At 37.5% G+C, this 144179-nt stretch overlaps 3 protein-coding genes and 1 long non-coding RNA gene across 14 annotated transcripts; 2 read left to right on the top strand and 2 right to left on the bottom strand.

The window, feature by feature from the left end:
• The first annotated feature begins 58531 nt into the window (after nt 1-58531).
• IL6 (interleukin 6) lies at nt 58532-66194 on the top strand. 2 transcript variants are annotated; one of them, XM_039342128.1, is made up of 5 exons: nt 58535-59411; nt 59502-59698; nt 61705-61818; nt 62258-62392; nt 63863-66194. In XM_039342128.1, exons 1-5 carry the CDS (start codon nt 59393-59395, stop codon nt 64028-64030), a joined length of 633 nt encoding a protein of 210 aa, XP_039198062.1. In that variant the 5' UTR covers nt 58535-59392; the 3' UTR covers nt 64031-66194. The 2 variants fall into 2 exon arrangements, with proteins under 2 accessions (XP_039198061.1, XP_039198062.1); XM_039342127.1 differs by having other exon boundaries at nt 58532-59698.
• Nucleotides 65997-72202, bottom strand: TOMM7 (translocase of outer mitochondrial membrane 7). The gene is made up of 3 exons (XM_039342129.1): nt 72038-72202; nt 68959-69007; nt 65997-66192 (listed from the first exon to the last, which is right to left on the bottom strand). The coding sequence occupies exons 1-3, from the start codon at nt 72138-72140 to the stop codon at nt 66177-66179; spliced, it is 168 nt and encodes a 55-aa protein (XP_039198063.1). The 5' UTR covers nt 72141-72202; the 3' UTR covers nt 65997-66176.
• Nucleotides 72203-72212: 10 nt separating this feature from the next.
• LOC120307375 lies at nt 72213-89305 on the top strand. 2 transcript variants are annotated; one of them, XR_005556504.1, is made up of 5 exons: nt 72213-72410; nt 80797-80937; nt 81507-81559; nt 83484-83616; nt 89175-89305. It is a non-coding gene; the product is annotated as an uncharacterized LOC120307375 (long non-coding RNA). The 2 variants fall into 2 exon arrangements; XR_005556505.1 differs by having other exon boundaries at nt 72213-72747.
• Nucleotides 85807-143521, bottom strand: FAM126A (family with sequence similarity 126 member A). 9 transcript variants are annotated; one of them, XM_039342123.1, is made up of 12 exons: nt 143309-143521; nt 131099-131175; nt 130693-130794; nt 127693-127872; nt 113699-113779; nt 110971-111086; nt 110661-110756; nt 108257-108373; nt 106058-106145; nt 97301-97460; nt 90131-90424; nt 89196-89333 (listed from the first exon to the last, which is right to left on the bottom strand). In XM_039342123.1, exons 2-11 carry the CDS (start codon nt 131147-131149, stop codon nt 90159-90161), a joined length of 1257 nt encoding a protein of 418 aa, XP_039198057.1. In that variant the 5' UTR covers nt 131150-131175; nt 143309-143521; the 3' UTR covers nt 89196-89333; nt 90131-90158. The 9 variants fall into 9 exon arrangements, 7 of the variants coding, with proteins under 7 accessions (XP_039198053.1, XP_039198054.1, XP_039198055.1 ...); XR_005556502.1 differs by having other exon boundaries at nt 89197-89333; nt 89491-90424; XM_039342124.1 differs by having other exon boundaries at nt 89199-89333; nt 90213-90424.
• Between the last annotated feature and the right edge of the window lie 658 nt (nt 143522-144179).

The raw sequence follows: 144179 nt of genomic DNA, 5'->3' as shown, positions 1-144179 counted from the left end.
AGTAATGAGATAGTGGAAGGAATGATCCGGAAGAACCATAGAAGGAAGCGTAAGGAGAGTAATAAAGAAACATCTGGAACACTAATTAACCGGCCGGGACCGGTGACGCGGTCCATGAGCCAGGTGCAGATGCCGGCAAAACCCATTTAAGTCATCATTGTTTACTGGCTCCTTAGCCCTGATGATGTTTGGAGTTTCCAAACGAAAGCTTGGCAGCTTTTAGTAAAGTATATTTTTATATTTATACTCTCCTGGTATATATATATATATATATATATATATATATATATATATATATATATATATATATATATGCATACTTACATATATATATACATACATACATGCATACATACATATCCAAGATAAAAAATAAAGCAGGGATAGAATTTTGTTTGTTTGCCTATGTACTATTAAAAGTATCCTATTTGCCTATATGTAACCTTTAATTGAGCTAAACGGTGCATCGTAAGGTAACAATTTTTGAACCAAGGTAACTAAAATGGGCTAGTTTATAGAATGCACCTAAAATCTAGAATCCATGATTCCTGTGGAATTGAAATTTGGCAAATTTTATAAAAATATAATATCATAAAGCATTTTATCATAAAATATCTTATTACATACCATGTGGTCATCTCCTTCTGTTGACTGTACTATATAGTTTAACATGGGTTATTTTCAAGATAGATATCTCTCTGAATGTCTTAAAGAATTTTAAGAATTTTCCCCCTGAAGGTCAGCCCTTAGAAGCACTGCCATTGTTGAAGGCATTGAAGAATCGCCCAGTGAGGATCTTTAAGGAACAATAAAACTCCAAAACAGTACAAAGTGGTAACCCAAGAATTAACATAGACCAGGGGTCCCCAAACTCCAGGCTAGGCCATGGCTTATTCAGAACTGGGCCATATGACTCTGGCCAGTGGCTGGCCAGAGTGTACGCATGCACGCAGCTCAACTTGCACGAGTGGTAGGCTGGCAGACATTCACGTACGTGTGTGCCAGCCTGCCGCTCACTTAGGCCCACCATGCGTTGGCCGGCCCACTGCTCATGTGGCCTAGTTCCCATCTACCCCCCCCCCCTTAGCCAGGCTGTCAAGCCGCAAAGGTTGGGTACCGCTGACATAGACAATTTCTCTAAGGAAAGGAGGAAGAACAATTAAAGAATTGTCCAGAAAATCAATCTTCACTGACATGTTGCACTTTATGGTCTTGTGTGTTGTAAGAAATTTGTCAACCAGCTGAATGTAGTTTGGTGCTCCATGTTGCCAAGAAAATTCTGAATGACATCTTTGAATGCTTTCTAGGACATTTTCTCTGGTCTTGCTAACAGATCTTTGAACCACTTGTCACAGAAGATGTATTTCACCTGTGGACCAACAAAAATGGCTTTTTTTAAAAAACCTTGGTATCAGTTATTCTTGGAAACATTTGATTCAAATAACAAAAACCTTCACCTTCCTTATTCTTATTGCTTTCACAAAATTTTGTCATCAATACAAGTTTTATGTGAAGCAGAGGCAAAAATATTTTTGTCAGGTCAACAAGTGGTTCATGTGCCATCTTTTCCTTTCCTGGAATCAAATTCCTTTAGAATGTACATTTCTTTTTAATGTATTACAACTCTTCTGAATGCTATGACATTCAAATATGTAACAACAGTACTTGGTATATCCAAACTGCATTTGAAACAGCAGAAAACTAATTTTAGATTGGCATAGATATTCCAGTTACACTTGGTGTACTGAATAAGCTTCAACAACAGTTCCATGTTTTCCTAAGTGCAGCATAGCCAAATTACAGGTTATTTTTTTTCTCATAGAACGCCCAGAACAGAGTTCCAGCACCTTTTTTGGATGGAACCTTGTAGGGTAGGCAAGGCGGGTTGTATGACGTATGTGAGTTCCGGCACCTTTTTTTTTTTTTTTAGAAAAAAAGCACCGTTTTTGTGACAGATTCATCAGCAGCCAAAAATCTATAAAATATACCCCAAAGTGTTCAGAAAGCAAAATCTGTGTTGTCCAATTCTTCCCCCCTTTTTTTCAGACATTTTCACCCTATTTACACAATAAATAATTTTAATTATATTAGTATCCATAGTTATTATATCACAACAATTCTGCAGAATTATATCTAGTGCACTGTTAACTCTTTTCACTTTTTAAATTCTGTGTTTCAAAAATCTCTTCAATTTTGATGCTGCCTAAAATTTGGTGCATGTAAATTGATGCCTATTTAGACATAACCTAACCCTGATGACAAGCAGTCTTCATTGGTAGAAGCAACATCCCATATTCCTAGAATGGCTATTGCATTTCCTGCTTGCTGGTTAGTATTTTTTTCCCTTCTTCATAGTGGCAGCAACAGTAGCGTAATTCATGCCTTACCCAACTGTGTATAAACCTAATTGCCTAATAGGATGTAACCTTGTCCTTCTAAACTGAAAATAGATAGGGGCAGGGTGAGGGTAGAGGAAGAACATTTGCCAATGAGGAGAAATGTGAATGAATTGAGAAAGTATGTTATTCAGATATTTGAATCATTCATAATTTCAGTTCTCCTTTTTTTGCAAAAGGATTATGCTTAAACTAAATATTGTTCCTCAATCTGCTGCCCCTCAGAAGATCTCAGTTGTATTTCCTGTCATTCATTCATTTATTCACTCACTCATTCATTCATTCTATTTGAAATTAGAATTTTTCAATGCAGTACAAGTATGTAAAACAAAAAGGACATAAAAAGTATAAAAAAGGAAAAAAAAGATTAAAAATAAAGAGAAGACTTCTACTTTTCTTTCTATCAAGTAATTATCATCTCATTCTTTTTCCCATCTTCATTAGCTCTTTTTAATCTCCAAATCCAGAAATCATCAATTCAGTCTTTTCTTTTAACAAAAAATCCATATCACATTGCCAGTCAAAAAACTCTTTGCTGTTTTTTCTCTGTCTAAATAGGTCCACTTCATTTTTTATAAAAATGTTAATTTATTTTATGATTAAATCTTTCACTGTATATGTAGTACAGGTAGGGATCATCTTTTGTGATTTTCTGACAAGCAAAGTCAATCAAGAAGCCAGACTCACTTTACAGTCATGCTACTGACTTAACAGCTGCAGTGATTCGCTGGGGCAAGAAAGGTTGTAAAATGGAGCAAATTAACAATCGTCTCACTTAGCAACAGAAATTTTGGGCTCAGTTGTGATTGTAAACTGAGGACTACCTATATTTCATTACTTTTCCAACTTTTTGCATACAATAATTTTGCTGCAGCTACTTTTGCTCATTCCTGTCAGCACTGTTATCTAACAAATAACACTAGGTTGGCTTCTCTATGTGATCAGAAAGTTTGACCTTAGAAAGCTGGCTTTGGAGATAGAAGGATGTAAAATTCCAGGTAAGAAAGATAATGTATGCCATTAGTATTTAATCCCAGCTAGATAAGCAGAAATTACCCTTTGTTTGTTTGTTTATAAAATTTATTGGCCACCCATCTTATATAAGGTAACTCTGGGTGGTTTACAGTCAAAAAGATACATATATACATTAAAATGTTAAATAAATTAAAAGCAAGAATTAAAAATCAAGGACATGTGGGGAGGGCAAGGGTAGAATGGGGGAGGTGGGATCTGCTGTTAATCGGCCAACCACCTCCATTATACTGTTCCTCCAGGCCAACTGGCAGAGGCACATCTTTAGGCCCTTACAAAAGGATAGGAGGGTTGGAGCCAATCTCACATCTGGGGGCAAGATATTCCAGAGGGCAGGAGCAAAAGCAGAGAAGACCCTCCTCCTGGATCCCACCAGCTGGAATTCATCAGAATATTGGAAAGGACTCAGTCAGAAGGGAAGGAAATATATGTATTTGACTTGTGATAATAATAATCAAGAAGTAGATATGTTCTGAAGCTGTAATTAGTACATATTTTGGGCAGGTAATTCTAATTTAAAGAAATAGGAGTTTATTGTATTCTTACCCCTAACTGCAGAATTTAGAATTGCTCAAAAATGAACATTTCTGGATAAGCTACCTTTGAATAACTGGCATTCAAAAGTATGGTCCACTGTTATTATAGAAAAAGTTATTAACAAAACCGAAGTACAAACTTCTCAGAAGGATGATACTTTTTATTAGATATAGCAAGATTATATCCATGCTAATAATCATTTTCTATTGATAAGTGTTATATGTAATCTATGATTGAATGTTGAGATATATTATTCTGAGCTGTTATCTTGTATCCTTGTTTCTTTTTGCCTTACAGAATTTTTAAATTGAAAAATAAATAGAAAATGGATTATCACATGTAGATCACTATTGATATATATTAATACTATCACATGCAGATCACTATTGCTATATATAATGATGATGCTCCTTAAAAATATATCGAAAAATAAATGAATCTTTACAACACTTCCATTTTTACTTGTAAACCCTGCTTGCTTTAGAATTAAATAACTGATTGGCTGATTCACATATAAGACTGAACTGAATAAACTGAACTGAACAAACAGGACTATTATACTCACATTACATACTTTGCCACCCAAAATCTTCTTTATTAGGGATTATCATGATGACCTTGCTCACAATTATGAAAACCAGGTGGCAGAGTTCCCACAACACAACATAACGCATTTTAGCCTAGCTTGACATATTGGACAAAATCTAGCCTTTTTGTCCACTGCCAGTTTTATAGAAGGCCAAGACACCCATACATGAATCAGCATTCATTCATGTTGAACCCAGAAAATCAGATGAGATTACATGATATTCAAGTTGAGGCAGATTCTGGAGTTGTCATGATGCTATCAGATTAAATAGAAAGAGTTGCATGTTCAATTTATTTAAAATTGTACTATTGTCAATAAAAGGACATGAAACCTGATTGAAATCTGTCCCCATAAATATCTGATAAAACCCCAAAGATGGGCAAAACATCCACCATACAAAAGATATATGTAATTATTAGTTGTTATTATCTAGCTCAGAAAATGTGCAGAAGAGTTTGAAATATATGCAAAGTTTAATATTATCCCATTTGAATCAGTATTGAATTTGAAGCCAGATGGGAAAAAACCTTAAGTCTTAAAGCTAGTCTGGGCATTTCCAAATTCTTTTCCAGCGTACCAAGGTTGCTCTTAAGACACCATCACTTGTGTTTGGTTTTTCTTATAAACATTCCAGATTTTAAAAATAGGTATGTAAATAAGAATTGTGGTTCTGTTTTCTGATACATGGTTAGAATCAGTAATTTAGAAAGAGTTCTTTCCCTTGGCTTAGATAAAATGCTCTCCTCCCATCTGCAAGTCAATGAAATGAAACCAACATGGATTTTTCTTATCCTGCTACCAACAGTATTGCTCCGTTTTGGACTGCAACTGGAGGAAAATTGTCATTTCTCTTCCAGGAAAGACTGCCTTCTCTATATCTTCTCAATTTCAACAGCTCACAGGAAAACAAGATGTTGCAACCATCAGTTAGAACTTATCCTCTTATTACCTACTATCTCTTTAGGCCAGGGATCAGCTGCTGGGGTGAAAAAAAGGACAGATGCAGGGGAAGAATAGACTCTTTATCCCAGATGTCTTCAAGCCATACTTTGGCTTGGAGATCTCAATCAGCCAAAATAGCTAACAGTCTGAACAATGGCTGGCAGATCATATACAGTATGAGGAGGGGTTAAATCCAGTGGTGGAATTCAGCCAGTTCGTACCACTCTGGCAGCACCAGTAGCTAATTTTTTGTTGCCCAGGCCCAGAATGGATTTCCAGAAGTGGCATCCACACAGAGAATCGGTTGTTCACATATTTGAATCCCACCACTGGTTAAATCCCTCTTCGATGCTTCCCCACACAATCCCAGCATCATTCAGCTTCTATTGGCTGTTTTCAAACACAGTCTTTAGCACCCTTCTATTGTATGAGTCTCATTCCCTTCCAATACATTTCATAAAGGAGACAAGGGTCCACACAAAAAAAGCTTAATTTGAACATTCCTTTTACTCAGAAGCAAAAAGAGGTCCATAGGGTTGAATATTGATCTCTTAAGCTAAATATTATTTTTAGCTGCCTAACCTCAATATACCCACCTACATTTTTGGGACCTTGAAGATGATAATACATTGGGTACTATACGTATCGACTTTTCTAAAATCTTGGTGTAACTATAGATCATCAAAGTTTAATGGAGCAAATGCTTCTCAAAAAAGAAAGAAAAAAATTAAAGAAGATGTGAATTGCTTAAAAGAGTAAAAAAAATCTAGTTGAAGAATTCATTTCAGTATGAATGAAAAAAACCTGAGTTGTTTTGTATGAATTCTCAATTATATCCCAAACTTCTAGTGACTGATGATTATGGCAGATATATTGGGGTGAAAATTAATCTACAAGGCTATACGACTTTGTTATTGGGAATTTTTGCCCCAAATGAAATAAAACAGCATTTTATAAAGAACCTATGGGTAAATTACTCAATCGTCTTATGAAATTAAAGTCTGCTGGAATGGGATGATTTTCTCCTAAAAAGCTGGAATTTCTGAGAAAAATACTAAAAATACACAAGACAACCTACAAAATGTTTTCTTTGATTTAATGGACAATTTGAAACTTGTTAATGTATGAAGATATAAAAATGGTGATTCATAAAATATAGTTTTGTTTAAAAAAAGACACGGATATTTTTAAAGAATAGATACAAACTGGAGATGTCTCAAAAGTGCTTTTTCAAAAGGCAACTAGACTGTTTTTTCCCTGATGAAGAAGACATTTTGCTTCTCATCCAAAAAGCTTCCTCGGTTCTGGCAAGATGGTGGGGGCTATGGAACAATTAGTTTTGACAGGATTTGGAGAGGGGTTGGAAGGATCGTATTTCCTTGCAGTCATCTGATCGTAACTGGTTTCTTGAATGAGAAGCAAAACAATCTTCTTCTTCTTCTCCTCCTTCTCCTCCTCCTCCTCCTCCTCCTCCTTCTCCTCCTCCTTTTCCTCCTTCTCCTTCTCCTTCTAAAAAAACAGTCCAGTTGCAAAAATCCAGAATTTAAATTTAAAAGGGGAAATGGCTCTTTTAGTTTGAAATTGAATGAAATATTGATGCAAAAGGAAATGAACTGCAAAAAGAAATGAACTGCAAAAAGAAGCTAAAATAATTTTTTGAGAATAATCTGAATAAAGGCATAGAAGAATGATTTGCAATCAAGCAATGCTTTTGCAGGAGGATATGTTATACAACTATAATCCTACTTTATCAGAAGTGGTTTCATCTTGCAAATTACGCAAAGACTTACAGATACTGGTGATGTTTCTTTTCTCTCTGAGCTGCTCAGCCCTTCCATCAGGATAAGAATTTCTGTGATCTACTGCAAACAGCCAATCTTTGGTAGGTAGGTTAGCTGACACTCCCTGATCAGGTGGTGGATGTAACCTCACCCGTTGATGATGAGGGGGTTGGAACTTGATGACTTCCAAGGTCCCTTCCAACTTTTTATTATTATTATTATTATTGTTGTTATTATTATTATTATTATTATTATTCAGGGGGAGGACTGAGAGGATTTAGAAAGAGATGTAGTTTTGAGGGGAGAAAATTGGAATCAAAGTGCAGGGAAGCAAAACTATAGGTCCCAGAGGTGACAATCCTAATTCATGACAGAGCTCAGATGTGGCTATGTTCCCCTGTTCCAGCTGCAGTTTCCTGATTCATCATCTCTGACTAGAGAAAACTATTACTTCAATAAAAATCTCATAAGTTCCACAAGATGTGTTAGTGCAGGTGTCTTCAAACTTGGCCCTTTTATGACTTGTGGACTTCAACTCCCAGAATTCCTCAGCCAGCATGTATTTGGGCCAGTGGGCTGATGGTCTGAGAAAAGGGGCAGAAAGACCTGATTATTAGCAGCTGCTTTGGGGATGATTGCTTCACTACCTAACATTGAATTTAAAAAGAAAAGGGAAGAGAAAATGCAAGTGGTTTTGGATCCAATAAAGAAGAAGAGTTTTTAAATTCCCCAGAGAGGACAATTAATACCCACCAAATTAACTTTCTACAGAAGCTATAATCTATATTAACAGTGAGAGGGAAGGAAATAAAAATGAATTATGAAAAACAAAGTAATTTTGATTTTGTAAATAAACTGGTGAAATTGTTAGTATATTAAGCTGTGAAAAGAAAAAGAAATTAATATTAAAGCTACAAAAAGAAATACTGTAATAATAGATAATGCAAATATGTGAAAAGAGTTTCACCAGTATTATTTTTCTTTATTTGAAGATCAAGACATTTCCTTGGTAAAAGTGGATGAATATTTTATAAACAGAATTCAAGATCACAGAGAAACAGATACAAATTTTGAATGAACTTATAACAATAAGAGAAGTTTATGAAATTATTGAAAACACTAAAGCAAGAAGGGCATCTGATCCAGAGAGTCTGCCGTGTTTTTACTATAAATGTTTTAAGAATGTAATTTTATAAACTTTACGACAAAGAATGAATATTATTTTATAGAGTGAAAACATTCCTGATAGCTGGGAAGAGGTAGCATTTAGCACTGATTTCTGAAGAGGCCCATGGTAAACAATGATTTGGGCTGAAAGGGTGAAAATATTTTTACTGGACTTAATTCATGAAGATCAATGTGGGTTTTAATCTAAAAGACAACTACAAGATAATATTAGAAGTATGTTAGATATTCTCAGGGCTTTTTTTCTCATAGAACACCCAGAACTGAGTTCCGGCACCTTTTTTGGATAGAACCTTGTAGGGAGGCAAAGTGGGTTGTATGATGTGTGTGAGTTCCAGCACCTTTTTTTTTTTTTTTTAAGAAAAAAAGCACTGGATATTCTGGAGTATTGGGAGCAATCTAATGAAAAACAAGCTGAATGGATAAACTTAGAGGAAGAGAAAGCCTCTGATAATTTGATTTGGATTTTCTTATTTAGAGTTCTGGAACATATAAGCCTCAAAGATATTGTTTTAACAGATAAGATTGATTTATAGTGCAACTATAAATAATTGTTGATGGAAAACTAACAAAACCTGTGAGAGTCAAAACAAATGCCCACTGTTTCCAGAGGAAATGAATAGAAACATGAGATAAGATGAAAGATTCATGGGAGTCAAGATTTAAGAAAAACTGATAAAATTTTAAGGGCATTTGCACATGGATCCATTAGAGAGAAAGAATAGATATATTAATCAGAAAATTAAAGGACTATAGTAAATGAGCAAATTTTAAGATTAATTATAAGACAAAAATGTTAATAAATAATGAAAATGAAAAATGAAAGATCAAGTAGAACTGATGGAGAAAGCTGGTTTTAAGATTAAGAAAAAAATTAAAATATTGGGGCATTATGACAAATATGAATTATATGTGATTTTAAAATAATTTTTTAAACTATCAAATGAAATTAAGAATATGTTAAGATGGGAGAAATTAAAACTGCCACTATTAGGGAGAATTTCTGTGACAAAATTGAATGTTTTGCCTACATTAATGTTTTGACAACTGATGTACCATTTAAGCAATGGCAAAAAGATATGTGTAAATTTGTGCAGAAAGGAGAGGAAAACACATTAAATATACAATGTTACAAGATGCAAAGGAAAGAGTAAAATTGGATTCAACTGTTTATTTAACAGTTATGGAAGATTATTTCAATGATTACTGCAGTGAGGTTACTATGCACATAAAGATAGAAATTACTCACCTAGAGGAATAGTTGGTGAAATTAGCAAAATTTGCTGAAATGGACAAATTTACTTCTTTGATTAAAGAAAGATCAGTATTGATCTTTCAGTGACTGGACACCCCTTTTTTGATAAGAAAGAAAATATATTTATGACTTACAGTTTTGTTTAACAGAGAGAATAAGTTATAGAAAGAAGAGAATTATGAACCCTTAGAGAAAGAGATTTGATTAAAGTTATATATATAGCTGCCAAGAGGATAATTGGAGGAGGTAAATATGTTTTCTGTTCTTTTCTTTTTTTAATCTACTTTTTTCTTTTTTCCTTACTATATTTTTTTTATTGTATTTCTTATCTATGTAAAATCTTTTAATAAAAATCATTTTATTAAACATGCCCACTTTCATCTTATTTTCTTATTGTGATAATTTTTCTCTCTTGTGGCAAACAGCAGCTTTGAAAGTGGGTAAGGGAGTTAAATCATGAACATTAAGAAGGATTAACTTTACTTTTACCATGTTGTAATCAAAGTAGGTTTCCCAATTCTGCAATAATTAACCTATACCTCTTTTTCAAATTAAAAATAAATGCAGGACTTTATTGAATGGAATTTCTTACTCTGCCCATTCCTTTTATCATACTAATACAAATGTTCCACCTGAGAGAGATGGACAGTTTAGAAACAGGAAAAATAGATGATAGATAGATAGATAGATAGATAGATAGATAGATAGATAGATAGATAGATAGATAGATAGATAGATTTCAACCACTGAAAAGCATGAATAGATGTATAATATATGGCAGGGTGTCAGAGATTTCTCTGGGCAATCCCCTAATGCAGTCTTTGTGCATCCCTTAACTGTGAATTGCCAAGGATTTCATTTGGGAATTACCAAAATGTATTAGTCATAAGTTCTATAATGTCTTCACGTTTTGCATGAAGGAGTCTTTCCCAGGCTGATGCCATTCAAATCTGTCGGATTTCTCTTTGACTGTGAATAGATAGACAAGAGTATAATATGCTTGGACAGCTCTTTGTGTGTGCCTCCTTTCCAAATTAAGTTATGTTTCCCTCCACTAAAGCAAATTTTCTCAACCTTGGCACTTTTATGTGTGGATTTCAACTCCCAGAATTCTCTAGTCAGCAAACTAACTGGGGAATTCAGGGAGTTGAAGTCCATGAATCTTAATGCTGCCAAAGTTGAGAAACATAGTACTAGTCCCAATATTGTCCCAATATTTTAAGACTAAGATCTGAAGGAGGTCTTTGGAATATGGATTGTCTTTCTTCAAATCTAGATCATAAATTTGTGCCTTTACACAAAATGTTGGAGGCCATTTGGAACCAGAGAAGGATTTGGTCTCATCCCAGCAGGGCCTTGGACTTTTTACTATTCCTATGTAGAAAAATAAGATGCTAGGCTAGCTGGCAGTCAAAGCAGGCAAACGTGCCTATCACATTTGACCTCAGATAGCTCAGTCTGTTCTAGCAAGGACAAGGCCATTTTTATAGAAATGACATTTTTATAGAAATTGATCTTTTATCCAGTTTCAGAAAAATGTTCATACAGAAAGGCGAAAATACACATTTATTTCTACTACACCATGTACAATATAATCAATACACAATCAATATGGTATTGACAAGGCTTTTTTTTCCTATTAGCATCTCAAGAAGAATTCTGCCATTCCTGTCAGAAAGCTTTTCCTACCAATCTGTGTTCAGACACATTAAATGACTGTAGATGGTTCACAGCTGAGGTACTTAGCAGCAGCACACAGCTGGCCTTGAGTAAACCCCAAAGAACCGAACATGACTTGACCTAGTTAATATTTGTGTGAAAGATCACCAGGAATTTCCAGGGCCTTGATCCAGAGTAAAAAGATGAACATACTTCCTACAAAGGTGTACCGCATTACCAAAATCTCTAGGCATTCAGTTTGACTCAAGGAAGTCTTGCCTTAAAGGCCGTTCTAAAAATGATCAATTTGGGCTTCATCCATTTCTTTTAAAAATTGCTGCAATAGATTCTCCCAGAAGGTGGCTGCAGTTCACTAGCAGTGACAAAGTTCTTATACAATAGTTCATTTCAGTCACATACTTTGAATTATCTACCAGAATTTTGAACAGAGAACAAATGGGAAGAGATTTACTAAATGGGTATCATACTGTGAATTATGAATCAGGCATAAGGTTTGTCAAGAATGGTGAGAGGAATACTTTGTTACACAGATGTGAGTAATTATTGTTTTAAATATGAACTGGGTTATGAATTTCTTTTACACTAATGTAGCTTCTCTTATATTGGAATCTGTATATGCAGGATTATACGATTTAGGGATATAACTACAATTTGTTTTAGAATTAATAGTTTTGTCTTTAAAATATTTATTTCAGGGAAAAACCAAGACTGCATGGATTCATCAACTGTCCATATTCATTTTCTTTTAGAGTCAAACATTATTCATGCGTAATTACTCCCCAATTTGTAAGTATGATATTTTGGGGCATGCTACCAAAAAGCTACACTTCAAGCTTAGCCATATTTCCCACCAATCTTCTCAAAGATAGTACAAAAGGAAGAATAAATTGAAGACGTAGGAATCACAGAAACTGCAGAGATGCTTAAGACATGTTTTTAGGTTTGGTGTTATTTTTCCTTTATTTTTTTACTGTTTTCTTTCCCTTCCCCTTCAGAGGAACTTTTTTCCTAAAAAGACATTAGGTCAGGAGTAGATTTCCTTCTGCCAGTTGCTTTACTGAAACTTCCAGAACTATCTCCAGTGCATCTGCAATCTTCACAAACCTGCCCAGGTTCGAATCCCATAAAGGGTGTGGCTAACTGACGAGAGCAGAATGAGCTCGAAATGGCCATCTTAGTCTCCCAATTTAATCCTTTAATTCTTTGTCAGAAAAAGAAATTTGAATCTTCACAAAATATACAGACAGCCCAAGATAACAGGATGGATCACAGGAATATTCACTTTACTCTAACAATCATAGCCTTATGCAGTGTTTCTCCAACTCAACAACTTTAAGGTTCATAGACTTCAACTCCCAGAATTTCACTACTCTAATACACTACAAGCAGTGCTTTTTTTCTAAAGAGAGAGAGAGAGAGAGAGATGCCAGAACTCACACATGTTATACAACCCGCCTTGCCTACCCTACAAGGTTCCATCCAAAAAAGGTGCCGGAATTCAGTTCTGGGTGTTCTATGACAAAAAAAGCCCTGACTACAAATAGTCCTTGATTTATGACTATAATTGAGTTCAGAATTATGGTTATAAAGCATGGTGGTCATTAAGTAGGACACTATATGACCATGCCTGGTTTTATGACTATTTTTGCAACTATTGTTAAGAAAACCCCAGGATCATTAAACAAACTTGTGTTTGTCAAAGGGCATTTTTTGCTGCAAATGCTGTAAACTACAAAAACCATTAAAAATGCAGTAAATGTAAGCTAATTGCCAAGTACCCAAAGTGCAATCATATGATCATGGTGTGTGTGTGTATATATATATGCATAATCAGAAATTTTAAAATGGTAATAAGTAGCTCTGGGGAGGTTCAACATAACTTTGAATGGTCAGCAAGCAACCTGTCATTAAGCAGAAACTATCAATACTGAACTAGCAGAACTAAATATAAGCACCAATATTTTTATTTGATAAGCCACCAAGTCTATTACCTACCATTGGATTTTTGTGGCAAGCAATTTGGGTTCACACTATATTCATTCCCTGACTAGTTAGTATGTGAACACTGACCAATTATTATCTTTTTTTTTTTTTTGCATCTGAGAAACAGGAGTTATTGTGAAACCAATTTAGAAATAGAGCACCCCATACAGCAAAAAAAAAAAAAAAAGTCAGCTTCATTCTGGTTTTAACTAAAGCTTCATAGACTCAATAAAATATCATCTGAGCCCTTCTTTTTTATACTCATTGCTTTCCCAGGATTGATTAATTTTGCCTGACCTCCTCTTCCCTTAATAGTTTGTTTATTGGTGGGCCAAGTTTACATTTCATTATATTTAGAATTCCTGCTCTATGAGAGCCTTCTCTGTGATAGTCCTATATTTTGGAATATCCTTGTTTTAAAAGTCTTTATGATCTCTTTTTTCCAGATATTTCATAAAGATGTTAAAAACAACAGTGGTCCTTTTTGCTTGTAACAATTACCTGAATGTTTCTGGTGCTAATCTGGATTATTTTTATTATTACTAATTTTTTTAAACTTTTAATGTGCTTTGTTATGCCAGACTCTGCAGATCAGAGCATGTTACAAAAACTTCCAAATAAACATAGACGATGTTAGGTAAGCTAAAATATAATTGGCTTTGTAATGGAAATCTAATAATTGTTTTAACCTATTGTGTGAACTGGACTGTTAAGTTATAATGTTTGTTTTGACATAGAACATTTCAAGAGGAAAAGAATAAAATACAGCTATACTTGCCTTATTTGATCTTTCAAAGGAACTGGAACACATAAATTATACTTGCAACTTTATGAAAACCAAAGGTCAACAAAAGACTGCCACCAAGAAGCTTCTTCAGCTCTGACTAGATGGTGGGGAATGGAAAGATTTATACTCCTGCAGACAGCTGTTCATTTGTATTCTTTTAGTGAGTCATTAAAGCTATCTGGAGGTTTATCTGTGTCTCTTCTACTGATACTTTCTCAGCCATAGCTTTCTGAAGATACACCCAATTTTCTGCCTCTCCTTCCTGATACTAAACAGGCTCTTTTCTCTTTTGCACCTTCACTCTGTTGCTCCTATTCACCTTAACTAGGAAGAAATTAAGAAATTTGTGATAAATATATTTCTGATTTCCAGAAGAAGAGACCCAAATAGGAATACCTGGTACACTGGAAATACAATCCAAATATATGAATAACCTGTGAAGCAGTTGTAACTGGCCATTCATTTCTAGAACAGTCCCATTTGCAGTACTTTATCAAAGCCAAGCATCCTGATTTTACATTCAGGATTCAATACGTATGGATTCGTCAGACTTTGAATGAGAAGGCAGAACAGAACAGAATCTCCTTCTCCTTTTCAAAGCTTAGGGAAGAAACTATTGGACTAGAAAGGGTGATTGATGTTGATTTAACAGTGATGGGAATTCTTCCCCTCTTGGCTGTTGGTTCTTACATGGAAATGGACACTGATTCTTCCTCAATTTCCCCTATCTAAGGCTGAGGGGAAAGACTCTAGAATGGAAAGCTTATTGTCAACAAGTTAGCTGGAATGAGAGTTTTCCACTTGCTGTTTGTTCTCAAGAGGCAATGGCATCCCCATTTGATTTTCTCATTTCTAATAGAGTTCTGGTCTGGTTCCTAACCAAGGTACATTGCTGTTGAAAGTCTCTCCATCATCTATTGACATCTCTTTGGAGAAAAGGAAAATCCCTTCCCCTCCACTTCTCCTGGTTAGGGAGAAATTTCAGCTCCATCTGTAATGAAGAAGAAGGTAAAGGGACAAGGTCAAAAACAGGACCAGATAGATTTGCTATAGTCACCAATGTCAGCTACTCCTTCCACAGAGCACACACCAGTTTTCATCCTACATATCTTTTTCACTAATGCAATTTCATTTTATTCTGTCAGCTCCTCAAGGTAGGCAAAGTAAAGAAACAAGCATGGCAGGGATTCTAGGAATACTGTTTATTATTCTAAGCTGAATTTTGAAAGCCTGTCAGAATTTCCCTTGCCTTGTCTTAACCTAACAGAATAAAGGTAGGAGGATTATTTTTCTTTCTCACACTTTCCTCTTTATGATTAGTTTAACCTTTTCTGAAATTCCTCCTCCCCCAATCTACTCAACAGTGTGCTCATTGCTTCCTCATTTCCAAGACCAGGTCTATATTCTTTCACATATTCCTAAACAATACTGGAATTATGGTATTGTTGATACTTGCTATAATTGATCTACTGTATACGTCAATTAGAGTAGCAGAACCCCTTCAAGTGAGTCTTGACACCTGACAAATCCCTGCATTTTTCTAAGCAACATTTTGGGAAATGGTTTGCTATTGCTTTCTTCCTAAGATGAAGACTAGGAGCAAAGAGTTATCTATACTCAGTCATTCAGCAGTCTTCCAGAGTTCACAGCTCATATATAATATGCCTTTTTCTTCTATTTTGTCTTTGTCTCATCATCCAAAAATTTGTGGGATGGGAATATGAAGTCCTGAGACATATTGGTCTTGTCTCTGAGTGGTGACACAAACTAATCTGGATGGGGGGGGGGAAGGAAAACAGTTAAGCCCAAGTAAAAGCTTAAGATTGTTTTGTTTTAAGTCTTTTACTTGGCCTTCAAGTAAAATTGCTCCAAATTCTACATACATATACACATATACATACACATACACACACACACACACATACACATAGATCAGAATAGAGCTAAAGGGAAGACCTTAGAACTGGAGATCTTCTAGTCCAATCTCCTGCTCAAGCAGGAGATCCTATACCATTTCAGATAAAATGGCTGTCCAGTCTTTTCTTAAAAACCTCCAGTGATGAAGCACCTACAACTTCTGAAGGCAAGCTGTTCCACTGGTCAATTGTCCTCACTGTTATGAAGTTTCTCCTTAATTCCAGGTTGCTTCTCTCCTTGATTAGTTTCCATCCATTGTTTCTTGTCTTGCCTTTTGGTGCTTTGGAAAATAAATTGACCCCCTCCTTTTTGTGGTAGCATCTGCTATTATGTTCCCCCTAGTCCTTCTTTTCTCTAAACTAGCCATACCCAATTTCTGCAACCGTTCTTCATATATTTTTTTGTCTCCAGGCCTTATTCATCTTAATTCTAATCATATATAAAATGATGCCAATATGAGAAAAAATATTCACATCAGAGTTTAGGGGCAAAAAAAAAAATGAGAAAGTGTGTCCCTGCATAATAGTGCCCTTGTTGAACTTAATAGGGCTACTAAGGTGGCAGGTTTAGCTGTTTCTAATGACAGTAATGACTCAACTGAGCAGGGCATTGTGGTCCATAAGGAAAAAGTTGTTTGGGATAAAGGAAGGTGTGAATCAGGTATTGCAAATCAGCCAAGTGAGGTGAGCAAGGTGTCTTAAAAGATAAGCCATCTTCTGGTTGGTGACTTAGTTGTAAGAGGTGTCAATTTAGGAAAGGATGTGGAGATCTTGAAAGAAGTGAGATGTCTACCTGGTGCTATTGCCAGCAGAGAAAAGAGGTGCATTGTTAAGATGGTCAAGAATGCTAGTAAGGATTATGATGTTGATATTGTTGTGCATCTTAGCTCTAATAACCTGACTGAAAAAGATGTATTTTCTGTGCAGAAGGATTTCCAAAGCTCAGGGCAGAAAGATAGCAGAACAGGCTGTAGTATTAATTTTTCAGAGGTTTTACCTATATATAAGGAGCAAAAAGAAAAAGGTCAGCATAGAGCATAGTCCAATGTGTAGTTAAAGGAGTGATGTAAAGCATAAGGATTTGGTTATGTTAGCCACAATGCTTATAGTTGATCTGATAAAAAACTGTACAAAATGGATGGTTTACATCTATCATAGGAAGGAACAAAGTTACTTAGTATATTAAATTCAAGTGTTTTCTGAAGAAACATTATACTGAATAATCGGGACAGAGAGTGAATTGATACAGAACATTTTGGTCCCCAGCAATCTAAATTAAAAAGGTTAACAGAGTTTCTAATATAGATATCGGTGTGGTTAAGAATATTAAGGTTGCTATTAAGAAAAATGAGGCTTTTGATCATTTGTGCTATACCATGTGCTCTAGAGGTAAGCAAGAAGGGGAATTCAGACACAAAAGAGGTTACGTAGAAAACAAACACAGGATTAATCAAAAATGATTCAAATGCCTACATACCAGTGCAGAAAGTATGAAAAATAACAGTGTAAACTAGAAATTCAAATACATTTGGACAGATATAAAGTTGTTGCTGTTATGTCCTGGGCCTGCTGGGTGACTCAGCAGGTGCAGGAAGTTGCGGAAAGGCCCAGGCAGACCATGTGGATGCCCGGGACCAAACAGACTGTCTCCAGCCTATTGCGCAGGCGCAAGGCGGGAGAATCCATTGCATTGATTGGTTGACGCTGTCCCTGCAAAGGGGTTTAAAAGGAATCCACGCCATTTTGTATTGGTTCTGTTGGATGTTAAATAAAGAGAAGACTGTTGTTACTCCTGCCTCGTCTCAATGCCTTTACATCAAAAACAGAACATTGTTGGTGAAGGTGGGATGTGCTGCAAGAAAAACAATGAAAATAGGCTGACTCACCACGGAAGGCCTGAAGCACTGGGAAGTTCGGTGTCTGGAGAGTGCGACTCTCCCTGCCAGTACAAGAACGCTGGAGGAGAGCTCGGCAAAAGGGACCCCTTCTCAAGCCTTCCCAGCATGAGGCGTTGATGAGGCCACCAGGAAGTAACGATGTCCAAGCTAGGCCATCTGTCAGAATTCGACACAGCTCATCCAGAATGTTAGAGTTCTTACATGGCCCAGGTAGAGAACTACTTTCAGGTAAACCAAGTTCAGGCGGATGGTCTTAAAGCTGCTACGCTATTGTGTGTCTGTGGGCAAGAGACTTTCGGTATTGCTGAGAATTTGGTCACCCCAGCACCACTTGAATCCATGGCTTATGCAGAGCTGAAGAGGATGTTGCGAGAACACTTTGAACCAAAGCTTTCGGTGATTGCATGGCGATATGCATTCGAGCAGAGGGATCAGTGTCCTGGAGAGTCTGGTGCAGATTTTATTGCTGCACTGCGGCAAGCATCTAGACCATGAGAATTCAAGGACCTGGAAGAAAGGCTTTGGGATCGTTTAGTCTGTGGACTGGGAAGTCATGAGCTGCAACAGAAGATCTTTGCAAAGGAAGATGTTTCCTTTCAGGGTGCCCTGAGAGAGATTTCAGCAGAAGAAGAAGCAGGCACAGCTGTGAAGGCCTTGCGGCTCGCCAAGAACCCTCCAACTTCTAGCACAGTCCATCAAGAGGTCGCTCGAGAGGTATCCAAACAGGATGCAGAGATGGAGGTTGACCAATTGCAGCAGCCAGAAGAAAGAAAACCCCAAGGGCGCAACAACAAGGCAACTTCATTCCCTTGGTGTTTCAGATGTGGAGAGTGCCACAAGCGCTCTGATTGCTGTTTCTGCTCCGCCATTTGCCGGGCATGTGGCAGGCAAGGCCACATAGCCACCATCTGTTTGGATCGCCAGAAAGGCCGGTCTTCGGAAGAATTGCCTCGGAAAGGTACCAGGGTCCCCAGCCAGAATAGGATGGGTTTTTGTGCATCCCGAAGAAGCATTTTTAAAATGGGCTGATAGACTGCTAAGGAAGAAGCTTCACATTGACGTCAAGTTGCAGGGGGTTCCCCTTTTGATGGAGTTGGACACAGGGTCTGCTTTATCAATCATATCTCAGGACACTTTCAAGAAAATTTGTTGTAGAAGTGGCCAGCGAGTTAAACTCAGGCCGTCGAATTTAATTCTTACTGACTTCCAGAATTCCAGAGTCAGCGTGAAGAGAGAGGCCATGCTCAAAGTGCAACGTAGGAACTTTGAAGACTTGTTAGATGTAGTTGTGGTTGGGGGGTGGCCGCACGAGTCTCATTGGACTCAATTGGTTCGAGGCCCTTGGGATTCAAATGACTGGACTTCACAGCTTGCAAACGACAGGCCTTGCGGCAGTTTACAAGGAGTTTGCTGATGTGTTCAGTCCAGAAATTGGATCGTACAAGGGGCCTCCCATTGCTTTACGGTTAGACCCATCCATTGCCCCCATTAGGATTAAGCCCCATCGGGTGCCTTTCGCATTGAAAAACAAGATTAACGCAGAGCTGGACAAGCTGCTTCAGCAGGGAAGTTTAGAACCTGTGGACAGTAGTCCATGCTAAACTCCCATAGTTATGCCGCTTTATGGTTAGACCCATCCATCGCTCCCATTAGGATTAAGCCCCATCGAGTGCCCTTCGCATTGAAGAACAAGATTAATGCAGAGCTGGACAAGCTGCTTCAGCAGGGAAGTTTAGAACCTGTGGAGAGTAGTCCATGGGAAACTCCCATAGTTATGCCACTGAAGGCCAATGGAGAAGTCCGCATTTGTGCGGACTATAAGTGCACACTTAACAAAGAATTGCAGCAACATTCGTATCCGGTATATGTGGTGAGCCACATTCTGGCATCCCTCAAGGGGGCCCAAGTCTTTGCCAAGCTTGACTTGGCTCAGGCCTATCAACAACTACCAGTTGATGAGGCAACAGCAGAGGCCCAAACAATTGTAACACATCGGGGAGCGTTTAAGGTTAAAAGGCTGCAGTTCAGGGTTAATGCAGTACCCTGGCATTTTCCAAAGCGTGATGGAGCAAACGCTCCGCAATATTCTAGGAGTTTGCCCTTACTTTGATGATGTCCTTATCGCTGGGGAATCATCTGAAAATCTGGCTGACAGGCTTAGGGACGTCTTGCTGCATTTCCACCAAGGGGCTGAAGCTAAAGCAAGACAAATGTAAAATTGGAGTCACTTCCACAGAGTTTCTGGGGTTCTGTATTGATGCTGAAGGCATCCATCCTGCTGAATCCAAGCTCAAAGTAATTCAGCAGGCCCCAAGTTCCAAGTCCAAAAGCGAACTTCAGGCTTTTCTGAGACTGTTAAACTTTTACCATTCTTCCTTCCTCACAAGGCTGCAGTGGCTGAGCCATTACACCAGCTCTTGGGCAAACAGGCTCCATGGCAGTGGACAAAAGTCCATGAACAGAGTTTTGCAGAGGTCAAGGCTTTGCTGTCTTCTAATGAGGTGCTAGCGCATTTCAATGAGAAGCTGCCTGCGTGCATAGCCTGTGATGCATCCCTTATGGGATTGGGGCTGTGTTAAGTCACCTGCAGGCTGATGGGACACAAGTCCCTGTAGCCTACTATTCTAGGACCCTATCATCTGCTGAACGTAATTACGCACAGATAGATAGGGAAACCTTGGCCATAGTGGCTGACATAAAAAAGTTCCATGACTTTTTATATGGCCGCCAATTTATGGTCTTTACAGACCATAAACCACTGCTGGGGTTGTTTACAACCAACAAGCAAACCCCTCACATCTTCTCTCCTAAAATGCTGAGATGGTCAATTTTCCTTTCTGCATATGACTACACACTGGTTCACAAACCGGGCAAAGAAATGGGCCATGCAGATGACCTCAGCAGATTACCTCTACAGCTAGTAGCTCCAGCTCACCATATATTTTCCATTCAGGAGTTGCCTGAGTCTCCCCTCAATGCTAGGGATGTGGCTGCAGAAACCGCCACTGATCACACATTAACACGCGTGTTGACATGGGTGCTGTCAGGGTGGCCTGACACATGTCCCGGCACAGAGTTCCAGAATTTCTGGAAGAGGAAGCACGAGCTATCCCAACCTCATTGAGAACTAGAGTCTTGCTATCTCTGCATGAGGGACATCCAGGTATAGTCCGGATGAAGGCGTTTGCACGCAGCCATCTTTGGTGGTCTGGGCTCGATAAAGAGATCGAGGCCCAGGTCCACAAGTGTACTGTTTGCCAACAGTCCAGCCTGAGATGCCTCAGGCTCCTATACATAGGGGGAGGTGCCCCTTGGTTGAGGGTTCATATCGACTACGCTGGCCTCTTTCAGGGGCAATTCTTCCTTCTCCTCATGGACAGCCATTCCAAGTGGCTAGAGGTCGTTCCAGTCTCCTCCACTACTACTGCCAAGACCATCCAGGTGTTGAGAGGGATCTTCGCCTCTCATGGGCTTCCAGATGTCCTTGTCTCTGACAACGGACCCCAATTCACTTCTTCTGAATTTCAGGCTTTTCTACAGGCCAATTTGATCTGTCATGCTACATCAGCATCATTTCATCCTGCGTCCAACAGTCAAGCTGAGCATATGGTATGCATAACCAAGAATGCTTTAAAGAGGATCACTCATGGCAGTTGGCACCACAGGTTAGCTGACCTTCTTCTTTGCCACTGCACCACACCTTGCACAGCCACTGGAAAGAGCCCAGCTGAACTCCGCTGGGGTCACAGACTCATTACCAAACTGGACAGGTTGCACACAGACTGGGTGGCTTCATAGGTGTCACAGCCATGGGCACCTAGGAGACTACAGGTGGGCGATCCGGTCTGGGCAAGGAATTATGGATCGGGACATCTCTGGGTGACAGCAGTGGTCTGTAAAGTCACTGGGCTGCTGTCATACAAAGTGGCCTTGGATGATGGTTGTGTGTTACGTCGCTACATTGACCAACTGCACTGGAGGCTTCCCAGCCACTCTTCTGCTCCTGACTCTGTTCTCGGGGGGGAGAAGGACCACAATTACGATCGTGGACCACATTCTCTCCATGAAAGCAGAACTTCACATGCACCAGTAGGGGGTTTTGCCAATGAGGCAGCTCCTGACTCTGGCACCGGGTCCATGGGACATTGCTCGCAACCGGTTTTTCAGGCCATTCCATCTGTTGGCCTTGGGCTCATGGGACAGTGCTCCCAAGAGGGGTCCATTGTGGACTTGGGGAATTCCACCCCACCAGTCAGCATGATGGAGGGTCGCCTGAATCTAGGGGGCATCAAAGTCCTGGTCTGCCGAGTCTGGCAGGTGAGCTTGCAGGCCAGGCAGTTAAACCGCTCCAAGAAGATCAGAGCGGGCCAGAGGTCCACCCAAGCATTTACAGGACTATGTAAGATCCCTGTCAGTAGGTAGGCAGGCGAAAGGGTACTTAGAAATCAGAACAGGCTCAAAAGAACAAAGTCTGATTTTTAGTAATGCAAAATAGTAAGTATTACTGTGTTGTGGATAAAGGATTGACAAGATATTAGATTTGTAGTATTATAAAATATTAAGTACTATGTTTTGAAATAAGAGGGTAGGGATATTATGTCCTGGGCCTGCTGAGTGACTCAGCAGGTGCAGGAAGCTGCAGAAAGGCCCAGGCAGACCACGTGGATGCCCGGGACTAGACAGGCTGTCTCCAGCCTATTGCGCTTGCACAAGGTGGGAGAATCCGTTGCATTGATTGGTTGACACTATCCCTGCAAAGGATATAAAAGGAATCCGCGCCATTTTGTATTGGTTCTGTTGGATTTTAAATAAAGAGAAGACTGTTGCTACTCCTGCCTCGTCTCAATGTCTTTACATCGAAAACAGAACAGTTGCCATTATAGAACCATGGTGGGATGAAACCCATGAATGGAATATACAGCTAGAGAGATTTAAATTATTTAAAAGAAATAAACCTAACAAAGGTGGATAAAGAGTTGTGCTATATATAAAAATAATTATATTTTTACAGAAAAACAGCAGAACAATATGAAAACCATCTTCAATGCATTTGGATCAATATAAAAGGAAAAGACTGGCATTGCTATAGTGTATATTACTGGCCACCCAACCATATAGAGGAAATAGGTGAACTTTCTGCTAGTCAGTTAACTAAGGTATGTGGGAAGCATACCACAATAGTAATGGGGATTTTAATTATCCTAACAACAACTGGGTTCAACTCTGCATCTACTGGAAGAACAAACAGATTCCTGACAAACGTTAGAATAAAATAAAGCTGGAAGGGACCTTGGAGGTCTAGTCCAGCCCCCTACTGAAGCAACAGAAACTATACCATCTCAGACAAGTGACTGTCCAGCCTCCTCTTAAAAATTTTCAGTGATGGAGAACCCATGATTTCTGGAGGCAAGCTGTTCTATTGCTTAATTGTCCTCACTGTCAGGAAGTTTCTCCTTAATTCCAGGTTGCTTCTCTCTTTGTTCAATTTTCAATCATTATTTCTTGTCCTGCCCTCTGGTGCTTTGATGAATAACGTGATCCCCCTCTTCTTTGTGGCAGCCCCTCAAATACTGGAATATGCTATCATGTCTCCCCTATTTCTTCTTTTCTTTAGACTAGCCAAACCCAAGTCCTGTAGCCGTTCTTCGTATGTTTTAGTCTCCAGGCCTTTGATCATCTTAGCTGCTCTTCTCTGAATTCTTTCCAAACTCTCAACATCTTTTTTGTAATAAGATGACCAAAACTGGTTGCAGTATTCAAGATGTGGTCTTAATAGGATTTTATAATGCAATACTAATACTTTGCCTGCTCTTGATTCTATGCTTCTGTTTATACAACCCAGGATTGTATTAGCTTTTTTGGCTGCTGCTGCACACTGCTGGCTCATGGTCAAGTGATCATCCACTAGGTCCCTCTCATAGTTACTGTTTTTAAGCCAGGTCTCGCCCAGTCTGAACTTGTACCTTTGATTTTTTTCTGCCTAAATGTAAAACTTTGCTTTTCTCCACATTAAATTTAATTTTGTTGGATAGGGCCCATTGTTCAAGTTTGTCAAGAACTTTTTGAATCCTGAGCTTGGCTACTCCTGCTAGTTTGGTGTCAACTGGTATCAACCAGTTTGGTGTCAATCTAGAAGACAACTTTGTCTTCCAAAAGATAGAGAAGGAAACTAGAGGGTCAGCCACACTGGATTTAATTCTCAGTAAGAAAGATGATAGAAGGTGTTGAAATTATAGGAACCTTCTGAGGAGGGCAGGGGGAGGCAGGAGAGTGACCATACAATATTGGAATTCAACCTTATGCAAGCACAAGCAATAAAACAAAGTCAAACTTGGACTTCAAGAGAGCTGATTACAATAAAATTAGCAAGAGACTGAGAAGGATTCCATGGATGAGACTCCTCAAAGAGAAAAAAACCCAAGAAACTTGAAAAACTTTGAAAAGTGAGAGCCATATCATTCCACAAGTGGCCATCATCCTGGGATTACATCAGTCACCCAACAAAGAGATATGTTCTAAAGATTTCCAAAGCTCTGGAAATCTTCAAATGATAAGTACACAATATGGGATGGGGAAGAAGCCCAAGCCCTGCATGGACCCAATGGGAAAAAAAAGACCTGTGGAGACCCAGTGGAGTGGGGGGGGAAGGCTTTCAGGGACCCAGTAGAGTAGACATATCAAACTCGCGACATCATGTGACGTCGCGCAACATATCGGCATGGTTTTGCCATTGCCAGCAATGGGGTGAGTGCAGCTTCCAGATGATGCATCCAGCCCATAGGCCTGCATTTTGACACCCCTGCAGTAGAGGAACTGATGGAAAAGCAGGCTCAAGGGCTGTGAGGACTCCAAGAAATGGGAAGCAGAGCATGGGGGGTGTTGGGTGGGGAGGGCTTTGGGAGGCCCATGGAAAATAGGCCTAGGCTTGTGTGAGATCTCTCAGGATCTCTCCCATCCATGAGGCACCCCATGTTCCACTTAATATTGCACATTCGTTTAACAATACATGAGGGAGAGTAGGAGGTGATGGTCATTAAGTGAGGGCATCTTGTTTAACAGCCATCACCACTTGGCAAACTCCATTATAGTCGTAAGTAGAAGATCACTTGTAGGTTGTTTTTCCTTTAAAAGAGGTATAATTAACTGTATAAAAATTAAATAATTTCCTTTCTGTCATCATGTCTTCATTTCTTAGGGTCACTGTTCTCTTTCTTTAGGGTATTTCATCACTAATATGTTATCCATTCAACTTTTCTCTGTTTTCTGAGTCTCCTTCAGAAAAGCTTGCTCTTAATTTATAGTAATTTCAATGAGATTATTTTGTCCTCCTTTCCTAGCCAGGAATGTGTTAGTCTTACTGATTACTGTAATATTTGGCTGAGTTCCGTTGGCCTTACTAATATGTTTATATATCTTTTGGGATTAGAAACTTACCTTTTTTAAACTGAAAATGATGAGTCATGCTAAATTTAAGAGAACATGCTGAACTTTTTTAACGCTATGCCAAGAAATGGCTCTCTTCTAGATAGCAAAAGAGATAGCTTGTACTTTATAAACTGTAGAATATGACTCATGTTGGAATAGCAAAAATCTGTCTCTAGCACAGATGGAGGAGTAAAAGAAAAAAGACAAACATGGAGCAGGGAGTCGTTCATATTTCTGATCTATAATCACATCATTCTACAGACAATTTCATCCATGAGTTGAATATATTTTTAAGTTGTTGTTGTTGTTGTTAATTGCGAAGTCGTGTCCAACCCATCGCAACCCCATGGACAATGTTCCTCCAGGTCTTCCTGTCCTTTACCATCTTCTGGAGTCCATTTAAGTTCATACCTACTGCTTCAGTGACTCCATCCAGCCATCTCATTCTCTGTCGTCCCCTTCTTCTATTGCCCTCAATCTTTCCCAGCATTAGGCCCTTCTCCAGTGAGTCCTTCCTTCTCATTAGTGGCCAAAGTATTTGAGTTTCAACTTCAGGATCTGGCCTTCTAAAGAGCAGTCGGGGTTGATCTCTTCTAGGACTGACCGGTTTGAACGCCTTGCAGTCCAAGGGACTCGCAGGAGTCTTCTCCAGCACCATAGTTCAAAGGCCTCAATTCTTTGGCGCTCAGCCTTTCTTATGGTCCAACTTTCACAGCCATACATTGCAACTGGGAAAACCATGGCCTGGACTATACGCACTTTTGTTGGCAGGGTGATGTCTCTGCTTTTTAGTATGCTGTCTAGATTTGCTATAGCTTTCCTCCCCAGGAGCAAGAGTCTTTTAATTTCTTGGCTGCAGTCCCCATCTGAGGTGATCTTGGAGCCCAGAAAAATAAAATCTGTCACTAACATTTTTAAGTTAAAAATGGACAAAAATGTATGGGTACATTTACATGCATTTTGAGGCTACATTTTTGCAATTTCAATGATTAATTTAATTATGTTTTGTGGAATTAATTTGGATTCATATAACTTTCTCAACTGCCAGCAGCAGTTCTGTAATAGTTTCCTGAGCAGAATTCAGTGAAATTAATATCACTCTCCTAGGTTAATAATTCCAATCCTAGGATCAAAATTTAGAGATCATGTTACACATCATATTTAAACAAAAACTATAAGTTTACAAATCACAGCATTTAGAACTCTGTATTAAGCCCCAAACAAGGAAACACAATTTAGCTTGACCAGCACCAGCATTTTATATCTAGTTGTTCAGTGACTCTAAGCTATTTATAACTTCATCAAGAAGGAATAGATCTCCCAGCCTGCTGAATATTAAGAATTGTCCTTATAAATACTCAGATAAGTGAAAATGAAAATATTGTTTGGACATGAATCTTGTCGGATCAGAATATAGTGAATACGTGAGTTCTTTATATTGGCCAGAGAAGCAGCAGTTACAAGAAGCTGGCCTGGTTTCTCCCTGACAGAAAAAATATTTAACTCTGACTAGAGCTGGAGCAGAGAACTGAAGCATAGCACAGTCTGGTCTTATTCATTGACTCAGACACTAAAGAGCACTTGATAGTTATTCAAATAAAAATAGTAACCATGGGAACATAATCTGGGCCCAGACTGTTTACAAATCCTAATTAATACTTTACAATCTCTTGAAGACTTACCATTTCCTTCCTCATCCTGTGTCTTGTCTTTTTAGACTGCAAATCTAAAGCATAACTTCCTCTCTTTAAAATTGATATAAATTGCACTAATATGTTTATAGGACTATAATTTTTAATAATTATTGCATGGATTTTCAAAAGAGACTGAATATTGACAAAGGAAACAAGGATATAAGAAGATATTATTTATTTTGATAATAAACAAATGCAGGAATTCTGGAAACTCAATTTTATCCATATTTAAATACGGTGTTGCCAGAGCATTTATCTCAAGCAATCCCTCCTAGTTACACTTCAAGACTCCATTCCATCAGTTTGAATCAGATGAATGCCTTGGGTAGCATAAAGTAGAACATGAGACTTCTTAAATTCTTCTAAGTTTTCCATCTTTTTATGATTTTTCTGTCTTTCATTTATGTGTCTTTCCCCCCTATTTTTAAACTGTTGAATATTTAATATTGCAAGGGAAGAAAAGAGAAAAAAGAATTGTGATTACAAAGAGAAAGTAAAAAAAAAGAGGAACCAAAATTTAAATTACCTCAATATTTGTAAATAGGATGTGGAAAGCAGAAGGTTTCTCTTGAGTAAAGTAGTAGAGTACATTGAGGCTTTCTCAAGAGTCATAGTCATTTATTACATAGCTATTATTACTACTGATACTCAAGGAATGGATAAGGAAGTTAGAATGACAAAAATTAAAGATCAAAACCATTGTTGACTGATACTATTCATTTTCAGGATATTTTAGAATTTTGCAATCCTTGTTGTATCCTTGTTTTTATTTCATTCATAAATTTCTTTCTTCTGTGTAAGCAATACAAAATGATCCTCAATTTGTCTGTCATCAAAGAAGCATCCTCACTACAAAAGAGAATATATCTACTTTGTAGATCCCATTTTTCTGATGTTATTTTTTAATAGTCATACAGCTAGTGTCAGTTTACAATAGCAATTATGATCTAAATTGCTGTCACTAAGTGACATGATTGTAAAGCCATATCTCATGTGACCTCATTGTATAATGATGGCAATCCTACCTACGGAACTATCATACCAAATATCTTTAAGAAATAGTTACATAATACTGTTTTTATACAATAATTTTAATATCACATTGTCTAATAATATAAACTCCACATTTGTTATTAATTTAGTTAATATTCTGTATTGTCTTTTCAAGCACCCAAAGTAGTTATCATAAAATAAGAAAACAAATATACCTTACTGAATCAAAAATTAATCAATAAATGTAGGCGTGGACAAATATTTATGGAGATTCTCAGTCATCCAGGTCATAACTGCTTCAAATGTGCTTTTTCAAAAGGAAATTGGATTATGTTTTTTTCTTGAGGAAGAAGACATTTTCTTTACTGATCTCGGAAGGATGGAAGGCTGAGTCAACCTTGACCCAATGAGACTCGAACTGCCAAATTGTTGGCAGCCAGGAGTCAACAGAAGCAACCTGCAGTACTGCATTCTAACCCGGTTCATGGACCAGCATTAGCATGCCAGAAACCAGGCCACGCAAACAAGCAAAGCCCCATCCATCCATGGGATACAAGAAGCAAGCAAAACCGCACCCCTTCGGGTCCATGGAAAAACCTCTCTCCACAGAACTAATCCCTGGTGCCCAAAAGGCTGGGGGCCACTGGGTTAAACAGCAAAGTTAATTCAAAGCACTCTATTATTTGTCAGAATATCCGCTGTCGTCCGTAGCGCAAAGGCAAAGAAGACCGGCACACACTGACACCCAACAAGCACTTTATTATGCAAGTGAGACAAAGTCAGCACTGGGGTTAGTTTCCTCCCACCGCCATATATCGGCGTGCTCCACCCTGTGGGTCCACCCCCGGTTCCAAACCACCATCCGTTCCAAATGAATAAATGCTCCACCCTTTCCCTGTGCTTTCCCTTTCCCCGACGGAACTCCGCCCCCACCCCCCGTTGTCCGTGCGCCCGATCTGCGCGTTGGTTGCCCGCCACCTAACTTGCCCTGCCTACCGTCCTGGTCGCTAGGAGACAGCCCCCCACTCCCCTTTGCTGGGTCTGGCCGCCGGAGTGCAGTCCTCCCGCCCCCAGATGGCCCGGCCGCTGCTCTCCTTTCCGCGGACCGCAATTGGCATTCGTGGCCCTCCGGCGCTGTCAGCAACGGGCGTCCCTGGGGTTTTGCTGGCGTCTGTTGTGTGGCGTGTGGAGACGTCCGCACGGTTGAAGTTCGGTTGGCGCAGCCGTGGGGCATGGCGGGGTACTGCTCAGCTGCTTCTCGGGCTGGTAGGTCGTTATCCGTGCTCCCCCGTCCCTGTGCGTATGGCAAGCCTTTGGGGGCTTGACATGCGGCCCCCTCTACCACGTGTCCCCCTGGAAAGGAAAGAGAAGGGGTTGAATACAACACGTTGCATCTGTCCCGCCCTGGCTTCCCCGGGCACTTATGGTGAAACGTTCGGATTAGGTTAGGTGCGTTTATATCCTCCTCTCCCACCCAGGTTGCGTCCGACAACGGGTATCCTTTCCACCGAAGGAGGTCTTGGGTCTTACCATAACGCCTACGTGAGTCTAAGACTTCCTGCACCTCATAATGAGACCCCGAGATCGGCCCGGGTGCCCCGTCAGCGTAGGGACTTTTATGTGCAGGTTTGAGCAGGCTACTATGGAACACGGGATGAACCTTGCCTAGAGAGGCGGGTAGCCGTAATTGAACCGTCACCGGGTTGACCACTTTGAGGATCTGGAAGGGCCCCACATATTTCGGGCCCAGTTTTTTGCATGGCACTTGCAAGCGTAAATACTTGGTGGCTAAATATACCCAGTCTCCCACCTGGAACGGTTTTTGCGCTGCTCGTCTTTTGTCAGCTTGGAGTTTGGCAGCAGCCTCGGCCTTCCTCCGTGCTGCCTTCACCCGGTCCCACAACCCTGTGATCTGGGAGTACCATGTTTGAGGGGTCTGGCCGCTAGCTACCTCTGGTGACAGGTCGGGAATGGGGTTAAACTCCATCCCATACACTATCTTAAACGGGGTATAGCCCGTACTGTTGTGGACGGTGTTATTATATGCCACTTCAGCAAACGGCAAGAGGTCCACCCAGTCCGTCTGCTGAAATGACACATAACTCCGGAGGTATCTTTCCACTATGGCATTTGCCCTTTCTGCTGCCCCGTTGGTGCTCGGGTGATACGCTGAACTCAACGCCTGCGAGGACCCTAATGTGCGAACGAACTCCCTCCAGAACTTCGCGGTGAATTGCACCCCTCTATCCGATACAATTCTCCTGGGTATGCCATGGAGTCGGTAAATGTGTTGAATAAACAACCGTGACAACCGCCGTGCTGATGGCAGGCCCTTGCATGGGATAAAATGCGCCTGTTTGGAGAAGAGATCTATCACGGTCCATATCACGCTGTAGCCCCGGTTGTCCGGCAGTTCTACAATGAAATCCATGGCGATCTCTTCCCACGGCCGGGATGGATCAGCCACTGGTTGTAATAACCCTATGGGCTTCCCTACCTGGGGTTTGGCACTGGCGCATATGTGGCACCCTCTGACATACCGTTCCACATCTACCCTCAGTTTGGGCCACCAGAATTGTCGTCGTAACAGATGTAGGGTCTTTAAAAACCCAAAATGGCCCGCTTGTTTCGCGTCATGGCATTGTCGGAGCACGGCTAGGCGTAGGCTCTCGGGCACATACATCTTATCGCCTTTCCATGCCACAACGTCCCGAGTAGTCAACCACCCTGAATGCTCATTCGCCCATGTATCCGTCAGCAGGGCAGCCCTAATGGCCTCTAGGTCACTTACCTGAGACCTGTGACTTACAGTCTTAGCGGTCTCATGCCGCGGAGGCGGCATTAGTGCCTGTATGACCTCCTCCCGTTTGCTATGGTACTGCGGCATCCACGACAATGCGTCGGCCAAAAAGTTTTTCCCTCCCGGCACATACCTCAGTGTGAACCGAAACCAGTTGAAATATTGGGCCCACCGGACATGTTTGGGGGCTAAGCGCCTCGGAGTCTGTAGCGCCTCCAAATTCTTATGGTCCGTCCACACTTCAAACGGCTGCTTGGCCCCTTCTAACAAATGCCTCCATGTTGCCAGAGCCCAGCAGATCACGAAGGCCTCCTTCTCCCAGACGTTCCAGCTACACTCGGCCGTCGTGAATTTCCGCGAGGTATAGGCACATGGCTGCAACGCTCCTCCACTGTTTTTCTGCAACAGCACCGCCCCCACTGCCACATCACTTGCGTCCACCTGTACCACGAATGGGGCGCTCTGGTCCGGGTGGCGCAAAACGGGCTCTTTGGCAAATAACGTTTTCAGTGTCTCAAATGCCTTTTGGCAACTCATAGTCCACTCTATTCGTTGGCTCGGGCGAGGTCTCGCCGCCAGGTGTCTTGTCCGCAGCAGTTCCGTGAGGGGATGCACCACGGTGGCAAATGACGGAATGAACTGGCGGTAAAAATTCGCGAATCCGAGAAAACTTTGCAGCTGGCGTCTCGTCTGGGGCGCTTGCCATTCCTGTACTGCTTGCACCTTGCTCGGATCCATTTCCATCCCGCTCCCCGATATACGGTAGCCCAGGTAATCTAGTCGCTCCTGGTGGAACTCGCACTTAGACAACTTCACGTAAAGTTGTGCTTCCAGTAACGTCCGCAGCACCTGCCTCACCAGACTGACATGCTCCTCCCTTGTTGCGGTATATATTAAAATATCATCTAGGTACACGAGTACCCCGCGGTATAGGTGTTCATGCAGCACCTGATTGATCAACTGCATGAACACCGCCGGGGCCCCCCGTAACCCGAACGGCATGACGCGAAACTGGAAGCTACCCAACAGACAGTTAAATGCCGTTTTCCACTCGTCGCCAGCCTTGATTCGTACTCTATAGTAAGCCTCCCGTAGGTCCAATTTGGTAAATATGCGTCCCGTTCCCAAATGCGCTAACAAGTCCTTCATTAGGGGGAGGGGGTATACATGCTCGACACATACTGCGTTTAACCCTCGGAAGTCGACACATAAGCGCAACGACCCATCCTTCTTTTCCTTGAAAAGTACGGGAGCCGCTATTCGGGACCTAGCAGGCTGGATGAATCCCCGCGCCAAATTCTGGTCAATGTATCTACGGAGTTCCTGCACCTCTGGTGATGTCATAGCGTACATCCGGGGTTTCGGGAGTTTAACCCCCGGCAATAGCTCTATGGCGCAATCCGTTGACCGGTGAGGGGGCAGGTGATTACACTCCTCCTCGCTGAAAACCATTGCTAAATCCCTGTATTCCTCAGGGTACGTCACTTCCCCCCCTCCTCCTGGAGTCGCGCCGTTACCTCCGGGGCCTCAGGCAACTGGCCTCCATTACCGCCAGTCTCTGGTGTTGGGCCCCTCCCCAGACGCATCTTACGGTACCCTCCTTCCCACCAAATGGTTGGGGTCCATTTGTCCAGTCAGGACAACCCTAATATGACAGTCTCAGCCAAAACGGGCACCACAATGAACCGCAACACCTCCCAATGATCTCCTAGGTCCATGCGTACCCGTTCCGTCACGTGAGTTGCGGGGACTCCTCCCAACAGGGACCCATCCACTTGTTCGAACCGTATCGGTTGCGGCAATGGATGTATCCGGAACCCATTGTCTACCGCTACCTTCCTACTCATCAGACACCGCGTGCACCCCGTATCGATCAAGGCCTGACACCCCTTCTGTACCCCTGTTACCGGACTCGTGAGGACTATAGGGAGGATGAATGGATTAATAGAGTCACTCACCATTGGATCGGCCAATACGTCGTCAGGGCCGTCCTTCTCATCTCCCAGTTGGTATCGTGCCAAGGCCGTAGACTCCGCCCTGAGCGGAGACCCCTTGTTCGCCCCTGGGGTTGGCTGTTGAATAGTCGCCCTCGAACTCTCCGTAGCTTTCTTTACGGGTGTGGCTCTACCAATTGTTGCGCCCTTACGGGGGCTGGGTGCTGGGCAGTCGGCTGCTCGATGGCCTGGTTGGTCGCAGCGAAAACATCGGAAGCTGGCTTCTTTTGACGCCCCGGGTGGTTTTGGCGTTATCTGCTGTTGGTCCTGGCTTCCCTCGCGAGGCCTCTCTCCGGGACGCCGCGGTCGCGGGACGTCCCCGATCCCTCGATATACAGCCTTAAGGCCTGCCTCGAATTCGACCACCACCCTAAACCAGTCTCTCAATCTGTTGGGCACACCCCGGTACACGCAGGCTTGCCGTAGGTCATAGTCTAGGCCTGCTCTGAATTGATGTACCAACATCCGCTCCGGCCATGAGGACTGCAACCGGCCGGCTAACTTCCGGAACTCCCGCACGTATTCGACGGCTGGGCGGTTCCCCTGGTGGAGCGCCAGCAGGTCTGCCTCGGCCCTCTGCGCCCGGGTGGGATCCTCAAATCTCCCATGCAGAGCGTCCAGGAACACCCCCGCATTCCCCAACTCTCGGGCATGGTCACTGTACAGGTCGGCTGCCCATGCAGCCGCCTCTCCGCGTAAGGCGGCGGTAATGGCGCCGACCATAGCCCATTGGGAGACATAGAGCTGTGCAAACTGGTCCAGGTGGCTTATGGCCTGGTCCAAGAACATTGCCAAGTGGTCGGGGTTCCCATCAAAGGTGACCGGAATAGGAGGAACCCCCCATGGATAGCCTGACCCCCACGGCCCCTGGGGTTGGCCTGGCACGAGGTTCGGATACCCGGCCGAGAAGCCCTGCTGCTCCACACCCCCTGGCCTCGCTGGACCTCTTGCCACATCCTTGGGGCCGTCCGGCCGAGCTGAGTGCGCCTGACCCGGCGGCCTGCTCGAAGGGAGACCCAGGGTTCCCAACCCACCAGTGGGATTAGGCAACCGCAGCCGCGGACTACTCAGGCGGAACCTAGATGAGGGGGTGCGGCCCGCAGCATCCCCTTCCGATTGCCACATATCGGCGGCGCCCCTGTAACTTGCCTCGCCAAACCGATGGCGCAATATATCCATGGTCTCTTGACCCGGGGCCGTAGAGTAGCTCCAGTCTTCATCATCCTCCATGGTGGCGCGTCTCTCCCTCCACCCCGAATGACTGGGCTTCGGCTTCGGTGTTAGTAGTTGTTCGGTTTGCAACCCCGTTACCGCCGGGCTTTGCCACCACTCCTCCTGTGGCTTAGCGGCCCCTGCCTCCCCCACGTCGAGTCCCATGATTGCAGGCAGTAGCAGTTTCGGCCGCACCACCGGCTGGGCCGCCGCCGCCTCCGACGCCGAGACGGCATCCACAGCCCCGTCAGTCACCACCTCGCCCTCGGTCAGGGCGGGGCCCTGCGTTCCCTCCGCCATACCTTAGCCTTCCACCGCACATGGGAGCTGGAGGCTGGAGAAACGTTGGAGGTGAGTGCTGACTTTATGTCAGAATATCCGCTGTCGTCCGTAGCGCAAAGGCAAAGAAGACCGGCACACACTGACACCCAACAAGCACTTTATTATGCAAGTGAGACAAAGTCAGCACTGGGGTTAGTTTCCTCCCACCGCCATATATCGGCGTGCTCCACCCTGTGGGTCCGCCCCCGGTTCCAAACCACCATCCGTTCCAAATGAATAAATGCTCCACCCTTTCCCTGTGCTTTCCCTTTCCCCGACGGAACTCCGCCCCCACCCCCCGTTGTCCGTGCGCCCGATCTGCGCGTTGGTTGCCCGCCGCCTAACTTGCCCTGCCTACCGTCCTGGTCGCTAGGAGACAGCCCCCCACTCCCCTTTGCTGGGTCTGGCCGCCGGAGTGCAGTCCTCCCGCCCCCAGATGGCCCGGCCGCTGCTCTCCTTTCCGCGGACCGCAATTGGCATTCGTGGCCCTCCGGCGCTGTCGGCAACGGGCGTCCCTGGGGTTTTGCTGACGTCTGTTGTGTGGCGTGTGGAGACGTCCGCACGGTTGAAGTTCGGTTGGCGCAGCCGTGGGGCGTGGCGGGGTACTGCTCAGCTGCTTCTCGGGCTGGTAGGTCGTTATCCGTGCTCCCCCGTCCCTGTGCGTATGGCAAGCCTTTGGGGGCTTGACATTATTATAATTTACTCATAGAAAGTTTACATATTTTTATTTACTACAAATCACCCTGATCATTATCTCTGATCAGTCCATGATCAAATACTCTTGTTTGATTCTTAATAATGAAACTTTCCTTAGGTTTTTAATAGGGAACTTTGCCAACAATTGGATCTGATTTCCAAAGTTCATAAGTCTCTGTTGTAAATATCCCTGCAACATCCATTTTTGAATAATTTTCCTTGATGGCACAATATACCTCTTTAACTTTGCTGTTGTTCAGTTTGTCAACTGTTTTTTCTTCCGTATATATAATGTATGACAAGTCAATTGGATTATAAATAAATGCAGAAAGCTTATAAATTTTGGATCTGTTTTGGAAGGGGGGAATCTATTATTGTTTCAATACATTTTTCAGTGTTCGTCTATGGGGGATAATATGGGGGTTGTTTTTAATTTTAGTTTGTTTTGGATTTTGCATTTTAATTTTTTGAATAAAATAAAAAATTGTAAAAAAAGAAAGAAAATTGTTATTTCATCTTTATTGCCAAGCAACAACCTATGTCATTGCTTAATAATAGTATTTACCCAGGTCATGTATACAAATTCTGAAATACTAATTCCCAATGTATTTCTGGGTATATTTGTAAGCCTTTAAAAGTAGAAATAAATTTATTATGTATTAAATTTATTTGTGCCTATCTCGTATTGAAAAAACTTAACAAACTTAAAAAATGATTATATAAAAGTAATAAAATTATTATTATTAATAAAAGAAAGATAAGATTGAAATCCCAAAACAATGTTAACAAACTGTTATTGTAATCAACTTGTAGAAAAATTATCATGGCTTCAATCCCAAATCATCCCCAAAATTAACCCTAATTGGTCCCAGATCAAATACCCAAGTTTGTTATTAATATCAACTCTTATCAATTGCTGACTGATGCAATACAGTAAGTCCAGTTTCCAAAACCAATCTATCTTCCAAAAAAAGTAATCCAGATGAAATTTTTCCCCAATTAAATATAATAAGTTCATTCCCCATTCTCCTTCAAGCCCCTTTTTAAAACAAAAATAAAAAAACCTCACACATTAACCACTTATCTATCCAGAGAGTTCTCTGCTATTATATAAAAGCACAGGCTTGAGCTTCAGGAAAGTGTATGAAGTTATCTGTTATTTCTGAGCCCATATTTCTTCCGGACAATTTGCTGCTGGGAAATTACATTCCACAGAAACAGTCTACATTGTTTCAGAATCCACATTTCTTTCTGATGAGTATACTGCTTTGAAAACAAGCTCCTTGTGAGGGTTTAAAGTGTTTAGGGTCAGCTTCTTCAAAACAATTTCCACAGCCATTATTTTTTAACAAAATATTCAGGTAAAATTTGCATGTTGCTAAACAGTTTCTTCCCTCCCCACCTGAGTGTCATCTCCTCTTTCTCTCTGCAATCCAATATGTTGTTGCTCAGTAGAGTGGATAAGTAGACCTGGAATAAACAAAAAGAACAAAGAGGATATTTTCTGACTATTTTGATCCTTTTTTGTTTTTTTGCAGGTTAATAAAATACAAATTCCCTGCAATGAATATTTAATATTCAATAATATATAATTAAAATATAAATACTTTCACCATCTAGATGCACACTATGTTTCCATAGAGAAAAACATGTTGATAAAAACAGCCAAATAAATCAAAGAGAGAAAGCAGAAAAAACAGCAGGGGATTGAAAAAAAAAATAGCATTCAGCCAGCCAAGTAACATTTAAAGATAAAGAACAAAAATAAAAATTTCAAAAAGTGAAGTTAAAAATCCCAGGTTTGTATATGAAAAAGTTCTGATGAAGGAAAAGATATAAAAAATATTGTTGACTTTCCCACTGTTCCTGTAGGGTGCTCCAGTCTTCGAGCTTCTTCTTCTGGGTGCATCCTCAGCCATCCCAAAGTGATCTTGGGGGATCTAAATCAAATCCAGGGGGCAGGACTGTGAAGAACCAGTTCTGGCAGAAAACATAGCAGATAGTAGACAAAGAAAGACCCTTACCCTTCAGCAGCCATTTAAGGAAAGAATCTCAAGGCTTTTGATTCAATGAAAGACTGCTACTCAAAGTGTACTTTATCATTTTAAGATCATGGGTATTTTGAGCAGTTCTGATACCTTTTTCCCCAACATATGTCAGGAAGTTACTTTAGAAATAGTATTTTGACCTAATTTAAATATAATTTAGGAGAAGGGGAAAGAGAATGTGTATTTGTGTTTATCTTAAACACTGATCATGATACATGAAGTAGCAGCCATTCTATCCATCGAGTGTACAGCTGCTGAGTGCTCAGTTTGAAAAAGATACTAACCTATGTAAGAAAGCAAGGATAATGTCTTCTTGCATGGATATGTCAGGTTTAAATTCATCTCAAGTAAAGACTATTTGGCAAACCTTTAACTGAATCTATACTTCATTGTATAAATTGAGATTAAGAAGATATTGGACAGCCACTTGTCTGAAATGGTATAGGGTCTCCTGCTTGAGTAAGGGGTTGGAATAGAAGACTACCAAGGTCCCTTCCAGTTCTATTCTGATCAATTGTCTTAAAAGGATTTCATGGCATTCCTATATACCATAATGTTTCTCTTTTTTAGACACATGAAATTAATGCCACTTTTGAACAAACATAATACCACAATTTGACAGGTCGATAATACCTGATAACTATGTCTTTTAGATTTAGGTGTTAACCTATCATTCTGAAGATCAAACACAGAAAACTGCACCCAATATCATATGAAATATTCTGGAATGAATCCTGGGTTGACTGGTCAGCTCTGTTTATACAATGTGTGCTCTTTCCGCTATGTATTCAAAATGGACAATGATTAATATATGTGTGTTATGTATGTATATGAGTAGATATATACTTTATTTTGAGAGCAGGCCAGTGTCCTCACAATAAAAAAATAACAATAAAGGTTATCTTGTCTTGTCTTGTCTTGTCCTATCTTAACTTAGCTTAGTTTAGCTTAGCTTAGCTTAGCTTAGTTTAGCTAATCCTATTTTATCCTATCTTGTCTTGTCTTGTCTTGTCTTGTCTTGTCTTGTCTTAGCTTGGCTTAGCTTAGCTTAGCTTGTCTTGTTTTAATCATGAGATCACCTTTTCTGGCCTTCTGACATTCAAAGTCAATGGGGAAGCCAGATTCACTTAACAACCACATTACTAATTTAACAACTGAAATGATGCATTTAACAACTGTGGCAAGAAAGGTTGTAAGATGAGGCAAAACAACTGTCTTGCTTAGCAATGGAAATTTGGGGGTTGATTGTGGTAATAAGTTGAGGACTAACTGTATACTGGGTTTTGTTATACATCTTGCGCTTTAACATATTCATAGATGTATTGAATAAGAGATTAGAAAAATAATTGTCAAATTTGCCAACAACACAAAAATAGGAGAAATACCAAACACATTAGAAGACAGTGTCATGATTTAGGTGGCAAGTTGGAACAATGGGCAGAAACTAAAAGATAATTTTTAATTGGAACAGCCTTCATTTAAATTGGAAAAATCAAATTCATGAGCATAAGGTAGAATAAACTATTCTCAGAAAACAGAGATACCTTGGAAAAGAATCTGTGTATCTTGATGTATCATTAGCATGATGCAAATGCACAAGAAAAAAGCAAATGTGACCCCAGATTACTAAACTATTTTATACCAAAATAAAGTATAGCACAAGATCAAGAAAAATCATAGTTGCTCTCTTTTTTGCCTTGGTCAGATCAAACATAGAATATTATATCTGGTTGTGAGAACTGCATTTTACAAAGAGCATAGATAGATTGGAAGACATCTAGAAAATTGTAGCCAAGATGATAAGAAGCCAAGGGCTGGGTAAATAATAAATAAATAACAGAATAACAGAGATGAATGGGACTTTGGAGGTCTTTTAGTTCAAATTTTTGCTCAAGCAGGAAACCCTATACCATTTCAGACAAAACCTCCAGAGTTGGAGCACCCACAACAAAAGCTAGTTGCTCCACTGATTAATTGGTCTGTCAGGAAATATCGCCTTAGTTTTAGGTTGCTTCTCCCCTCGATTAGTTTCCATCCATTGCTGTCTTCAGGTGTTTTGGAGAATAGTTGACCGCCTTCTTCTTTATGGCACCCACTTAGATATTGGAATATGCTATTATGTCACCTCTAATCCCTGTTTTCATTAAACTAGACATACTTAATTTTTACAACCATTCTTAATATGTTTTAGTCTCCAGTCCCCTAATTGTTTTTGTTGCTCTTCTCTGCTCTCTTTCTAGAGGCTCAACATCTTTTTTTATATCATTGTGACCAAGACACCTGAGGACACTGGATAAATTTAGCTTGGAGACATAATAGCTTTTCGTCAAGTATCTGAACACTTGCCAGATAGAACATGGGGTGGACCGTTCACTTTTATTGCACTGGTCCAGAAACAATAGATTTAAAATACCAGGAAGCAGGTTTTAGTTAAACACTAGGAATAAATTCCTGGTGGTAAGAACTATTCAGCAATGGAACAGGCTGTTTTGGGAAGTGATGGACTTTGCTTCACTAAAGAGATGATAAATGGCTGTCTATTGTAGATCCATACCTTGGGTAGGAGGAGTTGGGCTACATGGTCTACAAAAGTCCTTTACACCATTTTAACAAGTTTTTCCTAACTCCCAATTATTTAGAATATTCCTATAATAAGATATTGTATCATTTAATACTTATTGATTTACAGAATTATTAAATGATACAATGGTTTTAATCATATAAAATGAAAAATCCCTGCACGCAGTAAGCCACAAGACTGAATAATATTCATATATCATGAATGTTTTTGATTATATTTTCTGCTTTGTCATTGTTCTGTAGACAAATTTCATTAAACAGAAACATGTCTGCACATGCACACTTTAAAATGGCACCATACTTTTAGTGGCTTTATATATTATTTAGAATTCTGTCAAAATAGAAGGGTGCATTCCTGGGCTATAGTTAGGACCCCAACATTCTGGGTTTAAACTGTTCTGGTGAATGTTGATGTTATGTCCAGGGCCGGCAGGCACAGGCTGCAGCGATTGGCCAAGGCAGACCATGTGGTTGCCCGGGACAAGAAAGGCTGCTTCCAGCCTTGCAATGATTGGCCAGCAAGGTATTGTGCTGCCTGGGACAAGAAAGGCTGCTTCCAGCCTTTGCAATGATTGGCCAGCAAGGTATTGTGCAGAGGGGTATAAAAGGGGGCCGCACCATTTTAAAATCTGTTCTGTTGGTGTTGCAATAAAGGAGACTGTTGGAACTCTTTGCTTCATCTCAATGCCTCTTTTTCTGAAACAGAACATTGGCGACAAGGATAGGATGCCTGCAAGGCAAACAGATTAAGAAGCCAAGCTGACTCACCACAGGGGGGCTTGCAGCTTGGAGAAGACTGGAGACTGACTTAGCCTGCCAGCACTGAGACACTGGAGGTAAGCTCAAAAAAGAGGGCCCCTTCTCAATCCTTGCAGCAAAAGGCGTGGACAAAGTTCCTGGGCTGAAATGATGGCAAAGATAGGCCGGCTTTCAGAATTTGACACAGCTCACCCAGAACGCTGGAGCTCATATGTGACGCGGGTAGAGAACTACCTCCGGGTGAATCAAATTCGTGAAGATGACCTCAAAGCTGCGACACTGCTGTGGGGGGGGGGCAAGAGACCTTCGAGATTGCGGAGAATCTGGTTGCCCCAGCACCACTGGAATCAATCACCTACACAGAATTGGATGCTTCGAGAGCATTTTGAACCCAAGCTCTCAGTGATTGCCTGGCGACATGTGTTCAAGCAGAGGGACCAGAGGCCTGGTGAGCCTGCAGCAGAGTTTGTTGCAGCCTTGCGACAAGCAGCTAGGCCCTGCGAATTCAAAGACTTGGAGGAGAGACTGAGGGATTGGCTGGTCTGTGGCCTGCGAAGCCGGGAGTTGCAGCAGAAGCTCTTCACAAAGGAAGGCCTCACGTTCCAAGATGCCCTGAGGGAAGTTTCAGCCGAAGAAGCAGCAGGCAGAGCTGTAAAGGCCTTGCGGCTCTCCAAGCTCCCTCAAGTTCCAGCCACCGTCCATCAAGAAGCTGCTCACGAAGAATCCGATGCATCAGATGTGGAGGCCTCCATCGCCGCACAGACTGCCATTTCCACTTTGCCATCTGCAGGGCCTGTGGGAGGCAAGGCCACATTGCCTCCGTCTGTTTAGGTCACCAGAAGGAACATTACCCAGAAGAATTGCCTCAGAAGGGTACCAGGGTCTCCAGCCAGAACAGGGTGGGCTTCTGCGTGTCACGTAGGAGTGTTTTTAGAATGGGGGTCCACAGGCCACTTAGGAAGAAGCTTCACATCAACGTGAAGTTGCAAGGTGTCCCCTTATCGATGGAGCTGGACACTGGGTCTGCTCTATCGATCATCTCCCTAGACACCTTCAATAAGGTCTGCAGCAGAAGCGGCCTACGGGTGAAACTCAGGCCGTCAAACCTCATCCTCACAGATTTCCAAAATTCCAGAGTCAACGTGAGGGGGGAGGCCACACTCAAGGTGCAATGTAGGAATTTTGAGGGGCTACTGGATGTAGTTGTGGTTGGACTCGACTGGTTTGAGGCCCTGGGAATTCCGGTGACTGGAATACACAGCGTACAAACAACAGGCCTGGCTATTGTTGTTTGCAGATGTGTTTAGTCCAGAACTTGGCTCCTACAAAGGCCCTCCTATTTCTCTGAGGCTAGACCCAGCCATAGCCCCCATTAGAATCAAGCCACGCAGGGTGCCCTTTGCCTTAAAGGGAAAAATAGATGCAGAGCTGGATAAACTGATTCAGCAGGGTATCTTAGAGCCTGTGGACAGTAGTCCATGGGAAATGCCCATAGTTACACCACTGAAGGCTAATGGGGAAGTCCGAATCTGTGCAGACAACAAGTGCATGCTTAACAAAGCGCTGCAGCAGCATTCGTACCCAGTACCAGAGGTCAGTCACATTCTAGCCTCCCTCAAGGGGGGCCAGATCTTTGCTAAGCTTGACCTGGCTCAGGCCTATCAACAACGGCCAAGGCCCAAACTATAGTGACTCACAGGGGGGCATTCAAGGTAAAAAGATTGCAATTTGGAGTAAATGTGGCCCCTGGCATCTTCCAGAGTGTAATGGAGAGAACGCTCCGAAATATCCCTGGCGTTTGCCCATACTTTGACGATGTCCTCATCGCTGGGGACTCAGCTGACAATTTAGCCAAAAGGCTGAGAGCCATTTTGCTACATTTCCGCCAAGCGGGGCTGAAGCTTAAGCAAGACAAGTGCAAGATCAGGGTTACCTCCACGGAGTTTCTAGGATTCCACATTGATGCTCAGGACATCCACCCTGCTGAATCCAAGCTGCAAGCAATTCAGTAGGCCCCAAGTCCCAAATCCAAGGGCAAACTTCAGGCTTTTCTGGGACTGCTAAATTTTTACCACTCATTCCTTCCTCACAAGGCTACAGTGGCTGAGCCATTACACTGGCTCTTGGACAAACAGTCCCTGTGGTAGTGGACACAAGCACATGAAAAGAGCTTCAAAGAGGTCAAGGCCTTGCTCTCTTCAAATGCAATCCTTGCGCACTTCAATGAGAACTTGCCAGTGTGCATCGCCTGTGTTGCGTCCCCTTATGGGATTGGGGCTGTGTTAAGTCACTTGAAGGCTGATGGAACGCAAGTCCGAATAGCATACTACTCTAGAACCCTATCATCAGCTGAACGCAATTATGCACAGATAGATAGGGAAGCCTTAGCCATAGTGGCTGGCATACAGAAGTTCCATGACTTCGTATATGGCCGCCACTTCACAGTCTTTGCAGACCATAAGCCACTGCTGGAGTTGTTCACAACAAACAAACAAACCCCACACATAATATCCTCCCGAATGCTGAGATGGTCTATCTTCTTGTCTGCATATGACCATACACTGGTTCACAAGCCAGGTAAAGAAATGGGTCATGCAGATGGTCTCAGCAGGTTGCCATTAAAGCAGATAGAGGCATATCCAGCACTTGCCAATCGCATCCTGTCTATTCAGGACTTGCCTGAATCTCCCCTCAGTGCTAGGGATGTGACTGCACAAACAGCCACCAATCACACGCTAACACGCGTGCTGACTTGGGCGTTGTCTGGATGGCCTGACACATGTCCAGGCTCAGAATTCCAGAGCTTCTGGCAGAGGAAGCACGAGATTTCCACCTTCAAGGGGTGTGTCCTATGGGGTAGCTGGGTAGTAATATCAACCTCATTGAGGACTAGAGTCCTGCAGTCTCTGCATGAGGGACATCCGGGAATAGTCCGGATGAAGGCGTTAGCACGCAGCCATCTTTGGTGGCCTGGGCTTGACAAAGATGTCGAGGCCCAGGTCCACGGGTGCATTGTCTGTCAACAGTCAAGGCCGGAGATGCCCCAGGCCCCAGTTCATAGGTGGGAAGAGACTCATACCCTATGGACCCTTTCAGGGGCAATTCTTCTTAATTCTCATGGACAGCCATTCCGAGTGGCTAGAGGTCGTGCCTGTCTCCTCCACTACCACTGCTAGGACCATCCAGGTGCTGAGAGGGATCTTCGCCGCATATGGACTTCCCAATGTCCTTGTCTCCGACAACAGGCCCCAATTAACATCGTTTGAGTTCAAGGCATTCCTCCAGGCCAACATGATCCGACATGCCACATCAGCACCATTCCATCCAGCTTCCAATGGCCAGGCGGAATGAATAGTGCGCACAACCAAGGATGCCTTAAAGAGGATCACTCACGGGACCTGGCATCACAGGCTAGCGAACTTTCTTCTGTGCCACTGCACCACACCTTGCACAGCTACTGGAAAGAGCCCAGCTGAATTCCGCTGGGGTCGCCGCCTCATCACGAAACTGAACAGATTGCACCCAGACTGGGTGGCTTCACAGGTGTCACAGCCGTGGGCACCTAGGAGACTACAAGTGGGAGATCCGGTCTGGGCAAGGAACTATGGACCAGGACATCTCTGGGTCACAGCAGTGGTATGCAAGGTCTCTGGGCCGCTGTCATACGAAGTGGCCTTGGACAATGGTTGTGTGATCTGATGTCACATTGACCAACTATGCTGGAGGCTTCCCAGCAACTCTTCCACTCCTAGCTCTGCTCTCAGGGGGGAGGAGGACCACAATTACGATTGTGGACCATGGTCTCTCCAACATCCGCAGGCTTCAGCTATTGCTCCAAACGGAGTCCGCAGAAAGGGGGTTTGCCATGGAGGCAGCTCCGGCCTCTGCCACTCAGGCCACTCCAGCTGCTGGTCTAGGGCTCAAGGGACAGTGCTCCCAAGAGGAATCCAGTGGGGACTTGGGGAATTCCACCTCCCCAAGGAACCCTGGCTTGGATTTAGCAGATCCAGCTTGTCAGCAGCTGGGTGGGTCTTTGGGGCAACAAAGTCCTGGTCTGCCTAGCCTGGCAGGCAAGCTGGCAGGCCAGGCACACACACCGGCCATGAGAAGATCAGGGCGGGCCAGAGGTCCTCCCAAATACTTACAAGACTATGTACAGTCCTTGTCAGTTCATGGGCAAGTCTGGTAGTCTGGGTTAAGTAATGCAGCTCAAGTGGAGTGGGGAGCATGGCGATAGCAAGACCGTAGTGTTGTGTATATATAGATGCAACATACGCAATGTAATGGAATGTTGGAGTATTTAAAATAATAAGTGTGCCTTATTATTTTAGCCAAAGGGGGAGGGGTGTTATGTCCTGAGCCGGCAGGCACAGGCTGCAGTGATTGGCCCAGGCAGACCTTGTGGATGCCCAGGACAAGAAAGGCTGCTTCCAGCCTTGCAATGATTGGCCAGAAAGGTATTGTGCTGCCTGGGACAAGAAAGGCTGCTTCCAGCTTTTGCAATGATTGGCCAGCAAAGTATTGTGCAGGGGGGCTATAAAAGGGGGCCGCACCATTTTAAAATCTGTTCTGTTGGTGTTGCAATAAAGGAGACTGTTGGAACTCTTTGCTTCATCTCAATGCCTCTTTTCCTGAAACAGAACAGTTGAAGTATAAAACATTTCAAGAACTCAACTCATGTAACTCACCCATAAATATTCCAGAGGTTGTCTCATACATACATTCTTCTGATTTATAATGTATTTGTTTGTGTTTAAACCAAAGATGGTAACCTTTTGACCTCAGTGAGTCAAAAATTAGAAAAATGCCTAATATGACTCTCTCTCTCTCTCTCTCTCTCTCTCTCTCTCTCTCTCTCTCTCTGTGTGTGTGTGTGTGTGTGTGTGTGTGTGTGTGTGAGAGAGAGAGAGAGAGAGAGAGAGAGAGAGAGAGAGAGAGAGAGAGAGAGAGAGGGAAGCCACCCAATTCTTTACATATTCATTTATTTTTTAAAAATACAGTCCAGCTATATGAGTGATTTCAGGATCTGCAGCATGCTGCTTATCTTCTTGTGCTGTTCTCTTTCTGTTGACAGGCCTCCTGGCCTAACTGAGGCAGCTCTGGGTTGCAGCAGGTCTTTGTTCTTTGTTTGGAGAATGCTCTTTCATGGCCTCAGCAAGCTCCAAAAATGACACAAAAGTACACCCATTGTCATGCAATTTTTTATAAGGTGACCAACAATCCTCCTTTAAGGAGGACAGTGCTCCTTTTGTAAGTTCTGTCCTCCCTCAAAAAGTGTCCTCCTACATGTCCTCCTTTTTGATATTTGAAGACTAATCTGCAGGGCTTTTTCTCTCTCATAGAACACTCAGAACGGTGTTCCGCCACCTTTTTTTGATGGTTTTTTTTTTCAACTTTTGCATCAGCTGTGCTACTCCCCCCTATTGGCTTTCGAAAGCCAATAGGAATTGCTGCTGAGCATGAATGAAAAAACCCGGCCAGCAAACTTTGCACATGTAAGTTGTCTGCAGTGAAGGCGAATTGGCAGAAACTTTGCACCCCTCCCTGCTACCCAACTACACCATCTCCTAGTTAGTCCTGAAGATACCTGGAAGAGACTGGAGTGGTGATGCCACAGTAACTTTCTCTTGATCTTCAGCCTGCTAGGGCAATAATGACTGCAGGTGCAAGAGGCAGGGGCGGCGGGGCTGCTGCGGGCGGGGATGTGAGGGGCAGTGGTGGCTGGCTGCGCCTGTGCTGTGGGAGCCGCAGGGCCTGCTCTACACGGGCCTGCGCAGGGTGGGCGGTGGTGCTAGCGAGGTGGCTGCAGCAAGGCTGATGGCAGGCTGCCCCCTGGGGCCGGGGCCGGCACATCTGGTGCTTTGGGAGCTGCGGGGCCCGCTCTACACGGCAGGGCAGCAGTGCTGGCAGGGTGGCTGCGGGCAAGGGTGCGGCATTTAAGCATAATTACAATATAAAATGTTATTGTTACAAATGTTTTTATTATGCATTTATCATATGATAGTGTATTCTGTATTATTGTTGCAATGAATAAAATGTTTCTTTTATTTACAATATTTTTTCTTCAATTTATTTGTGTCCTCCTTTTCATTGTAAAAAAGTTGGTCACCTTATTTTTTAGGCTGTACATGATCCTCTTATGTGACATTTGGAGGGTCTGGAGGCCATGTGAGAGCACACCCCATGTTCAGGCAGCACCTACAGCCTCTGTTAATTGAACAACAAGGCATGCTTTTGAGAATAGTTGTCGGGTGTTAGTGAACACTGGCATTTCACCAAAATAATGTGGCCTGTCACCTTTCACACAAATGTCATTGCTTTGCCATCACTGATTTAGACCATCCTGCATGAACCAAGCCATTGTGGTTTATAAACTATGGGCCTAGAGTGTTGTACAAATAGAACATAGAAGATAATAGAAGATGAGATGCATGGAACTACAGAAATTTGACATCTAAGTTTTATATATGAAGACTGAGAGTCAGTTTCAAATAAGATTGTCAGATACAATCCAAACTAGGCTTCCTTAAGAGTTATTATGAAAACAAAAAATCCAGAAAATAGTAATGAGGAAAGAAATTTTACAAAATGGCCTCAAGTGAAAAAGTAATTGGTGAAAATTATTTGATGGATTTATCCTGTATATTTGGCAGTGTTCAATTCATTAGAAGCTGCTTTTTGTAAGGAAAATGAAAGTATGCTTCCTTGGAAAAAATTTTAAAAAGACATAAAAAGTTTTATAAAAAACAACAGTTCCATGGAATAGGAAAAACTCTCCCATGCACAATTATACAGAAAACATGAGGTGTGTCTGATAAAGATTACAATAGATTGTTAAATCAAACTTTCAATCATTATGACTAATCATTCCAATGAATACATGTAAGAAACCTAGGGAAAGGATAGCCATATTTATTTATGTACGCAAGCTATTTAATGAAAGGATATTTTTTAACTATAGCTCTTTGCCCAACTCTACTTATTCTGCAGCCCCAAGCTAATTACCAACCAACTTATATTTGAGTCTGTCTAAGTGATGTTCTCATCTATCCATGAATGCATTATGCCAGGAATGCATTGTGGCAACAGTAAAATTGCTTTTGTCTTTGCAGAACATCAGAGTAAATGCAATGTAATATATAAAGCAAAACTTACTGACTAGGTCTCCACATCTTGCTAAACCAAACAATATTTTGTTTTACTTCTTACCTTACCATATTGTATAGACCCAATTAGAGTGTTTTGTAAATTATGGTGTACGCTTTAACATTTTTTTATAAATTCAGTCATCTGTGCTGTATTTAACAGACAACACTTAAGCAAACTGTGTTTAATATGATGTGTGAACCCAGTCCTCAAATATCCCTTGAAATGTTCTGAATTTGATATCAGAAATAATGGATATGAATATGTATTAACTCTTCCCCTGTGGTACCTATAGATATTCATCTGTACTTTCATAATTTATGCTCTTGTATTTATTTATTAAGGGACCCAGATTTCTTGAAGGGAAGGAGTAAGGATGAGCAAGGGTTACTATATTGTGTTGTCAACTCAGAAGCACTTCTAATTTGAAAGGATTGAACGGTGACATCACCATTGCCCAGGGGATGCCCAGTTGGGGGCTCTCCTCATGTCCAAGTTGCCCACTGACATGATATCCATTTATCTACTCATAGTCGCCACTTTCAAACTGCTGGGTTGGGAGAAGCTGGAGCATGTGATGGGAGCTCACTTCATCCTGTCGCAGCAACCAGTTCTCAAATACAATCCTGCCAATCATCAGTCCAACAGCCTAACCTTGTGAACCACCATGCTCCCAGAGAGCAAGGGATAAAAATACACATTGCAATTCCACAAAGCAGTCTGTCTTGTGGTTATTTATGTGCCATGTTAGGTATATGTTTGAAAGAGTGGGTTTGCGTTGTTTGATCATGACATATATTTTGTCATTACTGAGATTAAGAACAGATGTTTGTGTTCTACGGATATGGTAAGTCTTCTAGGTGATATACAGAGAATCAATTAATCATACTATAATTTTATCACTATTTTCCTCTTTTCAGAACTCAAATTTTAAGAAAAAAAATAGCATTTTTTGACTGGTAATAGCAAAAATGTATGTTGAACAGCCCCACCTCTTATCTTGGTTTTTGAAAGAAACTATGACTAAGAATTCTACATTATGCAATATATTCAGTAGTGGGTTGAAAAGGAGTAATTTTTAAAGATTTCATAACATTAAAATATGTAATGAAAGTTAACAGCTAAGGGATTGGATTTTGATGTTCACTTTTACCTCAAAATTTTTGAAGCAATGAAACATCATTACAAGATTTCTCATGTCATTGTGATGGTTTCATATTGATGGTGGAATGCTCTTTCATTCTCTCTCTTCTCTTATCTACCACCTTGACTTATAAAAAAATAGAGAGAGAGAACTCAAAAGCATGCATAACGTTTTCTCAGTGTGAGTTGATTTAACTACCATAATATGGATTTTGAAATATATTTTTTCCATATCGATACAGAAAAATTATAGTTAGTCCTCGACGTACGATCACAATTAAGAGCCCAAAATTTCTGGAGCTAAACAAGACAGTTTTAAAGTGAATTTTGCCCCATTTTATGATGTTTCTCACTACAAAGGTTAAGTGAATCACTGCAAATGTTAAGTTAGTTACATGATTGTTAAGTGAATCTGGTTTCCCCATTGACTTTACTTGTCAGAAGGTTGTAAAAGATGATCAGTCGATGATGGGACACTGCTACCATCATAAATATGAGTTAGTCACTATACATCTGAATTTTGATCATGTGACTATGGGATGTTGCAACGGCCGTGTGAAAAATGGCCATAAGTCACTTACACTGTAACTTCACTAAATTGTAAACAAGGACTATTATGCTATGTGGCACGTACATATATTTTTTCATTTATTTTGTTATGCATAGATCTGAATAGAAGTGATACACAAAGAATACCATATCAACTGAGTAAGAATTCTAAAAACCAAAAAAATGAACACTGTGATGGAAACTAATATAATGTAATATTATATAATATAGATTTTGCTCTGATGTGGAGTTATAAGTTTTTTTAATAGCTCAATACACCTATTTAGGATAGGGTCTTCGTGCATATTATTCAGTTACTTCTTCAGTCAAGCATATTTCCTGTAGATTTGCATTCATGGAATCAAAATATCTAATTAGGAACAACTGGAAGATAGCCAGTGCAAAACAGATGTCTTCCATTCAGCCCTTCCTAAACAGCTCCAGAACAAAATATAGGTAGTGCTCGAGTTACAACCACAATTGAGCCCAAAATTTATGTTGCTAAGTGAAACATTTGTTACGACTTTACGACTTTTCTTGCCACAGTTATTAAATGAAACATTGAATTTGTAAAGTTAGTAACACAGTTGTCAACTGAATCTGGCTTCCCCATTGATTTTGCTTGTCAGAAAGTCACAAAAGCTGATCACACATGACCTTGGGACATTGCAACGGTCATAAATGTGAACCAGTTGCCAAGCATCTGACTTTTGATCATGTGATCGTGAGATTGCTGCAACGGTTGCAACTATGGAAAACAGTCATAAGTCACTTTTTTCAGTGCCATTGTAACTTTAGATAGTCACTAAATGAACTGTTGTAAGTCAAGGATTACCTATAGAATATTCAACCAATGTAATAGCAGTCAATAACTACAAGGCCAAATGACCCATAAGACAGAATGTTTGAACTACTGAGACTCATTGAACAGAATAGGATTTACTTCTTAGCTTAAAAATGTAAGAATGTGTCATTGGAAATATCAGGTTTGAAAAGGAAAAAAATATTTGATTCATGTTAATAGTGAACAATGGCCAATGATTTTATCATCAATTTCCTTAGAAAGAAGTGTATAATAGAACAAATATGCAATGGATGTTGCTCAGAAGCTATCACAGAGATATACTTAAAACCTTGAAGAACATTTTTGGGTTAGTGGTAGAATCACATGGTGTGGAGAAGCTCTGCTTCCTATAAAGTAGATGTGTGTTTTCAAAAGTGCACCTATAAGAGTTATCTTTTTAGTAGAAATTAGTAGAATTTGTGAGGGAAAACCTGGAAAAGGTTACTTCTTCCTTTTCCATTAGCTGGGACTGATATAGCTTGTACCTATGTTTTAGTCTTTTCCAATCCAGCCTCTGCCATGACTGAGAATTCTGAAATTTGATCTAGAGTATTCAATCTGCAGGGTACCCCTATTGGAGAACTACGCACATTCATAAAATAATATAGAATAACAGCAAAAGGGAGCAGAACAAACTGGTGAAAAACTGTGCCTTGAGGTGGCTTCTTCTCAATAGAAAATTATAGAACTGTTAATTTGCTACTGATGAAAACTGTATCTCTTTACTCACAAAAGGTAAAGAGGCTTTGTAAATTATAGAGAAGAGAAACAGATTTGGATGCATTGTATGATTTGTAAATCAACAATATTTTTAACTCATAAGTTTTTATTAATAACAGCAACAAAATTAGTGTGTTTGAAAAACACATTCATGTTGAAAGCTACTATATTTTAGTAATGCAAACCCAGCTCAACTGGCCATTTTATGTTCGTTGTGTCCTGTAAACTGGGAATATTAAGTAAACTACAGTTCAGTTTAGTCATGTAAGTATGTTGTACTTCATAGCCTCCCATTCCTGCACAGTTGGTAGTCAGAAGAAATTCTGGGATTTTAAATTATAGAATGTTAAGTATATATCTTTTAAGAATCAATTTGGTGTAAAAGATAAAAGTATCAGGCTAGAAATAGGAGAGTGTGAGTTCTAGTTTTGCCATAGGGGTAAAGGCAGCTGGGTGACCTTGGGCCAGTTACTTGTCTCAGTCCTAGGAAGGAAGCAATGGCAAATAATTTCTGAAAAACTTGCCAAGAATATTGCTGGGGCTTGTCCAGGCAGTGTCTCAGAATTGGATATGTTTGGACTGAAGGGGAAAAAAAGTTTTACACACCTGTTCCAATTAGTACATATTAGTGTTCAAATTTAAAAAAATATAAAATAGGTCCTACAAGTCTGATATCTGCCCCATCAATCCAGATCTACAGCACTAAGATAATTGGCTACTCTTTTTTAAAAAAAATGATTTCCACAAGGAAAATACCAACACTATTCCAGTTTATTGTTTCCATCAAATGGTCTGTATAAGATACTTTTTCCAATATTCAGCCAACAACTATCTTCTTTAACTAAAAGCCATCTATACTCATACACATATGGTATTCATACAAGTCAAAGCAGAATCAATGAAGACTTTGTGATATTTTGTGTTATAGCTGTTCAAATATGCAAAGACTGCCATCTTTTTGTCTATAGACTAAGCCTTCTAGTATTTTCAATATTTCCCCATAAGATCTGTTTTTATTCTCATGTCCTCTTTGTTGATTTTATCTGACCCTATCTATGCTCTCCTTAGGAGATAGTGTCCCAGGTGCAATAGATAAAGCCTTCACAGCTGGGAAACAATGTGATTTATGAAAGTATTAGCATTTTCTTGTAGTCATGTCAGATTTCTGGGCAGTTTATCACATGGTGTGAACAGCAGAATCTCCTGACATACTTTCGCATGTGATTTTCTTCCCCCAATGTTGCTACTTTCAACTTAGCTTTCTCTTCTGTTTTATAAATGTACTTTTTAATATAATTCAGTCTAGTGAACTGTTAAATATCTCTTTCTGTTTGTGTCATTGATAGGGATTCTTTGTGCGCTTTCACATGAAGCCAGTCCTGGTGAATGTTATCTCTAAAAAATTTTACATACTTATGTTATGAATGTTCCTAATTGAAGAAAACTTTTCCTTTCTATGTTGAAGGAGATAAATTGGGCCTCCCAAAATATTTCTTCTGAACCCATTTTTAAAGATCTGAAGCAAATTATTGTAGTTTTTTTCCCCTCAAAGACTGAACTGATTTTATTTCAAGATAGAAGCAAGGAAAAGAATTTCAAGTAAATCAATCAAATTTGTTTTAACTACAGCTATATAGTCCACACATCTTTTTCACTTTCCTGTTTTTATTTATTTATTTACCCCAAATGTTTTCAATTGAGATCATATAGATTGACAGTATTTGAAATATACTAAAATTATACTTGTTTTTTTGTTTTGTTCCTTTTAATTTATACAAACTCTGCAAAAATGAGACATGTTAATAATAGTTTCTTTGATCATTCATCATCATATTTTAATGTCCTCTTTTTGAAAAAAAATAGGTCACTGGTTCTGCTGGGGAAAATCTTTTTTGGAATGTTATCTCAAAGAAAAAAAAACCTGTGGAAACTTCCTCCTAAAAATTGCTGACAATCTATTTTTAGGCTAACAATTGATGCAACCAACAAATTCCAGGCGTATTTCTTAAAGAAAACATGGCAATATCAAAAATAAATACAATAGCAGAAAAAGGAAGTCTATGGTGAGGGTAGTGCCTGATTCCTTAGATGTCTACAGAAAGTAAAAAATAATTTTAATTTACTAAAATTAAAATAACTTTTTAAATATGATTTTAATGATTAAAATAATGGCTACTTTATTATCCCATTGCACATATGGACCTCGCCTATCCTGGCAGTTCAACATTACAATATAATCCAATATAAAATAAAACCACTGAAGTATTTAATTAGAAACCCAAATAAAGACTGCAAAAAAGTAGTTTAAAAAAAAAATAGAATGGCATGCATAATGAAAGGACTGGTATCACCAAAGAATTTTTGTTCTTTTTCTTTAAATTGCAATTAGAGGAATTGGAGCAATTCTGGATAAAACAAAATTCACACAACTAATCTACAGGCAACCCTGGCTCAGTAGATATCTTTTCTTTGTGAAACTTCAAGGTAGGCATGGAGCAGGTAGTTTAAATGTGTTAACACATTGTTTAGGACAGAGGCAAAAAAAGATCCTGACACTGCTAATAATCCAACTATCTTTCATGAGCTTTGGTGTCATTATTCAAGGGTTTTGTCATCTCGGGGAATAAAAATACAGATTGACTCTAATTCAGTTAATTCAATATGCAGCAAATATTTGCAGTTCCTCCAGAGAGTTCCCCATTAGGTCACTGTGTGTGTAAGTTATTTGCATATTGGTAGTATACTACTGTAAAGCGTCTACTACATATCTAATCAAATGAAAGTAAAAGGGGGAGAAAAAGGGCATTTTATAAATTTCCATTCTTCTTCTACTAAGTGATGAGATAGGGGAACCAAGTATGTTTCATGCAATAATAGCAAAACTCCTATTTTGTTACATCAGAAAGACCAAAATAAAGATAGGGAGCTCGGTTGTGATGTGATTCCAAGCCAGAAGATGCACCATTGATTAGGCTTGCAACCATTTCTTTCATCAGCAAAGCTGATGTGCATGATCACTTTGGATTGTGGACATACAATTAACAAAATATTAATAGTATGCCTGGCAGGAGAGCCAATTTATTTTTGGCTTGGGTGCAGTGCAGAAAAATCTGTTCAAAGCCTGACTTTGTTTGGAAACCTTGGAACCCTGAAGAATTCCTTCCACCATTAGAAGAAAGGTTTACATCCTCCCAGTTCTTGTGCTTTGGGCATTGTAGCAATTCCCATAAAAGAAATACAGGGTTGACAATTTCACATACCTCCCTAAGGAACTCAGGTCAAGAGGGTTTTTGCATGGAGAAAGGATGAGATTTTTACTGTAGGATGTGCAAAAGCCAATAGCTTCTACTCCTTTTTTCAATATTTTTAGCATGGTGCTGAAGGTCATTTTAAAACTGCTTTTGAGAGACTAGGAATGAAACACAACAGTGGAAGTATAACAGTGGAAGATCGTATTTTATCTGATCTTATTTCACCTGCAAAGAACACTGTCTTCTATTAAAATGGTTTTGGAACAGCTTTCTCTAATTTTGTGCTTCACACGTATGTTAGAATTCAAATCCCAGAATACTCAACCAACAAAGCCACCTATCTGAAGGATATCAAGCTAAGGCAGAGTGCTTTAAACAACATATTAAAATATATGAATGTACAATAAGTATTAAATATACCCAACAATTATATTTTCAGGCATTATTGTAGGTAAAAGCAAAATGGGCAACACCGACTATTTGAATAGCTCTCTCCAGGTGTGACCACTCTAAAGATCCAAGTCAGACTCGGGACTTTTTATACTATGGCCAGGAAGAATAGGTTGTCCAAATTCCATAAAATCCCACAAAATGTCTCTGATGATGGTTTTTCACTGGCAGAGATTCTCCAAGATCAGATCTGCCTAAAGTGTCTCTTTGCAATGTTGGATCTGTTGAATATGCATAACACACTAAATTATAAATCATGGTTAACCAACCACAACAGCTTAGTCAAAATAAAACATGCTATATTATTTATATGTTCATTCAATTTATATAATCATTTGCCAACCAGATGATGCAGGCTGGTTAATAAAAGTTAAAAATATCAAATACAAAGGAAAAATAAATAATAAAACAAAATAAAATATACTATGCCTGGGTCCCATTATGGTCTTGTAAATTGTATGAAATCAAACCATTATTTTATATACTGAATTTATTAAAGATATCATAGCATCCCCTAACAACTCTCTTGGTAGTTAACAATAAATAAATTTAAAATCACTCTATTAAAATAAGCAATAAATAACATTTAAAAACAACAGTTAAAACCTGATTAAAAGGATGTATTTCAGGAGCTTTTTATAAGCCAATTAAGAGGTCAGTTGTATTAAATTAGAAAGCAATATCTCCTAAAATCTGGGTATGGTTTAATATTATGTATCTTAGACACTGCAGCTTCTCTTGATATCAGTTTGTTTATTCTAAGATACTAAATACATACAGAGAGAACCAACTGTGAGTGAAATTTGATTACCAAATTCCTATATCATGTTAAGTCATGGGGTCAATGATTTTTTTTCAGGACCAAACTATGATTGCACTGTAATTTAGAATGTATGAACTAAGCTTTATGGTTTGTTCAGTTAACGATGGTTAAAATAAATAATGCCCTAGGGCAACTTCCCCAAATGTGGAGCCTCTGAGATGTGTAGACTTAACTCCCAGCCAATATGATCCTAGTTGAACCTTCTGGAACTGGAACACACACAACTGGAATGTGATCATGTTGAGGAAAACTGTCTTAGTCTGTTATGTGAACCCAGTTTTATATAGGCTGCAGCAATGTATCTTCTATATATGATAATTCTCAAGTAAATTAACTCTATACACTTTCTATAATGCTAAGATGACAGTATGTAAATACTCATTAATCCTTTCCAGAACTGATGGCTTTGCATGTTTTATGAACAAAGCCATTATCAGGCAAAAGCAATCAATACCATGAACCATGGTGCTCAGTGGCTTGAAGACACTGGTGATAATCTTTGCTCCAGTGGTTCAAGTCCTAGCACTGCATATAACAGAGTGAATTCCCATCACTTACCTCAGCTTCTACCATCCTAGCAGTTTGAAAGCATATTACATGCAGGTAGATAAATAGGTACCATTTCAGTGGGAAAAAACGGTGCTTTGAGTACCAGTATAAATTCAACCAATGTTGAACCTGCCCAAAGGCGACATGACATTGGTGGTGGAAAAAACCTGGATGAACCACAGGATGCCCTCAGGTTCTATGTGTGTAAAGCTAGTCTGCCCCCCTGTGGTATACTCTGGCTAGCATGCAAGCATGAACATGACGGACTGGCAGTTGTTGGCAGCCAAACAACTAGTTTGTAATAGCATTGTAGTCTCCTGGCTAATGTATCATCACCATAAACCAAATAATAATCAGAATCACTTGTGAATAGGTCCAAGTATATATTTTATTGTAGATCACCTATATTACAAGAATCATGTCAGACTGTCTGCCTTCCCTTGGGAAATGGCAAATATAGACCTACAGGTTTGATCTCAGGTGTTTCCTCCTTTTAACCAACTCTAAGCTGAAATGTCTCTTAACTCCCCAATGAATAGGTTTTTTAGCAAGTCTTTTTTAGAGAGAGGGTGGCTTTTTATATTTGAACAAAGTAGGGCAACCTGAAGAGCCAATTTGGTTAAGGCACCAGGCTAGAAAGAATTCTAGTCCACACCAACTTGTGACCTTCTGCCAGTCACTGTCTCTCAGTCTTAGGAAGGAAGCAATGGCAAAACTATTTCTGAAATCCTACCCAAAAATCTGCAGGGAGTCAACAGTGATTCAAAGACACAAAAACAGTCAGGCATAAGTAACCAGATCCACCCATGAAAGATTGAAGTTGACTATTTTATTGTTTTCTACCTATAATATAAGAAACTCCCCAGACTGCTTGCCCTTCTTTGAGAACAGCAAAAGTTTTATGGAACTTAAGTGGGAGTCAGTCCTAGATGTCTTGCATCTGGACAGTGAATCAAAGCTAACTCCCGACTTGATCCCTCCTCCTTCCGTGGCTCATGGTTTCCAATCCAACAGGACAATCTGACCTCTTACACAGATAGAAATCCAAGATAGGTACAATATTTATGACTGGAAGCTTTTGGCATCCACTTGCATCTGACCTTAACAGGAAGCTCTTTGTGAAGGTTTCTGTTCGATTATCTTAACACTTGGAGAGTATTGCACTAAGCATATAAGAATATGATCTAAGACAGTGGTTCTCAACCTGTGGGTTGGGACCCCATTTGGGGTCGAACGACCATTTCACGGGAGTCACCAAACAACGCAGTCCACCATTTTTTCCCCCTTTTCCTTAGTTGTGCTACTCTCTTTTATTCTATTGGCTTTTGAAAGCCAATAGAATAGATTCTCTTGAATAGAGTCTAATTCTATTGGCTTTCAAAAGCCAATAGGAATTGCCCAGGCTGTCTCTGCCCTGCTGAGCCCACCAAAAGTCCCATTCTGCAAACGGTGCTGCACCAGTTGAGTAGTCCTCGACTTACGACCGGTTGAGTAGTCCTCGACTTATGACCAGTTGGGGGTCGCGGCATTTAAAAGATTGAGAACCACTGATCTAAGAGATTTCATAAGCAATTAAGATTTAAAGACTATTATTCTGAGAGGGCACCTAACTAATGTAAGGTTTCAAAGTTAAGCAGAATCAGATCTGGTTAGTTTTTGGATGGGGACTGCCAAAAAGAGAAATCCAGTTGGATTAGAAAGATCCCAGAAGAATATAGTGACAAACCACTGAAATATTATTGCCAAGAAAACGATATAGGTTTCTCGGTAGTGACCAAGATTGAAGCTGAACTCAAGGGACTTTTATTCTGGTTTATCATTATATTCTTCAGGGATCTTCTTAGTCTAACTGGATTTTTTTTTTTTTTTTTTTGCAGTACCCCCTCCAAAAACTAACCAGATCTGATTCTGTCTGCTGGCAGTTTTGAATCACTGGGTAATTTACATGAGGATTCTTTCCAAAAGTGGAAGCAAAGCATAGCTCATGCTTGAGAACATGCGAAAGTATGTTAATATGTTCCACTATGGTCATCAAAGATTTGTATTTTGGAATGGAACAGAGATAGGCAAAATGATCCTAATCAAGTCAGCATTTGCTAAGTCAACTTAAGACCATTCCAGCTGGAGTCACATTTTAAATACAAAAACCAATCAAAGATTGGAATGATAATAATAAGTGTCATGATTTTAAAGTAATAGATGAGGAATTTTATTTTTTTTCATTTTATCGTAGTATAACCCAGCCTAATCCCAAAAGATTCTGGGTGGCATACAACATAAAAGAAAAAAACCCACAATAATAAATAAGTGAAATGAATATCAAGAACAAAATAGCAATATTATCCATGAACTCTATTAATTGTTACAAGTGTAGATTGGTCTGATTGATAATTGACTATAGTTCACTAAGCAAGTCTCATTAACACATAATGCAAATTCACATACTATAATTCACAATCCACAAATGGTCTGAGTTCATATAAGATGCTAACCTAAACCAAATAAATTACTTTATAGTATCGTTTAGTGTGATGTGCAGACTCAGACAGGATAGGGTGCCCAGCATTTAGAGAATTTTGTTCATTTAACATTTTTAGTTGCCAAACACTTTTTAATCTAGAGTAATTAATGCCAGCCATTCATTGAACAGAGAAATTAAAAGCACTCTTGTGATTTCATTGAATCACAGGGCTAAATCTTTTCCTTGCCCCATTAACACCAATCTTAAAGCCAACACTCCTCCTTTACTTTGGCTTAGCAAGAAAGATCCTGTTCACTCATGAAGTTGATTTTTTTATTCACTTATAAATCACAATTGTCTGGGTTTATGAAACTAAACAAATTGTATTCATTGTAGAAATACCTTCTTTGGTTTTTAACTTTATTTTATTTGGAAGGAACCTCTTTATCATTATTCTCTGTCCCATATAAAATCATCAACTACTTTAAACAACGAAGTGTTCTAAGTCTCTTTAAAGGTAACTCCCTACACTTCCCATGAGGCCCACTCCTGTATAAATGTGCATGGCTGTAGATCAAAGCTTCTTCAAATAAACTTGATTTTTAAATAAGTATTTTGCCAGAATCTCCCAACAGCTTGTTCTTTCTCCCAAAATAAAAAAAAGTAGATGTCCATAAGTTTCAAAAAAATATTTCATAAATTAAGCCCACTAAGAATTCTGATCTGGGTACGAACTTTTGCTGTTCTATTTCCTTCCTCTGCGATGTAGTATTAAAAAAAAAAAAAAAACCTGTTCTGTGAACCAACCATGGATTTTCCCGGAGCCATTCAATAAATACAGTAGATTCGAAATGTGGCACCACTCATTCAGCCCTTCAGCCACCCAGACTACAAAGCTTCTTGCCTATTTCAAAAAGAAAAAGAAATAAAAGATTTAAAGTCTCAAGAAGATTATGCTTGCACTATCGGGATGTAAGTTTAAAACAAATTGGGCAAGGGAGCCTCTACTTGGCCGAGGAGGACCTGTTCACTCCATTTCCTCTTTTCTATCTCTTTCATCAGGCTGTTCCTGGGCTGCTGCTGCCCTCCTGCTGCTGCTCTTTGGAGCCCACGCTTTCCCTATCGGAGATTCCTCCGGAGAAGAGGAATTTGGCGAGGATCCCTCCTCCAGAACTCCGGCAGCCGGGCGGGTCCAGCTGAACGCTCGGACAGAGTTGGCTCTTTGGTTACAAGGCACTGCGGCGAGGTGGAATCAAGAGGTGAGTTCGGGTGCACAATAAGGAAGTCTGAAAGTTGCTGTTTGTCGGGAGCCGAAAGAGGAGCGTGGCCCTTCTTCTGATCTGAGCTCTCCTGACTTTTAACAAGGAGGATGCTCCGTTTTCGGGAGCGGGTGTCTGATTGCACCGTTTCTTGGAAGGGCCGGGAGTCGTTTTGATTCCCGTGCTTAGATGACTTTGAGTCTTGCGGCATGAAGCTTACCTGATCCGCGGGATGGGGTTTGTACTTATCTGGCTCGCCAATTAGAGTCCGATCTTTGCCAGAGAAGCTGGTGAATTACCTAGGACAGTATTTATTGCAAGCAAGAAAAAGAAAGGCAAAGTCTTGAGGGGGATCCAACAACTTGCTCGAGCATTCTTTACAGGAACTCCCAACCCCATCTGTTATATGAACTCGAAAGTTTGCATATTGTTTCATGGTCCCATCAAAGCATTGCTTTAATATGCTTTTTGGAGAATATACAAATATTATCATCTAATAGCAACGATTGGTTAAAACATCTGCTAATCGTGTGGCTATTTAAACAGAAATTGGTTTATTATGAAATAAGATTCCATGGATCACTTCCTCAGATGTAGGGATCTGAGCCAGTGGATTTTGATACAAACAAGTTTGGTTAGTTTTTCTAGTGACTTAAAATTCTTTGCTATTTTTGCTGCACAAAGCAAACACAGTCCTTTTTGGAAGCAAAAGCTATACTCTTTTAATTGCTGGATTAAGTATACAGCAGTGCATTATAAAAGATTGTCCAGTTTGTCCGTATAAGGATTGTATCCTTTTTTCCCCAATTAAAAATAAAAACAAATAAGTTTAGTTTTAACATTCAACTAAGCAAAGATAATTCTGGGAATTTTATAGTAGAGGAACTCAAGAGGAAGTTACCTTCTGTATTCACTTCTCAGGCATGTATGTTTTCACTTTCATTTTTAAATTGCTCAATGTATCAGATGCCCATTCTTTATTTGTGTAGTATTTGCTTGTGGGTTAGGCAAATTCTTTATAGTGCACTGTAGTCTTTTTCAGTCAGGTTTTCAGTGGCTCAGAGAAAATATACTTTGGACAGTTGACTGTATACTACAATAGTTCCAATAAGTTGAAATTATTTCCACATATTTGTGAATCCCATATACACTGCTATAGATATGACATTCTTACTGAATGGCAAATTAAGCACAAAACAGCTGTTCCAGATCTACAAGAAGCAGCTTGATGTTCTTCTGACCATACCATTAGTTTTTTAAGCTCTTAACATTCATAATATGGGCAAAATTGCAGTAGAAGAATTTTCAATAAGGATATAGAGCAGGGGTCTTCAAACTTGGCCCTTTTATGATTTGTAGACTTCAACTCTCAGAATTCCTCAGCCAGCATGCCTGATTGAGGAATTCTGGGAGTGGAACTCCACAAGTCATAAAAGGGGCCAATTTGAAGACCCCTGATATAGAGCAACCTATTTTAAACTCAAAACAGGTGATGGGGTGATTGGGTTGTTCATCTCCTTCTACAATCAGTGCTGGCTATTTATTTGCAACAGCAGTCTATAAAGTTATTTTTCATTGCAGAACATACTTGCATAGCACAGAAGAAAACTAAGCATATTAGTTAAAATGCTTAAATAGGTTTTGTGAGGTTTAAGTTAGTATAAAACCTAGCACAAACAACCATTAGCAATACAAATGGCAAACTATTTCAAAGTTCAAACCTTACTGTTTGAACTTAAGGTAGGTAGAACATTCCAGATTTCTGCCTGCTGTTAAAATTGTCAAATGTTACATTTACATGTTATTTTACTAGATGCACCATCAGACTTCCAGATATGCAAGATTTACCATTCTTACATTTGCTAATTACCATGGCTTGGGATTCTAGTAATTATAGTTCCAAAACAGTTTGATTTGAAGAAATTAATATAGACTGATTGAGTCAGAAAGCCATATAAAACTATAGTGGATCACCTGCAATCAATTATATCTTTATGTTTTACCAGCTGTGCAAGGAGCAAAATGCCTGTAAAGGTACATTGGAAATCATGGCACAAAATAATCTCAACCTTCCAAAGATAATTAAAGAAGATGGATGCTACCAGCCTGGATTCCAAAAGGCAAGTTGAATATTAATATACATTGGAAAGGTTAATGCTTTTTTGTAATATCTTGAAACATTTTATACATAAGCAGAGCAAACCTCTCATAACTGTTTCATCTTGCAACCAGAAGAATAACAGGAACATGAAAGTAATCAAAACAATTTATACATGAAAGTTGATATACCAAATGTTTCACATCCATGTTGGAGGAAGACAGTGGACTTTAAATCCTGGCGATCCAAAGCAACCTTATCTACTCATAGCTTGGAGGACACCTATGGATCTGTTTCTTCAAGACCTCATTTCTCTTTCTCCTCAGCTTGGAGATGGATTTTTAAGATATCATTATTTTGTTCATTCAATATGTAGTTAATTACATTTAGATATAATATGTACTATAAAATATTTAATGATCTATTGGAAATAACAATACTTTTTGTTTTCATTCATTTAGGAAAATTGTCTAAGAAAACTTTCAGGTGGCCTCTATGCATTCAGAACATTCTTGGAATATATAGAAGAAACTACACAAAGAAGTGTATCTATATCAACAGGTGCTCAGCACCTGGCAGAAACCTTGAAGTTGATGGTAAGCAGTATTTACATTTGACCTTGCACATTTGTTCTGCTATATCGGGGTCCCCAACCCCAGGTCTGTGGACTGGCACCGGTCGGCAGTATGTCAGAAATCAGGCCACACAAACAAGTGGAGCTTCCTCCACAGGATGCAGGTAGCATGCGAAACCACAGCCCCTTTGGTCTGCCAAAAAAAGCTCTCTCCATGGAACCAGTCTCTGGTGCCCAAAAGGTTGGATGCCACTGTGCTATATAATAGTAATAGCTGTATTTTTATTGATTTATTTATTAAAGTGATTTATTGAAGTTAAGTCCTCAACATTCTGATGCCAACTTCAATAAATTACTTTAATAAATAAATAAAAATATAGCTATCACTATTATATAGCAAAATAACAATGGCAGTACTACAGGTGTTCCTCAGCATTACCTTGTGAAATTGTCCAGCAAGAACTGGAGCAATCATAAATGGTACATCTATGTCTCACCCCAACTGGTGATCTGGTAGGATACTGATACTGAAAAATATAAATGCCTGGCAGATATGAGCAGGATCACATTTCTTCAATTCATTCTCAATGTCTGAAATTGAAATGTTATTGTCTAATATACAAATCTTAAGTTCTGGAAAAAATATCACTTTGATCAACATGCATGTTATCAGACTACAAACTATGGGTTATTTTTAATGAATTATTTCTTAAATCCATTGTTAATCTCTCTTTTGTATGGCTGCTATAATAATTAACTAAATTTCTAATGGGTAAATTTGGACTGTAGATTTTTATCACTCTCAAAATGGCTGCCACAGGAGCACTGGCCTAATCACAATGACAATGGGCATAATTGCTGCATTGGTTACAATAGAGATTAATTTATTGTTTACTTGTATCCCACCCTTATTATTTTTACAAATAACTCAAGGCAGTGAACATAACCAGTACTCCTTGCTCCTATTTTCCCCACAATAACCCTGTGACTTGGGTTGGCTGAGAGTGACTGGCTCCAAGTCATCCAGCTGGCTTTCATGGCTAAGGCAGGACTTGAACTCAGTCTCCCCCTTTCTAGCTTGGTGTCCTAACCCAGAGGTCCCCAATCTTTTGGACACCAGGGACCGGTTATGTGGAGAGAGGTTTTTCTGCGGACCGGAGAGAGAGCATGGTTTTGTGTGCTACCTGCATCCTGTGGATGGTGCTTTCCTTGTTTGTGTGGACCGATTGCTAGCATGCCATGGCCTGGTACCGGTCCACGGACCGTGGGTTAGGGGCCCGTCCTAACCACATTGAGCTATTAATTGGATTACTTTTTGACTAAAGAATATAGTGAGTATACCTCAGTTAAAATAAATGTAAATAAAATACAATTACCAAATACCAAAATAAATTTTATTTTCTGTAACAAGTGTAATTTATAGATTAGATATGCAAAATATTTTTGCACATAAAAAAGCAACCTTTTGTTTCTTCTTCCCTTCCTTTAACAGATGAACAATCCTGAGTCTGTGAGCATACCATCTCCTGACACTCAGAAAACTCTTGCTGCACAGTTAAGAGAACAGAGAGCTTGGAATATGATAGTGATCAAGCACTTTATTCTTCAAGATTTTACTTTATTTATGGAGACCACGTCAAGAGTTATTCGCCTTCTATAACAAGTTAACTGTAATGCCTGAATGCTTTAAATCAGGCATATCAAATATTCACATCTGAAACAGATGTCATGGTTGTTCTCCTGCGAGAATTTATTTTTTAGATATATACTTATTTATGACATTGATATAACTTATTTATGGTATTTAATATATTTATTACATATTTTAATAATTTTACTTCAAAACTTAATTTAATTTTAATAAATAATGTATAATTATATTTTTATAAAACAATTTAATATATTAAAATATTTTTAAAAGAAAAAAATCCTGCGAGTTTATAATGGAAGCAAATGTCGTCTCCACACACTGCAACTGTATTGCAGACCTATGCCATTTCTACCTTGAAATTATTCTAAATATTTATTCAACATTGTCATTCCAAAAGTAACATTCAAAGGGAAACTTTGTAGTCACCAACAATCTAAGATAAATCATTTTTTGCCTTATCTGTTTTCATTCAATTATCCTGGAACTATTTAAATAATTATTTCATAGAATGAGAGTTGTACTCAATTCAAGATTGCAAACTACATCCCAGGCAAATGGCTATGTAGACTTTGCTTGATAGCAATAAATTATCTATCTTGATAATTATTTCCACTTTAAAACTTTACTTTTTTGTCTTATAACATTCTATAAGAATCTACCTTCCTACAATTTAAATCCATTATCCCACATACCGTATTTTAGAAGAATGGAAAAAGCTAGTCCTGATCTTTTTCTATGTGACATCCTTTCAAATATTTAAAGACTACTATTATATCCCATCATCCTACCATCTTTTCTCAAGATTAAATATATCTAGATCCTTCAATCTTTTTTCTAATCCCCTACTCGTTTTCATTAGCACAGAACATGTTCCAGGACTGAATCTACTCTACAGGATGTAGAGTTCAATACCTGATATAATATACTATTCTGTCCAATACAAAATAAAGTGGAATAATTACTTTTTGCAACCAGCAATTATATTTCTATTGATGCAGCATAAAATTACTCTTTCTTGCAGCCACATTATGCTTCTGGCTCATACAGGTTTACAACCAACTACTATCCACTTATCTGGCTTAAGTTTTGTTATTTATAGCCTATTTCTACAAGCTCTTCACATTCACTACAATTTTTTCTATTCCTTGGATAATAGCTAATTCTATCCAATTTTATATAATTTGTAAGTAATAGTTTCTGGCTGAAAGTCCTTCAGGCCTTTTGTCTGCTATCAACTCCGGTGTTGCCGCAGCCTCACTAGGCACTAAATGTAGAGATCAATGTGCCAAATGTAATCTGCTACAGATGTGCCATTATTTTTAATTTATCAGGATGGGCCTCTGTCCATTAAGTTATTCAGGCCTGGCCTGCACTAATGCTAGGCAGGTGAAAAGACCAGAAAAAAATAGCTTTTCTTGTAATTTAATTATTTAGATTTATTCCACATCTTCCAATATTCCAGAAAATCAAAAATTTCACTTGACCTTTTGGATAGTTAATAATTTTGCCAAGGATTCTGTTAGGATTCTTGAATGAGTTCAATGGACTTGTTAACATTACTGAAATCAATTATAAAGCAGCGCTTCCCAATTTTTTCCCTTTATTACCCAGAAATGCTTATCAGAAAGTTCTTTTTGCTCAATATAGATAAAATACTTTAAGTCAATTTAAATGTCCTTTTGTGATTGGATAATCAGTTTGTGTATCATTATCCAAAGAAAAAACACCTTTATCCAATTTTGGGTAGCACAGGTATAAAGAATATTATATTGCATTATTTTCCCTCATTAAAAATAAGATTTGCTGAACTAATGGTGAAAAAAATGAACACTTCAGATTCTAATTATTATAAAGGCAAGACTCAATCAAATCCAAAGTGACTGTGATAGTTGACTAAATAAATAAACTCATCCACCTTGAAGCATAAATAAAAGACATGCTAATATTCTGGAAAAAACACTAGTTTGCCTCAATATCATTTTTAAAATCTAAATATTTATTCCAATAGAAATAACAAATACATTACACTGACAAAAATGTCATTTACATGTTATCAGATAAACAGCTGGCCAGTAGTATTGCATAACTGTCCTTCTAGTCTTCGGAATGTATTCATCTTCAAAGGCATACTCTCAAAATACATTGGTTAATTCCTTCAACCCCAAAGTAGACTAGGAGAAGCAAAAAAAGAACAAAATTGGTTAGTAAAATTGAAATATCTACAATATGTAAATACCATGTCCGGTATCTTAATCACTGTAGCATAATGTGATGACTACTAACTGTGTTTTCCTGAAAGTAAGGTCTATCCCAAAAATAAGCGCTAGCTTTATTTTGGGGGATGGGCCTAATATAAGCTCTACCCCCAAAATAAGCCCTAGTTTGGGGGTGAGGCACACACCTAAAAATCAAGGTAGGGCAGGGTAGGGGTGTAGAGCTGCTCCATGCACCCTGCACCATTTACCTTGTACCAGGCCTTTCCTCACTGGCCCACTTCTTTGCAACTTCTTCTGCAGCCAGCCTGCATTTCTCAGTCACAGGCCTTTCCAGAAGGCCATTGCAGCTGAGAACTAAGGTATGGATTCAATCCATAGCTCAGTACTCAGCTGCAGTGGCCTTCAAGAAAGGCCTGACTGCGAAATGTAGACCGGAATGCAGCTGCAGAATGAAGCTGCTTCTTCGGCCAGAAGTGGACCGGCTGGGTGGGGCTGTCGGTGTCAGAGGTAAGTATAAAAGACACCCCCTGAAAATAAGACTTGGTGCCTCTTTTGGAGGCATAAAAATAAGACCCTGTCTTATTTTCGGGGAAACACGGTAGAAGTAACCTCCACTGCATTGTTTCAAAATGGTGGGAATACACATTATCAAACCTTTATTATGTTTATGTAAATTTTCACAAGATTGTCTGCTAAGCGACAGGTAATCTCTTTTCTTCTACCAACAAACACTTGATTATGCCACCAAAGCTGTCTAGTTGGCTGCTTATCCCTCAGATTTGACTGGGAGCAATTAGGAACGACCCAATGCAACCCTAGGATGATCTCCATGAAGAGAGATATTCCAGGTAGGAGCGATCAGAGGGTTGAGTTTTTCATCTTTTCTTCTCAGCTGTTTATTTAAGCATGCCTTATTTTTAAGTGCACCTTTTAAACTTTTTTTTTTTTTACTTTTGATCTATATTAGTTTAATTGACTGGACGAATGGTGACCAATTGTATAAGTTTCTGAAAAAAAAATCACTTTCTCCCAATCCTACGAACCACTTCTGAAGAACCTCAACAAGAAAACTGCCTCCAAGAATTGGACCAATTAAAAAGAAGAAAAAACAAATTTATGTTAACCATTATTTTTTAAACAGAATGCAAATATAATTTAAATATGCTTCTGTAAACAATTTAAATACAGACTTAATTTACAAAAATTATTCCAAGATACAAAAAGAAAACAACTATGTGCATGGTAGTATTAATTTAAACAAAGCTTTTTCTGAATTAAAGACTCAATTTGATTATTGATAATTTAGAGGAAAACTAGATGTCTGTTAAATCATTTTAAATGATTTAAATGAGGTAAGATTAATCTTCCATGGAAGTAGATATTTCAAATTTAATAGATTATATGCAGCATATTTAAAATATCATAGGCATGACAAAATATTTAATTGAAAGAACTAGCATGAGAAGATTTATTTTAAACAGATAAATGAAATAAAAAATAATAATTACAGTAGCTTTAAATATTAATTAGACCAGTGGTAGCGAACTTATGGCATGCGTGCCAGAGGCAGCACTCAGAGCCCTCTCTGTGGGCACGTGCGCTGTTGCCCCAGCCCCGCCTCCCCCCGCAGCCCCCTCTTCACCAGTAGCCCCCCCGGAGAGTCACCCCCAGGCGCAGCCTGCGCGGAGCAGCACAGCCAAGGGCATGGCAGCTGGGCAGTGGGGAAAAGACTCCACCCTCGTGCCCTGTTGCGCACAGATGATGCTGCAGGACACAGTTTGAGGGTGTAGTAGCCATGGTGCTGCTGGGCCACCTGAGTGATCTGCGATGGGCTGTGGAGGTGGGTGGCCCTGCGGGCAGGCGGAGCAGAATGGTTTTTGGGCACTTGGTCTCTAAAGATTTGCCATCACTGAATTAGACCATAGGTCATACTAAACTGCAAATTGTTTTTATAATAATAAAAATTGATGTAAAGTTTTAGTGGCTTTGAATAACTTTTATAATTCCAAAGGTGAATATTCTCTTATGTGCTGGTGAAAATACAGCTCACATCAGTAGTTTTACAATGTACAGTGCTTTCTATCGTAAGTACAGAAGTAGTGTTATCAAATATTTTTCAGAAATTCTATAATCTAGTCTTTAAAACAAATCATAACATGGGATTAGTAATCATGAGAGCATGTTTTATATTATTTTTTTTAATCAGTAATTTTTAAACAGTAAAGTTTTTATCAGTAAAGATAGCTAATAGTTACAGATTATTTGTCTTATGTCTACTCAGGAGTATAGAGTTTTAAGTTTATTTATTTTTATTTTATTTATCCAATTTTAATATCACTGATTCCAGATTGACTCTGAGTGGCTTCAGTATATGAACAGCTGCTAAAAAGACAAAATAAAACTATACTATAAACAAGATGGTTAATCTGGCCAACAATAGAGAAAGGCTTATTACATAACCAGCAAAGGGTTTCAATTGCCCTAACCTGACAGGTCTTTAATGTCCTCCAGAATGCCATCAGGATGGGAGTCCCACAGATTTCAGGGGCATGTTCATTCGTAAGGGAGGGTGCCAAGAATTTCACATAATGTAAAGTTAACAAAATTTTATAGAATTTTACATTAACAGAACATAACAAAACTTCATAAAATAGTAATCCAGGAGTAATATATATTGCAGCCTACAGTACTTTGCAGGTAGTATTAAAAATGATCACATACCTCAAAAAAGTTGGCTCAGGCATTCCAGGATCTGCGCCTCTCTTAAAACCTATTTACAATAAAAAAAAAATCCTGTGAATTTTATGAAAATATTATTGGACTTCTTTACATAATATAAATACTACATGTAATATATTGAATGCATTAACATCTTGTACTTTTCCCACCTTCTGTAGATTAGATTCAGTTATTGTATTTAGCAAGTGATGGTTCAATACTATGAATTACAAATGCTACATGGAATCAGTCAACTGAAAAAAATAAAATAAAATCCAAATCACAAAACATAACTTGTAATCTTTAACAGATTGGTTCATGTGACTCTCAGAGAAAATTAAATGCAAATATTATGGCTTACTGTGTTGTATGAATCCTCCTATTATATGCTTAACAATACATATCTATCTGGGAAGGAAGAAATTAAAAGACCTGATTCTAGTTGGTCTATTTCTTGGCATTGTATCTATAACCACCAACAGATTCTATATTTGCTAATATGATTTTATTTGCTGCTTAGCAGAAGCAGAAAAGAGCTGTCTTAAATACTAGCAAGTTATTCACTTAGTGAGACTACAAAGAACAGATGTACTGCCAACAAAATAAAAATATTTTATTTATTAAATTTATTTGCTTTAATCTCCTATTTGAAAAGTTTGAATATTCTAGTAATGTGCTAATACAGATTATCTTTTTCTCAAGCCAGAATTAAAATAGTTTTTCATGAACAATTAACAAAAAAAGGTTATATGAAAATTTAGGAAAATGGAAGGAATATTTTAGATAAAAATTCATCTAAATATAATTCTGTATCCAGATTCAATAATATAGTACCTTTAAAGTATATTGTAAAACTGCTACTCAGAATATACCTATTGTTTAAATATGAATTATAAATTTATTATACTGTATAAATGTACAAATAAGTTAACTATGCAATAATTCATTCATTGTATTTTTTTGTTTTAATCTTCTCTCCCTCCTGATTCCCACTTTTCTCACAGAAGCAGATATAAGCTTAATTTACGTATAAAGTACTAAATATAGATGATTTCAGTTTTCCTATTAAAAATGGAATGTTTATTTATTACAGCAAAAAGACTATAGGATATGTCATATTAGAAAATCTTACCACAATCCTCATTAAATCAATACTTGCAGTGCTTCCACAGTCATTTACAGGCATGTTCAGACTGGTAAAAAAAAATCTGATTCACCCAGTGGGAATGTTTCCAGCTAAGGTCAAACTAGGAAATGCTCTACCTTCTTGTCTCAGCATTCATAGTAATAGTCTCAGTCCTATATTTGTCCCAATTTTCACTCCATTATTTATTTCACAGAACATAACTACCACACATAACAAGAATGGACTATAGCTAGAACTGGAAGCAATATTAAGTTAGAATAGCAGTGCTCTGTAACCATTTACTGACCATCTTGCACAAATAAGCTTTGATTTTTCAATATCTGTTACATTAGGTGAATCAGCGAATGGGGACACAAACTGACAGTACAATTCCATTATAGTATATTCTACATCAAGGGTAGGCAACCTTGGCTCTTTTATGACTCGTGGACTTCAACTCCCAGAATTCCTGAGCCAGCCATGCTGAGGAGAAAGGGAGAGGTTTCAATGCTGAGCCATGCCAGATCAGAAATTCTGGGAGTTGAAGTCCACAAGTCATAAAAGAGCCAAGGTTGCCTACCCCTGTTCTATATGCATAGTTATGCTTCATTTAAGGCAATAGCACAAAAAAATCAACTCTTTTGATTGTCTTATCATCATTCATATATCTTTCATCTTTCACTCCTCTCTCACTCATATTTTGCAAGTATTTCATTCAGATATTTTGTTTGGCTGGATTTGTTCATACTGCAGTTTATTGGATGTTCTATTGATTTCACAAAACTACATTACAGTATAGCTTAGCATATTATGTGAACCCAGTCACAGCTTTTGAAAAAATATTCCAACAAACCATAGAAATTAGGACCTAAAGTGAGATCCAAAAGAGGCCATTCTATCTTTCAATTATTTTTCCAGAAAGCAAGTTCAAACTCTGAATTTACTCTGTGTTTTACAAATATGCAAAAGTTTATTTGTATCATTTTTTTTTCTTGCAGAATATCTGCAAGACATACTTTAGTTTACCCATTAGTTGTCTATCATAATTGTATTCCATTCCACCAATGAGCAATTTCTTGAAAGATTGTGGGCAGAGCTGCATATGAAAAGAAGTATCTCCATGTGCCATCTTTCTCAACAGCCTTTGATCTTAAAACAAGATGAAAGACTTTATGTGGCATATATATGGACACATGGACATAAATCTTATGAATGACCGGTTTCATATTTCATTGCAATTTTGATCAATAGGCATTTCATACAGAGTAAAATAAATATGGGGACATTAATTCAAGTCAATCTAGAAGTATCCAGAGTTGGGAGAGATGTACAAAAAAGAAATCACCCTTTCTGCATCAACTTCAAATAAGTGTCTACTCCAAAAGTACCTATTCTGCAGTAATAAGGCCTTGGGATGGCACATCTGATTTAAGGGAGGATATTACCTCAAACTATTAATTCCTGGCAACAAAAAGTCAATACTTCAGAGATGTGCTGCAAATCCTTTCATTCTTTGATTTATTTTCTTTTTACAGGGAGACATCCTATAAAGTGTAAGCATCAGAACTGGTTTTTTTTTTTATTTCTTTGCTGGGCACTAATTCTGTTGATCATTTGGTTGGTTGTTTCCATTCTATTTCAAAAAGAGAATAAACAGAACCTGTTACCATTTAGTTCCTATTCTTTGATACCCCAAAGTTGATCTTCTCTTTTTAAAAAGCCTCTTTTAACGGATGCTGCCTAGAAGGAAACCGACTGGGTTACCGATCTTGCAAATTTAATTCGAAACGAGCAACAACAACCATTGGGGGAGGAAGGTTCCTTTTAATCTCAACTCCCCATTCCTTGTTGTGCAAGGAACGACCACAGAAGTCTCCGCGAAGGCAGGTAATGGAGGTCCTCGTCATTTTTGGCAGGCCGTCGCTTTAAGACCCGACTCTCCCCCTCCGCACTGACCTAAATAAAGTACCACAGGGATGAAGCCCCAACGGATGGCGAACTGGCCACCTTTGAAGAGGTGCTGCAATCGCTGCTTAGCTTCCTTGCTCAGCTTCGGCATGGCGGCGGCGGCGGCGGCAGCAACTCAAAAGCAGCCGAAGCGCGATGGCAGGGGTCAGAAAGGCTCACCTTAAGCGGCTGGCCCTAGGGCGCATGCGGGGCAGCCTTCGGGGCGGGGCTTTGCTTCCAGGCTGCTGCGGACTGAAGGCTGTCGGGAGGAAAAAGCATCATCGAGGCAGAGAAAACTGAAGAGTTTGGCCGACAAAAGTGAGGAAGAAAGGTCACGGTAGTATCGGTTGAAGTCATGAATCAGGAACGAACGTTACAATAGGTAAAAAGAGTCCTTTCCTGGTATATGCTCATTCTACGGGATTAGTGACGCTGCCTCTTAACAGTAACTGACAGTAAACAGTCGCGCGCTGCCATGGAGATCTGCCCCGCCCCCGAAACCTACACCGCATTATCAATCGTCAATCCACGTGATGGTCTAGCTGGGATTTCGCGTTTCCTCTCCACAGGAAGTGTCGTCAAACCTGATGTCACGCTCGATGAGTATGGATCCCGTTCCTGCTTTGTGCGTGATTTAACACGTGCAACTGACGTTTATGATAGCCTAAAAAACACATTTTTGAAAGTTGATCGGAACATTTCTAGGACATCCAATTTGGGTATTATTACTACTATCAGATTTTATTATTCCACCTTTTTATTATTATTATTAACAAAAATTCTAACCCACCTTTATTACTTTAAAAGTAATTCAAGGCAGCGAGCGTACTAGTACTCCTTTGTCCTGGTTTACCTACAACAACAATCTTGTGAGGTGGGTTGGACTGAGAGAGATTGACCCAGTCACCAAGCTGGCTTGCCTGACTTAGGGTTGTATTAGAAAAACAATGCCTGACTTAGCACTTGTATTGAAAAACAAAATCCCACAGACTTTAAAAAAAATCTATTTCTTTTTATTGAAAATTTTTAAATTTTACAAAACAAATCCCTTCCCCAGACCCCCCCCCATCCTCCCATACCCTCCCCCACCTCCCCAAACCTCCCATACCCTCCCCCAACCTTCCCAGAGTTGAGTACAGGCTTAATTAAATTTTTTCAAAAAAACTTAAAACACATATAAATCCCAAGCAAATCTAAATACATTAAATTAAATAGATTATCTTCTCTAAAAAATAATAATTACAATCAATAAACACGTTATAATATACTCTAAAAATTTTCTAATATCATACTTATATTATTATCCATCATTCTTTATAAACTCCCTCCAAAACACAAATTTAAACATTACTTTCTTTAAATATCTATACCTACAATATAAAATCTAATCTCTCCCTCTTTCTTTATCCTAAAACACAAAAATAAACATATAAACATTCAATATACCATTAATACTAAATACTCTTTTGAATACTTAAACTAAGTACTTAAACTTAAACTTCTTATCTAAAATTTTCATTCAATCTCCATAATCTTCTCTCCTATTTAAAAAAAAAAACTTAATATATAATTCCTAAACAAATCTAAATACATTTAATTAAACAAGTTAACTTCTCTTAAAAATAATAATAATAATAAAAAAACTCAGTCATAAAACACATTATAATATACTCTGAACCTTTTCATATCATACTTATATTATTATCCATCATTCTTTATAAACTCCCTCCAAAACACAAATTTAAACATTACTTAAAACATTGAAATTCCCTTATACATTTTCTCCCGCAAACTCAGTACTCTTTTGAGTACTTAAACTAAGTGCTTAAACTTAAACTTCTTATCTAGAATTTTCATTCGATCTCCATAATCTTCTCTTCAATAACCAATTCCATCCACAGTAAACACATTCCTTATCAGTCTCTCTTATCCATAAACCTCAAAAGAAGTGCTTTAAAATCTGCCCTTAAAGGTAGTTCCAAAACGTTTGTAAATCCTGCTTCTCCCACAGCAGGAACCAATACTTGTGGGGCTTCCTTAATCTCCTTCTTCTGTTGCTCTTTTTCTTTACGTTTATATGTTGCACGAGTTGTCCTCTGCTCCTTCATCTCAACTTGTTGAGGCCCCTCAAACTGAGATCCATTTTCTATTAATATAGGCTCTTCAGACTGCAATTCTACCCTTAAAGGTTGCTCCAAAAAGTTTATAACTCCTGCTTCTCCCACAGATTCAGAAACCAATACTTGTGAGGCTTCCTTGACCTTCTTCTGTTGCTCCTTTTCTTTACAGTTATATGTTGCACAAGTTATCCTCTGCTCCTCCATCTCAATTTATTGAGGCCTCTCAAACTGAGATTTCCCAATTTTCATAAGTATAAACTCTTCCGACTGCAATTCTACCTTCTTTTCTTCCAAAGCTTTAAACATAATAGATGGCGATGAACATACTCCCAGGACCGAAGTATAAAAGTCTTTTGCTTTAGAAACAGTATTAAGTCTATAACGTATCCCCAGGTAACTCACCACCATTCCAGTCGGAACATCCCATCTGAACAAGATTCGTCTCTTTTTAAGTTCATCTGCTAAAAAAGCAAACTCCTTTCTTCTTCTTAAAATTTTAGATGGGATCTCCTTTAAAATTATAACATCTTGTGAAACAATTTGAAACCTCCTCTTATAAAAAGCTTGTATAATTTCATTGCGCAGGGATCTTTTCCCAAAGTAAATTACCACATCTCTTGGCAAATTCTTCTGCTCTGCCACCACAGAGTTAACTCTAAATGTTTTTTCAATTTCACTAAGTATTTCCTCTTTTTCTCTATTCAAAATCACAGCAAAGTCCTTTGCAGCCATCTCTCTCAAATCTCCTTGCACAGACTCTCTCAAGCCTCTGATTCTTAAAGCATATTCCATTTGTCTATATTGAAGCATAAGAATCTCATCTTGAAAATTTTCCATCTCTTTTTCCATGCTTTCAAATTTTCCCTCCATCAATTCAACTTTTTCTACTACCTCTTCTACGCGAGAATTCAGCTTTTCAAGAACAGAGGCAACTCCTTTTAAAACCAAAACTATCTCTTGCCTCAAAGTCTTATTATTTTCCTCTAAAATCTCTTTCATTTCTCCCCTAATTTGAGATATAACATTTCCCATCATATCTTGCAAATCCTTCACCATTGTTGACTGTGCCAAGGAAGAGGGTAAAGCTATTGATTTAGGTTGTTGCGCTGATGATAACACCGAAGAAGAAACCACCTTAGGAGCTGTAGGAATTACTGGACGCTTTGGAGCCATCTTAAAAAAATCTTTACTCCTTAAAAATTACAAAAATTAAGCAAAAGAAAAAGAGAGATTAACTCCAAAAAAATCCTTCAAAAGGAGATCATTATAATAAAAAGAAAGGGGTTAAAAAAAAAGAAAAAGGAAAGAAGAAAAAATGATTAAATAGAAAAAACATTCCATTTTTTTAAAAGTACAAAAAACAAAACAAAGAAGTTAAGCAAAAATAATAATGCTTCTAAAATCCAAACCCAACATCAAAAAATCATTATAAATAATCAGATCCACATTCCGTTCCAATCATTAAAAAAAAGGGGGGGAAAGGGGAAAAAAAACACTAAAAAGCCTGCCGATCGCCATTCTACCTTCCCAAAGGAAAAAAAAAATACCAAAAAGCCTGCCGATTGCCATTTTACTTTCCCTTTCAACAAAAAATAAAAAATAAAAAGAGGGAATATAAAAGTAAAAGTAAGTCTTTAAACTTAAAATATAAATAAAATCAAAGAAAGCAAAAACTAAATCCTCTAGTCAACTCTGTCCGCTTCTAAAAAAACCTCACCAGATCACTTTAATCGCGGAGGTGGTTGCAGCGGCTTGTTTTGTCCCTAGGGACAAAAGCAGCTGGGAAGCGGAGACAGTCTGAACTCCGTGGGAGCACTCTTTTCACCCCCAAAAATAAAAACTTGGGGGTGCATAAGAGGCTCTACCACTATTCAGACAACCCTCTTCCCCCCCCCTTTGCCCGGGAGGGGGTTTTTGAACCACTGAACAGCTGATGTCCGCTGTTCATAGCGATTCAAACACCCAGGAGGACGGCTACAAAGTAGCCGCCATCACACGCGCAGATCCACCGGAAGTAAAAAAAAAATCTATTTCTTAAGTCTTCCTTAAGAAAAAAGAATTAGACAAAAGGAATTATTATAATTTTGTTAGATGTTCCTAAACTATTAATATTATATACACACATTGTGAAATCTCAGTTGTCACTTCTTTAACTGATATTGGTCTTCATACAAATCTCATACAGAGTTCTTCCCAAGAACCTTGGATATCCTAATGCAGGGGTATCAAATTCAATTTCATTGAGGGTTGCATCAGCATTTTGGTGCCCTCAGAGGGGCCAGGGAGCATGACCCATTGGGTGGGCATGGCTGCAGTGGTCACAGCTGACTGGGTGGGCTGGGAATGACCACTTCTATGTTGCTTGGGGGGATGCCTATGGGGGCCGGGCAGGGTTGTGGGAGATCCAGGGGATCTGTGGCAGATGGGGCAGTGGGCAGGAGGCTGCCCTGTGGGTGAGGAGAGGCAGGGGGTAGGATGGGGTGCCATTCCTGTGGGGCAAGGCATAGTGAGGCAGGGGCCAGGGCAGCTGCTGCCTGACACCATCAACCCCCGCACATAGAGGCCAGCGAGTACATGGGGCCAATGGTGTCCATCAGCAGCCACAGCCTTCTGGCCCCTTGACTGGCACACTCTGGGGCTCTGCAGCCCGCTGCAAATACCGGCCAGCCCTCCAGCAGCAGGGGGAGGGGAGTGGGAAGGCATGTGATGCAGATTGCCAGACGTGCCTATCCATCCCATCTGTTTTTGCTTGCAGTTGGAGAGCAGATCATTGCTGGTCATCTGCTTGGCCCCTTTGCAGATTTTGCCCTTGGCCTGAGTGTGGAGTCTGTTCCTCTTGTGCACCTGATGCACCTTGGTCCCGCCTCAGGCCGCATCTACCAGCAGCTCACGCAGGTCCATTAGGCTGCCACCACCACCCAGAGTGGCAGGCCTGCCCAGCACAAAGGCGTAGCAGCCGGTTAGGAAGCTCAAGTAGAGGTGGTAGAGCACGCCAAGCAAGAAAAAGGCCATCCCAAGTGGGAAAGCTGGATCCCCATCAGTGCCATGGCCGCCCAGTCCCAGCCAGGATTGCGTGCCTCCCCCCATCTCTGCTGGGTCTGGGCAGCCATGGTGCCGATGTGGATCCTACTTTCCCCGCTCGGGATAGCCTTTTGCCTACTGGCCCTGGGCATGCTCTACCACCTCTATTCGGGGCTTCCTGGCTGACTGCTTCCCTGCCTTTGTGCTGGGCAGACCTGCAGCTCTGGGCAGCGGCCTAATGGACCTGCATAAGCGTCTGGCGGCCATGGCTGCAGTGAGTACTAAGGTACACGAGGAGAATGTGCTCTACCCATGGGCCAAGGACAAGACCTGCGAGGGGGCTGAGGAGATGTTATCCAACTGTACAGCCAGATACTTGTAGGCATCATCCTGATAGTTTCTGATGGTTTGGCCATTTGGCATTTCAATTCCATTACTGTATATTCCTGCAGCAACATATTTCTCTAAAGCCAATCCATTGCTATATCTATGCTAAAAATTATTACCGTGTTTTTCCATGATTGGATTTCAATTTCAATTTTCCATTATTATGGTTCATTGCACAATCAGCCGTATGTTTAGGGTTAGGGTTACGATTTGGCATTTTTATCCACCTATGAAATCCTTCTCAAGAAGCTGGGATAAGGCATGTTGTTGTTTAATGGTGCGTATTATTTTCACACAATCAACCAGATGTTCAGAATGGGTTTGGCATTTTTGAGTTCTTACTTCCCAAGGACCTGGGAGAGGCAGATGTGGATGTTTGATATTGTTAGAAATAACATAGCAGTTTATAAACTGTTGTGAGTAAAGCTGCCTTTGGCAATTAACTGATAGTGAATTTATCAACGTCAGTGGTAGTCAACAAGATTGCACCCAAAGCACTTATGACTATTGGTATTACCTGTTTTCTTTTGCCATAGTCATCCTATTTCTATTTGCTGATCTTTGTATTCTATTACTTTCTCCAATTCCTTTTCTTCTATTCTGCTGTCTCCAGGTACTGCCACATCCACTATCCAAACTTTTTTGTCTTTCTTATCAAAATTGTTAAGTCTGGAGTGTTATATGGCAGTGCCTGTCTGTTTAAATTTTAAAGTCCCAGAGTCCTTTAACATTATATTATCATTCTGCCTTTTTATGTCCAATTCAAAGTGGCAAAGAGGCCTAATATTTCTGCTTCCTTTTTCCCCACGACAAGAACTCTCTGAGGTGGGTTGGGCTGAGAGAGATTGACTGACCCAAAGTGATCCAGCTGGCTTTCATTCCTAAGGGATGCCTGAACTTACGGTGTTGTGGTTTCTAGGCCAACACCCAGTGGTGGGATTCACCCAGTGCTTCGCACCACTTTGGCAGAACTGGTAGCTAATTTTTTGTTGCCCAGGCCCTGAATGGACTTCCGGAAGCGGCATCCAAACAGAGAACCAGTTATTCATATATTTGAATCCCGCCACTGCCAACACTTTAACCACTACACCAAAGTTTTTGAAAATCTAAATAGGCACAAATAAAAATAGTTTTAGTTGTAAAGTAACAGTAAGCTAAAATTTAACTTAGCAGCAGGGGAAAGCCCATAGTTCCAACCATATTAGATCATGTGAGAAAATAATTAGTTATGTCTACATATTTGGCACTTAATTATAGTGGCAGGAAGTTATCATTTAGGATTTATATTGCATCTTTTTTGTCTTTTTACTATTTATTCCTTGTGATTTGAATTCTTGAAGTGATTCACAGCTGGTGCAGAAAGAATGGCCTTTATAATAATAATAATAATAATAATAGTAAAGTTGGAAGGGACCTTGGAGGTCATCTAGTCCAACCCCCTGCTCGGGCAGGAAACCCTACACCATTTCGGACAAATGGCTGTCCAGTCTCTTCTTAAAAACTTCCAGTGTTGGAGCATTCACTGCTTCTGGAGGCAGGCTGTTCCACTGGTTAATTGTTCTCACTGTCAGGAAGTTTCTCCTTAGTTCTAGGTGGCTTCTCTCCTTGATTAGTTTCCACCCGTTGCTTCTTGTCCTGCCTTCAGGTGCTTTGGAAAATAGCTTAATTACCTCTTCTTTATGGCAGCCCCTGAGATATTGGAATACTGCTATCATGTCCCCCCTTGTCCTTCTCTTCGTTAAACTAGACATACCCAATTCTAGCAACCGTTCCTTATATGTTTAGCCTCCAGTCCCCTAATCATCTTTGTTGCTCTTCTCTGTACTCTTTCTAGAGTCTCAACATCTTTTTTACATCGTGGTGACCAAAACTGGATGCAGTATTCCAAGTGTGGCCTTACCAAGGCATTGTAGAGTGGTATTAATACTTCACGTGATCTTGATTCTATCCCTCTGTTAATGCAGCCTAGCACTGTGTTGGCCTTTTGGCAGCTGCAGCACACTGCTGGCTCATATTTAGGTGATTGTCTACTAAGACTCCGAGGTCCCTCTCACAGTTACTACTATTGAGCATGGTGCCACCTATGCTGTACTTGTGCATTTGGTTTTCTTGCCTAAATGTAGAACCTTGCTTTTTTCACCATTGAATTTCATTTTGTTAGTTAGTGCCCAGTGTTCAAGTCTGTCCAGATCCTTCTGTACCTGAAGCCTTTTTTTTGGTTACTTCCTAGTACTTTTCTAACAGAAATTAATAAATATATGGATGCATTAGCAAGCTATATGGTTGCCTTCTGGATGTAAAAACTGGATTCTCAAAGAGTAATATAGAAAAAGTATTGATGCTTTTAAATTTTTGAGTTGGAGAAAACGTTTGAGATATAGATAGGCAGAAAAATAAACAAATGGATCGTAAAACAAATTAAATTTCTCACTCAAGGCCTAACTGTTCAGACTCAAATTATAATACATAATGTGAGACGTGATGTGCTCATTATGCAAAGTCTCCAGTCCACAAGGGAAGACTTTGGAAGGAAAGAAAAGACGATGACAAGCAGCAGCAAGCTAGATGAACTCAAATACAGAGGCAACTGTTGACATGCCAGAAGGGTGCAATTGGAAGCAAATAATCCTTGAAAACACTGACTTGACAGTATTTAATCAAATCAAATTGCACTTCAATCATAATCTGAGTATCAAATACAGAAACACACAAACTTAAAAAATATACAGAGACTGTAACACTATTCTATTTTTTCTTGTGTAGGTTTTGCTCAGTTAAAAGAGGAGATAGTAGGAGAAGCATAGAATGATGATGTACAGCTGTCTAGTAGTTTCTCGTCTATTTCTTTCCCAACAAGGATGGCTTGATAAACTTTTCACTTTCTTCCAAGGAATAGGAAATCACAGATAAATTTGGGTGCATAATTATAAATTAATTAATAATTATCTTCTATGTTGAAAGTGTACTTAAAGATGTAGCCTAGGAAATAGGGTAACAATCAAGAACTGCAGTATGAGGCTTGCGTAACTTGCTATTTATTTTGAGACAATGACTTGGTGCCCATTCCACTGAATACCAATTAAACACAAGATTGGAAGAGTGATTCACATTTGAACAACTGTGTTTAAATTAACGAATATCTTAAAAGATTGAAGGATCCATAAAACATATAAATGCTCTACATGCACAGACGGAATATTTTGCCTTGCTATTAATGCATGCTGTATAATTCACTTCTAGAGTTTGATTAATTTGGAAGCTTTTCAGACAGCCTCCCACATGACAGCTGTAGCACAAGAAAAAGGTCTAACCTACAAAGAACAAGCAAACTACCGAAAAGATTGCCTTGCTGGAAGGATAGCATTTAACTACAGCAGAAAGGTATTATTTACAGCACAATAGTCCTGGTGTGCACAGTTTCAACACATTCTAACGTGAATGGTTAGCAGCATAAATTGCATGCTAATTTGAAAACAGAAGAGAGGAAGGGAAAAAAGAAAGGAGGAAAGACTAGTATTAATCTGGCTTGTTCCATGATAATGTATATGTACAAATGTCAAGTTGTTTACTGTCTGATAGTCATAGCTTAATTTTTGGCATTTGCTAAAAGCAGGGTATGCTTCACGATGATTAGTTTACTATTTTGGGCTACTTGCATAACTTCCATTTGAAAGAAATCGTGTAAAATCTCCCCTGGAGATTAGAGGGCAAGTAAGTTTGGGTAAAAGTGCATAAAGAAATACAATTCATAGTGACTCTGATACAGTTTTATTATAATAATAAAATAGTAATTGTTTCTTGAAATCAATTCTTGCACAAAAATCTGAAATTTTGTTAAGAAAAGATCAGTTTAAGAAATTGAATTCCTAAGAATCATAAACTTGCTATCATGCATTAAGATTTCTTGTAAAATGTTGACCTTCAATTTTGTTTGTTTTATTTTCTTGTAGATTCTGTAATGAAAATAAAAGATTTATGACATAATGTATCACTTCAAACAAAGGTATATTACATAAATATTTATATTTGAAATATATTCAGTATTTTTATTCTATATTACTATAAATGGAATATCTGGCCAAAGATGAAACTAGTAAACTGAAAGAACTATTTTTGTAGAATAGTGTGCACCATATATGATGGCTTAAAGGATTTTCTGAGGCCAGAATTTTAGCTGAAGTACATATATATTTATTGTAAATGTACTTATTCGTTAGCAATTTGCTTTCTAGAAACTTCAGTTGCATAGCTTTGGTAAAAATTAAAAAACATGCTAATATGTTATATACAGTTTATTTAGTACGTTTGAAAAATATTATGTTTTAAGAATAGTTATTCTGTTAAAAGTGTTATTAACAATTATTGAAAATCAATACACATAGTGTTCACTTAATGATTTTAGTTGGGACTACTATGTCTACTACTCAGCAAAGTGGTCATTAGGCAAAATATCATATGATGGTATCACTTAGCAACAGCAGTTCTAGTGATCCTGGTTGCATTGTTACGTGAGGATTATACCATCATTAGGCTGCAGCCATTGGATTGTAGGTTAAAGATGGGAAAGTTTACTTCTTCAAATTTATAGTCTTGACATATAATTCTACCTTTAAAAAAGCTATATAGATTGTCAAGAAAAAAAATGGCCTTGTTCAGTGAGCATTGCTAACAATATCATTTTTTGCTGGCTTGCTGAAGAGTAAGTTGTTGTCCCTGATTCAGAATAAATTGCCTGGCCCAGAATTTATAGGATATCTACAAGCAAACCTTTACTATTGACTATACAATCTAAAAATGCATGCCATTAAAAATCAAGTTTTTTATTTTTTTAATGCCATATTTTTCAAAGAAGGAAATAATGTGGACTTGTATGATATGGCTCTTAAATTAAAGAAAATTTAATTTGTTTCAGAATTTTGAATATGGTTTCATAGGCAGTAAGATAAATAGATTAATACTTTATGGATACAGAAACAATTGTTTCCTTTAATTTAAAGCAATAATTAGTTTTATGCAGTATACAGTATTAATTTATCCTGAATGTCAAAGCTTATTTAGAATGTTTCATTTGTGCAAAATTCATTCATTGCTTGTAATAAAATAAAATAAAGTCCAAAAAACTTGACAGCCTGAATATTGTTCCTAAATAGAAGTATGTCACAGTAGAATGATCTAATAATTGTTTCTAAAATATTGTCAGAATGTCTAAATAAAACATTTTATTTTTTGTAAAGCAATTTGCATTAATGCCCGGAGAGCATAACTGACGCTCTCATGTAACTGAACAAGCTTCAGCAAATAGAATAGATTCAGCCAGAGATTCATAGATTAAGACTAAGGAATCTGGATTACCAAAATCCCGACAGCAGTAATAGTTACCAAAACCTGAATGTAGTTATCCAGATTTTTGTTATCTTATTGGTTTAATGTGAGCTGCTAAAGTCATCTCTGATTTTTCATGTGTAGACAGATACATAATTTATTTTTTTAAAAATCCCATGATATTTAGAAGAATACAGGTAATCCTTGACTATCAATTGGTCATTTGATCATTCAGTTACATTCAGATCTGGGAAAGGGTGTTTTACAGCACATAAATCACTTCCAGCTGTCATAAAATGTAAATTCTTGAAGGATTTGTCCTCTGTGCCCAGAGGGGAGGGGGAAACTTTTTATAGGGCTGCAGGATTTCTGTTCCCACAGCTTGCTAAATAATTTCCTCTCCCCTCCATGCATCCACCTTGAAGAAAAGTGGGAGTCAGTGCAACTCACACAACAGAAGTATAACATGGGCAAACCAGTGAAGATCCAATACTGCTTTATTCTGGATAACTTGTAACTTTCGAGTGGTCTTTAAGCCCCTTGTAAAGTGCATTGGAGTAATCAAAATTGACTAAATGACTAAAGTGTGACTGCTCATTGAACAGGAACTGAGAATCCAGAAGAACTGCCAGTTTGGTCCTCAAGAGAACAACCCTGCCAGAGTCAAAGATGACAAAATCACCAGAACCTGGAGGTCAAAACCTCAGAGCCACTCCATCTTGCCAGAGTTGATCCAAAGTTAGTTCATTTCTATCCAGACCCTTTATCGCTTCCAGGCACTTGGATAGACTGCAGTAGTGTATCATCAGGGTACTGATCGTATCATCAGGGTACTGATCATATCACACCCTGTACTGTTGGATAACCTCACACAGCAATTGTATATATTAGAGGAGAGATTAAAATCCTGAGGAACCCAACGTTCCAGGAACATAGGGTTCAATCCCTCCTTGCCCATCAATACCAACTGGAAGCAGTCACAGAGAAAGGAGAACCACAACAAAAATGATGCCTCCCACTTCCAACCTCTGGAGTCAGTTCAGAAGGATACTAAGATTGATAGTATCGAAAGCTGCTAAAAAATCAAGGATAGAAGATAGCCAGCCCAACTGCATTACCCTATTTTGAGACCTCCTACTGAGTAAATGTCAGAAAAATCCTATCAGAACAGCTGAACTTTATATGGCTTGGTTAGTTACTAATTGAAGGGAGTGTGTATTAACTATTACTAAACATCAGTTTGAATGTGATTAGTTAAATTCTGAACAGTCACATCTCTGTTTATAAGGGGATGTGTACACGTATGGAACCATGTTATTGTAAGCTTATTTTTATTTTTTTCCTCTGGAAGATTTCAGTTGGTTTTTCAGTTGAATTGTATAACTTATGTATTGTATGAAAGAAGGAAAAAGTGATTTATCTTGGTTTGGTTTTTACATCTCAAACCCTTGGCATTTTAATAGGTGTGTAGACTTTTTATATTCACTGCAGTTGAGAATTTTGAATGTTCATCAGTTACTATTAACTAGTTATTTGGAAATCTTGCTACATAGGAATGCAAACAGTTTTAACATCTCCTAACTGTAATACTGTATACACCAAACATGTTTAGAATGTAATGTTGGTCAGCTTATCGCCTTAATAGAATTATAATTCTGTATATCACTAAGCAAATTTTTGGAGGACCACTGGAGGGCAGACTTGAATTAAACTCTGATTATAAAGAGTTCCATAAATTCATAATTGCAAAAAAAAATTCAAGGTGTGTTTATGTGTCTGTGTTCCAATAGTATACTATAAACCCATGATAAAGTCAATAAAAATTACAAAAATGCAAGTTATTATATGTATAAACTTGAATGGGGAGGATAATTTTATTATTTCTCAAGATTTTATCAAAGGAGTATGCAACATATATTAATATAAGCAATATATTAATATTTTAAACTTCTGGGAAAAAACAGTTCAGATAAAAGCAGGTTCTTTCATTTTCTTCATTTCCTTTTGTATTAAATGCATCCAGTAAATTAACATAATAGCTCAATTTTTTTTTTTGACCTTTCTGGTGCGTAATGAATAATTACTGGATTCTGTGTTTATTATATATTGATGGATAAAAAACATTTAGACCCAACTATTTAAAAGATCACCTTCCCCAATACAGGTAGTCTTCAACTTATAACCATTAGTGGCTGTTAAATTACAAGAGCACTGAAAAAAATAACTTATGACTGCTGAAGAATTCCCATTGCCATGTGATCAAAATTTGGATCTTGGCAGTTATAACAATTGCAGTATCCCAGGGTCATGTGATCACCTTTTGTGACCTTCTGATAAACAAAGTTAACGGGGAAGCCAGATTCCCTTATCACCCATGTTACTAACTTAACAACTGTAGTAATTCACTTCGCAACTGTCACAAGAAAGATCATAAAATGGGGCAAAACCTACTTAACTGTCTTGCTTAGCAACAGAAATTTGGGGCTCAATTGTGGTCAGAAGTTAAGGACTACTTATACACGTGATTCAGCCAAGCAAAAGTAGCCTTATTTATGTCTTACTGGTATAGTTAGCTCAATGCGTTAGCTAAGAATAGGACTTTATCAGTGGCAGAGTCCCAGTTACGAATTGTTTTTCTTAAGAGATATTCAATCTACCTCATGCAATCACTTACAGAGGGGAGCTGATGACGTGCCTATTTAACCAGGAATTTATGGAGTAATTATTTCAATTTGCCTATTTCTTTTTTCTTTTTCTTTAATTAGCTTTTGTTTTGATTTTTTGTATTTAATATTTAAAAATAGGGTTGGTTTATTATTGGTTATAGTCCAGTTTTTACTTTGTAGTTATTACTTTGTTCTGGCACCTTAAGAGGGATAGGAATAAAATAATAAATTGTAAGCTATGGATAAAATAAACAAACAAAAATAGAAGACTGGTTTTTATTGGGATTGTGACTAAGTGGGTTAGTCTATCACCACTTGCAATTCCAATACTGCTCAAATCCAATGTGACAGATACTTACATCATCATCATCATCATCAATGTAAACTATTTCATAACTGAAAACAATATTTGCAAACTAAGTAAATCAATGTTAAATGTTATCATGGAAATACAAACTTAAACTGAACAGTTCATTTATTAAAATACAGAAAACGCTTTGTAATTAAAACAGGATATAGTCACGAGTATATAGTGTAAAAGTGGGTAGCACATATTATTATTTTCTACTATTAATAGTTTATTAAATGGTATTCGTCCTTGTAAATGGCAAATTATTGAAAAATTCACAGAACTAATTTATATATTTAATAAATAGAAATGGATCTTTACAAAAGTCTACAGTTACTGTACCACAGAAAAGTTTACTTCATTATCAGTTTGAAATATGAAAACCAAGAATGTCAATCACAAAAAATTATTCATATTGCACTCAATCAAATATGAATACTTCAGTAATATTCTGCTAAAATATTGTGCTTTTTCAAAGTTATGGGAAACATTTTTATTAGTATCAATATACTGTGCATTTTGTATATATTAAGATTATTTCATATTTTCTGGGTTTCTACTCTTTCATAATTTGAGTATGCATAAATATAATTAACTATGCATATGCGCCATACATTTATTTATATTACCATGTAGAATAGATAGCTGTCACATATCCTTGTTCAAAGACACTCAAGCAACTTAACTTTATAGATTTTTTATTCCATCATCTGTTGTAGCATTTGAGGAAATTCTAAATTATTTGAATGTATTAAAAAAACTGTTTTATACTAAAACAAAAATGTTTTCTAGAGTCCTAAAACTTTAGTACTATAAATACTTTAATTCCATCTTGTGGAATTTTAAATAATGAATTGTAAGATAAATTCAAATAGCTTTCATCAGTAATGGCTGTATATTCCTGCACAGAAACTAATTCTTCAAAATCAATGTTTAATACAATACTAGTAAACCATAAAATACGTACAAAATTGTAAGAATAAAGCCTATTAATACTGTTAGAATAAGCATCCCAGAAATTTCATAAAATTAAATTAAAGTTAGTTAGGTTTTGTCCATTTTAAATTTCAGATATTTCAGAAAACAGAAAGAGTTCCCAAAAATGTCAATTACAAAGAATTGCAAAAAAAAAACGCTCCTATTTATTAAAAAATTGGGTCTCTGGAAATTGAAGTCTCTATTTGAATACAAATAGAATTTCTAACTACATGATACAGTTAATATAAAAACAATCTATCAAGCTGCTTCTTGCTTAAAAACAAATATAAAATCTTTATTAGAAAGTGTTTTGGTTGAAAAGCAACACTGCAAAAAGCAGTGGGGGGGAGGAATAAAAATAAGCAGTGTTATTCTTGCATGAGGATTCAAAGATTCATGAATATGTAGAAAGCACTAGAATGTGATGCCAATGGTCATATACATTCTTTAATCCCTGTAAAGTTGTTATAAATTAATTAATTAGCTGAAATCAGAGGGGAAGGAGGGTGCAAATTTGGGAAAATTATCAATATGTCTGTGCAAAAATAAAAATGCCAGATTGTATTTTTAGAAGACAATAAAAATGCCAGATTGTATTTTTACAAGACAAAACTAAATCTTTTCCTTCCAAAATATTGTATCATCTGTTATCATAACAACTATTTCCTATACAGTGTAAAGCTTACGATTTAATGTGATGCAATTTTAAAACCAGTTTAATGAAAGTAAGGAGTAAACTCAAAAATATTTCTAATCCACAGTACTCTTCCACTTAAAAATGCTAAAGTATTTTAGATGAATATCTCTGTTCAGCTTGAGAAGAAAATAGATTCAGTATTGATTCCTGGGTTTGAGTTACAAACCCTAATGCCAGAAAATAAGTGTCACCCTAATTATCTTGAATTCACTGGCATTATAAAAGTAGCCCATTCCAAATGAAAAGAAGGTGAATAACTTTCTCCTCTTCCAACTGATATCTTTGTGCACTCGATTTTAGACCTATGCCAAGACCTACTGTATATTCTAAGCCCCAAACACTGTTTTACAATACCACTACTGCCTGTAAACATAAAATTATACAAACACTGAATTACACCCATTTTAGTGATGGTTTAAATGCAACAGCAAATGTATCTTGGCAGCTGGATCAATCAAATCAAGATAGGCCAGCACAAAGTATTAACAGTCTAGGACTGGGATGGTGGAAAGGTAAAAAAATATTATTTTCTTCATGGTATTAGAAAATAATAATGTATGTACATGCTGTATACTGTAAAATATTCATTGCTGTTATTGAAGGCAGAAAAAATTTGTGTATACTGGAATACCGTAGCTATTTTAAAAGTTGAAAATTTGAAAATAGTGGCTTGAACACACATTGTTCAGTATTGGCACAATAATGACACATTAATTTTTTATCGATAACAGATTGTGTACATAGATCTGAATATTGTTTTTCAAATATCAGTGGCTACTTAAACTATAACCTTTTTCAGTGTGCCTAAGAAAGAAGGTTCTTGCTTTTAAGAATGGAATTGGCAAGCCAATTCTAGGCCACATTTAATGACTGAAATAAAAGTTCAGCATCCAGAAACAGCACAATGATATTAAAGATTTCATATGATAGAGGAATATCACAGAATCATTTTCCAATACAACTTATCTACTGAGCAAATGAATTCCTAAATTTTCCCACATATTAAAATATCAATACTGTAAAGTATTTACTCAATGATCCATTCTATTCCATTTTAACATTTAATGATTGAAATAATTTAGGTTTTACTATTGTAAAACAAAAGTAACTTGAAGCCATTTAGTTGACTAAAAAAGAGCTTGAAAGATCCTAAAATATGGTATCATTGAATGACCTGTTTCTACTCAGCAACATTAGTTAGGTGATTATTGGTCTGTTGAGACAGTAATGCTGATAGTAGGTAGTCGCTGCTGATTAGACTGTTTGCTTGAAACCATAAGATCTATTCTTTCAGTTTCAAATATCAGATTCCCTTCTTGCAAACTGCACACTGAAAGCCTATTTGTTTCTGTGCCATTATGATTACTTGGGATCACACCACCACAGACTTGCTCAAAGGATTTACTAAAAAGAGTAGTGCTTGTTCTAGCCAAGCTATGACTCCCTGATTTTGGCAAGGACTGGCTGCTAGTTAGGGTCAGCCTTTTTAAAGAGAGAAGTTCTAGATTTTCACTGAGTGCCCGCTGACTTTGTTTGTGAGATAAATGTTCTTTGTAGGATTCAGCACTCATATCTTTTTCTTTTCCTCCAACTTTGTTTCCTCCAGGCCTTCGTTGACTCTTGCCCATTACTGTTTTATTACTGGTGATGCTGCTATTTTTTGATGAAATAGAATGACTTGTAGTAGAAGTAGCTCTAGAATAAAAGCCTTCATCAACTTCAGATACTTCTATTAATTCTTCTTCTGGAATTCCTAATTCATTACCTGCATGGAGACAGAATGATCTATATATTTCATTGGTTCTTGATAGATCTTTCTATTCAAGCACAAAACAAAAGATTTAAGAGCAGACAAGAAACTCATCTATTATATGAATGTAATTTATTATAATAAAATATAAAGAAACAAAAAGCATGCTTACAATCTCATTGTGTGGTGATTTTTTAAAGCACCTGTTATTCATGCAAGATTCAGGAGAGGTTAGATCTAGAACAGCTAGAAAGAGGAATAAACCCAGGTATAATCAAGGTATCTATGTACTACAGATAGCAAAATAATCATGGAAATAGATAATCAGAACAGCAGACCAGCCAATAGGGCATCACCTGCAGGTATTCACATTTTTAGCAAATCTAGTAGTGTTTTATATTGTAAGGGCTGAATGGTCACATTCTGTACAAAAAAATTAAAATTTTGGTGATGAAACTGGAAACCTAACACACTGGAGCATATAATGTAACAAATGAGAAAATATTAAAATAAATTGATATTGTTTATATACACTTGAAAGACAGGGTTATTTCAAATGTGTAAAATAAAAATGCTGGAATGACTCAGAACTGAAAAGTCCAAGTTACGTATTAATGCAATTTGAAATCTCTCAGTGTGGTTTCCCAAGCTAAAATAAATCTATTTGTTGTCAGCATGCTGTAATATGTGGAGCACAGAGATCAGCTCTATGTGCAGAGCATGCAGTTGTGTTTGTCTAAAAGTACATGCAAATGTCTATTACTGAATACTAAAATCCTCAAACATGCAACCATGACCCTTTCAATTGATACCTTTTGAATGTAGCTATAAAGTGCTCTGCTAAAATTGCATTCTGCCAGGTGAGCTTAATCCATCCTCCATAATTTTTCTTACAGATTTTTGCCTCCTGATCTCTGGCAAGCCTTTGCTGTCAACTCTAGGTTCTGTAGGAATTTCCTGTACACCCTGAATATGTTGATCACTGTCTCCTGGCATTCTGTTTTTTTCCCCATTCCTGGTTCTCTCTCCAGCCACATTTGTGACACTAATCTCGGGTATAACAAAGCTGCCCGACTCAGTAGTATCATTAGTATTATCTGGTTGCTCTAGAATTAAAGATGAATAAGACAAAAACAAAAAAAAGAAAGAAAAAAGATGGCTGAAACAAAAACCATGGAGCAAATAAAAAGACACGTATTGGACAGAAAACCTAATAGCCTGAAGGTTTCAAAGTCAGAGGTTTAATTTCCTGGCCTGTCATTAGTAAAACAAGCCGAGGTGGTGCAGCAGTTAGAGTGCAGTACTGCAGGCCACTTTAACTGACTGTGTTCAGCAGGTCAGCGGTTCAAATCTCACCGGCTCAAGATTGACTCAGCCTTCCATCCTTCCGAGGTAGGTAAAATGAGGACCCAGATTGTTGGGGGCAATGTAAATATTTATATACATTGCTTACTGGTGTACACCGCTTAGAGAGTGCTTGCACTTAAAGCGGTATATAAGTCTCATAAATAAATAAATAAATAAATAAATAAATAAATAAATAAATAAATAAAAGGAATTCTTACATTATGTCTAGAGATACTATAAGCCATACAATGTTTCTGAAATTGGGATGGAATATAGATAGGTTGCAGTAAATAGATGTAACCGATTTATAAAATTGAAAATGAACTCTTTGGAGCCAATCTCAACTGAAAAAAGTACCTGTTACATACTAAAGGAACTCAATATATAAATACACTACTTTTACCATACAGTTATTTTTTACATATATCCATTAACAGTATAAGGAATATTTTACTTGGTTAAATATACATTAGTATCTCAGAACTAAATCAGTGATTTTGTTATATTCAACATTGTTTCTGAATTATTTTTACACTATTACACTGGAACAATTTTCTAAAATATGCAGGTTCAAATTATAAAAGAAAAATACTCTTTTTGAAAATTCAAGGATTTCTATCTTTCTGAATTCCAACAAATGATAAAGCTCCCTTTCTTGCCGTCTATGTTCTACATAATGTGATGCTTCCTCACAAGGACCAATATCCATATCATTTATCTTGTTATCACTAGTAGCATACAGCAGAGAGGAGACAATGCACTCAATCTTCCCATTTTCCAGACTTTCTTTGTGGATTGCCTGTATATACTCTGGGAAGTAAGGAAGACAAATAAGGCTTTATTAAAACTAAAGTGTGAATGCTGCATACTTTATATCACACATTGCTTCTACCTTTCTATTTCTATATCAAATAAATGTATAAAATAAAATGTAGATTGAACAAATGAATGCTTTAAATCAAATCAATATGTTACAGTAGTTTACAAAATACTTTGTTTTTATTCAATGAATTCTAAAAAGTTATTTCTAACAGTCATATCCTTGTATTATAAAATCTGCACAATAGCTTAACTAATGACAGCACAATTTCCAATGCAAACAACAGCAATAAAATGTATAAAATATTGTAAATAATAGGTCTTTTGGACACATATTACATATTAAAATATTTTTCTTTACGGATCTCTAAGTTCTTGAGTTTGATTTATAGAAATATTGTACTATTGAAAAAGAAATATAAATAGCAAGATATCTTTATCACAATTGCCCTAATTCATGAAGACTATGTATTTTGCATCTACAACTCACAATCACTTGTTTTGGAGTGTTTGATGACTGATACTTTAAGCACACGTTTGGCTAGTTACAATGACCTCACAGTTGTATACTTATGTACTGAATTGAAATATTCAGAATAAGTGATAAGCATTGACTGATATTTGGATTTGACCTGATTCAGCAATTCAGGAAATAGACCAGTTCATCAAATCCCCATACTTTCTGTAACTACCCTGGAAAACTACAAATAGCTGTAGCTTTTCACAGAAAAATATACAGCCATAGACACTACTGAGGGTATGAAATCTAGCCAATCTTATAGGTGACCGAATTTTGGAGAATAGCACTCTTTCACTCCTTTAAAGAGGTTTAGAATGGAGCCTTTAGTTTGTTTTGTTTTGGGACAAAATGGATTACTACAAAAAGAATGTGATTCAAGTTCATACCTCCCTCCTTCCTTTTCCTTCCTTTGAATTTAGTAGCCACCCAATTCCAATAGACTCTTGGTGGTATACAAACTGAAACATCTAGGGAGCTATAAAGGAGATTATATTATAAGAAAATCTCTATTACTCTTTCCTTCCTGCTTCTTCTCTCTCAAAGGTTTTCACATGAAACAAAAATTAAATGTAGTGGGCACAGAGTCATTGTTTTTTTCTTTTTGCAAATGCCCTCTGTACATTGCTTCATAGCACAAAGCATCACACTTCCAACTCAATTCAGATTACTTTAGAAGGATTTTGTTTTTTCTCTTTATGAAGGTACAAAATCAAATGTGCATCCTTAATAAATGTGTGAACATTTAAAATTACTTGTGATTTATTGATTTCTACATCATTATATAAAATAAAAGGACATGGGAAGAAGAAAAAAAGTAAAAACAAACCAAAGATAGTTGAGTATATAGGATGGTTTCACTGAACCAGCTGAGGAATAAATGGGGCAGTGAGTTTGGCTAAAGCTTGGAACAAAGCAAGCTCTAATAAACTGAAAGCTGTAGCAAGAACATAAATCTTTTTAAAAATGGAATGCTCTGCCAAACTAAAAAAAGTATGCTTAGACGCCATATAAACATAGTCAAAAACACTTTTAAAAGGAAAAGGGAAGTGAAAAGTATTGAGTCATCATAAGCATTTTTACAAAGTAAGTACCCTGTCAAATGGAAAAATAATGATTTAAGATATTATTACAGAATTCAGTTGAAAGAATAAACAACTTTTCAGAAGATCTTTACAAATCTGCATTTAGCTGATTAAATAAGAACAGATATCTCCAAAACATCCCCTTTTGATAACTGATTGCCTTTCAATGAGAATAGGCCTACTGGAAAATAAAAAGTGGTTTTAACATACTGTATTGCACCAAGTTTCTAAGCTAGTTTTATTAGAAGTCCCATACCCACAAACTTTAACAATGGTGCTATTTTTAATAAAAGTTATATAGTGCATAGCACATCAAGCTGTTTGTCTGCCTATTATCATTTATTTATTTATATAAATATAGCAAGTAACACCATCGTAGCCCAAAACCTGAACAAAAAGTCAGATCTTCAAGGTTTTTTTAAAAAAACAACAACAAAGCTGTTACTCTCTGGACCTCTTATCCCACAAGAAAGCACTATTTAATGATAGAACCTGAAGCACACCAACTTTGTTTTATGTTATAGGCCAAACATGGATAAACAGCATTCCAAATGCCTGATGTTTTAGGGAACAAAATAAAAACATCTTTCTAATTCTCCTGGATGCCTTTCTCCTTTTGATTCCCTCTTTCCTCCCTGCACTCTCAAACCACTATTAAAGCCTGGTTTATCTCTGAACAAAAGTCTACCTGTAACGGGTTGTGGTTTTCTGTTGCAAATTCTCAATTCCGTTCTTTTTCGCAGAATGTTATGAAATTGACAGGAAAGATGTTTTTCTTCTTCTATGACTGAACTATGTCACACAAAGTGAAAATTGCTTTAAAACAATGGTGAGGTTACATACAGTACATGTACTAATTCAGGCATTCTGCATAAGCCATAATTTACAAAATAGCTGAAGCTGCACATTGGAAATAAAATTTAAAAGTCCTATGAATGCCAAATAGCAGAAGGAAAATATTATCTCCCTGTTTTTTTAATTATAGCATTTAACTTACAGATGGTGTTTATATTTAATTTGTTTTTCTCCCTATGATGCATGTATCACACATTCATTCATTCTCTGCTCCACTGGAATTAAATAATGAATAAGAAAGCAATTCCAAATTTTCTTTTAATTTTTTTTTCATTTCTTTGCTTTAACATTAATACTGACTAAATTATCTACCATTTTTAAGAGGGATTAATGATTCCAATCAGTATTACCGTAAATACCGACGTACAAGGCGACCCGGCGTATAAGACGACCCCCGTCTTTATAGCCGGGCCGCATTCCTAGAACGTCGTCTTATACGCCGGAAACTACCAGTATTTCCGGCGTATAAGATGACTCGGTGTATAAGACGACCCCCGTCTTTGGCGCCGATTTCAGCGCTTGCAGAAGTCGTCTTATACGCCGGCATTTACGGTACCACTGTTTATCACAAAAAAAAATATTAGTCTACACTTTTGTGATCTAGGTACAGGTTATCTGATTTCAACATCTTGCAATCTTTACTTTGTATCACAGTACGACAGTTTAATGGCAAAGCATCAATTTTAGTTAATTGAAGAATTCTGTTTAATTTTTCCTTACCAACATGTGCATTAATTTATCTTATAATATAATGTGAATGTTCAGCCACACTTACAATAGATACAAAAAAATTAAGCCTCCTAGAGATTATATTATTCTATTATAATCCAGAAGGAAAAATAAACACTATATCAAGTATTCTAATTCTGAAATAGACCTATATGTAACCAGTTGACTAAAAAATAATCAGTAGAAACCAATGCTTCTGAATAAGACAGAGCATAAAACATGTTTCTGAAAAGAGCAGCAAACTATACCATTTTCTTAAAACATAATTTCTCCACAAGGTCATGATTTTCTTAAAGATGCTTTTTGGCATTTTGTCTGGATCTCAATGAATAATTCCGTCTCACAATTGCATAGCAGATTAAGCAGCAACAGTGGTGATCAGGTCTATTAAGTCAGATCTTAAGGGATATATAATCCAAAATTCTAATCAACTTCAAAAACTGAGATAACAATATTGAAAAACCAAGAATATGCCACCCTTTTCAAATTAATAAATAAATGATTATACTAAATATGGAAAATAAATCTAAACATGAAAGTACATCTCTTTTAAAATATAGTTTATCTTGAAGCAAAATGTTACTTTCTTCTGAATTATAAACCAACATTTAAAAAAGATGTCTTTACATTTTTTTTCATATTGTGGTTCACATATCACAGATACTTAACAGTGTTCAAAATTTAGTCATACAATAATAAAACAAATACCCTGGTACACATTTTTCTATTGTTCCCGCTATTGTTCTGCCAGCAGAACACTGAACAAGTCAATATTTATTTAACCCAGTTAAAACTCTAGACTTGTTCTCCTAACAAGCCAGGTTCTAATAATAACCTGTTGAATGCAAGCTCCTTTCCAGCAGAAGTAATTAGAAGTATGTAGAAGCTCTTACATGTATTTGTAACAAATCAAAGTAATTTCATAGAAAATTGATCTATAAAATAGCCCCCAGATTCTCCCATCAGGAGCCAAAATGGTACTTCATTTCATCTTCATTTTGTCACATTATGAAATTCTTTTCCTGAAGGAAAAAGCATCCAATATATTGGATAATTAAGGATCTGCAGCAATGCTTGCATACCTTGCAAATTATCCTTCTTCTTAATAGAATAACTGTTCATCTTTATTGTAGTCAGTGGCTTTACTAATATTATCAAGGCTCATGCCTTATTGTTTGTTATCTGCTGCAGCAAACACTTGTCCTAACCATTGCCTCTTGAACTTCAGCACCTGTATCATCAAGCATGACTCCTGCGGAAAGGTAACATTGAAAAGTAGTGTCTGAAAAGTGCAAGATATGTATCCTTTCTGGACTACCAATATATTTATATTTATATAAAATATTGGAAACTACATTAGCTGAACCAAAAAAAAGAACAGGTTAGTTATGGAGTTTAAGCAATAAATCAGTATTCCCATTATAAGTTCTAACAGGGAATCAAAGAGAAACAGCAACTAGCCCTACCACTAATCAAAAATATAGGAAAAGGAAAAGGACTCTGCTATAGTTTATTTATAAAATTATATCTTCTTTGCGTTCAAATAAACTAATACTTTTATTTACTATTACGAACTATTCTGCATCCAACCTTAAAAGCCACAAAATCATTATTGGGTCTATGAATCCATTCTCTAGTGCTGAATGTACAGTATATCAAAAGACAGAAATACCTTAACAGTTCCAGCTATGTTTGCTATATCTGTAATGTACAAGACATAGTACATGAAGAACAAAAGCTCTGTACAATAATCAGTATAAAACTTTCATTAATGTCAGCATATATATATAAACACTGCTGTAATAAAAAAATTGAGGGAATTTATGTTGGATTAAGAAAAATAACATGATTAATCAACCATGTCAATAATTACTTTTAAACAATGATATATTTGAAATTATGATATAATACAGAATTAGAGAAAGTCTTATGGTCCAATAGGAGTAGAGGAGATGCTAAAAATCTATTTTAGCAATCAAAATATTGATAACAATTTTAATTATGCTGTTTAAGTAATGAAAGCAAGATACTTTACACTCTGGCGAGGGTGATAAACGTATGCAGTATATCTTATCCAAACTACTTACACAGTGCTAGAAGTGCTAGACTGTTATTATAATAAAAGTAAGAATGATTATTTTGGCAATGTAATTATAATAATTATAACTGAATAGTGTTTTGGGTAAACAAGGCATTTAAGTTACCCTTTTTCTCTAGAAAAAAATGCAATATTTTACTTTTTATGAAGATACAGCATTTCAAGCTAAAATACCTACTAATGATCAAATTCTAGATATGAAGCATTGAGGGCTCAAAAGTGCAATGAATATATTAAACCAGAATTTTAATATAATGTATAGCATTAATCAACAATAAATAATATAAAGTGAACTGTAAAATAAGCATTGCCTGGTTCCTTATGCTAATGAAAACCGAGGAAGACATAAAACTTCTTTTTATTAGAGAAATAAAATAACATAAAAGTTAATTAACCTTTTTATACTAATATGTATGTGATCTCTTATTAGTATAAATAAGAATATCAATTTTTAGATAATCATGGATATCAATTTTGGAATATCAATTTTTTGTTATGGCATAACTAATATTTTCAGAACCAAAGTTCTTACCATGTCTTTTCCATCTATGGCCCCGAATAGACATGCTGGTCACAGCATTTCTTGATATCCTCGATGCTGTAGGAGTAATTTCAACCTGAATACATTTAGTACCTTCTTTGTTAGATTTTATGGCACCTTGAGGCAATGAAGCTTTTATTGCATTAGCTACCTAAAGAAAATAATAATAATTAAATAAAATGTGGGTGAGATTGTCATGTTAACATTGGATTTTGCATTGTAACAATATTTATCATACATCAAGAATTGCATCAGATATGACAAAAATCAAGAGAGGTAGTAATTTGACTTCCATCTGTTCACAATTACTGCTTTAGTTCAGATGATTAAAGACTTCAATCAGAAAACATTTGCTCTAAAAGCTATTGCCAAATCCCAATAATGATTACATTTTCTCATCTTGTTTTTTTACGCCACCCACTAAACAGTGTACATTTTTTCCCATGACAATTTATTTCCTTTGTACAATCATTCTTTCAGTAGCTGAAATCTTTGAAACTAAGAATAATAATGTGTGTCTGCATAAAATCCAGAAAAGCATTTTCTGCCAGTTATTTGATGAACCATCTAGTATAATAGACTGTTGGTTTCTCACTAGTGAGACTTCCTCTTAGCTCCCAATGATCCTGCTAAAAATTGCTGTTCTCTGTAGCATAGAATATTTATGACTTCCGATTAATCCAATGTTGCAGATATATACAATAGGGCTGTGCAAAGCCTCTATTCTGAAGACAAAAATGTGCTCTTGACTATGCAAAACAATGATATGAACACAATACCATCGACACCTGTCTTTAGGGCATTGGAAAAAATAGTTTTAAGTTGCAGACACCTGCTGTGTTCATGCTCATTGCACTCTGAAGCATGAATCCAGTCCTGCTTTAGGCATAGGTGAAGCTTTAAACCAGTTATGTTCTCTCAGCCTTAGAAAGAAAGCAATGGCAAACTGTTTCTGAAAAGGTTGTCAAGAAAACTGCATAAATTTGTCCAGACAATTGCAAAGAGTTAAAACGGACTTGAAAGTTAAAAAAAGAAAAAAAGTAAAACATGGTTCAATTATCTGATACAAATATAAAACAATAACACAGGCCTGAACAGCCTGGGAAGTTTTATAAAATTGGAATTATGCACTTAAACTATGTCTATAAAAATTGCAATATAAAAACATTTTCATGAGTCACAAGGGCAAAGACACTGTTGAATATGACTATATCTGCCTGCAGAACTGTAACATATCAAAATGCGCTCTCATAAGTACTCTCCGTTGTTTTGTTGTTGTTGTTGTTAATTACGAAGTCGTGTCCGACCCATCGCGACCCCATGGACAATGTTCCTCCAGGTCTTCCTGTCCTCTACCATCTTCTGAAGTCCATTTAAATTCACACCTACTGCTTCAGTGACTCTATCCAGCCATCTCATTCTCTGTCGTCCCCTTCTTCTATTGCCCTCAATCTTTCCCAGCATTAGGCCCTTCTCCAGTGAGTCCTTCCTTCTCATTAGGTGGCCAAAGTATTTGAGTTTCAACTTCAGGATCTGGCCTTCTAAAGAGCAGTCGGGGTTGATCTCTTCTAGGACTGACCGGTTTGAACGCCTTGCAGTCCAAGGGACTCGCAGGAGTCTTCTCCAGCACCATAGTTCAAAGGCCTCAATTCTTTGGCGCTCAGCCTTTCTTATGGTCCAACTTTCACAGCCATACATTGCAACTGGGAAAACCATGGCCTGGACTATACGCACTTTTGTTGGCAGGGTGGTGTCTCTGCTTTTTAGTATGCTGTCTAGATTTGCCATAGCTTTCCTCCCCAGGAGCAAGCTTCTTTTAATTTCTTGGCTGCAGTCCCCATCTGAGGTGATCTTGGAGCCCAGAAAAATAAAATCTGTCACTACCTCCATTTCTTCCCCATCTATTTGCCAGGAATTGAGAGGGCCGGATGCCATGATTTTGGTTTTCTTAATGTTGAGTTTCAAGCCAACTTTTGCACTCTCCTTCTTCACCCGCATCAAGAGGCTCTTTAGTTCCTCTTCACTTTCTGCCATTAGAGTGGTATCATCTGCATATCTTAGGTTGTTGATATTTCTCCCGGCAATCTTAATTCCAACTTTTGATTCATCTAGCCCTGCCTTTCTCATGATGTGCTCTGCATATAAGTTAAATAGGCAGGGCGACAGTATACAGCCTTGCCGGACTCCTTTTCCAATTTTGAACCAATCAGTGGTTCCGTGTTCGGTTCTCACTGTTGCTTCTTGACCCGCATATAGGTTTCTCAAGAGACAAATGAGATGGTCTGGTACTCCCATCTCTTTAAGAACTTGCCACAATTTGTTGTGATCCACACAATCAAAGGCTTTTGCATAGTCAATGAAGCAGAAGTAGATTTTTTCTGGAACTCCCTAGCTTTCTCCATGATCCAGCGTATGTTGGCAATTTGATCACTAGTTCCTCTGCCTCTTCGAAATCCTGCCTGTACTTCTGGTAGTTCTCGATCCCCATACTGCTGGAGTCTAGCTTGTAGGATTTTAAGCATAACTTTACTAGCATGTGAAATGAGTGCAATGGTGCGATAGTTTGAACATTCTTTGGCATTGCCTTTCTTTGGAATTGGAATTAAACTGACCTTTTCCAATCCTGTGGCCACTGTTGAGTTTTCCAAATTTGCTGGCAAATTGAGTGTAGCACTTTTACTGCATCGTCTTTTAAGATTTTGAATAGCTCAGCTGGAATACTGTCACCTCCACTAGCTTTGTTGTTGCTCAAATTTTCTAAGGCCCATTTCACTTCACATTCTAGGATGTCTGGTTCGAGGTCAGTGACCATCTCATTGTGGTTATCTGGGATGTTAAGCTCATTCTTGTATATTTCTTCTGTGTAGTTTTGCCATCTCTTCTTAATCTCTTCTGCCTCTGTTAGGTCTCTGCCATTTTGGTTCTTTATCATGCCCATCTTTGCATGAAACATTTCCTTCATATCTCCAATTTTCTTGAAGAGATCTCTGGCCCTCCCTATTCTGTTGTTTTCTTCTATTTCTTTGCACTGTTCATTTAAGAAGGCATTCTTATCTCTTCTAGCTACTCTCTGTAATTCTGCATTCAATTGGGTGTATCTTTCTCTTTCTCCTTTGCCTTTCGCTTCCCTTCTTTCCTCAGCTATTTGCAAAGCTTCCTCAGACAGCCATTTTGCTTTCTTGCATTTCTTTTTCTTTGGGATGGTTTTAGTTGCTACCTCTTGTACAATGTTGCGAACTTCCATCCATAGTTCTTCAGGCACTCTGTCTATCAGATCTAATTCCTTAAATCTATTTGTCACCTCTACTGTATATTCATCAGGAATATGATTTAGTTCATACCTGAGTGGCCTAGTGCTTTTCCCTACTTTTTTCAATTTAAGCCTAAATTTTGCAACGAGAAGCTCATGATCTGAGCCACAGTCAGCTCCTGGTCTTGTTTTTACTGACTGTATACAGCTTCTCCATCTTTGGCTGCAGAGCACATAGTCAATCTGATTTCTATGTTGACCGTCTGGTGATGTCCATGTGTAGAGCCGTCTCTTGGGTTGTTGGAAAAGAGTGTTTGTTATGACCATCGTATTCTCTTGACAAAATTCTATTAGCCTGTGCCCTGCTTCATTTTGTACTCCAAGGCCAAACTTGCCTGTTATTCCGGTTATCTTTTGGCTTCCTACCTTAGCATTCCAATCCCCCATGATGATAAGGACATCATTTTTTGGTGTTAATTCTATAAGGTGCTGTAGGGCTTCATAGAACCGGTCAATTTCATCCTCTTCAGCACCAGTGGTTGGGGCATAGATTTGGACTACTGTGATATTGAATGGTTTGCCTTGGATTCGAATTGAGATCATTCTGTCATTTTGGGGATTGTATCCCAGTATTGCTTTTCCTATTCTTTTATTTACTATGAAGGCTACTCCATTTCTTCTGAGGGATTCTTGCCCACAGTAGTATACCTGATAGTCATCTGAGTTAAATTCACCCATTCCTGTCCATTTTAGTTCGCTGATTCCTAAGATGTCAATGTTCATTCTTGTCATCTCTTTTTTGACTACGTCTAGCTTGCCTTGATTCATGGATCTTACATTCCAGGTTCCTATGGAGAAAAAATCTTTACAGCATCAGACTTTCCTTTCACCACCAGATATATCCACAGCTGAGCGTCCTTTCGGCTTTGGCCCAGTCGCTTCATTCTTTCTGGCGCTACTAGTACTAGCCCTCTGCTCTTCCACAGTAGCATATTGGACACCTTCCGACCTGAGGGGCTCATCTTCCAGCGTCATATCTTTTTTCCTTTTAGTACTGTCCATGGGGTTTTCATGGCAAAGATACTGGAGTGGTTTGCCATTTCCTTCTCCAGTGGATCACATTTTGTCAGAACTCTCTGCTATAACCTGCCCGTCTTGGGTGGCCCTGCACAGCATAGCTTATAGCTTCATTGAGTTATGCAAGCCCCTTCGCAGTAATCCATGAAGGGGATTACTTTGTTTATGTAATGTCAAACAGAAGATACAAAACAGGTTTCCTCTATGCCAGGGGTAGGCAACCTCATCTCTTTTATGACTCATGGACTTCAACTCCCAGAATTCCTGAGTCAGCATATACTCATAAAAGAGACGAGGTTGCCTACCCTTGCTCTATGCAAATGACTCAGTTTCACAATCCATCACATAAGAAGGCAACATGTTACTGAAAACTATTATCCTCACATTATTGCTTTACAGATACTGATGCTTACTCGTAGCACCAGGAAAGGCCACTTTCCACTTTAGATGGAAAATTAGATTAACCCAGGCAAAATTATTTTTGGCCAATACTTGCTAAATGTAAGCCAGGCTTTGTTTTCAACTTTCAACATTCAAGACAGTAATCATGAAGTTTTCTTTGATGCACATATTTTAGAAATCCAAAATTGCTGTGAGAAATCTAAATTGCAGCACTCTGTAATTACAATAAGGGCCCAATTCTGTATCATACAAAAGCTGATTTTGCCTTTATGGCACTCTTTTGATAATTTACCTCTAAGCATTATTCACTAAAATGATGGGCTTATGCCCTCAAATCCTTCCTAAAATAAAAAACATTATTGAGAGCAACACTACAGTTGCATACAATAATACTGGAATGTTTAAATCAACTACTTTAAGTGGTGGTGCTCCACTGTCTCTAGAGTTTGAACTAAGATTGAAAAGTAAAATGCTAAAATATAATCTTGTTTTACAATCTTTTTGCATTGGTATTGTAATCTGTCCCATTCAGATTACATTTAACTCTTACACAGGTGCTAATGTGTTGATGACAAACAGTATACCTGTTTGTCCCCAAATTTGTCTGTCTCCTGAACTTACAACTATTTGTTTAGTAACCATTCAAAGTTACAACAGCACTGAAAAAAGTAACTTATGACTAGTTCTCACACTTACAACTTGGCAGCTGGCATGTATTTATGACAGTTGCACTGTCCCGGGGTCATGTGATCACCATTTTTGACCTTTCCAATCAACTTCTAGAAAGCAATGTCAATGGGGGATGCCAGGTTCATTCTAAGACTGCATGATTCACTTAATAACTACAATTAGTTGCTTAACAATTGTGACAAAAAGGTCATAAAATGGAGAAAAAAATAAGACTAAAATATTGTCAAAAAACATGACTAACTCGGATAAGGAGATTTTAGTTAGACTGACAGGTTTCGAGGTTGTTGATAAGGTAAAATATCTGAGGGTTATCTTATCTGCTTCCAATGCAAAACTGTATAAAAATAATTATGAAAGGCTGTGGTCTAAAATACAAAAGGATTTAGAGAATTGGAAAAAGTTGCAATTGTCTCTACTGGGGAGAATAGCAGCGATTAAAATGAATATCTTGCCAAAGTTTCTTTTTCTATTTCAAATGATACCTATTTTAAAGAAAGAAGCAAATCTAGATGAATGGCAGAAAGGTATCAATAAATTTGTTTGGGCAGGGAAAAAACCAAGAGTGAAACTTAAAATTATACAAGATATACGAGAGAGAGGTGGACTCAAGGTACCGAATTTGAAATTGTATTATGATGCTGTGGTTTTAACATTAATTAGTGATTGGGTTAATTTAACAAATGTAGATATACTCCTTTTGGAGGGGTGGGATTTATTATTTGGATGGCATGCCTATTTAATTTATAATAAAAAAGTTGATAGGGTTTTTAAGTATCATATTTTAAGAACTTCTTTACTTCGTGTTTGGAAGAAATATTATAGAATTGATTCAAGAATTCCATTATGGGCTATTCCATGGCATGCAATAGAAGGAATAAGGAAAGGAGTTAAGATGGATAAGATTTCTTATATACAATTACTTAAGTGGGATGGTAAAAATTGGCAATTAAAATCCATAGATGAATTAGCACAAGAAAATATTAATTAGTCATGGTTTCAGTACAGACAATTATTGGAAAGGTGGAAGATAGATTATAAAGTGGGTTTGCTTAGAGAGGATGAGAACTTGTTAAAACAAATTAGAGATCAAAGCCGAACCCACATAAAAAGAATTTATGGTGTATTAGTGGAATTGGATTCAGAAGCAGAATTAGTTAAAGATTGTATGGTTAAATGGGCTCAAAATTTTGATGAACCGATTCTATTAGATACATGGGAGACTATTTGGGTGAGGAATGTTAAATTTACACAAGCGCAAAATTTACGGGAAAATTTCTATAAAATGTTTTATAGATGGCACGTTGATCCACAAAAAATGTCTCGTATGTATTCAAATTTGCAGCCTAAATGTTGGAGATGTGGTTGCTTGGACGCAACGTATTATCATATCTGGTGGTCATGTAAAAGTGTAAAAGCCTTTTGGATTAAGATATGGTGGAATATTCAAAGAATTTTTAAAAGAAGGATAAAATTTACCCCACAACTGTTTTTGTTGGGTATTGTTTTTGATTGTGATGACAAGGAGATTATTTTAATGTTAAATTTAATTACAGCGGCAAGGTTGTTAATAGGGCAATATTGGAAGAAGGAATCTTTGTCTACTATCAAGAATGGTTTTTTAAAGTTTCTTACTTAGCTGAAATGGCAAAAATTTCGGCTTTCTTGAAAGATCAATCGCAAGAGAAGTATCTCTTGGTGTGGAAAAGATGGATAAATTTTATACAATATATGATATAAGAAAATATCATTTAGCTTTTGAATAATTTATATTTAAAGTTTAAGATTTTTTGTGTTTTTTATTATTATTAATATTTTTTAATTTTTTAATTTTCTTTTTTTTTCTCTTTCTGTCTTTTATACATAATGGAATTAAAGTATTTAATAATTAGTTTACTGAATGTAATTATATTTGTTTAAGGTTTTTTTGGGTTTAAAAGGTTTTTTTCTTTTAAGTTCTAGTTAACCCTGTATTCAGCTCTGGGAAGAATGGGGGAGGGTTTTGGGGTGGGTTGGGAGGGATTGGGGAAGGGGTTTTTATTGTAAAATTTTAAAAATTTATAATAAAAAAGGGGGGAATTATAATACCTAAACCCCACTGGGTATCATAACATCTTATCAATATCTATGAAGACAGAAGCCAAAAGTGTAACTTATCACTTCATATTGACCTTAAATAACTCTGATATTTAAGACAGTTACTTCCTGGCATCTTTCCAGGCCTATTCTATTGAGAATTCTATTGCTCTAACTGAAAGCCAGTTTTGTCTGATTGTTAAGGCACACCAGGCTAGAACCAGGAGACTGTGAATTTTAGTCTCAATGTAAAAGTGAAAAGGTGGGTAACTGGGCCAGTGACTCTCTTTCAACTCAATCCATCTCACTAAGGTGTTATGGAGAAAATAGTAGAAGGAAAGAGTATTAGGTATGTTTGCCTTCTTGAGTTTTTTATAAAAATAATAAAGACAGAATTTTAAAAATCTAAATAAGACAAATATTAACTTTTATATCTTAGAAACTAAGCGAAGAGTACATCTTCAAAAAATGCTGAGCATGATCTATGTGGATGTTCCACTTCTCTACTAAGACATGGCTGATTATCGGAGAAGGATGTTTATGAGTAAGATAGTTGATCTTTCCTCCTTAAAGAACTAAAAAAGTTTATTAGTTTTGCAATCCAACAAATTTTTATTTCATTAATATTTGGAGAAATTATGTGAAAAATAATTCCTACCAACAGTGCCCTGGCATTTAGAAACTTGCTTTACTATTTAACTTATCAACAAAATGTTCTAATCAATTTTCAATGCAATGAAGTCAATTTTCAAACCATATAATCAATTTTACCTGTCCAGTGAAATCTTTAGGAAAAGTACTTTACACATTGTGATTAATTAAATTATCTGGTGGTGATAAAACAAATCAAGAAACAGATAATCTGGTAGTGACATCTATTACAAAACTCCACAATCTTAGAATATCAATTTAGTTCTTGTATTTTTTCCACTACATAAATACTTTATTTATTACAAAAATAATTCAACGTATCAATAATCTGTTTTTGTTTCTTGTTATAGAATGTTAGGACAACTGCGCAGTCCATGAGAACATGATTTTCAGAAAGTTTACTTTGTTTTAAATTATTTTAAGCATTATAACTGGTACTGTGACCAAATAAAAATTTGATGATGTGATGGGATGATGATGATGATCACTTAAACATTTTATGTTTCTGTTAAGTTACTTCAATTATGTAAGTTAAAAATACAAACATTTTCAAAATAAATTTAAAAACCTGATTGTAAAGAATAAATTTGACATAAAACACCTACCAATAGAGGTTCTGGATATAACTCCAATTGTGCTCTGTATAAAACATCATCCATTGCTTTGCGAGCCAGATCCCATTCTCCATTATAACTAGAATGTTAAGCCAAAAAAATGAAAACTGACCGCATGCTATTATATAGTATGATTATTCTTTCATTATCATACCATGCATATTAGTCATGAACAGATATTTAGTAAATGGTTTATAATATTAAAAATTCAAAAATTATATATTCAAGAAAAATTAATAATATTAAGAAATATTTCAATGATTATGGAATATACTTTACTTCTATTCATTTGACTATGTCTAGGTCATCTTATTTTGTTCCCTTCTGTAATGTTAGGTAAGAAATATATATTGCAACTGTTATAATATTTTGGAAAATCAGATCGGCAATTGATTCTTTATATCTTTTGTTATAACATTCATATCCACCATGAATTCAAAATGGTTCAGTATGATAGAACAAGGATATGATGTTTCATAGTACTTTTTATAAACAAGTCAGATCTCAGTGATTTGTTGCTCCATACCCTACTTTTTTAATGTCCAAGAGCCTCCCTAACCATACTACTGAAATTCAGTAGCTTTATTTCCTGAGATTATTAGCAAAGAGCAGTAGTGCAAGTCATAAGTATAATAATACAGGAAAAAAAGAAAAAAATGCTGCAACTCTACTGAAACCAGAAGAAAGCCTGAAAATGTATTGCACCATGCATAATGAAGTTCCACCCATTCAACATTCACTCTTGGTCTGTATTTCAAGGTGGTCATGAATTCAATGAATGGACTTATAAGTTACTCTTTTTCAAGCCACATGCCAAACAGAGTAAGTCCTAAAACCTTCCAGAAAGATTAATCTTTCTTGTACCTACAGTATACAGTACCAAGTGTCAAATGAGATGGGACAAAGCATTGATGTAACTGAAATCTCTAACGTTTTCAATCAGTTAGTATGAAACTACTAAATGACTTGTTATATATGGATATTATACTAACTCTTTCTCTACATCTACACACACACACACACACATACACACACACACATACACAGATAGGCAGACAGATATATATATTCTCTATAGAAGCATTAGTGATCAGACTACATTGATAAAATTTGTGCACGGGAAAAAATTAATATCTCCTCTACATCACTACTAGAAAGCAGTTATAAGGGTCTGCTAATGTTAAGATACAAATATTTGCTGTATCTAAATCAGAATGTTTTTGTCATGACTATTTTTGTACCAGAATGAAAATTTGCCTTTCAATATAGTTTCCCAATAGTCCTGGAAAATAGTAACATGTTAACCATCAGGATTTCACTAAAATTACTAATTAAAAGCTTAGATTAGATTATTTTCAAACAGAATGCTACCTACAAGAGAAATTTGGACACTTAGGAACATCACAAATTCCATAGGATTACATTAAATTCAAGATTTGGCATATTTAGCATATATGTTTTTAACATTTAATATTTAACTTTTCCTTTCACACAATATTAATTTAGATACAATTAATCCTGGCTAAGAACTGGGAGGTAGGTAGGTGTTGAGCACCACTATGGTCATAAATATAAGCAAGCTGCCAATCATTCAACTAATGGGGGCCATTACTTCAGGGATTCTTTTAGCACCACCATAACTGTAAATGGTCAATGGTTGTTAAATAAGAACTATCTGTAATAATTTCATAATCACCAGCTTGTGGGCATAGGATATTTAATCACTTCATGTATCTATTGTGGTTTGCTGATAAATGTTTAACAACTAGCTCTGCCATCTCCATTGCTACCACTGCCCCATGTGAAACCAGCATTTTGGGAAAGGAAGGATAATTTTTCAGATACTAAAGAATATTTTTTAAGCATCTGATTGTACTAATCAAGATTAGTATAGATTTTGCAGTTTTCCTCATGAAACTACTTGTCTGCTTTGGTTTTACTTAACAGAAATGATAAGCAGATTTTTTTTTTCATTTTGTGGGGCCAAAATCAACTGTCATTCAAGAAGTCACTGGACAGTTTATAAAAACAATAGCAAGAATGCTGAAAAATTCTTACCTTTAGAATGTCAGTTGTGAAAGCTCTGAATTCTGCCTCTGCTATCATGTAAATAACCATTCCATTTTGTATTATATACAATCTGCTCTAAAAATCACTATACATGTATATACAAGATATATTTGAACTTACAAAGCATAATAAATCCCTGTTAACATTTGCACCATGAATTCAGAGGAGACTGGAATTCTGCTGTTTATGCCTCTATATTTTCTTATTTGCTGGCGAGGGTATCCACAAACACAGATTCTAAAAGAAATACAAATATTAAAATCAACATTACTATTTTAAAATTGCTGTATTATACTGTCCAATACAACCTTAAAATATTATGGATTTAAAAGTGAAAAAGAACTATTCCCAAAACAATCAAGAAACAAGTAATTCTTCTGTAGGCCAAATAGGTGGGTCAGCAAAGTGCACATACTGTTTAGGAGCGTAACATAGGATCTTTTAAATATTAGTGGTAAAGTTTAAAAAATAAAAAGCTTTACATATAGTATATATTCCCCTACCCCCAAAATAAAATTAGTAGATTGCCCAATACTGCACTTCCAAAACATTAGAATCTCTCAGTTAGGTAACCCCTGATGATCTCACTGTCTTTCAAGATGATCCAAACCATTAAGTAAACTATTTTTTGGTCACAACAGGTTGTCCTTACTTTCTGAATATTTGTTCAGTGACCAAAGTTACAAAAGTGCTGCAAAAATAACTTTATTGCCAATTTATCACCTTCTCTTAGAGCAGAGACATTAGAGAGAAAGGGATTGCAGGAGAGTAAGTTGTTTGCTCTTCCACACACTGAATGCAATATAATGGTGAAGAAGCCTGGGACTTGGAGCTGCAGGTATACTACACAGTTTACAGTACTCTTTTGAAATCTCTTCCTCTTTCCTTTTCCTGAATCTTGGACTCTGATTGAGCAGGCAGGCTGAGTACCTGGGGCATGATCTGGTAACGTGATCTGGTAATGTGTTTTACCTGCTGACTTGAGGAAGTAGACAAGACTCTTTGTGTATTAATTTAGTTATCTGTTTACTCCTTCTGGGTTCCTCCAGACCGTGAAAGGGAGGTGATCCACAACTAGGTCCTTATTGTAGTGTCAACCTCTTTGATAAAGAGATTGTGCCCCCAGCCTTCAAAAAAGGCTGCAGTGCACCCAATAGTTTTCAATAACTTTTGACCAATCTCCAACCTTCCCTTTCTGCGACTGCTGGAGGAACAGATTAAATAGACAGGCAGACAGGCAGGCAGACAGTTCTTAAGATGTCTTAAAATATGGTCCCATCACAATTATATAGTGACTTGAATTAATCATGCACCTCAAATAGTTTCATTCTTTCAAACATGAAGAAATCAATTATAAAAGATTATTGTTTTTTTCTTCTTGTTTAGGGGAGGTTCTTACAGAGAAGTCCTAGGTATGAACTACTAAGAATAATATACAATGCAGCTTCTAAACATTGACATTGGAAATTTAATTTATGAATTGAACAATCAACTGTTGCTGTGTTAATTAATAATATTACTAATGTATGTAGGAAGTTCAGTAAATACATTTCATCTTTTTTGCTTTCAGGGCTGAGTGTGATTAACATGAGCTTTCAAAATATATAGAAATTCTACCATTTCTTATACAATATTTTGCATAATTGTTATATAGCCCGGTGAAGTGTACTCATTCTGTGTTGTACTTTCCTTATTCAATGAGCTATTTTGTTTCTCCTTGCATATGGATCTTTTGATTCAAACCAGCATGAGAGGGAGGGAGGGAGGGAGGGAGAGAAACAATGCCCTATTCCAGTGACAGCAAACCTTTTAGAGACCGAGTGCCCAAACTGCAACCCAAACCCCACGTCTGTATAGTTGGGTGCCAGGTGGGCACGACCCATTGGGTAGGTGTGGCTGCAGTGCTAACAGAAGATTAGGTGGGACTAAAAAGTTCAATCAATTCCAACTTTGCAAGATCTTTTTTTTTCCAGTGAAAAGTTGAAATTGATTGATTGAACCTTTTTTTTTTTTGCACATGACAGCGGAGGCCTAACGCGAAAAGGTTTTATAAAACCCAGCTGAAGGCCTAGGACTGGGGCGACAGCGCACGTGCCCACAGAGAGGGCTCTGTGTGCAATCTGTGGCACACATGCCATAGGTTTACTATCACGATCCTATTCCATTGTCAAAAACAACAGTACTGAAGCCAAAGCAAAAGTCTTCCAGTGAGTTACAAAAATTACAACCTGGATCAATGAATATTAATTCTTTTCATAAAGCAATATATTAATACATTTTATTAATACAATAGCACATAATGGTTAATAAATGAAACTGAATCACAATATGGCTATAAAGAGCTTATGCCTCTGGGAAGGTCTGAATTCTCACATGTTCTATTTAACAGGGATTTGATAAGCTGCAGTTATGTCAAAATTACCTTTTTGTTCTCTCCTATACAGGTTTTTGTTTTTAGTGAAATGTATTCTTATATAATTACAACCTTAAGTTTATTATTATCAATCTCTTCAAAAAAAATTACCTTGAACAGATTTGACATAAAGACTGAAGAGAAACCGCAGGCATATAGCTTAAGGCAGCATTGTATCGCAGCAAAAGAAATGTCAATACTTCAAATCTATAAAAAAAAGGATTATGATTAAGTCAAAAGAGTGTCATTAATCATGCAAAAAACCATTTCCTGTTCACTGATCGTATCAACAATATATATATAAGCCATGTTTTTTAAAAACTGCATTTGTTAAATATTAATTTATGAGAAAATAATAATTTGGAAATGCCCAGATTATTTCTTTAATCTTTATAGTTGAAAACAATATCATGCATTTTACCTGTTTTGAGCTGTCAACATTTCTCTCTGCATATGAGGTCCACTATATACAACCTTGGATAAACCGTGTTGAGATAAAGCACCCTCAGTAAGAGCCATTGAACCAATACTGGAAGGCTAAACAAAATAGTTTTTTTCAATATATCACTTAAGAAGGCATTAGTAATTTTTAAAAAAAGAAAAAGAAAACAGTAAGCAGTTTATAACATCAATAAATTTTGGCCAGTCATTGTCTCATCCCATATCTTTATTTTAACTGATGATATTTCAAAGTGTGAAAATATCAGTGGAGAAAACTAAATACTACAACAAACAGCTTTCAAATATCTTCAAAGATTTATTCAAATCTATACTACTTTTTAACTATATTAAATAAATATTCCTCAATTGAGTATATTTGTCCACACAATACAAATATCTTTCTGGGAAGTAATATGGATATAGATTTTTAAAATCTTTGTAAGTAATAAATTATCAATGTATATTTAATTTCAATGAATACAGTGGATATAAAAAGTCTACACATCTCTATTAAAATGCCTGGGTTTTGAAATGTAAAAAAATCAGATCAAGATAAATCATTCAATTTTTTTTCCATCTTTAATATACAATACATTCAGAAAGTATTCAGACCCCATTCATTTTTGTCAATTTTGTTATACTGCAGCCTGATCCTATAGTTGTTGAAATTCATTTTTTTTCTCATTAATCTACACTCAGTACCCTATAATGGCAAAGTGGAGACAGAATTTTATAAATTCTGTAAATTTATTAAAAAGAAAAAAACTGAAATATTACATTGGCATAAGTATTCAGACTCTTTGAAACAGCACTTGAAATTTAGCTCAGGTGCCTATTTCTCTTGATCATTGTTGACATGTTTCTACATATTGATTGGAATTGACCTGTAGTAAATTAAATTGATTGGATAGGATTTGTGAAGATACACCTCTCTATAGAAGGTGACAATGCATACTGTAGCAAAGCAAAAGCCATGAGGTCTAAGGAAATGCCTGCAGAACTCACGAGACAGGATTATTGCAAGGCATAGATCTGGGGAAGGCTACAATAAAATTTCTGTTGCACTGAAGGTTCCTAAGAATACAGTGGCTTCCATAATTCTCAAATGGAAGAAGTTTGGTACAACCAGGACTCTTCCAAGAGCTGATTGCCCAGTCAAACTGAGCAATCAGGGGAGAAGGCTGTAATAAAAGAGGTGACCAAGAACCCGATGGTCACTCTGTCTGAGCTCCAGAGATCCTGTGTGGAGATGGGACAGAGTTCCAGAAGGACAACCACCGATTTGGGCTTTATGTCAGAGTGGCTAGATGGAAGCCTCTCCTCAATGCAAAACACATGAAAGTCTCTTTGGAGTTTGCAAAAAAAGTACTTGAAGGATTCTCAGACTGTGAGGAAGAAGATTCTCTGGTCTAATGAAACCAAGATTGAACTGTTTGGCTTCAGTTCTAAATATTATGTCTGGAGGAAACCAGGCACTGCTCATCACCTGCCCAATATCATACCAACAGTGAAGTATGGTGGTGACAGCATCATGCTAGGGTTGTTTTGAATAGCAGGGACTGGGAGTCTGGTGAGGATTGAGGGAAAGCTGAATGGAGCAGAGTACAGGGATATCCTCAATGAAAACAATGCTCAGCACCTGTTCAATTTTCAACATGACAACAATATGAAGCACACAGCCAAGTCAACACAGGAGTGGCTTAGGAACAACTCTGTGAATATCCTAGAGTAGCCCAGCCAGAGCCCTCACTTGAACTCTACTGAATATCTCTGGAGGGACCTGAAAATAGTTGTCCACTGATTGTCGCCATCCAACCTGACTGAGCTTGAGAGGATTTGCAAGGAAGAATGGCAGAAAATCCCCCAATCCAGTGTGCAAAGCTTGTCATGTCATACCCAAAAAGACTTGAGGCTGTAATTGCTGCCAAAGTTGTTTCAACAAAGTACTGTTTGAATACTTATGCCAATGCAATATTTCAGTTTTTTCTTTTTAATAAATTTATAAACATTTTTAAACTTCTGTTTTCAGTTTGTCATTATGAGGTACTGAATGTAGATTAATGAGAAAAAATGAATTTCAACAACTGTAGGATTAAGCTGCAGCATAACAAAATTGACAAAAGTGAAGGGGGTCTGAATATTTATTGAATGCACTATAACATACAAACAGTACAATTCAACTGAAAAGCAATCTGAAAACTTTTAGAGGGAAAAATAACAACAAAAAAACTACAACTTGCAGTCACAAGATCATCATTCAGGTTTTTGTAAACTGGCATGCATTTACAATCGTTGTAGCATCCTGAGATCACATGATTGCCATTTCTGATTTTCTCAGGAGGCTTCAAACAAGTGGGGGGAAGCTGAATTCACTTAACCACAGCAAAAGAAATCATAAAATCAGCGCAGTCAAGTGATGACTCACTGAACAACTGAATTGTTTAGCAGCAGAAGTTCCAGAACCTAGCCCCAGAAAGAATTTGTCTCCCCACCCAACTAGAAATGGAAATTATAGTGTAAGTCCCCATATTTTAAAAGACCTATGTGATATGGCCAATTTACTTTGTGGTTCTTTTCTGAAAATATAAATGCAGCCAAAGAATGCCCACTACTAATTTTGATGACAAAAGGCCAGATTATATTCTTTTAAGGGAGACTAGAACAAAGCTATAAACATTGTATAAAACAAGAATACTTTTAAAACTTACTTCATGATATACTGAAGGTTTAGATAAAGATGGAATTGTAAAGCTTAGGATCCTACTATTCCCCTGTTTGTCAACTATTTCCTATGAGGAAAATAATCAACTTATTCATATGCATTTCATAAACTGTACACCAACAAACACAAAGCAGAACATAAGCTCCCAAATCATGCCATAATGTTTATTATAAACAAAGATGGAAATTTATGTTATGTCTATAATTACATACATAATTTATATGTAGCAAAATCTAAACATGTATTATTTGTTTAATCAAATTTACATAATACCCATCTCGCTCACAGAGTGATTGTGAAAACTTAATTCTTTACCTTCAGGCATTTAACTACTGTGCACCCTTTGAGTCATGTATTGTATTTTATTACTTTGGAAGACATCATTAAAAATCATAAGACAGTAATCTTGTGTGAAATAATATGAAAGAAAGAATAGCTGCAATATATGTTTTCATTTCTTTATTTATGAAATAAATACTATTAAAATGCTACAAAATATATCTCTTAAAATTAGGAATTATTACTTTAAAATGTTTTTGAAAGCAATATATCTAGTTCTATAAGAATCATTGCAGAGACCGTTCATGCATTTAAAAGAGTAATTAAATGCATTAGATTATTAGTATATTGTAATAAAATGCTCTTTAGGTTTTTGGGTGGCATTATTGATAATGCTCTGCCTATTCAGAGCTTATTAATTAAACTCACTGCTTCAGAAACTGGTATTTATTGTTTTCTACCTAGCATTTAATGCAATTGCCTCTTGAATCTCTAGACTTTCTGAAAACTTGTTTTCTCTTCTAGATATATATTTACTACACAAAGAATAACTTCATGCATTTGATAAAATAACTTCTGGCCTAAGAAAGCATATAGCCCAATAAAAGTTTCAAGAGAGCTTTTACATTAATAGTAAAGATACTGTTCTAAGTGCAACTAAAAGTTTTGAATCAGCAGTTAAATTTCCTTATTTTTACAGAATCAAAACATTATACATTTAAACTTTATATATGCCAGCAACAGTGGTATACTCAAATACCGGTAAAAAGAATTGAATACATTTAACGCTACTTCATGGGGGTTTTCAGGACATTATCATAGACAGCATTATATACAATAAACCAAAAGTAATTATATTACTAAGGTACTAATGATAATATATTATCACTAGTAGTATAATTACTTTTTGTTTATCAGTACAAACTTTGTAAAAAAGTACAGAGATAACATTAATTACCAGCAAAGAGATTCTGTCTCCTACCATTTTGAAAATGAAATTATTGAATTTATACCATATACTACAGCGAATGAAAATGTCAGAGCATACAATGTATGAATCCATTCTTCTTCATTCATATCTATTAGTAGAAATCATTTATCATTTATATATACCCATATATACTCAGCTATAAATTCACAGGTTTTCTGGAGGAAAATTTAAACTAAACAGCGGGAATAGTGAGTTAATTGATACAGAACAACCCTGTCCCCGGCAATCTAAAAATTATAGGGCTATCAGTGCATGGAACATAGATGTGTGTGGACAAGAATACCAACCTTGCTGTCAAGCAAAATCAAGCCTCTAATAGCGAGTGCCACATGAAGTGCACTAACCAAATAGGTGGTAAGACAATAGGGAAACTCAGCCACCACACAGGCTATGTAGAAAATAAACACAGGACCAGTCATAAGGACCAGGTTACTTACAGGACCGCATACTGCCGCACAGTTCCCAGAGACCAGTGAGGTCCCACTGATTGGGCCTCCTTCAGGTCCCGTCGGCCAGACAATGTCGGCTGGCGGGCCCTCGGGGAAGGGCCTTTTCTGTGGTGGCTCCGACCTGGTGGAATCAACTTCCCCCCAAGATTCGAACTACTCCTCCCCCTGCCAGCCTTTAAGAAAGCCATTAAAACTCTCCTGTTCCGGCAGGCCTGGGGCTGATGTCCCGGGGGGGGGGCGGGATATGATCAGACACGCTGTATGAATGTATTTATTTTATTGTTTTATTGTCATATTATTGTTTTAAATTTTGTACGCCGCCCTGAGTCCCTTGGGATTGGGCGGCATATGAATTTTAGAAATAAATAAATAAATAAATAAATAACTCAAATGTCTATACACCAATGCACAGAGTATGAACAGCAAACAGGGTGAACTAGAAATTCAGGTTAATGAGGGCAGATGTGAAATTGTTGCCATTACGGAAATATGGTGGGATGAAACCCACACATGGAATACACAGCTAGAGGGATTTAAATTATTTAAAAGAAACAGACCAAATAAAAGAGGAGGAGGAGTTGCTCTCTATATAAGAAATAACTACATCTCTACAGAAATAGAGCACAACAATGATGAAAACTGTCTTGAATGCATTTGGGTCAATATAAAAGGGGGGGGGGAGAAATGACATTGCCATAGGTGTATACTACAGACCACCCAACCAAACAGAGGAAATATACGAACTTTTTGCTAGTCAGCTAACTAAGGTATGTAGGAAGCACATCACAATAGTAATGGGGGACTTTAACTACACTGACATCAACTGGGAGACAAACTCTGCACCAAGTGAAAGATCAAACAGGTTCCTGGCAAACCTAGCAGACAACTTTGTCTCCCAAAAAGTAGAGAAGGGAACTGGGAGATTAGCCATTTTGGATCTAATTCTCACTGAGATGAAATGATAGAAGGTACTGAAGCCATAGGAACCCTGGGAGGAAGTGATCATGCAATATTGGAATTCAACATTATGGAAGCACAAGCAATAGAACACAGTCAAACTAGAGTCCTGGACTTCAAGAGAGCTAATTTCAATAAACTTAGAGAGGGCTTGGGAAGGATTCCATGGATGAGAATCCTCAAGGGGAAAACAAGAAGCTTGGAAAATTTTGAAAAATGAGATAATAAAATCCCAGTCTAGCACAATACCAACAAAGAGGAAAAATAATAGCCCTCAAAAGAAACCAGCATGGCTGCATAAAGAACTCTCTGACAAATTGAAACATAAAAAGGACAAGTATAGAAAGTGGAAAGAGGGGCATATAACTAAGTCAGAATATTAGCAAATAGCCTGAGCCTCCTAAGATGAAGTGAGGAAAGCCAAGGCTCAAAATGAACTAAGGCTTGCAACCAAAGTCGAAAATAACAAAAAAAGCTTCTTTCAACATGTAAAAAACAAGAAAAAAGTGAAGGAAATGATTGGTCCATTAATGAGTGAAAGTGGCAAGAAGGTGACAAGCAACAGGGAGAAAACAGAACTATTTAACTCGTTTTTTGAATCTGTCTTTACACAAAGGGAAAAAACAGACCAACCTATCAAAAATAGTGTCATAAAAAACAGAATAGAAACACAAGTTAAGATAGGCAAGAAAATGGTAAGTGAGCACCTGTCCAGCCTAGATGAGTTCAAATCACCAGGACCAGATGGATTACACCCCAAGGTTCTCAAGGAACTGGCAGATGTGATCTCAGAACCATTGAACTATATTTTTCAAAGATCCTGGAGCACAGGGGAACTACCAGAGGGCTGGAAAAGAGCTGATGTAGTTCCCATCTACAAAAAAGGGAAAAAAATGGACCCAGGAAATTACAGACTTATCAGCCTGACCTCAATACCTGGGAAGATCCTGGAAAAGATAATCAAACAACGAATCAGAAAACACCTAGAGGCAAACAAAGTCATTACTAAAAGCCAACATGGGTTTGTCAAAAATAGATCATGCCAGACAAATGTTATTGCATTCTTTGACCAAGTGACAAAATTAGTGGATCAGAGGAATGCTGTGGATATAATTTACTTGGACTTCAGTAAGGCATTTGATAAAGTAGATCACAACCTACTACTTGACAAGATAGAAAAATGTGGGGTAGATAGCACCATCACCAGATGGATTCGTAGCTGGCTGACCGACCATACTCAGTGTGTGGTCTTTAATGGAACCGCATCTACATGGAGGGAAGTTTGTAGCAGGGTGCCCCAGGGCTCTGTTCTGGGCCCAATGCTCTTCAACATCTTTATCAATGATTTGGAGGGGATAGATGAGGAACTCATCAAATTTGCAGATGACACCAAGCTGGCAGGAATAGCCAACACTCCAGAAGACAGGCTTAAGATACAGAAGGATCTGGACAGACTTGAATACTGGGCACTATGTAACAAAATGAAATTCAATGGTGAAAAAAGCAAGATTCTACATTTAGGAAAGAAAAACTAAATGTACAGATATAGCATAGGGGGTACCTTGCTCAATAGTAGTAATTGTGAGAGGGACCTCTAAGTCCTAGTAGACAATCATTTAAACATAAGCCAGCAGTGTGCTGCAGCTGCCAAAAAAGCCAACACAGTGCTAGGCTGCATTAACAGAGGCATAGAATCAAGATCACGTGAAGTGTTAATACCACTTTACAATGCCTTGGTAAGGCCACACTTGGAATACTGCATCCAATTTTGGTCACCACGATGTAAAAAAGATGCTGAGACTCTATAAAGAGTTCAGAGAAGAGCAACAAAGATGATTAGGGGACTGGAGGCTAAAGCATATAAAGAACGGTTGCTGGAATTGGGTACGTTAGTTTAATGAAGAGAAGGACAAGGGGGGACATGATAGCAGTGTTCCAATATCTTAGGGGCTGCCACAGAGAAGAGGGAGTCAAGCTATTTTCAAAGGTAGCTGAAGGCAGGACAAGAAGGAATGGGTGGAAACTAATCAAGGAGAGAAGCAACCTAGAACTAAGGAGAAACTTCCTGACAGTTAAAACAATTAAACAGTGGAACAACCTGCCTCCAGAAGCGATGAATGCTCCAATATTGGAAGTTTTTAAGAAGAGACTGGACAGCCATTTGTTCAAAATGGTATAGGGTTTCCTGCCTGAGCAGGGGGTTGGACTAGATGACCTCCAAGGTCCCTTCCAACATTATTATTATTATTATTATTATTATTATTATTATTATTATTATTATTATTATTATTATTATTATTATTATTATGGATCATCGCACAGTCAGCCAGATGTTCAGACTGGATTTGGCATTTTGTCTACCTATCGAGTCCTTACCCAGGACCTGGGAGAGGCAGATGTGGATGTTTGATGGTATTACAGGTATCGTCGCAGGATGGAAGCAGTTCCTAATAAGGCCGCCTTTTGCAATTGACTAATAGCGAATTTGTCAATGCCAATGGTGTTCAAGTGGTGCTCCAGTTGTTTTTTAGGATTGCACCCAAGGAGCCTATTACTATTGGTACTACCCTTTGCTTGCTTTTGCCACAGTCTTTCTATTTCTATTATTATTATTATTATTATTATTATTATTATTGATCATCGCACAGTCAGCCAGATGTTCAGATTGGATTTGGCATTTTGTCTACCTATCGAGTCCTTACCCAGGACCTGGGATAGGCAGATGTGGATGTTTGATGGTATTACAGATATCGTCGCAGGATGGAAGCATTTCCTAGTAAGGCCGCCTTTTGCAATTGACTAATAGCGAATTTGTCAATGCCAATAGTGTTCAAGTGGTGCTCCAGTTGTTTTGGGATTGCACCCAAGGAGCCTATCACTATTGGTACTACCCTTGCTTGCTTTTGCCACAGTCTTTCTATTTCTATTTGTAGGTCTTTGTATTTTGTTATCTTCTCCAGTTCTTTCTCTTCTATTCTGCTGTCTCCAGGCACTGCCACATCCACTATCCAGACTTTTTTGTCTTTCTTATCGACAATTGTTAAGTCTGGAGTGTTATGTTGCAGGTGCTTGTCTGTTTGAATTCTGAAGTCCCAGAGCAGTTTAATTTTATCATTTTCTATGACTTTCTCTATTTGATGATGATGATTATTATTATTATTATTATCTGCATTCATATCCAGTTTCCCCACATTCAAGCAAAAAGACATATTCTATATACTTTGGAATCCTCCTCTATTTCCAAAGCAAGCAAAAAAATAAATATATATACATCCTATTGTAGCACTGTGCCCATAAATATCCAATTTTCCTCTGAATTCCGTTTTTCACACGACAGAAACATTGATGATTGTGAAAAAAAATCTGCAAAATAAAAAAAGGCTGAAACCTACATCGGACTCATTCATTCCAGAATGAAATTGTAGCAAATTTTCTTATATAAACATTCTCATGGACTCTGGACATATCATAAGCATACTCAACAGTTTCACATATGAATTACGCCACCATTGTCAGAAAATCTGAATGGGTAACCATGTAACACAAAGAATAGTTAATAATCAAATTTTTGATACCATCCATTTCAAGCTAGTTCTTTCATCCAACTATACTAAAATTGAAAAAAGCAATTAGCATCATTCAACATCATCATGTTCATATTCCAGATTTTTAATATTTATCATTCATAAAAAAAATATAGTCACTTATACCAATGTCAACATGACCGAAAGTTGCTGTGGTTAAAAGAACCTACAGTGAGGGGAAAAAAATTATTTGATCCCCTGCTGATTTTGTACGTTTGCCCACTGACAAAGAAATAATCAGTCTATAATTTTAATGATAGGTTTATTTTAACAGTGAGAGACGGAGCTTCCGGTGGGAGGCGACGGCGATGGCGGCTAGCTTTTAGCCGTCCAGCTGGGGAAGTGTCAGAGCCGCGGAGCGCAGCGCGCATCAGCTGGCCCGCGGCTCGGAAATCCCTTCCCGGGCAAAGGGAAGGGATAGAGAACGCAAGAGTAGAGGTAGAACCCCTGAACCCCCTCTGGATTTATTTCTAGAGGGGGTGAAAGGAGTGTTCCCTCGGAGCTCTTGCTGATCTCCGCCTCCCAGCTGTTTTTGCTTCCTAGGAAGCAAAAGAAACCGCCGCTTCTATCTCCGTGTTTACAGCATTTTGGTGAGTAATTTTTAAACGGACGGAGCAGTTTAAAGGATTTTTTGTTATATTTTAGGTGTTTATTTTTTTTATCTTTTGATTTTTACTATTTTTCCTCCTTTTCTTTGTTATACTACTGAAAGGACTTAAGATGGCGTTTTGAAAGTGTCGGAGTTTTTTTTTCCTTTCTCTTTTGTTTTACTTTCCCTTTTTAAGGACTGTTTTTTGCTTTTGCTTTTGCTTTTGGCTTAGAATTTTTTCTTTTGAATTGTTTGCTCTTTTACTACTTATTCTTGGGATTTATTTTGGACTTTTAATGATTATAGTTTGTCTCTTTTTAAAAATTCTTTTTTTTCTTTTTTTCCTCCTCCCTTTTTGGCTGGAGGGGAAAGGGAAGTGACAATTGTGCTTTTTAAAATGGCTTCAAAGAGGCAGCAGCCTTCCTCAATACCCAAGGTTATTTCTTCTCCTATAACTTCCACTGCACAGCTACAACAACAATCTAAACATGCACCACCGGCTCAGCCACCACCCTCCCCTCCTCTACCTGGACTTTCAGTACAAGAGGTTAGAGGCATAATGGGAGAGATTGTAGTTCAAATGAGAGAGGAAATGACTCAATTTGTTTCACAGATTAAATCAGAAATTAAATCTGATCTCAAAGAAGAGATAACGGGGATAAAGTCTAAATTGCAAGAAAATAATAATGAATTACGACAAGATATACTGGCAGCTGTTTCAGGTTTGGCTACTGTGGTGGTTAAGCTCGATGCAAGGCTTGAGGAAGTGGAAGACAAAGTTGACTCTTTAGATGACAAAATTCAAGACGTGGAAAGGAAGGTGGACTCCTCACAAGAAGATATTTTGATGTTTCAGTACAGACAGATGGAGTATGCTCTGAGGATTAGAGGCCTCAAGGAAGATATGAATCAAGATTTGATGGAGGTGGTTCTTAGTGATCTGGCGATGGCTTTGGATATGGATAAAGGAGAATTACAGAGAAAAGTGGAAAAAATTTATAGACTCAACTCCTGGATTGCTAAGCAGAAGAATTTGCCCAGAGATGTGGTGATTTACTTTACAAAGAAGTCCCTGCGGAATGAGATTATACAAGCTTTTTACAATAAAAGATTTCAGATTGCCGCCCAAGATGTCATCATTTTAAAGGAAATCCCATCTAAAATTTTAAGAAGTAGGAAAGACTTTGCTTTTTTAACCAATGAGCTTAAAGCTAGATCGATGCCATTCAGATGGGAAATTCCGATGGGTATCGTTTTGAGCCATGCTGGGACACGTTACAGATTGAACACAGTTGACAAAGCTAGAGATTTCTATACTTCGGTCCTGAGTGCAGGCTCAACTTCATCTGGTCGGAAATCTTTGAGTGGTAAGGAACCTGAGCAGCAATCTGAGGCACTAGATTTGGTTTCCGCAGGGATGATAGAAGTGGCAAAGCAACGCCAAACAGAGGCTAAAGAGCAGAGGATGACTCGTGCAGCCTATAAGCGTAAAGAGAAAGAGCAACGTAAAAAAGAGCCCAAAGAGAATTCTCCTGGAAGTGCATCACCGCCGGTGGGAGGAGCAAGACCCAAGAGTTATGCAACACACGCAGCTCTGTCAGAGTTTGATGGTGTCTTCTCCAGGCTGCGTGCCAAGGGAGATGGCAAAGTTTTTGACCTGGAATGTTAATGGATTGAATTCTCCTCAGAAACGGAAAAAAATCTTTTATTATTTGAAGCAACATACCAATGATGTTATTTGTTTACAGGAAACTCATATTCTACTTAAAGATCAGAAATATTTAGTTAATGCTCGTTTGGGATCTCATTTTATATCTCCTGCACCTGGGAAGAAAGGGGGAGTTGTTATATATGTCAAACAAAACCTGCCAGCTTGTCTGGTAGAATCAGATCCCCAGGGGAGATATGTGATGATTGAACTTGGTATTTATGGTAAGAAAGTACTTATAGTTGGACTTTATGCTCCAAATCAACAACAGGAACAATTTTATAAACAGTTACACCAAAAAATAACTTTGCTTGATTATAGATCAGTGGTATTAATGGGTGATTGGAATGGTGTCTTAGACACACAAAGGGATAAGAAAGGTTCCTCTCCTTTTCTTAAACAAGCAAGGCTACCTAAAGCCTTTTTTGATATGAAAGAAGACTGGGAATTAAGGGACTATTGGCGGGAACGTAATCAAGAGGAGAGAGACTTTACTTTTTTTTCTGACAGACACCAATCTTTTTCAAGAATTGACTTTTTCTTGATTACCACGGATTTGTATAATAAAGTAAAGAATGTAAAGATTTTTCCTAGATCACTGACGGATCATAGTCCAGTTTGGATGGAGCTGATTCAAGAGAAAGAGGAAAGAAGATCCTGGAGAGTTAATGAAAATTTGTTTAGACAAGAGAAGAATGTTCAAAAACTAAAGGAGTGTTTAAAGGACTATTTTGCTTTGAATATGTACAAGGGGACTTCAATGTCAATGGTATGGGATGCAGGTAAAGCATTTATGCGCGGTGTTTTGATAAAAATGAATAATTTTTATAAGCGAAATCAGATTCAGAAACGTAGAGAACTTGAAGATGAAATTAAACTAAAAGAAAGGGCTTTGATTCTAAATCCTTCTGATGAAAGTACTAAAGAATCTGTAAAGTTATTAAGGTCACAATTTAATATGTTGATAGCAGATCAAGCTGCAACCAATTTATTATTTATGAAACAAAATACATTTTGTAATGCTAATAAGCCGGGGAGATGGTTGGCTTATCAATTAAGAAAGAAACAGAGACAGAGAATAATAGAGAAAATAAATTATAAGGGTAAACTAGTTTCTCAGAAGGAATTAATTAAAAAATCTTTTTTGGATTATTATCAAAACCTATACAAATCTACTAATGTACAACTGTTAGATATAAATAAATATTTAGCTGAGGCAAGTTTTCCTAAACTGACTGAGGATCAGAAATATGAAATTAATGGTTTAATTACTAAGGAGGAAATTGCCTCAGCAATTCAACAATTGAAATTAGGGAAAGCACCGGGTACGGATGGGTTAACAGCTGTTTATTATAAAGCCTTAATGGAGGAGATGATCCAACCATTAAATGATCTTTTTAATGGTATCTTACAGGGTTTAGAGATTCCTCCTTCATGGCGTAGTGCTTTTATATCATTGATTCCAAAGGAGGATCAAGATCTTACTTTACCAAAAAATTATAGGCCTATATCTCTTTTAAACGTGGATTATAAGATATTTGTAAAAATTTTGGTAAATAGGCTTATGAGGGTGGTGCATCATCTTGTGCATAAAGATCAATCAGGGTTTATAACAGGAAGGTATATGAAAAACAATGTTAGACAAATTATTAACTTATTAGAATACTTAGATAAGAACAACCAAGTTCCTGCAGGGCTCATATTTTTAGATGCTGAAAAAGCATTTGACCAACTGAATTGGCATTTTATGCTAAGAGTAATGGAAGAAATGAATTTTGGTGAAAACATATTACAAGCTCTTAAGGTAATATATCAAAAACAAACAGCACAACTTATTGTTAATGGAGGTTTGTCGGAGGTTTTTCACAATAGAGAAAGGTACTAGACAGGGGTGTCCTTTATCGCCATTGTTGTTTGTTTTAACATTGGAAATATTATTGATTAAAATTCGAGAGTCTCAGGAAATTAAAGGAATATATGTTAATAAAAAAGAATATAAGTTGAGAGCTTTTGCGGATGACTTGGTTGTTACTTTGTCGCAACCTGATTATTCTGTAGTAAACTTATTACAGTTGATTCACCATTATGGTTTGGTCTCGGGTTTTAAGATTAATGTAAATAAGACTAAAATTTTACCTAAAAATATGTCGAGTCAGGAGAAGCAGATTTTGGTTAACTCGACGGGTTTTGAGATTGTTAATAAGGTAAAATATTTGGGGGTGATGCTGTCTGTTTCTAATGCAAAATTATTTAAAAATAATTATGCAAGGTTGTGGGTCAGGGTACAGAAAGACTTGAAAAACTGGGAAAAGCTGCAATTATCCCTCATGGGAAGAATTGCAGTGATAAAAATGAATATTCTACCCAAGTTTCTTTTTTTGTTTCAAATGTTACCAATTTTGAAAAACGAGATTAATTTAAATGAGTGGCAGAAGGGTCTCAATAAATTTATTTGGACAGGGAAAAAACCAAGGGTTAAGTTCAAAATTATGCAAGACTTCCGTGAGAGGGGTGGACTCAAGGTACCAAATTTGAAATTATATTATGATGCGGTGGTTTTAACATTAATTAGTGACTGGGTAAATTTGACAAACTCTGAGATACTTTATCTAGAGGGATGGGATTTACTTTATGGGTGGCATGCCTATTTAATATTTAATAAAAAAATAGATTGGGCTTTTAAATCTCATATTTTAAGAATTTCTTTACTTAGGATCTGGAGAAAATATTATAAAAGTGATTTTAAAGTACCATTATGGGCTATACCTTGGCATGCGATAGAAGGAATAAAAAGAGGGGTTAAAATGGATATGGTGTCTTATAGACAGTTACTTAAATGGGATGGACAAAACTGGCAATTAAAATCACGGGAAGAATTAGCACAAGAAAATTTTACTTATTCTTGGTTCCAATATAGGCAACTACTAGATAGATGGAAGATGGATTGTAAGGTGGGTTTTCTTAGAGAAGATGAAAATCTTATTAAGCAACTGAAGGATCAAAGACAAACCCACATTAAGAGAATTTATGGGGTTTTAGTTGAATTGGACTCAGAAACGGAACTAATTAAAGATTGTATGATTAGATGGGCGCAGAACTTTGGTGAGCCAGTTTCATTGGACACCTGGGAAATTATTTGGGTGAGAAATGTCAAATTTACTCAAGCACAGAATTTAAGGGAGAATTTTTATAAAATGTTTTATAGATGGCACCTTGATCCACAAAAAATGTCTTACATGTACCCTGACGTGCAACCTAAATGCTGGAGATGTGGTTATAAGGAGGCTTCCTATTATCATATTTGGTGGTCATGCAGAGAGATAAAAGCATTTTGGATCAAAATATGGTGGAATATCCAGAGAATTTTTAGAAGGAGGGTAAAATTTACTCCGCAATTATTTTTGTTAGGTATTGTTACAGATTGTGATACAAAGGAGGTTGTATTGATGTTAAATTTGATCACAGCCGCGAGGCTGTTAGTTGGACAATATTGGAAGAAGGAATCTTTGCCTACATTGCAGGAATGGTTTTTTAAAGTAGCTTATCTGGCGGAAATGGCAAAGATTTCGGCTTTCTTAAAGCAACAAACGCAAGAGAAGTTTTTTGCTATCTGGGACAAATGGATAAAATTTATACAATTTAGATTGGGTATACAAAAATATCATATAGCTTTTTCATAAGTTTTATTTTTATATATATTATAGATATCTTTTTTATATATATAAATATAAAGTTTTTAATTTAATTTTTATTTTTTTTTTTATTATTTCTTAAGCCTATATTCTGCTCTGGGAAGCTCAGGGGGGGGGAAGGGAGGGTTTTTGGGAGGGGTGTGGGGTGGGGTTTTTTTTTTTTTATATGTATTGTTTAATTTTTTTTTCTTTTGTATATGTTGTTTTTTGTTCTGTATTGTTCTTGTTTTTCTTGTAAAATTTATAAAACTTTTAATAAAAAAAAAAAAAAAAACAGTGAGAGACAGAATAACAACAAAAAAATCCAGAAAAATGCATTTCAAAAAAGGTATACATTGATTTGTATTTTAATGAGTGAAATAAGTATTTGACACCTTCGCAAAACATGACTTAGTACTTGGTGGCAAAGCCCTTGTTGGCAATCACAGAGGTCAGATGTTTCTTGTAGTTGGCCACCAGGTTTGCACACATCTCAGATTTTGTCCCACTTCTCTCCAAGTCATTAAGGTTTCAAGGCTGACTTTTGGCAGCTCGAACCTTCAACTCCCTCCAAGGATTTTCTATGGGATTAAGGTCTGGAGACTGACTAGGCTATTCCAGGACCTTAACGTGCTTCTTCTTGAGCCATTCCTTTGTTGCCCTGGCCGTGTGCTTTGAGTCATTGTCATGCTGGAATACTCATCCACGACTCATTTTCAATACCCTGGCTGAAGGAAGATGGTTCTCACCCAAGATTTGACAGTACATGGTCCTATTCATTGTCCCTTTGATGCGGTGAAGTTGTCCTGTCTCCTTAGCAGAAAAATAATGTTTCTACTTCCATGTTTGATGGTGGGGATGTGTTCTTGGGGTCACAGGCAGTATTCCTCCTCCTCCTAACATGGCAAGTTGAGTTGATACCAAAGAGCTCGATTTTGGTCTCACCTGACCATAACACTTTCACCCAACTTTCCTCTGAATCAATATTCATTGGCAAACTTCAGACAGGCCTATACATGTGCTTTCTTCAGCAGGGGAATCTTATGGGTGCTGCAGGATTTCAGTCCTTCATGACAGTGTGTTACCAATTGTTTTCTTGGTGACTATGGTCTCAGATGCCTTGAGATCATTGACAAGATCCTTCCTTGACACTTATTTTGTGTTTCTTCCATTTGCGAATAATTGCACCAACTGTTGTTACCTTCTCACCAAGCTGCTTGACGATAGTCTTGTAGCCCATTCCAGCCTTCTGTAGGTCTACAATCTTGTCCTGACATCCTTGGACAGCTCTTTGGTCTTGGCCACGGTGGAGAATTTGGAATCTGATTGCTTCTGTGGACAGGTGTCTTTTATACAGGTAACAAGATGAGATTAGGAGCACTCCCTTTAAGAGAGTACTCCTAATCTCAGCTCATCACCTACATAAAAGATAGCTAGGAGCCAGAAATCTTGCTGAATGATAGGGGATCAAATACTTATTTTACTCATTAAAATGCAAATCAATTTATAACCTTTTTTCTGGATTTTTTTGTTGTTATTCTGCCTCTCACTGTTAAAATAAACCTACCATTAAAATTATAGAGTGATCATTTCTTTGTTAGTGGGCAAATGTACCAAATCAGCAGGGGATCAAAAATTTTTCCCTCACTGTAATGATATCAAACAATGAAATGTAATGACATCTAGGGCCTTTGGGGGGATTTAGTAACATATAAATTGTTGAATGAATGAATTCTAAGTCTAGATACAAACCAAATTGTAAACTCCTAGTAGAAGTGCTTCTATGCAGCCACTGCTTTGTAGGTCTTTACTAGCAGAAACAGCAAGATAGCACCATATTAATTCTGGAAGGAACTGAAGTGTGAACTGCAAAAGAAGTTCCTCACCACTGCGATAAAATTCAAATAACTGGTGACAGACTGGTTCCAGCAACTGAAAGAAAAAGAAGCATTAAACATTTGGCAATGTTTAACTATTCACTATAAGATGCATTTTCTCACTACTTCAAAAGATTCCATTTGTTAAGTATTATATTGGTTCCCAGTATTTAGTATGCCTCATTTGTTTATCTTATTCAACAGATGTAAACTTTGCATAGATGATGGAAGAAAAAACCCTTTTAATGTGTGCCTTTAATGTATAGTTCACTAGGAATATAGCAAGAGAAGGAATTGAATCCTCATTGCTTAAAATTGTAATAAGTATCATCCTTCCTGAAGACTTTACTTTTTTTGAAAAGATGCACGTTATAATTATATTCAACTTCAAAACTGCTCAAGATAAAAGCACATCATTTAGAAATTAAATTTCTAATTTTCATGGCTGTGTAGAGCAATATCAACAAACATTATTTAAGACCTAAAAGAGTATTTTGAGTATATATTCTATTTTTTATATTCTATTTTTATAGTTATAAAAAGTTATATTCTATAGTTATATTCTATTTTTTTACTTTATTATTATTATTATTATTATTTATTTTTCTATATTATCCTTTTTATTAGTGTATAATATAAAAAATACAAAAATACAAAAGCAAGTAATAGAAAAAATAGGGGAGGGAAAGGGGAAGAGAAAAGTATAGAAAAGAAGGGAAAAAGAAAGAAAAGGCATTGACTTCTGACTCACCTTTTTATTTTACATAATAGTATAAACTAGCCATTTTTATAACAACAGATCTATCTAATCAGTAAAACCCAAAATCAAAGTTTCATTTTTTCCACTTCAAGCACAAAGTCCAGAAGTGGTTTCCAAATAAAAACAAAAGTAATTGTGTTCTTTTCTTTTAACAAAGCGATCAATTTAGCCATCTCTGCTAATTCAATCAGCTTTTGCAACCATTCATCCATTGTGGGGATTAAAGCATCCTTCCATTTTTGTGCATAAAGTAATTTTGCTGTTGTCAACATATATAATATCAAACTTCCAAAAAAAATTTCCAAGTCTTTTTCCCTTAAACCCAAAAGAAAGGTTTGATTTTATATTTGTATTCACTTTAAGAATCGTCTGTATTAGAATATGAATCCTACTCCAATATTTCTTTGCTTTATCACATGCCCACCATAAATAATAGAGTCCCTTCTTTACATTTGCATTTCCAGTATTCATTTGAAGTACCTTTATATACTCTTGATAACTTATTTGGTGTTAAATACCAATCATACATCATCTTATAAAAAAATTTTAAATTGTGATTTAATGTAAATTTTAATTTTGTCCTCATATTCTCCCATTGTTTACATTATATTATATTATATTATATATATTATATCCAAAGTTCCTTGCCCACTGAATCATTAAATGCTTTACATATTCACTTTCCAAATTCAAGTTCAATGTTTTATAGTCCTTAACAATGGTATGTTCATCACTACCACACTGTAGGATTTCCAATTCATTTTTAACAAAGTCAAACCCATTGCTCTTTTTGACTCATCTTTCTTTCATTTATAGATATGTAAACCAGTGGCAGACATGTCCTTCTGATTCTAGTTCTTCCTTAAACTTGAGGATAGGATTACCAAAATTAAAACATATTATTTTACCATAAGTCCACCAGTCCGGCTTTGCCACTATTTCTTTTCTTTAAAAAAAACTTTCAAAGAGGCATCTTCATAAAAAACTTGTTTTATATTTATTCTAAACTCTTAGAATGGCACATCAAACAAAGTGATTGTTGAAATCAACATTTACTTTAACTTTGTCATCCCATAAATAACTGTGCCATCCAAATCTGAATTCATTCATGACCTTCTAAATAAATCAAATAGCCTCTTATTCTGAAGGTTCACCCACTCATTTAGCCAGACTAAACAACAAGCACTGAAATACAGTTTCAAATCTGGTAAACTCAAACCGCCTATTTCTTTAATATCTTGCAATAGTTTATATTTAATTCTTGGTTTTTCCCTTGCCATTTAAACTTAGAAATATTCATTTGCCATTGTTTAAATGGAGTATCAGTTGCAAGTACTGGTAATGTCTGAAACAAAAAAAGTATCTTTGGTAAGACATTCATCTTAATTACAGAAATTCTACCCAATAATGATAAAGGCAGTTTATCCCATCTTAATAAGTCCTTTTTAATATCATTCCAGAGAGGCACATAATTATTTTGAAACAGTTTTGTGTTTGTATTTGACAATATAACCCCCAAATATTTCACCATTTTCTCAATCCTAAACCAGACTTTTTAGTCAATATATCTCAATCCTGTGAGGTCATATTCTTAATAAGCATTGTTGGTGTCTATTTGTTTATTTTAAAATCTGTTAAAACCTCAAACTCATTTCACTGCCTCATCAAATATTCTATATTATTTTTAGGTCTTGCAAGAATACAACCAAATCATCAGCGAATGCCCTCAATTTATAAACTTCCTTTTTGATATTTATACCTGTTATTTTCTCATCTTGACTGATACCTCTGTTCAAAACTTCCAACACCAAAATAAACAAAGGGACATCTTTGTCTTGCACCCTTTTGAATTTTACATGAATTGGTTAAATCACCATTAATAACAATTTTTGCTTGCTGTGATATATAAACAGCTTTGATTTCTTGAATAAAATTCTTTCCAAAGTCTATTTCTTCCAGCACTTTAAACATAAAAGTCCAATTTAGATTGTCAAAGGCCTTCTCTGCATTTAAGAATATTAAAGCTATTTTTTTTACTTCTTGTCATCATGTTACTATGCAATTTATTCAATGTTTGCCCCAACTCCAATAATTAATTAATTAATATCTACATACCTCATTTTGTAGATCTTGAATAACTTTATATAAAGATGAAACCAAGGAAATCTTGTCTTTCAAATTTTTAGCATAACTTGCTATAGATGTTTCTGGTACTGTCTAACAAAAACCATTTAAGATATACAGTTTAATAGATCATTTAACAGATACCATTCTATTTTTTTAAAAAGTCTGTTAAATTAAATATACCACTATATCAAACACTGATCAAGCAGGTACATTCAAAAATCTTACCAGCATTGGCAAGAGGGTAATGGCCTCTTCTATTACCACTTTTGGAAAGTAGTTTAGTATTAATTCTAACATTCTATATTGTAATCTTTAAGAAAAAAATAAGAATATGTATTTTATAATTCACTTGTTCAGTTTCAAATTTTCTTATAAATCAAAACTCATGGATTACCTTGAATTCTGATAACCACTCTTCTACGATCCCTGTATCCACATCCAACATATTGGAATGTGTTCTTAATCTTCAGCCTTAAATTGTGGAGCATAAAAAATACGTGTCAATTTTCTAATATGTTTTTCCTACAAACTGGGACTATCCCAGCAAGATTTCACAATTTTTATTTTTTATTTTTTATTATACAGAACTGCACTTGCCCTTTGAATTGATATAGAAAAGAAAGCAGAACCAGAGCAGAAACTGAACTGATAATTTTTCCTTTCAATTCAATAGCAAATAAGAGAGCGGCTCTAAGGGCCAATTCCAAGATTTAGACATTGTAGCCAACGGAACTGAACTGTAACTATATAGTATTACAATAAACGCACTCATTCTGTTCCTATACTATATAAGTTGTGAATGCAACTTCTTTCTCATATTAGATGCTACAATATTATATAGCCAAGTAGGACATACCTAAGTTCACTAATGACCAGTGATTCCTAAGTCTGAACCAATTTTCTAACAGTTACATGCACAGAAAGGTAACAATGTTTATTCACACAGTATCTAATGTAATTACTAATGTTAATTAGTAATTACAAATGTAAATTTTATTAATACTAGATTAATAATCCAAATCTTAAACAATGTATTATATAATTACATTTCAAGTATTCATTCATTACTAAGAAAATTAGAACTTCTGCTAACAATGCTGTATCTATTCTTTTCTGTGCATAAGTCAGTATGTTGAAATGATCACAGGCTGCATTCAAATGCATCTACAACAACATTATGTTGTCCACATTCATAAAGTATTAAATTAAATAAAATGAGGAATGCTGGTTTAATCTACAATAGTCAAGAATCATGAGAAGTCTGGTAGCCCCTTGTCAGACTAAAATTTTTATTAAAAGTATTATGTTCAGTTTATGAAGCCTCAGACTTTTTAATAAAACTTTTAGTCTGAAAAGTTGCTTCCATACTAGATAAATATGAGGAAGAACAAATTAACAATAGCAGAGTAGGCCCACTCATATTCAGAAGAGACACATTAGGAAAGCAAGAATGAGACTCAAGAATGAGACATCCATACATGTAGCCCTCAACTTATGAAAATTGTTATTATAAGTCATGGTGGTCATTAAGCAAAGCAACTACATGATCACTTTGTTTAATGACCACAGTCCTGCTTTCCGAGCTGCAGGAAGGCCTGCACTGTAGCATTTCTCCAGGTAACAATGGACTATGTCAGGCCTCTCAGGGCCTCCCTGACTTCTGAGGCATAATTTCCTACCTTGCTGGGTCTTACACTTTTTGGGCTTCTTTCTTCTCCAACAAGTCTTGCTCCGCTTACCTTTTCCAAAAGTTGTCTTTCCTAAGGAGAAGCAGCCAATTTGCCACACAACCTTCCCATACAGAGGCCACTTAGTGCCATTCCAGAGCAAGCACATTTTCAGGAGTGGCCACAATTCTCAAATTGAATTTGAAGCTGCTTCTAAAATGGCATCTGCACTTCGGATGGCACCATGTGGTTTCTGTATAGGAAGGTTGGGTGGTGCATCAGCTACTTCTTCTTGGAAAAGACAATCTTTGGAAGAAGTAAGTGGAGCAAGATATGATGGGGCAGGAGAGACACAAGGATGTGGTGTGAAGTAGCCCAAGGGATTCAGAAAGACAAGATGCGGAGAAGACAGGCAGGTGAGGATAGCTGTAGCATCTTTGTGGTCAGTTGTAAGGGCAGGCAGATTGCTAAGCATCAAATATTATTCAGGTCCCTATGGGGGCACTGCAGTGGCTGTAACCTTGGGTACAGATTATGATCCTTTTGTTCAGGACCATTACAATTTCAGACAATGGTGGAAATGAATGGGATAAATCAAGGACCACCTGTTATAATTTTCCACAATTATCTGCTGTTAGACCAGTGGTTCTCAACCTGTGGGTCGGGACCCCATTTGGGGGTCGAACGACCATTTCACGGGGGTCGCCAAACAACGCAGTCCGCCATTTTTTCCCCCTTTTCCTTAGTTGCGCTACTCCCTTTTATTCTATTGGCTTTTGAAAGCCAATAGAATAGACTCTCTTGAATAGAGTCTAATTCTATTGGCTTTCAAAAGCCAATAGGAATTGTCCAAGCTGTCTCTGCCCTGCTGAGCCCGCCAAAAGTCCCATTCTGCAAACGGTGCTGCACCAGTTGAGTAGTCCTCGACTTACGACCGGTTGAGTAGTCCTCGACTTACGACCGGTTGGGGGTCGCGGCATTAAAAAGGTTGAGAACCACTGTGTTAGACAATTCATACCACTGATAGACTTATTTTCAGAAAGCAGGGGAGAGAAGCATTCTTCAAATATATATACAATTTCTTGGTTAGTGAGAACAGATGTTGCTTGACCAAAACATATTAACTTGTCTGTACACTCAAACACTGAATTTGGAATAATCAGATCATCATATATAATCACTGTAATCCATGTTTGCAGAGAATACTTTAAAGAGAAAATATGGGGTCTTGTGCAATAGTCCATACATAAAATAAGTTACTGAAAAATCCACTTCAAAATAACATTACAATATCAATATTTCATTAAGTGTCATCAGAATTGCTGAATCTTAGATTTCTGCAGTTAGGTTTCAGAAATTTGTAAAAATTATTTTTAATAAGTTAATAAATGAAGGTCAAGTTTTATGTACATTAAAATACATCTGCTGTACGTTGATGGATGTAGATACAGAATTTAACAGGTTTGTGGGACTCTTTTCTCTATTTCTATCAATAGGACGCCAGTTAATCATGAGCAGGGATAACATGTTATTTCCACAAATCCAGGGTACATTATCTTGAGTTGTCAAGACCGTACAGAAACGAAGAGGTTTTTTTCCTAGAGTGTATTTATAACTACAGAGAACAAGTGACTCATTTAAGAACATTTAATAGTGTAGTCTTCAGAACGCCTTTTCTATTAAGTAACTATTTGATGGAAATTGAAACAATTTAAACTTCCTAAGTATTTTTTAAAATGTTACTGTCTCTTTCTTGAAGCAAAGGTACAAGTTAAAAAGTACAAGGTAATTCTGAAAGCTAGAGTGCAATTTTTTCTATCAAGAGAAAAAGGCAAGAAAAAAATATTATCAAAAGGACCATATATAACTTGTTTATGAATTACAAACAAGAACTAAAAGCAAAGCTTAAATTTTAAGGTTTAAATTTTAAGTTAAGCATAAGAGAACACCTGTCTGATCTTGATGAATATAAATTATTGGGACCTGATGGGTTACATCCTGGAATTCTGAAGGATCTGGCAGATGTTATCTCAGAACCATTGTACCATATCTTTAAAAATCCTAGAGCACCAGGGAACAACCAGAGGATTGGAAAAGAGCTGATGTGGTTCCCATCTTCAAAAAAAAGGGGGGGGGAGGAAACAGACCCAGAAAACTACAGACCAATCAGCCTAACATCAATACCTAGGAAGATACTGGAAAAAATAATAAAAAAACAAATCTATGAACGTCTAGAAACAAATAAAGTTATATCTAGTGGCCAGTACATGTTTGTTAAAAACATATCATGCCAAATTAATATTATTTCATTCTTTGATAAAGTGACTAAATTAGTAGACCAGCGAAATGCTGTGGACATAGTATATTTAGTTTTCAGCAAGGCATTCAACAAAGTAGACTGTAACCTACTTCTTGGTAATCTAGAAAAATGTGGGATAGACAGCATCATCACCAGATGGATTTGTAACTGGCTAACAAACCGTACTCAACGAGTAGTCCTTAATGGTATTACATCTAAATGGAGGGAAGTAAGCAGTGTGGTACCACAAGGTTCTGACTTAGGCCCAGTACTTTTCAATATCTTCATAAATGACTTAGATCAGTGGTTCTCAACCTGTGGGTCGGGACCCCATTTGGGGTCGAACGACCATTTCACGGGGGTCGCCAAACAAGGCTGTCCGCCATTTTTTTCCCCTTTTCTTTGGCCACGCCCCTGGCACCCAGTGATGTATAAGTGGTTGGGGGTCACCACAATATGGGGAACTGTATTATGGGGTCGCAGCATTAGAAAGGTTGAGAACCACTGACTTAGATGAAGGAATATTAGGGAAACTCATCACATTTGCAGATGACACTAACCTGGCAGGATTAGTCTACACACCAGAAGCTCAGGATCCAAAAAGACTTGAGCAATGTGCCCAATCCAACAACATGAAATTTAATGTGGAGAAAAGCAAGGTTTTATACTTAGGCAGGAAAAACCAAAGGTACAAGTACAAATTAGATGAAACCTGGCTCAAAAACAATAACTGTGAGGGGGACCTTGGAGTTTTAGTGGATGATCACTTAAACATGAGTCAGCAACGTGTGTCAGAAACCAAAAAACCTAATACAATCCTTGGTTATATAAAAAGAGGCATAGAATCAAAATCATGTGAAGTATTAGTACCACTTTATAAAGCTTTGGTAAGCCCACACCTGGAATACTACATCCAGTTTTGATCACCACATTACAAAAAAGATGTTAAGACTTTTGAAAAAGTGCAAAGAAGAGCAACTAAGATGACTAAGGGCTTGGAGACAAAAACATATGAAAAATAGTTGTAGGAATTGGGTATGGCCAGTCTAGAGAAAAGAAGGACTAAGGGTGATATGATAGCAGTATTCCTGTATTTGAGGGGCTACCACAAAGAAAAGGGGATCAACATTTTCCAAAGCATCAGAAGGCAAGACAAGAAACAATGGATGGAAACTAATCAAGGAGGAGAGAAACCTAGAATTAAGGAGAAACTTTATAACAGTGAGGACAATTAACCAGTGGAACAGCTTGCCTTCAGAAATTGTGAGTGCCCCATTGTTGGAGGCTTTTAAGAAGAAACTCAACAACCATTTGTTTGAAATGGCATAGGGTCTCCTGCTTAAGCAGGGAGTTTGACTAGTAGACCTCCAAGGTCCCTTCCAGCTCTATTCTAAATGATTAACAAGGCTTTCACAATGATCCTATGATGTCAATTTAATGTTTTTTGACATATTTCTTTCATTATAGCAAATATGTAAACTAATTCAGAAAATCAGAAAACCTATGCAATTTCATATTTCACATCAGTGAACATTACTTCATATTACATACTATTCTATACCTAATCAAGATAAATAAATACTTTCATAAGATCATAAATTAATCTCACAAATTCTAACTTATACATTTCAGAAGAGCACAAAAATTTTTGAAACATTCTTAAACAGCTGATTTAATAAGAAAAAACGATGTGGTCAACTTTGTGTCACTTTGTGCATTTTAGAATATATAGCAGAAAGAACTGCAGTCTCTTTTGCTGATATCTTCCTCTTCTGCCACAGTTTGTCTTTAATAATGAGTTGTGGTGTCCTGAGTTTTGGTGTGGTGTGTATTCTCTTTCATAAAACAGGTGGATTTTCTTTTACTGTTTTATTCTGGATATCACCAAATTAATTTTAAAAAAAATCTTTTAAATTCAGAAAGGGCCAATCATTGTAACAGTGTTACAAGGGTTTACAGAACAAGTCTGGGCTACAAAACTCAGGATAACTACTACATGGTTACAGAATTCACTTAGTCCTGTTTTTTTTTTTCAACTTGGAACCTATAGTTTCAGAAAAACCATAGTTCTCTCTATATAAAGCTGTATGTTAAAAACAAGTATAAATCTCTGATCACCCCAGCCCCTTCTAGCTAATGTTATCTCGTTATGCTTAATGGTCCAGACAGACAGGACAAATGAGACTAGCATAACCAAGAAAGTAGCAGACAGGGATTAACATTATCAGATGGTTTGCTAAATTGATCAGTTCTGAGAAAAGTGCATTTTCATCTCTGCTACATGCTCTCAGAAAAGGTAACTAAGCTCTTTTTAATTCAAGTTTTGATCTACAAACTTAGTATGAAGGAAAAGTAAGGAATAGCAGCAATTATATGCTATTTGCCCAGAAAAAAATGATCAAATCAATTGCTTTTCTGGGGCAAACAAGTATTTTGGGGTATTGGTAATACATAAGTCAGACAAAGCTTCACAGTTTCTCACAACAAAGATGGCTGGGATACTATAATTTCTTAAAGGATTGAAAAAGCTTTTTGAAAACAATAAGTAAAAAACTGTGCTACAATAACCAAGAGTTGGTGCCCACTTGCTTCCTTTCTGCTTGTGTTCTGTACAAACTAATGAAGAGCATCTGCATTCCAAGAGCAGTCTGGGTTCCAAGGCTGTTTTGGAATAGCTATTCTAAAATGTTGTCACTCTGCCACTACCCAGAAGGAAAAGTTCAAACTTTGGAAAGTTAAGTTGTCTCAAGCTAACCTGAGGTGATATTTAAACTTCTTCCACAGTTACTAATTGGATTATATGTTTATTTATTTTACTAGGTTTACATGCTATTTCAGTTGTTACCAATTCTTGATTTTTGTTGTATTTCTTACTATGAGTTGCTATGAATTGTTCATTGGGAAAACAATTGTAGACTGTGCTGTCTTTCCTATTGTTCTGTTCCTGATTCCATGTGGAAACTATAAGATCCTGTTTGAAGTGTGATTCATTGAGATGTTTATCAACAGAGGTGCTCTGAGTTCTTCCTTGTGGAAAATACCAATTAATACTCCAAAAGATTTTCATTACTTTTTCAATAGCATGGTAAGTGTCATTCACAATATTATCAATTACTTCATCTTGTCTTTCCATGTGATTTTTTTGGTAAATTCAAGAATGGTTTACCACTGCCTTTTCTTACGTAGTATGAAAAGACATCTTTGCTTTTGTCTCTACCGTGATAATTCATCTCCATATCCTTCTGTATCCCTGTTGCCTGATATAGGTGTCTGCTTGCTTTAGCTGAACAACTAGGATAAGCTTCATACCGTGGGTGACCATAGTGAGAGTACATATTCTTGGCGTACATTGCTGGCATTTTTCTCTCATTCCCTCACAATAACACTACCCACCATGATAAGGAAACATTAGCAGAACTTTGCTCCATTGTTAAATTGCTCTTATCATTAAGAAGTTCTTTCTAAAATTCAAATGTATTGTTCTATATCCTAAACTTGAGGTTAATAGAAAATCAAAATAAGATAGACTGGTTAAATTAATAAGTATTGTGAGATTTGTATTATTATCTCATATTAAGCTATATCACAACTATGTTACATAGTTATGTGATTGGTGGGTGACAGCAAGCTTTCGAAGAATGCTGTGGGCACATCTGTAGCTATTGCTCGGTTGTCTCTTGTTTCTTTAGTTATTTCTGTGCTTTGAACTTTCTGATGGTAATTTTATTTGATGGCATGATATTTGATGTACTGGCTGCTGACAAAAAGAACCAAAGAATTAATTGATAAATATATTAGAGTCCCACCTCCTAAAATTTAAAAGGTTTTCATATGAGAAACAGCTAAGGGAACTAGGTATATTTAGCTTTAAGAAAAGAAAACTCAGGGGTGACATAATAGACTTCTTCCAATAACTGAAAGGCTGTCACAGGGAAGAGGAAGTTAATTTATTCTCCAAAGCACCTGATGTCAAGAAAAGAAGCAATGGGTAGAAACTCATCAGAGAGAGATCCAACCTTCAACTAAGGATAAATTTCTTAACCGTAAGAACAATTAGTCAATACAACATCTTGCCTCCCAAAGTTATGGGTGCTCCATTCCTGGAGGTTTTAAGAAGAAATTAGACAACCATTTTTCCAGGATAGTATAAGGACTCCTACCTCAAGGTCCCTTTCAACCCTATGATTCTATTTCTATATTTAACACTGAAATTAAGGCAATTTGGAAATAGCTATTTCCTATTATGATTGATATGATCCACCATACAGATTCTCAGAAATTATTGACTGATTCTGGCACTAGTGTAGGAAAAAAAGCATGATGATAAAACCCCAACCATTAAAGTACCAGATTAATATTTAGAAGGAAAGCATTCATATCCTGATTTAGTCATAAAGTTCATGGAATACATTTGGAATAATTCAACTGGGGATGAGGGGGAAGGATAAGAAAGAAAGAATGTGTATATCATCAGAAGCTTTAGGAAGAAGTTGGTAAATAAATATAATTAACTACAATTTTTCCACTGCCTAGAGGAAATATCTTTATTCTGTTTTTGTTTTATATATACCCAACAAATTCCAACTGCCTGCATTAGAAAATTTCTGATTTTGCATTTTGGATAAAATTTAAAACATTTTTAAAAAGCAGAGGAGAAACTGCATATGTCTGGATTTTTGCATAATATCTGTATAATTGAAATTAATGCAATATAATAAATTTTTTCTTCTCCAAAAAAATTACTGACATAAAAATATTGTCAGAATCCTTTTACAAAAGAAATTACCATGGCACACAATTACTAGGCAGAAAATCTGCATTATTGTGAACTCTAAATTATAAATGCTATAAATTTCCTTATGTATACATGTCAAATGAACACATACTCTGATGCCAAGATAAGCAGCTATTAAACTAACTCTGTGATATTTGTCACTCAGTTTTTATAATGACTCATAGAATATGAGGTTCTATCTGGTTGATTCATATTAATTTTACTTTAGACTCTTTTGATTTAGGAAAAAAAACCTTGTAGCACAAAAGAGTTAAAAATTAAAGACTATAATTCAGAAAATATATCTACCTGTTATGCATATTGTAAAAGTTCTTTAAGACATTTGCTAACTATTTTTAAATCATAAAACTGCATGAGTGGAATATAATGTAGCCTACCTTTCAAACCTGAAAAGTTCAAATGACAGCCTTTGCTATACATACAAAGTTGCAAAAAAATAAAAAAACAATGTTTAAAGGCAATTTTCATTTTGCAGTTAATAATGGGAAAATGATTTTAAAATTATTTTCTTGATATAGATATTAAAATGCATGGTAGTAACCCATGGAAAAATAGATCAAAAAGATCACATCTCATTATTGCATTATGATCAAGTAAAAGCAGCAAAACAGTCAATGCCAAAATACTTATTAATGAAAAGAATGAGAATAGAGTGACTAATTTGTATCTTTCAGAAACTGAATACTAGCATTATCTCTGTAGAAACTATTTCCATAACATACATTTACAATTACTCACTTTATTAATAATGAAGAATCTGAAAGATAAACCCTTTGTTGGCATTTCCAGTTGTATTTCTTCTGGCAGAAGATCTAGTTGCATATAAATTAACTTGTGAACACAGATGCCCTTTGAAGAAAATTAATTTCTTTGCCTATAAAAATCTCTTTATAGGAATCCAAGTGCCTTTGACAAAACCCTCATCCAATATCATATTCTGAATGTGCTGATTCTATAAAGGATAGGACATTACAAAACCAACTAGGTATCCAAATCCATATTTTTTCTTCTTCGTGAATTTTATGAAGTAGATTCTATTCCACAGAAGCATCTGCTACAATATCAGTTTGAATTAAGATTCATGGATGTCTCTGTTAATTCTTTGGGCTGTAGCTACTTTTCTTCTGTCTAGAACCATTCCCAAAATCTGGCTAAAATCTAATTTTTATGTAACTCTTACATAGGATCCATGTGAGAAAAGAATTAATTCATCAACCATCTATTTCTACATATTATCATGGTATAAAATTGTGATCTAAAGCAAGAGCGCAATTCTATGTGTCCCAGGATAATGTTGCAGGATTCAATCTGGGTCAGTCACTGGGACTAGAATGTTTAGTCTTCCAAACTTTCAAATTAATGGAATATAATATTCCATTAGAATTTCCTTGAGGATGGGCTCCAGCATAACTCCAAAAGCTTGGAAGACGAAACCTCTGATCCCAGTGACCGACCCAGATATTCCAGGGAGTGCAAAAACTTGGGTTTTCAAAATTATAGTGCATATGCATAATTCTTGCCATTATTTTGAACTTCTGTAAGAAGTGCAAGAGTATATCAGAAGCGTTCTAACGGTGAGGGATATAGAAAAGATTGGGAGCTGCTATTCTAACATCATGTGAAATCAAGAGTAACTCAGATTTCCACATGGAACAAATATCAGAGCAACAAGAAAAGGCTGCAAAATACAAGCAAAGACGTAACTCAAGGCCAACAGCAAGAGATAGTTACATAACACAAGATCAATTTTCCTCTCATACCATCTTGCTGTTGTGTTCATTCTTCCCAATTTCTCCTTAGCTGCTTCCAATGCAATCATCTGTCAGCACAATGATAGTTACAGTAGAAGTGCTCCTATTCTGATTCATTAGGTCTATGCTATGATAGAATAGTTACTCTTTTAAAATAACTATCTTTAAAAAGATGGAACTTATCTTAAAAATAAAATTGTATCTCCAAAGCTAACATAGTCTACTTCCATTGAGCATTTTGATGTTTAAAAGTCTGTAGGATGTTTATATCTCTCAGCAGGACGCCGCACCTCTTTAACTTTGGCTCCAGATATAAGTAGAAACATGCAGATCTGCTTAATATTTGAAAGGGAGACCTCAAGGGAAGGACCCTAGAATGGTTGACTAGTGTGGAAAGTGGCAGTGCAACACATCAATAATGATGTGATCTATAATTAGTCTCATTGCTCTATAAGGATCCCGTGCAAAAATCATGTGAATAAAATTTGATACAGGTAGTCCTCAACTTACAACAGTTTATTTAGTGACTGTTCAAAGGTACAGCATCACTAAAAAAGTGACTTATGACCATTTTTCAAACTTACCACCTTTGTAACATCCTTATGATAATGTGATCAAAATTCAGATGCTTGGCAACTGGTTCATACTTACCACTGTTACTGTGTCCCAAGGTCATGTGATCACCTTTTGCAACCTTTTGAGAAGCAAAATGGGGAAGGCAGATTCACTTAACAACTATGTTACTAATTTATCAGCTGCAATGATTCCTTTAATATCTGTCGTAAAACCAGGCAAAATTCACTTAACAAATGTCTCACTTAACAGAAATTTTGGGCTCCATTGTGGTTGTAAGTCAAGAACTACCTGTATATCAAATCCACTTGCACAAAAATCTTTGAATCGTTGGAGGTAGCTCATTGCATGCTGATGGATCCTGCACAGTCTGTAATTTCTGTGGGTGTTCAATGTAGGTCCCATATAAAAATTATAGAAATGTAACACTGCTTCTTGAATTGTTTTTAGTCTAAAATGAAAACCATAACTAGGGTTGTGTGCCTGGAGGTGGACTGCAAAGCATGCAGTTCATTATGCTCACATATATAATATGAAATCTAGAAATCTATTTGATTTCCTTTGGATCATTTTGTTAACCCATTCTTAAAAATTAGAAAGGGGAGGAGTGTTGTTTGAGTTATGGTGGAAGGAAGCTTTAAAATGCTCCATAATGAAGGGCCACAGAGTTCTGTTCCTCTTCCTCCCTCCCTCCCTCTTTTAATTTTTGCTGCAATTGGCTAAACGTGCAGAGCAAAAGTAAGAGAAGCAGCTACAATGCCGAGAGTAGGGTAGGCTTGCACGGTGACCTCCCGATGCCGCCCGTTTGACTCAGAACTTGGCCCAACTTAGTTCCCGCAGTTCCCTCTCCAGCGGCTCAAGCGGAATGGGGCAGTCTCAGATTCGGAGGCCTGAGCGGGAGGATCTAAAAGCTCAAGTATCCCGACCTGACCTTTAGACGTGGAAAAGCTGAGAGTCGCGCCTCGCACCAGGACCTTTCTCCGCCGGGTAGCAACTCGCTTTCCTCGCCGTCTCCCTCAGCGCCCAACCGAATCCCACTCCAGCAGCGAGGGGCTCCAGCCATGCCAGCACTCGCGCTTGGCCACCTCGCTGCCCGCCTTCCGTTGTCACCGTAACTTGTCGCCTCTCCAGATCGAGACCAGAGGACAGTAACCGGCACGCCCTGAACCCCGCTTCTTGGCTCCTCGCCGCCTCCCGCCTCTCCTCAGTGGAGGAAACACAAAGGCGGGGAGGAGAGGGGCCGCGGCAAAAAAAGCTAATTTCCCGGGTGGGGACGAGGGTTCAAAACTGCGACCTCGCCGTGAGGAGAAAAGAAAACCGCTGTTCCCCTGCCCCCAGAGCCGCTATTCCAGACCTGCTCCAGCCAATCATCCCAAATCCCTACACACACACACACATAAACACAAACACACACACACACACACACACAGAGAGAGAGAGAGAGAGAGAGAGAGAGAGAGAGAGAGAGAGACGCACGCGCACACAAAGAGAGCGATTCCTTTTTTTTTTTTTTTTTTACCCTTTTCTCAGGAAAAAAAAGTTCCTTCAGAGCGCACGCCTATTCCTTTGTCTCACTCTGGGTCAAGACAGTCGCCCTCCAGATCCGCTGCTTTTCCCCTTGGCGTCGCCGATCTCAGCTCCACTCGCTTTACAGCTCCCACAAAAGTGTGAAGAAGACAGAAGAGCTGATGGAAAGAGAGACTCGGGACACGACAGATGCCTGCCCCGCCCAGCAGAGCCGCTATTTGAGTGGCCATCAAAGATAGCCAATAGCAATATCGCAACCAGTTACGACACCAATAGAATTCGTTAGAGAGGTGGGAACTCAAGTGAGGCCCGCCTTTTTTTCTTTCTTTCTTTTCCAAAAGTGGGTAGGTCCCGCCGCTTCATGAAGAGAGATGAATTGTGACGCGTCGTTGGAGATAGTGCTTGAGGGGAGGGATTTTATTTGTTCTGCCAGCGTCTGATTGACAATAGAAAACTACAATTGGGTTCCGAGGTTAAAAGAGGTGAAAGTTCCATCCCCTCGGCTGCCGCTGCGATGTCACTGCGAATTAGGGCATGCTGGGGCGAAACTCATCGTCACATTTCCGTGGCCTCAAGTTTTGCGATTATTAGCCTGGTTCCCTATTACTATTACATTCCTATTACTATTACATTAGGTTTAACTCCGAAGTTATTTTGGCTTCTTGAAAACAAAAATATCCATTATATATGAAATGTTTGAAACAATGCAGTATGCATTTCGAAATAAATGCTACTTTGTGTTTAATGAGAAATATATCAAGATATAAGTTTTCCGAATCTTAACTATGTATAAAACTTTACTAACTAAAACAATAACTAGAACTATTAGGAGTTTTAATCCTCCAAAGATATTGTTTTAAGGC

Source organism: Crotalus tigris, unplaced genomic scaffold (assembly GCF_016545835.1).
Source record: "Crotalus tigris isolate CLP2741 ecotype Arizona unplaced genomic scaffold, ASM1654583v1 scf7180000017774.6281472, whole genome shotgun sequence".
NCBI classification, from domain to species: Eukaryota; Metazoa; Chordata; class Lepidosauria; order Squamata; family Viperidae; genus Crotalus; species Crotalus tigris.
The sequence above is the reverse complement of the archived record's forward strand: the minus strand, read 5'-3'. Positions and strand labels throughout refer to the sequence as shown.

Coding starts and splice junctions, on each gene's coding strand:
- FAM126A (XM_039342119.1), bottom strand. CDS start 131,149: ATGTTGGATGTGGATACAGGGATCGTAGAAGAGTGGTTATCAGAATTC. Junction 110,757..110,970: donor ATGTTGACAGCTCAAAACAG/GTAAAATGCATG, acceptor TTTTTTTTATAG/ATTTGAAGTATTGACATTTC. Junction 97,461..106,057: donor TATATCCAGAACCTCTATTG/GTAGGTGTTTTA, acceptor TATTTTCTTTAG/GTAGCTAATGCAATAAAAGC.
- TOMM7 (XM_039342129.1), bottom strand. CDS start 72,140: ATGCCGAAGCTGAGCAAGGAAGCTAAGCAGCGATTGCAGCACCTCTTC. Junction 69,008..72,037: donor CCCTGTGGTACTTTATTTAG/GTCAGTGCGGAG, acceptor TATTGTAAATAG/GTTTTAAGAGAGGCGCAGAT.
- IL6 (XM_039342127.1), top strand. CDS start 59,393: ATGCTTGCACTATCGGGATGTAAGTTTAAAACAAATTGGGCAAGGGAG. Junction 61,819..62,257: donor ACCAGCCTGGATTCCAAAAG/GCAAGTTGAATA, acceptor TCATTCATTTAG/GAAAATTGTCTAAGAAAACT. Junction 62,393..63,862: donor CAGAAACCTTGAAGTTGATG/GTAAGCAGTATT, acceptor TTCCTTTAACAG/ATGAACAATCCTGAGTCTGT.